At 45.0% G+C, this 121,896-nt stretch overlaps 6 protein-coding genes across 15 annotated transcripts; 5 read left to right on the forward strand and 1 right to left on the reverse strand.

Annotated features, from left to right (window-relative positions):
* Positions 1-786: 786 nt before the first annotated feature.
* MTHFD1 (methylenetetrahydrofolate dehydrogenase, cyclohydrolase and formyltetrahydrofolate synthetase 1) lies at positions 787-34,034 on the forward strand. Its single transcript, XM_075614881.1, has 28 exons — positions 787-946; positions 5,072-5,156; positions 7,978-8,037; positions 8,298-8,351; positions 8,568-8,704; positions 10,078-10,178; positions 10,745-10,881; positions 11,017-11,128; positions 12,108-12,235; positions 12,330-12,427; positions 13,173-13,346; positions 13,930-14,066; positions 15,169-15,215; positions 17,123-17,230; positions 17,712-17,786; positions 20,544-20,646; positions 21,452-21,528; positions 23,228-23,368; positions 24,072-24,140; positions 24,657-24,768; positions 24,864-25,003; positions 26,371-26,412; positions 28,112-28,212; positions 28,650-28,827; positions 29,000-29,107; positions 30,637-30,789; positions 31,408-31,511; positions 33,838-34,034. The coding sequence occupies exons 1-27, from the start codon at positions 909-911 to the stop codon at positions 31,495-31,497; spliced, it is 2,805 nt and encodes a 934-aa protein (XP_075470996.1). The 5' UTR covers positions 787-908; the 3' UTR covers positions 31,498-31,511; positions 33,838-34,034.
* A 13,211-nt stretch (positions 34,035-47,245) lies between these two features.
* AKAP5 (A-kinase anchoring protein 5) lies at positions 47,246-58,309 on the forward strand. The gene is made up of 2 exons (XM_075613113.1): positions 47,246-47,335; positions 56,424-58,309. The coding sequence occupies exon 2, from the start codon at positions 56,582-56,584 to the stop codon at positions 58,211-58,213; it is 1,632 nt and encodes a 543-aa protein (XP_075469228.1). The 5' UTR covers positions 47,246-47,335; positions 56,424-56,581; the 3' UTR covers positions 58,214-58,309.
* A 9,420-nt stretch (positions 58,310-67,729) lies between these two features.
* On the reverse strand, positions 67,730-84,328 carry ZBTB25 (zinc finger and BTB domain containing 25). 7 transcript variants are annotated; one of them, XM_075614892.1, is made up of 3 exons: positions 84,306-84,328; positions 71,112-71,289; positions 67,730-70,375 (listed from the first exon to the last, which is right to left on the reverse strand). In XM_075614892.1, the coding sequence occupies exons 2-3, from the start codon at positions 71,282-71,284 to the stop codon at positions 69,241-69,243; spliced, it is 1,308 nt and encodes a 435-aa protein (XP_075471007.1). In that variant the 5' UTR covers positions 71,285-71,289; positions 84,306-84,328; the 3' UTR covers positions 67,730-69,240. The 7 variants fall into 7 exon arrangements, with proteins under 7 accessions (XP_075471007.1, XP_075471001.1, XP_075471002.1 ...); XM_075614886.1 differs by lacking the exon at positions 84,306-84,328 and adding an exon at positions 77,304-77,349; XM_075614887.1 differs by lacking the exon at positions 84,306-84,328 and adding an exon at positions 73,659-73,801.
* On the forward strand, positions 76,186-87,854 carry ZBTB1 (zinc finger and BTB domain containing 1). The gene is made up of 2 exons (XM_075614884.1): positions 76,186-76,504; positions 80,548-87,854. The coding sequence occupies exon 2, from the start codon at positions 80,571-80,573 to the stop codon at positions 84,477-84,479; it is 3,909 nt and encodes a 1,302-aa protein (XP_075470999.1). The 5' UTR covers positions 76,186-76,504; positions 80,548-80,570; the 3' UTR covers positions 84,480-87,854.
* Positions 87,855-91,715: 3,861 nt separating this feature from the next.
* On the forward strand, positions 91,716-94,943 carry HSPA2 (heat shock protein family A (Hsp70) member 2). The gene has a single exon (XM_075614885.1). It carries the CDS (start codon positions 92,039-92,041, stop codon positions 93,944-93,946), a length of 1,908 nt encoding a protein of 635 aa, XP_075471000.1. The 5' UTR covers positions 91,716-92,038; the 3' UTR covers positions 93,947-94,943.
* A 7,925-nt stretch (positions 94,944-102,868) lies between these two features.
* PPP1R36 (protein phosphatase 1 regulatory subunit 36) lies at positions 102,869-121,691 on the forward strand. 4 transcript variants are annotated; one of them, XM_075614894.1, is made up of 11 exons: positions 102,872-103,189; positions 103,662-103,804; positions 104,361-104,425; positions 106,680-106,813; positions 108,158-108,224; positions 108,515-108,613; positions 110,175-110,321; positions 115,718-115,760; positions 119,207-119,412; positions 120,304-120,498; positions 121,093-121,691. In XM_075614894.1, exons 2-11 carry the CDS (start codon positions 103,796-103,798, stop codon positions 121,316-121,318), a joined length of 1,191 nt encoding a protein of 396 aa, XP_075471009.1. In that variant the 5' UTR covers positions 102,872-103,189; positions 103,662-103,795; the 3' UTR covers positions 121,319-121,691. The 4 variants fall into 4 exon arrangements, with proteins under 4 accessions (XP_075471011.1, XP_075471009.1, XP_075471010.1 ...); XM_075614895.1 differs by having other exon boundaries at positions 102,872-103,028; XM_075614896.1 differs by having other exon boundaries at positions 102,869-103,804; positions 106,680-106,771.
* Positions 121,692-121,896: the final 205 nt, after the last annotated feature.

Below are 121,896 nucleotides of genomic sequence, written 5' to 3' on the forward strand. Positions count from 1 at the left end.
TGAGTGTGAGGAGGGGGTGATTGAGTGAGGGGGAGGTGGGAATGAGTGTGAGGAGGGGGTGATTGAGTGAGGGGGGAGGTGGGAATGAGTGTGAGGAGGGGGTGATTGAGTGAGGGGGGGAGGTGGGAATGAGTGTGAGGAGGGGGTGATTGAGTGAGGGGGGGAGGTGGGAATGAGTGTGAGGAGGGGGTGATTGAGTGAGGGGGGGAGGTGGGAATGAGTGTGAGGAGGGGGTGATTGAGTGAGGGGGGAGGTGGAATGAGTGTGAGGAGGGGGTGATTGAGTGAGGGGGGGAGGTGGGAATGAGTGTGAGGAGGGGGTGATTGAGTGAGGGGGGGAGGTGGGAATGAGTGTGAGGAGGGGGTGATTGAGTGAGGGGGGGAGGTGGGAATGAGTGTGAGGAGGGGGTGATTGAGTGAGGGGGGGAGGTGGAATGAGTGTGAAGAGGGGGTGATTGAGTCAGGGGGGGAGGTGGGAATGAGTGTGAGGAGGGGGTGATTGAGTGAGGGGGGAGGTGGAATGAGTGTGAAGAGGGGGTGATTGAGTCAGGGGGGGAGGTGGGAATGAGTGTGAGGAGGGGGTGATTGAGTGAGGGGGGGAGGTGGGAATGAGTGTGAGGAGGGGGTGATTGAGTGAGGGGGGAGGGACTTGATGAACTGGCCGGGACGGAGAAAAGGGGGGGGCAGACGGACCCGTTATATCAGCCCATCTGAAATAATTGCCGATAACGAAGGGGTTAACCCACCTAGCTCCGCCCACACGTCTGTAGGACACGCCCCCTCCCCGCTGCGCCTGCGCGGTGCAATTTGCGTGAAACTTTGCACCACGAGGGGTCAGAGAGAGGCGGCAGCATCGGAGGGTCTTGGATCTCACCTGTCCGGGTCCGGAAGAGCCTGACAGCAGCCAGCATGCCCGCGGAAATCCTCAGCGGCAAAGTGGTCTCCGGGTGAGGGATTCCCCAGGGACAAGGGTAGCCCCTTATCCCCCAACCCCCCTCCACCCACTCTCCCCAGATGCGAGGGGAGCCCCTGCAACCTCTTATCCCCCCACCCATCCTCCCCGGGTGCGAGGGGAGCCCCTGCAACCTCTTATCCCCCCCACCCATCCTCCCCGGGTGCGAGGGGAGCCCCTGCAACCTCTTATTCCCCCACCCATCCTCCCCGGGTGCGAGGGGAACCTCTGCAACCTCTTATCCCCCCCACCCATCCTCCCCGGGTGCGAGGGGAGCCCCTGCAACCTCTTATCCCCCCCACCCATCCTCCCCGGGTGCGAGGGGAGCGCCTGCAACCTCCTCTCCTGCGCTCCCCCCTTCCCCCCAATGGGTTGGGGTAACATGCACCATGGGGTAGTGAGGCTGTTACCAGGAGCAGGAGGGTGTCCTGAGAGCAAGAAGGGTTAATAACACGCATGGTTCGTGTAATACTGTGCTGTATGGGCAGTGTGGAGCGTTATATGGAGGTGTCATGATTTAGCTCTCGCCCATGTGAGGTGCATTAATGCCACCGTTATGGAAGGGGTTAACCGCCTCCCACTCGTGGAATAGGGTAACAATGTTGCAAATAGGACTGATACACCGGCCGTTAGAGTATTATAAGGGCCAGAGATGCCATACAGTATATGCATTGTTCTGCTTGTGCTTCCAGCATCCATGGGGTTAATGGATCTCTCTGCACGTGGGGGAGATCAGTGGTATAAGGGGAGACTGAATCCAGGTGTGGATTGCCAATGTCACTTGTCACTATCTTTTTGTTTTTTTCCTGCCGCAGTACAAGGTTCTAGAAGTAGCAGCTTTGGAGCAAAAAGTTTGAAGTCGGTGTCAGTACAGGAGGGGTTAAATGTCCCATTATTGCAGTGGGATTATTTATATGCGGTGCTGACCCCTGCAGTTTGAGATGGGATCTGATGCATTTACTTGGCCCAGTTTTTCCCCAGGCCAGATATGCAGATTACTCTGACACAGGATCTGCAGTTTGAATAGTCGTATGATCAGTGATGAAGTATAAGATGCATAGTGAGGGGTGTGTAGCATAACCGTATCGGATTATGTAAGAACACGATGTGATGCTGTTTCACTTAAAAGTAAAATACTTTATCGTGTTGTTGTTTTTATTTTGAAAGCGACAACATATTCCTTAGCACGGTACAATGAGGGTACGGAGATTTGATGATTATATAAACGGTTGCATGCAAATAAGCGCAAACAGATACATGTAATGAGGGCCCTGCTGGTGAGAGTTTACAATCCAAGAGCATGCGCCCCCCTTCTCCCCCCCCCCCCCAAACAGGTGAAGTTTTAACTATATTTTAGCTTCAGCACAGGTGGCTCGATCAGCCACTGATTTGAGCCACCTGTGTTGAAGCTGGGATATAAACACATAAGGAGACAGAGTCCTCCTGAAAGATCCTCATTAACTGCACAACAAAGCTAGGAATATTTAGCAGGGTTTAAATACACACTGTATGAGTAATTTAATTAGCTGTGAGGTACAGGTAAGCAATCGCTCCCAGCACTGTGGGAGGGCAATTGCCACTAAAAGCCAGATGGCAAAAATAATAAATATTTTATTAATCAACCAAAGTGACGCATAATATATAACACATTCTCTAAACTATCATAAAAACAATTAAAACATATATGTAACGGGTGACAACCAGTCCAGGGATAACCATGGATAAATCCAAATTATTCTCAAAATAGATCCCTGAAACAGGTGAGTGGATCGTAGTGAGTGAGACAAAATCAGTGAGTTGATGTCAGAATGCAAATATCTATCACGTCTCTTTAACGCAGGGTGGAGTGTAATGCAGTGTAAGCAGTACTATGCCGTTAGGCAAACCATCAGGTCAAAATACTCAACGGTATGCTCAGAGGTAGGTAGCAGGGCAGATACAAACAGCATATAGTAAGCTGCGCCCCATATAGCTAATACAATAAGCAACCAGTGACTACCACCGCGTTCAGAACGATCTCACCCGTTACTTCCTCCTCCACGACGTCAACGCGATGACGTCATGCCGACGTACGTTTCGCGCAAAGGGGGCTGGCGCTTTCTCAAGGTGGGAGCTTACACTGCATTACACTCCACCCTGAGTTAAAGAGACGTGATAGATATTTGCATTCTGACATCAACTCACTGATTTCGTCTCGCTCACTACGATCCACGATAATTTGGATTTATCCATGGTTATCCCTGGACTGGTTGTCACCCGTTACTTATATGTTTTAATTGTTTTTATGATAGTTTAGAGTATGTGTTATATATTATGTGTCACTTTGGTTGATTAATAAAATATTTATTGTTTTTGCCATCTGGCTTTTAGTGGCAATTGCCCTCCCACAGTGCTGGGAGCGATTGCTTACCTGTACCTCACAGCTAATTAAATTACTCATACAGTGGGTATTTAAACCCTGCTAAATATTCCTAGCTTTGTTGTGCAGTTAATGAGGATCTTTCAGGAGGACTCTTTGTCTCCTTATGTGTTTGTCTGTCAGGGTTATCCTCTTTGCACCAGCAGGAACTATTTTATGCTTTATGATTACATTTATATTGTGGTGAGCGGTATCTCACAAGTTATGTATACATTGAAGCTGGGATATCCTTAACCTGACCTGTTGGGGGTCTTGAGGACTGGAGTTTAGCAGCCCTGGTCTAGAGGGCAGATTAAAGCGATGTTCGATCTGTTTCTGCTGTCAACTTTAGCCCCTCTGGTCCTAGGTAAGGCTATGGCCTCAGTATTTACTGCTGCACGCGCATCTGGCGGCGTGTGCACAGATAAAAGCCGCGATAAGCGGTCTGTAGAGGCGCAGGGGGGGGGGGGGGGGGCGCTCGCGGCAATGACTGGGCATATCTGCTTTGCTATTGGCTGACCATGTGGTCGCGGCACGGGAAGACACAATTCTAGTCTTCCCTACCAGCGTACACGTCGTCGCACTTTGCGCGCTCACACACACACGGCCACTTGGGCACGCCCCATAGAGGGCTGTGGTGTGTGGCGCACACGCCGCAGCGGCTACTGGAGACCGGACCTAAGGGGAACTGTCCAGAGTTCTATTTCAGCCACTGTTTACTGTTTCATGCAAATACTGTATGTTGCGTAGTTTGCGTAGCAGCATCTCTACTGTATCAAAGTCTGCTGCTTGTAAACTATTAACAGAGAAATCAGAGATCAACATCACTGCAGCTCGGCCTTGAGACGTTTGACCTGGGAGGTGAATGCTTAAATTTTCCACCAAAAGCCCATGAAAGTGGTGGTGGGATTCGGGGTTTTTTGTGGAATCCCTTCTGTTAGTGTGGGGTTTGTGAAATGTAAACCAAAGTGATTTGAAACAGCGCTAAACACCAATGATAGTGATACGAGTGAGTAAATAGTATAAACGATGTGTATATAGTGAGTTGTAAGGCGAACCCAAAAAATATTCTCATCCTTCCAGGGAATATGTACGGATTCCCTTCAAGAGTATATCGATCCAAGGTGGGAAGGGAGCTATGGTCTCAGGAACACCCCAGGAAATGTTACATATAAGCGGGTTATGGTTGCAGCAGTTCATATGCCTAACAGCAGGTTCTGTTCACTCGGCTATTATTCTTTGTGGGCGACTGAGCAGACCTCCATTGCAAAACGAGGGCAGGGGAGTAAAAACTGTAACATGTTTGAGACCGACTGTAATCCACAAATGGACATTTTTAAGGCATTCTGGATTCAGAGAGAGGGGGGGAAAAAACAATGTTTCAAAAAAACATTTTGGAAGCTCTAACAATTTTCCCAATAAAACAGGGTGCTAAATCAGGGTGAAGGCGTGATCTTGTTCATATCTACAGGGCCTGAATTCCTGGGAAGGTCACATTACCCCGCACATTTCCTTGAGCTATTTGATAGGAAATAGATTACCTTTACAAGCAGGCAAAAAACAAATTTCTTGCAGTATATACTCCAAGGTAACATAGCAAGTGCATTTATTGCTATAAAGATAACTTGAAAGGTACTCTTATAAAGTCTGTTTATTTTTTCAACGCTTTCAATCTTGTGCCGGTTAAACTTGCCTAACCCCGTACTCTCTCCTCTGTTGCAGACTAGTGCGAGACCGACTAAAACGTGAAGTTGCTGTAATAAAGGAGAAATGTCCGGGATTCAGCCCCGGGCTCGCCATTGTGCAGGTTACACATTCTATTTTATTGACAAAACCTCTAGCTCAGGGGTCTGCATCCTCTCAAGGAAGAAAAGCCATTCTATAAAAAAAAGTCTGTCTCCAAAATATTCCGAGACACACACGCACACACACTGTATAAGCATTAATATATGACACAACATGTGGGGGGTTAAAATGCATCTCTCAATAAGTCCCTTTATTTATTTGTTCTTTGTTTTTCTGTGCAAAATAGAATACACATACAACCCCCCCAGGCCCCATACACTCTATCCCCTACCCCCCAAATATACACATATTAGTCAGGCAAGCAGCTGGGGAGACGTCGGCCGGCCAGATATCTATCCTATCTATCTCTTATTCTATGTGTAAGCAGAAAATAATGTGAATTGCATACTGGTCTCACGAGCATCTGGGCTGTAAATGCACAGAACTATCAGCATGTGCTTAACCTCGTTTCAGTGCAAAGTGACTTTAAAAGGCCCGTTCTATATACAGTATGTTTTGAAACGGCCGGTGGGGCCTATTTTGGCTGACCTTTCCCATTCGCTTCAAGTTGGGATTACGGCCGCTTGGCCTGATGGAGTAAGCCCCGAAATATTTCTAAACACTGTTTCAATTTTGGAGACCAGGAAGCAAAATCATGACGATCTATCTCACCTTAATTAACCAACAGAGGAGCTACTTCTGTGAGGAAAACCTCTCATTAAGTTAGTTTTAAAGGGCCCCTGATGGCATCCAATGGTTTGTATCTCATGATAAAAGTAGGTGGATCTGTACTGCTAATATCTGTACACAGTATCAATTTCATTTTCAAATGAAAACATTATGCTATAAAGCTTAAATATCTGCTTTTACGCCCGTAAACGCTGAACAGAGTGCCACAAAGTGTCTGTGTAATGGACATATTTGATGATTTTTATACATTTTCCTTGTGTATCCTTGAAGTTTCTTTTCTTTAGTTCCATGTGTTCTAACGCTCTACCCTGTATCCATGTGTTCTAACGCTCTGCCCTGTATCCCTGTGTTCTAACGCTCTGCCCTGTATCCATGTGTTCTAACGCTCTGCCCTGTATCCCTGGGTTCTAACGCTCTGCCCTGTATCCATGTGTTCTAACGCTCTGCCCTGTATCCATGTGTTCTAACGCTCTGCCCTGTATCCGTGTGTTCTAACGCTCTGCCCTGTATCCATGTGTTCTAACGCTCTGCCCTGTATCCCTGGGTTCTAACGCTCTGCCCTGTATCCCTGGGTTCTAACGCTCTGCCCTGTATCCATGTGTTCTAACGCTCTACCCTGTATCCATGTGTTCTAACGCTCTACCCTGTATCCATGTGTTCTAACGCTCTGCCCTGTATCCATGTGTTCTAACGCTCTGCCCTGTATCCGTGTGTTCTAACGCTCTGCCCTGTATCCATGTGTTCTAACGCTCTACCCTGTATCCATGTGTTCTAACGCTCTACCCTGTATCCATGTGTTCTAACGCTCTACCCTGTATCCATGTGTTCTAACGCTCTACCCTGTATCCATGTGTTCTAACGCTCTACCCTGTATCCATGTGTTCTAACGCTCTACCCTGTATCCATGTGTTCTAACGCTCTACCCTGTATCCATGTGTTCTAACGCTCTACCCTGTATCCATGTGTTCTAACGCTCTACCCTGTATCCATGTGTTCTAACGCTCTGCCCTGTATCCATGTGTTCTAACGCTCTACCCTGTATCCATGTGTTCTAACGCTCTGCCCTGTATCCATGTGTTCTAACGCTCTGCCCTGTATCCATGTGTTCTAACGCTCTGCCCTGTATCCCTGTGTTCTAACGCTCTGCCCTGTATCCCTGTGTTCTAACGCTCTGCCCTGTATCCCTGTGTTCTAACGCTCTGCCCTGTATCCCTGTGTTCTAACGCTCTGCCCTGTATCCCTGTGTTCTAACGCTCTGCCCTGTATCCGTGGGTTCTAACGCTCTGCCCTGTATCCGTGGGTTCTAACGCTCTGCCCTGTATCCCTGTGTTCTAACGCTCTACCCTGTATCCATGTGTTCTAACGCTCTACCCTGTATCCATGTGTTCTAACGCTCTACCCTGTATCCATGTGTTCTAACGCTCTACCCTGTATCCATGTGTTCTAACGCTCTACCCTGTATCCATGTGTTCTAACGCTCTACCCTGTATCCATGTGTTCTAACGCTCTACCCTGTATCCATGTGTTCTAACGCTCTACCCTGTATCCCTGTGTTCTAACGCTCTACCCTGTATCCATGTGTTCCAACGCTCTACCCTGTATCCATGTGTTCTAACGCTCTGCCCTGTATCCCTGTGTTCTAACGCTCTGCCCTGTATCTCTGTGTTCTAACGCTCTGCCCTGTATCCCTGTGTTCTAACGCTCTGCCCTGTATCCATGTGTTCTAACGCTCTGCCCTGTATCCCTGTGTTCTAACGCTCTGCCCTGTATCCCTGTGTTCTAACGCTCTACCCTGTATCCCTGGGTTCTAACGCTCTACCCTGTATCCCTGGGTTCTAACGCTCTGCCCTGTATCCATGTGTTCTAACGCTCTGCCCTGTATCCATGTGTTCTAACGCTCTGCCCTGTATCCCTGGGTTCTAACGCTCTGCCCTGTATCCCTGTGTTCTAACGCTCTACCCTGTATCCCTGTGTTCTAACGCTCTACCCTGTATCCCTGTGTTCTAACGCTCTACCCTGTATCCCTGTGTTCTAACGCTCTGCCCTGTATCCATGGGTTCTAACGCTCTGCCCTGTATCCGTGGGTTCTAACGCTCTACCCTGTATCCATGTGTTCTAACGCTCTGCCCTGTATCCATGTGTTCGCCTCATAGGTTGGGAATAGAGATGATTCAAATCTGTACATTAGCATGAAGTTAAAGGCTGCTGCAGAGGTAAGTTTCTGGATCGCACCTCCCAGGTGAGATGCAATATAGCCATCTCTACCCTGCATAGATTTGGTGTACTCCTTTTTATTTTCCATAACTTGTCTTGCAATATAGATAGTAGATGATCCAATTGTCCGTATGGGGTTTTGGAGGACGGAAGATCTGCTTTTAGTTATCCTAGTCTATCGCTATAGAATGTAACCCTTTTTATTTTGCAAGATGTTAATGTTGCTCTATTAGTGACGCACAAATCATACTGTTTTTAGATTGGGATCAATGCCAGTCACATCAAACTGCCAACGACTGCTACAGAAACAGAGGTAAGCTGATCCGCAGGTATCTGTATCCTTCGGTGGTAGAGGAAACCGATCACACACTGCACTTGGTGAATTCTAGTTATTTAGAAGGGTCTCTTTCTATTTTGAATAAGCAGTTTGTTAATTAAATCAGCGTCACGGGAAGAAAAAAAATCAGTACATGGTAATAGAGATTTTCAGATTGCAAAATGATGTCCGTTTGATTTTCTTCTGCACCAGGTACTGAGCAGGATAACATCTTTAAATCAGGACCCTGCCATTCACGGGATGATAGTCCAGCTGCCTCTGGATTCTGATCACACCATCAACACAGAAAAAGTCACCAATGCCGTGTCGCCTACCAAAGACGTGGATGGGTGAGTGTTCGTGCGTTAGGCCTGGTCCCCGCTGGCTATTGCAGCACCCGCTGTGGCGGACGCTGCAGGGACGAGAGCCCTCCCCTCAATGGCGCCGGGCCCGCTGCGAGGCGGGGGCCGCAGCGCTGAGGCGAGAGTTGCTCCTGCTCTCAATAGAATTGAGAGCAGGACTCGCGACGGAGCGCTAAGCCACGCCCCCCCGGCGGTTCAGCCAATGGGGGCGAACCTGCAGGGTGACGTCATGGCTGCTCCCCCGCCATGCCCCCCCGGTCTCTCTTCCTCCAGCTCACTGCAGACCGGGGAATCGGCTGCACGCGCCGCCAGTCTCGCGGGCGCGCGTGCAGCGGAGGTACTGGGGCCTCAGCCTTTAGGTTTTCGTGCTGCGCTTTGTCCTCCAAACAAAACATTGTAAAGCTGCATTCAGTAATGAGAGCTCTGCTAAAATAAATTCTGTTTCAGCACATTTGGTAAACTGTCTGCAATGAAAAGAAATGTGTTTATTATATTTTGTTTTGGCTTTAAAACGTTTAAAATTGCAGCATCGCAGGGAATATTAAACTACGCTAGGGGAGCATGCGGAATGCAATAAATGGGGTAACCTCAAGTGTTTTGGATTTGTTGTATTTTTCATATTTTTATTCTATGGCCTTTAAAGGCGCAGACAATTCCTCCAAAGTGCAGGTCACCTCTTGTCCAGAGACCCGCTGCTGAAGGGTCCACATGGGACCGGAAACGTGGTCTTTCCGCTGTCTTTGCATGTCATATTAAATGGAGATTTGCGCTATGAACGTGTGAGTAGAGCTTTACTATGTATCTCTGTTTGAGAGGAGACCTGCACTTTGGAGGAATTTTTTGTCTATGTTGTGTTGGCTGCAAAAGCAGGATTCTCCTCGCCTGAGGCTGTTCTCTATACACACCACACACACCACACACACCACACAAACACACCACACACACACTTCTTTCCTTCTTTGCATATGATGTTTTTTTAATAGGTGGGAAGCAGGGATTCTCCGGAGTTGAACCGTGTTAATTTCAGCTCCTGGGACTCCCTGCTCCCCAAGATACATACAAGGTCCATAGGTTTAAAGGTCCTGGTCGCGGGCCAATAGGACACTGCAGGGGATGTTGTGGCTTTCTATTTGACGTGGGACAGTTAAAGTGCCATTATATTCTGCACACACAGCCCAGCCGGAGCTGCTACCGTCGCCCCCCCTACCAGAGGTAAGGGTCTCTGGAAACAGGGGATCCTCAGAGCTGAAATTAACACAGTTCAGATCCTTGCGGGTGGTGCCGTATCGACACCATTGCATTTGATTGAATATGGCCCTATATACGGTACGTTCATTATAATTAATTTGTCCTCGTTGCAGACTAACCTGTATAAACGCTGGGAAACTTGCCCGGGGTGACCTCGGTGACTGTTTCATTCCCTGCACACCGAAAGGATGCATGGACCTCATCCGGCAAACAGGTGAAGTGTATTCTGTCATATTCACCCTTTTATTAAGTGAATACAGGAAAGCGCGCTGGAACCTATTCAGAACGCGGAGAAGACGCCTGCCCTACAGCGGGCAGAGCGCTAACCATGGTTATTTTATGTAAATGATATGGCAAGTTGATGCTATTTAGATGTGTATGGGAGTAGCCGGGGTTTAGGGGTCTTTATTATGACTATTTCATATTGCGCTTTCCTCAAAGCGCTTCACAATTGCAGTATACTGCGCGGTGCGCAGCACATAACCATTTTACAGACAGTCCCTGCCCAAATGTACTTACAATTTATGATTATCTCCGTGTGCCTCAGGCACCAAAAAGTGACTTGCCCAAGGTCACAAGGCGCTGACACTGGGAATTAAACCAGGTTCCCCTGCTTCACACTCAGTCACTGTCTTGACTCGCTTCTCCTTGTTTTAGTCCTAAAATTCCATAGAATAACCTGCATAGGAGGAGTATTGTTTGGGTCTTATTAAAAAAAAAAAAAAAATCCCCTTCTCCCCCCACCCCACCCCCCCTGCCATTGTTGATATCTACCTCCAGGGGTGCAGATCCCAGGTAAAAGAGCGGTGGTTATTGGGCGTAGTAAGATTGTGGGTGCTCCCATGCATGACCTGTTGCTGTGGAACCATGCTACCGTTACTACCTGCCACTCCAAGACCGCAGCTCTCAGTGAGGAGGTACGTGCAGAACTCGCCCCTTTTTTATTGTTGGTAAATTACAACTCACATTAAGGTGTCATAATCGCAGGTGAAGGGTTTTGTGAACACCTTCTCCTCGCAGTGATTTATTTTTTCCCCCTATGTCATGTACAGGTGAGCAGAGCTGACATCCTGGTGGTTGGAGCTGGTAAACCTGAAATGGTGAAGGGCGACTGGATAAAGCACGGTGCCATTGTGATAGATTGTGGCATTAATTATGTCCCCGGTAAGCGGCTATTTCTTTCACTTTTAAATATATGAAATGGTTAGATAGAAGTTAAAAGGTATATATCGAGTTAGACAAAAGAACAAGATCACAGTGGGGATGTTACTTACGCGCGCACACTTCCATCCTCTCCTGTTAAACCTAGGCTGTCGCAAGGGTATCCGTTATAAATAAAAAGGGTTACAGACGAAGTGTAGGAAATCTCTGGGTATGCTGCTTGTAAAATCTTGACTTGGGTTAGTGATACTTTTCCTTTCATTTGTGGAGCCAAGCAAAACCTATAAAATTATTTCCCGTGTCCTTCTAAGGCCGCGCTTATAGTCCTGGCTACGACGTCATCCGTCGCCATTGTTGCAGTGTTTTTTTGCCTATAGTGTAGAAGGCGTGGTGTGAGCGGTTCGCCTTCATTGGCTGAACCGCTCACATCACGCGGCTGTCACCGAAAAATCAATTCTCATTGACTTCCAGTGATCGCGACCAAGCAGTCGCTCAGTCACGCCTACTGTAAGTGCACACGATGGATTCAATACACTTGGTTTGACGCGACGTCACGTCGGCGGGACTATAAGCGCGGCCATAGTCTTACATGTCTGATTGCTTAGATGAGGTCCCTGGAAACACCCCCTCACACACAATTCTGTCATAAACCCCAAGTTGAAGACCCCGTGGACCATAGATCCACCTGGCGTCTGACGATTCCTTTTGCAGTTAAAGATCGGAGAGTTTGTTTTTTGTCGGCTTACCCCAAGTTTGCCTTCGCCCACTGAGACAAATCGCAACAGCGAGTGTTCAATGCGCGCTTCCTGTGAGGGGGAACATGGGATTCACAAACCACATGAATGTCCGCAGGGAAACTCGTCGGATAATATCCTCCATAATTACATTTTACACCACCATGTGCGGTCAGGCGGTATTTGACCGTTCATACATAATTCTGTATTTATGATGAGTTACTAAGACTGCAAACCCTCCCTTTCAGATTCTTCTAAACCTTCCGGGAAGCGCGTTGTGGGAGACGTTGCGTATGAGGAAGCAAAGGAGCGGGCCTCCTATATCACCCCAGTCCCTGGAGGGGTTGGCCCAATGACTGTAGCCATGCTGATGGAGGTGGGTTAAACGGCAAGGACCGTAATGTTTGGCATTTCCCCTGCTGAGTTATCCGCTGCAGTCTATAACCATCCCCTGGGTTTCTGTTATTCAGAATACAGTGGAGAGTGCAAAACGCTTCCTTGAGAAATCTCAACCCGGCAAATGGAATATTGAGTACAACAGTCTCCAGCTCCTGACTCCGGTCCCAAGGTATCGCCATACGCCAGCACGTTACAGTGCGCTGCAGGGATTTGGGGAGTCGATTATAAATTAGTAATGTATGCAATTATGCTACCATATCCTGGCTTATTAAATCATCACTGCCATCTTCTTGCCCATTTTTAATAATGGAGTTGGTAAATACAGATGCACTTTTTATCCGGTCAGGGAGAACATAACATTCCCTTGTCTGTGGTGATGTTGCAGCCGCAATGCTTCATTCTCTGCAGCGGGCATCTCTCGTGTGGTAACACGCTGCTGCAGGGAACGTTGCTTGTGTTTCATCTGTAGTATTGCATGTTTATTAATAGCATTACGCAAACAATTATGGATAATTCTAGATAATCGGGCTGAAATGTATGAGTAGCAGTCGGCAGTTGTCCTGTCTCTCATTGGCCAAACTAGTAATGAAAAAGTTTTTGCCGTTTAGTAGTGGGTTCGCATTTTTGAGGTTACTTTAAAGTTCGCAAGTAAATGTCACAGGGGCTTCTAGCATCTAACGCAGGGCAAGGCTGCGGTAATTATTCACCCTCCTTTCAAACTCACATGTTTGGCGCTCAGTGTGCAGAGTATGGTAGGAAAAACGAATGAAATAGTTTTCCATTGCGCCACTTAACCAATGTTTCCCCTCTCGCCTTCACAACCTTAGATGCTGAAATATAATCTAATATCAATTTCTCTCCTATCTTTATCTGGGCTGCGAATGACATGAACCTGTTCTCGTCGCCTCTTTCAGTGACATTGAAATATCTCGTGCTTGTGTACCCAAACCCATCGCAAAGCTGGCTGAAGAAATTGGTTTACTTTCAGAAGAGGTGGAGTTGTATGGTCAGACAAAGGCCAAAGTTCTGCTGTCCACTATTAAAAGGCTCCAGGGGCAGAAAGATGGAAAATATGTTGTCGTAACTGGGTATGAACCCTTGTTTAATCTGCCACTGTGTCTTTTTATTGTAAAAACCTTTTTGCATATGTTGCTGTATTGCAAGGTGATATCGGTTTGTCACACGACAGCATGAATAATGTGCATTTGGTATCAATGATTAACCCCAGCAATTGTAAAAAGAAACAAAACTAAAAGTAAAGTCTGCAAATACAATAGCGAGAAACCATTAAAATCTGAGAGTTTGATGTAGGTATGTTTTATAGATACAGCTGACAATCTTCTCTCAACCATTTACAAGGTCTTTATGGTTCTTATCATGCATCCATCACTCCTCCCTCATATTCATGGTATGGGGAATAGACCTTGTAATATTTGGGGAGTTTGTGTTTGAGGGAGCAGGTTAATTTTCCGTTAGCCTAATGCACCATTTTCCCAGTCTCGGGATGTTGGTCTTATCCGAGTTCCGACTAATAATTTTGGCAGCGACTAGCTGTGTCTGCATCAGTTGTTGACCTCTACATGGCATTCGCTGCACAGCAAAGGGCTTTGGGTTTGATACTTTGGAAACTAGTTGGATTTGCAGTCCGTTCATTTGTTTTTACACTCCCAGAATAACACCAACCCCGCTAGGAGAAGGAAAGAGCACGACCACCATAGGATTGGTGCAGGCTCTGGGAGCGCATCTCAACCTCAACGTCTTTGCGTGTGTTCGACAACCCTCCCAAGGACCCACATTTGGAATAAAAGGCAAGTGAGGTTGTAGGAAGGTTCGGACATGACTATGCCCAGGGCAGCCATGGAAAGGAGACACCGTGAAGGTTATCACTCCTACGTGGACTTGGTGGCCAGTTACATGCTTTTGAAGTGCCTTGTGTTCTAGAACGAGTTTTTGTTCTAGTATTGAAACGGGGTCTCTCGAGCTGCATTAATTTCAGCTCGGGGTGCCCCCCGCCCCCCCTGCTTCCTGGGATATTTACCTCCCATTGGGGGTGTCGGTTCTCCTGCAGGTTTAAATGTCCCAGTCACGCGGGACAATAGCAAGGAATAACGTCACGGCTTCCTATTGGCACGCGGGATATTTAAACCTGCAGAGAGAGAGAGAGAGAGAGGCACCCCGTACTGCGTTAAGTATCTCTGGAAGCAGGGGATCCCCAGCGTTAAAATTTAACACTATTCAGTTACGGGCAACCCCTGCTTCAATCCTATTAATGTCACCATGTCCTGCAACTTTAACTCAACCATTTCTATTCTGGCCCAAGCCCACTGTGGCAAGTGAGTAGTATCGGGTAGCTAAACTCATCTCCTTTTAAATGCACACAGAGTGCTTCTATTTTCTGTAACTTTTATTGGAGGGGGAGTACAGAAGGGATAAAACAAAGTGCAGGCAACATTTTTGGGGAGAAGGTGAAAAGGAATCAAAAAAAAATTCTGGGGGGACAGGGCATGGTGCATCTGCTGATTGTAAAAAGAAGCATGCTTTCCTGTCCAGGCAGGAACAAGCACTGGACTTATACCACTGACAAAGCATAGAAGGGGAGGATGGGCAAACAATCTTACTGGGAAAATAGGGGTGTTGCCAAGGCAACTGGCTGGGAAGCAACATTGTTGCAAACTAGGCTGAGGAGCAATGGCTGCCTCAACAAAGAACAGGTTCCTGGACAATTTCCTTTTTGAGAATTGCTGTACATTTGCCTTTAGATTTGATTTACTGGCCAAACCAGGCATTACAGCTAAGGAGAAAAATGCTGCAGTTCTAATTATTATAAAAAAAATTTTTTAGGAGCTACCGTTCACCGTTCACTTGCAAATGTAATAAAATACTAATTATATTTCCTCTTCGTGTTGTTAGGAGGCGCTGCAGGTGGGGGATATTCTCAGGTCGTCCCAATGGAAGAGGTAAAAAGAGCATTTTCTCTGTAGCCTTTGCAAGGTTCATCTCTCCCGTCGTGTATGGGAACATGAGCAAAACGAATGATTCTCAAACCGATCCAGAACACAAATATATTGTTGGATCTGTTAGGCCGCGTCCATAGTGAAACGCGCTAGCTTGCTCGGGCGTCCCGGCGTTGTGCTTGAAATACAAACTTGTTTGTATTGCGAAGTGCCGCTCTCCCTGTAGCGCTAGAGCGCGCACACTATGCGCATATGCATTGCATCATAGTTTGTTTCGCTCGCTCTGTGTCCTGATCTATGGACGCGGCCTTGCGTAATGCTTAAAAATTCTAGTTTGAACGTTATGTGGCCTGGCACCATATACAGCACAGCTGGGCAACTCCAGTCCTCAAGGGCCACAAACAGGTCGGGTTTTAAGGATATCACTCCCTCAGCACAGCTGGCTCAATTAGTGGCTGTCATTGACTGTGCCACTGATTGAGCCACCTGTGCTAAAGCAGGGATATCCTTTAAAACCTGACCTGTTGGTGGCCCTTGAGGACAGGAGTTGCCCAGCCCTGCTGTACTATATATTGTAAATATCAGTAGAGACTTTATTATCTTTCCTCAAGTAGCATACGATCTCTAATTCCTGGCAACGGAGGCACGGACTTGTCCAAGGCCACATTTGGTCTCTGCGCAAAGTTGGATGTTTGATTCCCGGCTCGTCCGCTTATATCTTGAGCAAAACATTCTATGGTTCTTTGTTCTCAACCCGCTGCCCTTCTGAGTGGATATTTCCAGTCTCATTCACATCCAACCCCTTTAATTGCTACATGACCTCTTCACTGGTGTAACGCTGAAGGGTTTCGGAAGGGAATGTCAGGCGACAATCATTTGGAATTATACGTGAAGATAAAGACCTATCTTGAAGATATGGTGTCACCTTCGTCAATAAGTCCCAAGGATCTAATTCTTTTGTTCCTGTGTGTATTCAGTCAGATATACTGCATCATTCTTTATAGGGTTTACAGTATGGGCATTAGTCGGCAGAAGGGGGAATTAGTCGGCACACGTTCCAAGTAATTCTAAATTCAATACACACAGGACCACACACTTATACCAGATTTCTGGAAATCTGGACATGTCCATTTATGTACTGTTTTTTCATTATTGCAACTCTGATCACAATATGTTAGTTATACTGTGTTTCACTGCTAACACACCTAGTTTGTCCCATTACCTTTCATATTTTATTTATAAAGTGTTACAAGGAAGTAATACATAGAGGTTCCTCTCGTTTTCAAGTATGTCCTGGGCACAAAACTACAACAATACATAGTTACATTTTAATGAACAGAGGTTATACAGCCAATTCAGACATTGCATGGACAGTTGGAAAATTGGGTACAGGGGATAAAAGGGCTGGTGAGTTTCTGATTGAAATAGAACAGCTTTTGCATCAGCAACTGCTCCCCCCCCCCCCCCCCCCCCCCCTTAGCTGCCCTTCGGCTGTCCCCCTTTGGGGTGACGTAGATGTAGGCTGAGGGGTTCAGATTGAATGCAGTTGATGTTCTCCACCACCTTTCTGCCTCAAACATACAAATGACGCGTATCTCATTCTTTCTACTCCCAAAATTCTCACTGTCTCGGTATTTCTCTGCGGTCCCTTTTGTATTCATGACCGTGCTACTTTTTTAGTTAACTAGGACACTGCATTTCTTTGCCTTTTCTATTTAGGTGCTAGCATCTAACTTACTCAGTTAGTGTAAATGCAGACAATATGGCGTCTCTCTTGTTCAGAATTTTTGAAATCTTTCCAATCTTCAATACGCTATGTCGCTATGTTATAAAAACTGCTTCCACAAGAATGATTTGTAACAGTTGGTATCATACTCTTTTATTATTAACCTGAAATGTTGTTTTTCCAGTTTAACCTTCATCTCACCGGGGACATCCACGCCATTACTGCAGCTAACAACCTCGTCGCTGCTGCTATTGATGCCCGTATCTTCCATGAGCTCACCCAGTCTGATAAGGTCAGAAGTGTTTTTTTGGTGTTGAAAGGCTTTGAAACTTGGTTGCAGAGGGCGTGTCGCCTTCTTTTGCCACCCTAATTAAAATGCTGCAACATAAAAGTACACGGAGCAGGTATATAAGCTTATTCTGCTCATGGAATTGAGATCTACCCCAGGAGTAGCCAACTCCAGTCCTGAAGAGCTACCTGCAGGTCAGGTTTTCAGTATATCCCTGCTTCAGCCACCTGTGTTGAAGCAGGGATAGTCTTACAACCTGACCTGTTGGGGGAGGCTTGAGTTGTCCACCCATGATCATCTACACAAATATGTTATTAGTACTTGTTAATCTTTGCTGTCCTGCTAATGGTCTGTGCTGTGCTTGGAGACACCACTAATATTTATCTCGGATCAAGCTACAGGTGTTAATAGATTTTCCCTATGTGCAGGAGCCGGTTCTATCTCGGTTTTATACTGCTAATTGTTTGCGTTCACGTTGCTTCAGGCTCTTTTCAACCGCCTGGTGCCTTCCAGCAACGACGTTCGGAAGTTCTCAGACATTCAAATCCGGAGACTTAAGGTGCGTTCAAAGTGAATGAATGTTTTTTCTATAACCACACCCCCCCCCCCCCACCCTTTTTTTTTTTTTTAATATCTATCTCCCTGGGTAATATATTATTGAATAAGGACAGGTACTGGGTGTGGCATCCTAGTTGGGTAACCAACAAATGGTAGAATGAAGGTATGATACACAATCTGTCCAGGAACCATCGCAACTGAATCGCCCTAAAAAGTACCTATTGTCCATAGTTAAGGAAAACATGTAGCAAGCAATACTCGCTGGTACGCTGCAACGTCCACGTATTCCCAGGCGCTCTTAGTGTGCTTCCGTCATGAGGGTACAGGGATCAGAAACATGGAGAGAATAACACCGCACCACTGAAAGGCATCCAAACCTGAAAAAAAGATTATAAGGAGGAAAATGCGTATTTTACTTATTTCCCTCCCCCCCCCCCCCCAGTTTGGATGCCTTTCAGTGGTGCTCTGTTCTCATGTTTTTGATTCCTATCCCTGCTATAGCACAAGAAGTTCAATCAGTGGCTCAGTATTGGATTAAGCCACCTGTGCTGAAGCAGGGATATCCTGAAAACCTGGCCCGTTTGGTGGCCCTTGAACTGGAGTTTCCCACTTTAGTGTAACTTAATGATACAGGCAGTCCTCGGTTATCCAACGGAATCCGTTCTGGAAGTTGGATAGTGAAACCGTTGTAAAGTGAGTCCCATGTTAATCGGTGGCGGTGAGCGTTGGATAACGCATTCAAGCGTCAAAACGGCCCATAGGGTTGCGTTGGATATGCCATTCTTTGTAAAGTGAAACGTTGGATAACGAGGACTACCTGTACAGTGCATGTTGGTATTCGAACCTGAGGGCCCCTTGAGACTTGGTACATGCAAACAAGACCTAAAGCAAATGTACAGTATAAGGTTTGGGTTCTGAGCTTGCAGGGGGCTGTGTGTGTTCACATGCAAACAGAACCAAGTTTAGGAAAAGTACCGCCCCTGACACTCAAACCCATTCAGATAAACACAGCTGCAAGTCCCAGCTGAGGTACTTGTTAACTTCTTTGCCTGCTGTTCTATTTATTACTGGTGGACAAACTGCACCCTAGCTTCTTGTAATCTATTTTCATTGGGTGTTATTTCAATGTGAAACTGTCTTTTTAAACCCACTGCTTTGGTAAGAGCTCATTTTCCCAGATGCACCATATAGAGACATCGGCACATCCGGTAAATGAATTGCGTTGGTGTTTATATTCTTTGTTTCATGGTCAGGGACTTAAAATAGGTTCTCGTGATCTTGTGAGTGGTGACTAACCACTGAATCATACAGGGAAACCAATAGCTGGCTGTCTTTTATTACGAACATTAAACTGTTCAATAACCTTGCAGTTGATGTGGAAAAAAAAACCAAGATTATTTAATATTTGCTCCGTATTATCGGTTCCATTGAGCATCTTATTTTTATTTATTTTTTTACTTCTCCCTAAAAACCTGTTTTTTTTGGTTTGTTTTTTTTGACAATTCTTGTTTTGCTCAATATAGTCATATTTTTTCATTTTTTTTCTTTTTCCCTCTGGAGTTGGTAATACAATACCTATTGTTTTGAGTAATTATGTTTATATAGTGTCTTTAATTCAGAATTGTTTAACAATTTTCTGTCGGGGCGCACTCGCCAAGTCCCCTCGGGGAAATTCTTGCGGCACATTTCAGTGACTGTTTATCTTGGATGCTTTGGTGTTATCTTGTTTCAGTTCAGGTACTAGACAGACATTATGTGACTGACAAACCTGTTGAAATTAGGTGTGAAAAGGGAAAGGCATTTTTCTCACGGTCTTTGAAACACGCTTAATGACCTGCGAATTCAGTCACATTAGTTAGAGTAATATTAACTATTAACAGATTAAGCAATAAGTAATTTCTCTCTTGGAATAGGATAATCTACCCTCCTTTCCTTTAGTAAGATCTGTATATTGGCATCCAGGTAATCCAAATGCAATGTAAATACAGCTCAACCCCGTTATAACGCGATCCGTTACAACGCGAATCCGCTTATATCGCGATTCAAGCGCGGCTCCCAATTTTCATATTTATGAATACTCTACAACACTATTATTGGTGTCATAAATACTTTACTGCAAAATGCATCAATAAAACATTGGAACAATACAATTGTTCATTATTTCTATATTGTTCTATAGTATTGCAACTATCTGGCACAGAAAAAAAGACATATACGAAGTTTATAGCATGTATTTGTTTATTTATAAAATATTTTACCACGAAGTAATACATTGAGAGTTACCTCTCGTTTTCAAGTATGTCCTGGGCACAGAGTTAAGACAAATAATACATGTTTACAAATAGTTACATAAATGAGCAGGGTATACATTATATACAAGACAATTGCGTGCACAGTATAAGTTACTAGAATGTTCTAACGCGATCCGCTTATAGCGCAATGTGATTCCTTGGACCCCAAGCACAGCGTTGTAACGCGGTTGAGCTATATTCCGCATTGCAATTTATTTCCGTGCCGTTTTAAGCACTAAAGGATTTAGTAATAACTGGAGGCTGTTATCGGTCCTGCAAATAAATGCATTGTTTGCTCCATATATCATAATAAGGCAGAATAGTGGGTATGTTACACGGACGCCACGTCCAGGATATACAGCACATTTTGTGTCCGGAGGGAACCTGCTGTTTTTATTGCCTGGATTGCAAATTGAATCAACGAAATACAATTATTTCAATGTTCTGCTTTAACTTCATTTACACAGAGGCTGGGCATCGAGAAAACAGACCCCGCAGCTCTCACCGAAGAAGAAATAAACGCGTTTGTGAGGCTGGATATCGATCCGGACACCATCACGTGGCAGAGAGGTATTGGGGCAGCTGGGGGGGAGGGGGCGGGTAAGCATTGGTCATCTGTACTGTGGAAATTCTATGTACTCCATCAGTACACCTGCACGTCTAGGGCACGGCAATAACACACAGGGGCATGCGTTTCAGCAGGTACTGGGGTAAGTTCCCTTGTATTAAATGAGTTGCATATATGAATACTGCCAATTAGTGATAATTTTACTATGTAAAATCATTGTTCATTTTACAGGTGGCAGTTTTGGCATCGTCTTACTTTTGTTGTTTTTTTCCAATAGCCGAATTTCTGCAGTTTTTCATTATTTTTAGCAAAAACAGATGTCTGTTAAAGCAGCAGGTCTGTGGAACCGGTTACAGGAATGCATATTTAAAAATAAAAATATCTGATTGTTGGTTCTCTATGGATATCAAATAAAGATTGGGAGTTTTTGGAACTTCTGGTTTCAGATGTCCATGCAGTTTTTAGGGAGTGGATCGGCCCTCTCTTTGTCTCATTTACTTTGAAGTAAATGCATGATGCATCGTTTGTTAAGTTATAGCTGCATGAGTCGGGATTTTTTATTTTGCTGACCCGAACTGCAAATCTCCCACATGAGACATGCATTATCTTGCTAAATTAAAAACGGTGTTAGTGGTACATGTCAGAGGCCTGTCCTGGCAGAACGAAGACCAAAATAAGTCAGTTATAATACCCAAGGACACCTCCTTCCTTTGCTTGTGTTCTCTGCCCAGTGCAGATATTCCTGCAGCAGAATAATATCCCTTATAAAGTATTTAATTAAACCATGAAAACTCTCTCTTCCTTTAGTACTCGATACAAATGATCGCTTCTTAAGAAAAATTACTATTGGCCAGTCCCCGACGGAGAAGGGCTTCAGTCGCACGGTAATTGGCTTCATGGTCTTCCCTTTATTTTATTATGTGATTGAAAACGTGGGGCAAAAGGATAAGGATTTAGCAAGTTTTCAAATGCTTTAGAGTTTCTGTATCCTATGGCGTTGGTACCTACATCAGGAGGTACGGTGTTAATGTTCTTAAAGCGGCAACCCAACTGGCCGGGTTTCTTTTCTCCATTTCTTTTCTTTTATACATTAAATTTAAGCCTTGGGTCTCCGGAGCTGATCCCTGTTAATTTCTGCTCCGGGACCCCATGCTTCTCAAGATACCCCTGTAGGGGATTCCAGCACACTGGCTGGGTTAATGTATTGGCGGGTTGCCAAAAGTTCTGCGCAAGGCCGGCGGTTGCAGGGCCCCCGCGTTCTTCCATACAGCGATGAAGCTGATTGCCGGGAGAGCGCCCGGGGCCTCTGTAACGGTGTCTTACCTTGTCGGGCAGCATTTCCCACTTCAGGGTCCCATTAACATGGCGGTGCGTTGCTAAGACAAGGCACGGCAACGTCATCACGTGTTGAAGGAGATGCCATGCCGGACAAGGTAAGAGGACCCCGCGATAATCCCAGCCAATAGGCAGCTGTGACGTAATCCGGTGAGACTTCCTATTGACCCATGTGACGCGGGGAGCTTTAAACTTTGCCGAGATCCTGGCGCCTCCTTCGGAGCCAAGTATCTCAGGGCGCAGGGGGTCCCCGGAGCTGAAATGAATGGGGTTCAGCTCCGAAGACCCCCTGCTTCAATCCTATGTTAAAAACAACGGGTTCTCCCCCATTGCATGGCAGGGCCGAAGTGTCTGAGTAGCTTTACCTACACTGCAAGGAAACTAGACTGCTGCGCCGGGGTGTACGTTTTGCACACTTAGCCACCTCTCTTCTATAGGCGCCACCTCTCTTCTATAGGCGCCACGCATTTTTTTTTTTTTTTTTAGACAAATGTAAGAAAAATAAAAAATAAACTGCGCAGTGCGTGTTTACATCGGTGAGAACCGAGAAAACTATTCCTATGAACAATATTTGACAATCAAGGATAATGAATAAAAAATCCTCAATTGATGTGCATTTAAAAGTGAAAAAATTCAAATTATAGTACTATTGTGATATCCAAAATTGTGAATAATGATATTATAAAATGTATAACATACAAAAACCTTCAATCGTATAGCTGGGAGCCTGCCGCTTATCACAGGGGATGGCCCAGCGTCATACAGGAAAACATGAAAGAGAAAAACCCGGCGCACGACTCTCGTAGGGTTAATAAGTAGTTATATTGTGATAGAAAAATAGTCCGTTAAACAAGCAGGGCATGTTTGGGGTATATGTTACCACTCGTGGATACAGTTGACTTGCTTCGAAGGGGGCTCCTTGCAAACTGCAGCCTCCTATCCGGATAGACGCGTCTTACAAAAATATGTACGATTGATTTGTGAAAACCGAGGAAGTCTATGCAATGGGGAAAATATTAAGAATGTATTTGGAAAATTCCTGTATGAGATATATTTTATTTATAAAAAAAATAGCTATACTAACCCGGGATGCCTCTGAACTACAACATTCAAGTACCTGGGACTTGTGGTTTCAATGTTTCCGTAAGGACTGATGGGGAAATGACCAGAAAGTGACATTAACATAACCCCTTCTCTGTCAGCCGCTGGTGCGAGCATGTCTTTATTATATATGTGTTGCTCCTTCAGACACAGTTTGACATTGCCGTGGCCAGTGAAATCATGGCTGTTCTGGCGCTCACTGACGGTCTGGAAGACATGAGGAACCGTCTGGGGAAAATGGTGGTAGCTTCCAGCAAGAAAGGAGACCCCATCACTACAGAGGACTTGGTAATAACAAATACACATGGCCGGTGCTGCCCAATCCATTCTTTCACACCAGTTTCTGTTGGGTTTTCTGCGAATACAACCATTGGAAATAACACTCCCAACTATAGAACATTTTATCCGATAACTGCATTTCATGGGTGTACATTTTCAGCCATCGTGCTCGCATCCTCGTCAAATAATCACCCGATCTTAACTTGTAATGTTAGAGCAAGCTCCTGCTTTTAGGGTGTTCATGTTGTATTATCCGGAATACAGCTTTGCACAAAGTGTTACCTTGTTGTGAAACCGACTCTAAAACTGGGGTGGCCAACTCCAGTCCTCCAGGGCCACCAAACAGGCCAGGTTTGGATTTCCCTGCTTCAGCACAGGTGTCGCAGTCAACGTTATGAAGCAGGAATATCCTTAAAACCCGACCTGTTGATGGCGCTTCAACTGGAGGCCAGCCCTGTAATAAAACATGATTGGATCCCACCCTTTATATAGCCTCAGCATGAATGGGGAATACCCTGTGAAGGAGAGACTGTAGTTGATAAATATTGCAGAGGTCATTTGAACATGAGGCAGTGACCTAAGCTCCTTTTTTTTTTTAGGGGTATGGGGAGGGGGGCGGCGAAGATGGGAGGGGGATAGATAATGTTTTGACTCTCCCAACACCAGATTATGCATTCAGTAGGAATTGTAACCGACCCCTCACCCCCCACAGGGAGTGAGCGGTGCATTGACTGTCCTAATGAGGGATGCCGTGAAGCCCAACGTGATGCAGACCTTGGAGGTGAGCCTGCCAGGAATTTGGAAGTCCGTTGTTTTTACCATGTCTAATTCCGCGTCATTTAAAATGACAGGAACTAGAGAAGCATGTGATCCGCGCGGTTATTAAACACAGACTAGGACGGATAACTTCGCGCTCCCTTTTGCTTCAGTATGTTTCTGTAATCGTGCTGTGTTACAGAAACCTAGAGTTTAAATGCTGCACACCATAAATAATATTAAATGATACAATTACCGCTGATCCTGGTCCAGGGAAAACCTGTTTGTAATCCAATGACTAGAAATAAATAAGGGAATCGGGGCACTAAGGATTTCTTATAAACTAGTTTATTGTTCCAAAAGTTGCGACGTTTCGGCCGACGCCACGGCCTTTCCCAGGTGGTAGTGGCATTAACACTTGGGAGACCATTGCATTGTATTACAGAAACCAACATTATTATTCTCAGTTACGTTTGCTCCAGTAAAAGTAATAACACATTTATTTTGTGGGCTCTCAGATGTGTAAATGACTTTTTCGCAGGGAAATCCAGTGTTTGTTCACGCGGGACCTTTTGCTAACATTGCACATGGCAACTCTTCCATCTTGGCGGATAAAATCGCCCTGAAGCTGGTTGGTCCGGAAGGATTTGTTGGTAATTATTTATTTTTTCTGTTCGAAAACGATTGCAATTTGCACGTTGTAACGTTAATCTTGGATCCTTGGCGCCTCTCTCTCTCGTGCCTGCAGTGACTGAAGCCGGATTTGGGGCAGACATTGGAATGGAGAAGTTTTTCAACATCAAGTGTAGATACTCCGGCCTGTGTCCCCATGTGGTGGTGCTGGTCGCCACAGTGAGAGCGCTGAAGATGCATGGGGGAGGTCCAACAGTGAGTGTTCTGTGTGATGTTCGTTTAGCGCACCTCCGCACGAGCGGTCTTATGATCCGTCTACAAAGCTGCAGAACATTTCAATTATTGAGTGGTAAAGAAGCATTAATGTTCCAAAAAGTCATTTAAATAAGAGATCTTCAAATCGCACAGACGCCAGATATTCCGATCTCTTCTAACCGTTCCTAAATTCAAATATAAATTAATTCACAAAGTGTCGTTTCTAAAGGTGAAAACTGAAGCCCTTTTTAGTAAGAGAATGGCTGTAGGCTATATGGAAAGGCTGTTAAGACTAGAAAGCAGTCTCTCTAGGTGAGATGCATGGTTTAATCCCTTTCGGTGGTTTTCCCCTGCAAAAAAATGTATCTGTTTCTAAGGCTAACAGAAGCAAAAGCCCTGATTTTGTGTGTTGCTTATTTAGTCACTGTCTTAATTAGAAAGTCTTTTGACGTTTAAAATATCATATCGACAAATAGTCGTACAGTAAAAAGAAAAGGCTAAACTAGCTACCATATGTTTAAAACCAGAGACAGAACATAAAACACAGACAGAGCTCAGTTTTAGCACATCTAGTGAAACTCATACACAGTACAGTGCCTAAATATATATGTATAAATAACTATTAAGTAAAATGGTCTTTTAGTTTGACATTTTTGGCCAAAATTGTTGTAAGCCCCTGTGCCAACGGCACAGCAGACCACATTTCAGGGGTCCCTAACGCCAGTATGTTCTAGCTACCATAAGCAAGTTGGTGACGCTACTTATATACAAAAAAGTGCACACGCCATAGTATAAAACTATGACAAATTTAATCAAGAACTTAAAAATGCTCGCTCACAAACAGTGAATGCACGTGTAGGTGAGACTCTGTTACCTGTCGGGTGATACAGGGTCGGCGAACGTCCTCTCCTGCTCGTGGTCTTAGCTTGAACTCCACTCGAACACCGCAGGCTCTGTGGATGTTGAAATGTAGCCAGATCAGTGTACCCAGCGGTCGCACACTACTCGTGGCGTGGTGACGTGTATTGATGTCCTACGCATTTTGTCGCTAAATACGTGGTTCATCAGGGGTTATCATGTTGCCTAAACTTGGCGCCTCCAAGCCTCAAATATTACCATGGCTGGCAGTATAAATGGGAGGCGATAGCCAGGTTAAACCAATAGCACACTATATTGCTACTGCATGTTAAAATACATATAATAAATACACTTAAGATGTTATAATAAAATATAGAGCTGAGCTAGCATACACATTAATACGAATATATAAGTTCTGAATTGTTGTATAACCCAGTGGCTGTTAATATTTGTTTTGTTTACACTTTACAGTGTTTGTCTCATTACATTAAAACATGTTCTTCCCCCAGGTCACCGCTGGAGTGCCGCTACCAAAAGCATACACTGAGGAGGTAAGCTACATATTTTCTGTGCTGGAGTTCTTGTACTATAAATACACCAGCCTGGGCTCCAGGGATTGGGCCGTGTTCCACACTGAAAATAAGTGGTATAGCTGTTTTTGTTAGATCGAAAGAATCCCCAGGAAGAGCGCGATTCAAAACGTTTTTCTACATCCATGTGCGGTACTTGCGATTTAGCCTTGGCCTTGGCTTGTATGATGCTAATGTCCAGGGGTGGGATACCCTGGGAATGCATTGCAACATCTTCCTGGCTTGTCAAGCAGCAAAGACGACCAGTTAGAAGTAGGGAGTGGATACAGACGGATTCCAGAGGATTCTCTGGTCCCACTTTCTCACTCTTGTCCTAGAAATTGTGTTGCCTTCATATGGATTAAAGATGCCCCGTAAAGAGGTTTCATGAGGACCAACTCTGCATATGGAGCAGTGGAAGAGTTGCCAACGTAGATATCTATGACAGTGGTATCTGAGATTAAAATCCGCTATGAGCATTGGATTGCTAAACTTCCAATGAGGCAGTTTGGTTCCTAACAAAACATTGTGCTGCTGGGGATAGGCAAGCCCCTGTGAGTATTGATCCGGACAGGTTGGCTTTGTATCTGCAGGTGTTCTTGGTTGTCCTGGTGTCTGTATCCATTGAACCTAGATACCAGTGCCCATGTGATGGACTCTTGGATAAAACAAAAGTTACAAATGTCTCTTTTTTTTAAATTTTATTTTTTCCCTCTCAGTGTACACGGCGCTGTACTTGGGCTTTTGCAAGCACGCAGAGTCCCTATGTTCAATATGTTACAATCCTAATATTGGTGCCTGATGCACCAAAATAAATATAAAGACTTGACCCAAGGTCATAAGGTTAACGCAGGGATTCAGACCGTTCACCTGTTTCAAAGGTTGCCTTCTTACCACTGCTCAATGTTAAGGCGTTGTTCCAAAATATTACCTTCTAATTGCACAATGTTGGGTAGTTTGGCGTTGAAAGGGTTTTTCCTATTTCGGAGCTCCATGAAAAGTATTAAATAGAAAAGGTACATTTTGTCTCGCCTATAAAACGTGGCATTTTTCTTTCACACATGCTGTGACTAAGTGTCAGAATTACATTTTCCGTTGTGCGCACATTTGTTCTGCTGTAAATCAGCACCCCCTGTGTCTTAAAGATGCAATGTTGTTGTAGCAAGAGGCAAAAGACTCACATGTGTGAGAAACGGAATTATTTTTATTTATTTTCCTTCCGCAAGTTTTCTGAAGATCTTTGCTGTTTATCTCCTGGTGTCTTGGGCCTCGTTTTAGTGGCACCCCCCAAAAAAATAGATTTTCAATGAGCACGCACCTAGTACGACAGCGTGCGCGAATAATGCGTGCGATTTTTGAACAGATTTCCCACATTTTTATGCCGCGTCGTGAGCTTTTCAGCCAATGAGGGTGGACCGTTCACGTGACACCACGCCTTCCGATGCCACCCGCCTAGAGTGCAGGTTTCGCGAGTGACGTCACACGCACTGACGCCGGCACTATAAATGAGGCCTTCTCTCGTAAATGAGATCCTGTGTGGCTGGCGTTCAGGTCTCCTGTATTGGTACATTTTTTGTAATGACTTTGTCTGGAGGGTTAATGCTATATAATTTAAATATTACATTCGGGTTCCGATGCCAAACTTGAAACGTGTCCTTGTGCCCACTGGTGTGTTCCACAGAACTTGGAGCTGTTGGAGAAAGGCTGCAGCAACCTCCGCAAGCAAATCCAGAACGCCATTCTATTTGGCGTCCCAGTCGTCGTGGCTATCAATGCTTTCAAGTAAGAAGCGGCTTAATGGAAATGTTTATTGGGTTGGCTGAACGCCTCCTGTGGTCGGTAATTGTAACATATAGCTGGCATTGCAGAATTTCTCTGTGCGTCATCAGAGCAGCATTAAGGCCAAATATTGATCCCTCTCATCTTGAGCATAGTCTTTCTACGTCCGGTAATTAAGTTAGTTGAATATTTACAGACACAAACAGCCCCTGTAAGCTCCGAACACAAACCCACCACATGTATATTTGTGTTAAAAAGGATTACTATTAGGATTGTGACCTCATGTATAGAACAAAAGGCCCCGTGCCTTCATTTGTCATGTTGGACATAGCACTGGTGGAGGGGAGGGGGGGGCGTTGGGAGGGTCTTGAGGACTAAAGATGAGCACCCCTAAGTTATTGGCATTACAGGTTGGTAATAGCTTGTATTCTTGCTTACAGGACAGATACAGAGGCTGAATTGGAACTACTTTGTCGCCTTTCGAAGGAGGCGGGAGCTTTTGACGCCGTGAAATGCAGTCACTGGGCAGAAGGCGGGAAGGGCGCAGTTGCACTGGCTCGGGCTGTACAGAACGCATCCAAGGCACCAAGCGAATTTAAGTTTCTTTACGATGTGCAGGTAATTCCCCAACACGTACTACTTCATGTGATGAATGTGGCCTTTCGTTTGGCTGTAGCATAAGGTGTAACAGGATGGATACATTTGGGTTGCATAGTATAATTCAAAGACACTGCATAACTTGCCTGGGGTGCAACCTGCTTTAGTCGCCATTTTGTTTTTCTTTTCCTAGCTGCCTATTGCAGATAAGATCAGAATTATTGCTCAGAAGATATATGGAGCAGATGACATTGAACTTCTCCCTGAAGCTCAGAAGAAGGTTGAATTATACACTAAACAGGTGAGGTGTTCTCTTTTATTTGTATATATCAGTAACTACTGCTCATGGCTTTTTTTGTACATGACTGAACATACCCAAGAGCATTTTTAGAATGACGTAAGTATGAACACTGGTTAGAGGGTATGTTGGATATGCTAGGTTGAAGCCTACTGGTAACCCTTCCGTTCTTCCATTCAATGTGAAGGTGTTCAGCAAAGAGAAACATGTCGGGGTTGCTCTTTGTTTACTTAAGCACGTGGTCCCCCAGTTCCCGGGACAGACTGTTTTTTTTTACATTTTTATTTTGAAGAAGAAAGAAATACACACATGGCCTCCGGGGATCACCGATAGAAAGCCACGGCGTGATCTCCTGATGACATGGCGGCTTGCTACTGGCTGCGAAAGTGAGCGTTGACTTGTCATAGCCATTTTGTGTCTGGTATTCAGGGATACATATTTTTGTCAGGTGCTTTAAAAAAAATAAGTGCATGCTTTAAGATGCTTGGACACTCAAATACTAGTCTAAGCAGTATGTGCTGCTGCATGTAAAGCACGGGATAGTCATTTTCTTGTACAGTTCATATGAAATATGCTGTTCATTTGCAGTGCTGGAGAAATGTGGATTTTTATAACACATTTTATTTATTCACTCCGAAAATAACACTATCCTTTGCCAGCAGGGGGGTTTTTTTCCCCCCTTAGCGGGAGTCGTTGGAAGCTTTTGAAAAGTGGTTGTTGCACTTGCAGGGAACGTCCTTGGCTTCATATACTAAATCAAGCTGCAGCGTGTTGTAGCTTTCAGAAATAAATAGGATGACTTCACGTGCAGTAAAATGTAAAGACCAAGTGATAGTCATGCTACTCAAGTGTCGATTGCAAAATGAGACCGAAGGCGCTGTTTTATTCAGCTGCCATATGTTTTTTGTTTATTAAACTTCTTTTCGTACCATACTTCCACATTTTACCTTGGATTACATATAGAACACATTGCATTTATTGATATTACGCAACATGACATAAAAGACAATAACATATCGATTAAACACTTTTCGAAATCAAGAACGTTCAGTTATAAGTAAATAGTCCAATGAACCATGTGCAGCTGTACGTGTCACTAATGCCTTTCTAGCCTTCACATTTAGCAGGGATGGGCAACACCAGTCCTCAAGGACACCAACAGGCCAGGTATTGGGGAGTATCCCTGCTTCAGCACAGGTGGTTGTCAAAGATTGAGCCACCTGTGCTGAAGCAGTGATATCCTGAAAACCTGACCTGTTGGTGTCCTTGAGGACTGGAGTTGGTCACCTCTGAAATAGAGGATCTAAATTGGGATATTAATGAATTTATGGGTATCCCGATGCAGCTTACACTATTCCTTAAATTTAACTGTTGGACACAAACGAGATCCATAGGTTCCACACTTCCTGAAATGTATCAACTGCTATTTCTGAGTAATTCAAATATACATCTTTTTTTGCTTGTTCTTGCTTATAAAAAAAGTGATCTATTTTCTCTCCTCTCCCCCCTTCCCCCCCACCCCCATATTTTAGGGTTTTGGAAATCTACCGATCTGCATGGCTAAAACACATCTGTCATTGTCTCATAACCCTGAGCTGAAAGGGGTCCCTACAGGGTTTATCCTGCCCATCCGCGATGTAAGAGCCAGTGTTGGAGCAGGGTTCCTGTATCCACTCGTAGGAACGGTGAGCGTTTAGGGATAATCCAGTATAGCTTATAGTTGTGTCTTTTTTTTGTTTTGTTTTTTTGTTTATCTTCACTACCTGTATTAGATGGAGCTGATCCCTGAGATAACAGAACCATGTGCAATTTGACAGTATTACCTATGGGGTCACTTGTCTGAAGAGCATACAATTGTGGTGGAAAAAGTGCTGCACAACACAGGCACTGAAGGGGCCACAGTCTTGTAGAGTAGGGGTGTTCAACTCAAGGCCCCCCCCCCCCCTCCTTACCCCAACTTGTCGGATATTCAGGATATCCCTGCTTCAGCACAAATGGCTCAGAGGTTGTCAAAGAGCCTGCTTCAACACAGTTGGCCCAGTCAAAGACAGCCACTGCTTGAGCCACCTGTGCTGAAGCAGGGATATCCTGAAGACCTGTTGGGAGGGGGCTTGAGGACTGAAGTTGAGCGCCCCTGTCGTAGTGTTCTCATGAGGCTGTGTGGGGTATGTAAAGATGCTATGAGGCCGTCCTACTATCAGTTTTCCCAACACGAGATTCGTTCTGCTCTGTCCTACTGGTCTGGGGATTTGGCTTACTAAATATTGATGCATGGCCACTCACCCTGAACTTGTTTTCTGTAGATGAGCACAATGCCTGGACTTCCAACCAGGCCTTGCTTCTACGACATTGATTTGGATCCCGTGACAGAGCAAGTGAACGGATTATTCTGAAATCGCGAACAAAGGTAAATAATGCTCTGAAGTAATGAAAATATGAACTCAACCATGCGTTTCACCCAGTATTAAATTGCAACATTTAAAGGCTGCTTTTATTTTTTGGCCATTGTGAAAGCATACATGTAATCTAACCAGATGCACTATGTTTAGGACCAAGATATCAAATTATAGATGTATTGTAGATATACACATCTTTGAAAAAAATGTTTGTTTGTTTTTTAAATAGTTAGTTTGGTATGATCTTGAGGTTGACATCGAGAGCAAAGTCTCCATCTTTGCTGATGATGCTAAATTGTGTAAGGTAATAGAATCAGAGCAGAATGTAACTTCTCTACAAAAGGACTTGGAAAGATTGGAAACATGGGCAGGTAAATGGCAGATGAGTTTTAATACAGATAAATGTAAGGTTATGCATTTAGGATGCAAGAATAAACAGGCGACTTACAAATTAAATGGGGATAAACGGATTATTCTGAAATCGCGAACAAAGGTAAATAATGCTCTGAAGTAATGAAAATATGAACTCAACCATGCGTTTCACCCAGTATTAAATTGCAACATTTAAAGGCTGCTTTTATTTTTTGGCCATTGTGAAAGCATACATGTAATCTAACCAGATGCACTATGTTTAGGACCAAGATATCAAATTATAGATGTATTGTAGATATACACATCTTTGAAAAAAATGTTTGTTTGTTTTTTAAATAGTTAGTTTGGTATGATCTTGAGGTTGACATCGAGAGCAAAGTCTCCATCTTTGCTGATGATGCTAAATTGTGTAAGGTAATAGAATCAGAGCAGAATGTAACTTCTCTACAAAAGGACTTGGAAAGATTGGAAACATGGGCAGGTAAATGGCAGATGAGTTTTAATACAGATAAATGTAAGGTTATGCATTTAGGATGCAAGAATAAACAGGCGACTTACAAATTAAATGGGGATAAATTGGGGGAATCCTTGATGGAGAAGGATTTAGGAGTGCTTGTTGACAGCAGGCTTTGCAATAGTGCCCAAAGTCATGCAGTAGCTGCAAAGGCAAACAAGATCTTATCTTGCATTAAACGGGCGATGGAAGGGAAGTAAACATAACTATGTCCCTTTACAAAGCATTAGTAAGACCACACCTTGAATATGGAGTACAATTTTTGGCACCACTCCTTTAAAGACATTATGGAACTAGAGTGTGCAGAGTAGAGCCACCAAATTAAAAAGGGGATGGACAATCTAACGTATGAGGAGAGGCTAGCTAAATTTAGATGTATTTACATTAGAAAAGAGGCGTCAGAGGGGATATGATAACTATTTACAAATATATTCGGGAACAGTACAAGGAGCTTTCAAAAGAACTATTCATCCCACGGGCAGTACAAAGGACTCGGGGCATCCCTTTAGGTTGGAGGAAAGGAGATTTCCCCAGCAACAAAAGAAAGGGTTCTTTACAGTAAGGGCAGTTACAGTGTGGGATTCATTACCCATGGAGACTCTGATGGCAGATACACTAGATTTGTTCAAAAAAGTTGGACATCTTTTTAGAAAAGAAAGGTATACAGGGATATACCAAATAAGTATACATGGGAAGGATGTTGATCCAGGGATTAATCCGATTGCCAATTCTTGGAGTTGGGATGGAATTTATTTTCCCCCTTATGAGATATCATTGGCTGATATGTCACTGGGGTTTTTTGTTTGCCTTCCTCTGGATCAATAAGTAAGTGTAGATATAAGATAAAATATCTGTTGTCTAAATTTAGCATAGGTTGAGCTTGATGGACGTCTTTTTTTCAACTTCATCTACTATGTAACTATGGAATGAGTTCATGTTGGCGTGGGGTTTTTGTGGATTGCTGTAAATATTAATGTTGCAGCTATGATCATGCCAGTGTTTCTCAAGCCGGGTACCGCGACCTCCAAGGAAACACTGCTGAGCTGGTCCATCCCGCACTGTCGGGAGACTGCACCACGGTTATCAGCCTTTCTCCTCGCTCAGCCTGGCACAGGGGAGAGGGAGGAAAGTGTCTATGAATGCGTCTGTCTCTAGGGGTTTTAATGTGGTGTGTGTGTGTGTGTGTGTGTGTGTGTGTGTGTGTGTGTGTGCGCGTTGAGCAGGGGGTACCCCAAGGTTTCACAAATTGACAAAAGTTGAGAACCACTGCTTTAGAATAATGTCTTCGGCGCTCCAATTTGAAAAGTTTGCATTAATAGCAATATTGCACTGATTTTTATCCTCGCAAATAGTACGTTTAGACTTGGGCAAAAAAAACTGTACTGTCATTGCTTTTCAATAATAGATTGAGTCATTAACCTTATACTGTGTTTTCTTTATTTTCTCTGCAGCTTTGTGATACTTGGTGGAGAGTGAAAATGGGACATGTCCTACCCAAAGCCTCATGCTAGTTCAAATCGAAATCCTTCTTTAAGATCTTATTACTTGATTATTTGTAGTCTGGAAACACGTTCTGTGAATGTTTTCATTCATGGGCATTTGTCACCTTTCTAATTAAATGAAAAACGAGTTGATTTTGCAAGATAAATATCGGTGTGTTTTTGTTCCTTCAGATGTCTGTTTGTTCGGGGTTTTTTTATTTATTTATTTTTATGTTCAGTGATATTTAAATCAAGAACAATTCAGGGATGTCCTTGACCACTTTTGGTACTGGTGGGTCCCATGATGCTTTGCCCTATCGCCAACACTGAAGTAGTTAATAGTATTGCCCTTACACAATGTGCCTGCTATTTGACCAAATTATTTAATCGGTTCATTATTGTAACTCAATCCCAGGTAGAAGATGATGGGTTTGGAATCTGTAAGCAACTTGCAAGCGCGACGCTGGAAAAAGTTCAATTTTCAGTGAATATGTAACTGCGGGAAGCACAGAACAGTTACAATGTTCACAACTGAACATTGGTTCAGTAGTTCATGTTTACATAATGGAGTAGTGTGGAATTATACCATGGAGGCCAATCCATACATACAATGGTGAGGTTTAGCACCTGAATGTTGAATGCTTTAGTTTCCTTGGTAATGAATGCATTGAGGAGCAGTAACCAGTGGTTCAATGAGCTAATGCACAGCAGATGTATCAAACATGAGTACTAGTGTCTAAATAGATTTTTCTTATTGAAAAGGATTGCGTTTCAGTATCGGAGGCAATATATTCTCTGCAGGAGGTGATCTGTGAGCTGCTCAGCAAAACTACGCCATCCCCAAAGCAACTGCAGATGTCGTAATCACCATAGTGCAGCCTAAATTGTACTGGTGACACTGACTTTTTTTTTAATTATTTTGTTCAATTGGATTAGTAATATTACTGTATACAGCGTGCACATTAGGGTCTTGCTATGTTACTGACAAAGGGAAGGGGTTTAAATCTGTTTTTGATTTATGATTTTAGTTCCAGGTTTTTTGCTGAAGATGACATGTTCTGCTAACAAAGGATTAAGTAATTGCAGTATCAGTATTGTAGCATAGTCCATTCGATTTCACCCAATTTGCTGGCTTGTAGTTTTAAATGTTTTTTTTTTTATTATTTTTTGGTTAACTAGTTAGGGTGGGGTACAAGTTTTAAGAAAAAGAAAAAAAATCTTTCAAAGTACTGCAACTATAGAACATCCAGGAGTGTGTCTGGCCATTTTCCACGTATCCTCAAACCTGCTGCATTCACCATCTTTTCAAATTTCACGGGCAGCCAAGCATTACAGGTAGTGACATGCAACTGAACACCTGATGGGTGTGTCGCTGTCTGCTTCCTGCTCAATGGTTCTCGAACGTCTCCTTTGGGCCCGATGCCAACCCGCCAACATTCTATTTTGCGTGGGAATTCACCTGTGTGTGTGCAAGTGCGTTGGGTGTTCCTAAACCCTGGGGTGGTTGGCTTGTATACTGGTCCTGCAGCACTTCAATAATGTTGAAGGTGGTGGAAGTTTTTTCATGAGCCCAGGAAGAGATTGAACCCCCTCCCCACCAAAAAAAATATTTTTCCTTGTAACAGCCATAACATTAAATCAAAGTTTCCATTGAATGTAATATATTACAAGAAAAACTTGAGTATGGAAGGGGGGGGGGGGGGGCGGGGGGTCTATTGAAGGTTAGAAAGTGCCAGTGATGGAGGTCCTTTTTGTTCATGGAAATCCGCACCTCTGGTAATATTTGAACGGAGAACATGGGTGAGTCTGTTGTCCAAGATATTTTTGGATTTCGCTCTAAATGTTCACCCCCTAGTTGAGACTCCAACTTAAATACGGAAAACAAATGACTTCACAATATTTTCTTGGTAATGCTGGAGATATACATTTAGCTGAACTAAAGTTTTTTTTAAAGATAATTAACACTGAATCCAAATGAAGATAACAGTTCCTGGTAGCAGGCAGTGGAAAAAAACACTTACTCATACATCTTGCCGCCTTCTAATTAATGCACGCAGTTCATTATTGCACCCCAGAGTTCTGCCGAGCATGCGGTGGTGTGATTAATCAGGTGTTGATACAGGAAATGTACTGTCTGCATTTGCCAAAAATGCTGGGGGGGTTTGTCACTAGAGTGTTTGATCTTCTCCAATATAACCAGAAAGACCATGGTTAGTCTTAACGGTCACAGAGATGATGGGGAAAAAACCTAAAAGAAACTAGATCCATACAAAAATATGTATAGTGGGGTAAATGAATGTTTATAATGTAATGTTTTCTGAGATTTACTGATGGGGGGAGATGACATGTTCTCCCCCCAACTTGCTGGGGCCCTTGGGGCCACTCTGTGAATGGTATACAAATAGGTAATAACAGAGGCAGGATACCTGCTCTACCTCCTTAATTAGTGATGTAAAAGTAGGTAGGTGCATTAGGGGAATAAAATGGTATAGCAGGAATGTAGCCCTAGACAAAAACTATCCATTAGTGGAGCGTGATGCCGGGAAGGCACCTGAATTAGGTGCACTCGGTTACCTATGTATGTGTAATCCTCCCTGTCCGGCTCCTAGGGAGATTACATCGGTGTGTTCTGTATGGCTACTCTGCATGGGTTACCTTGACTCGGGCTGGATTCAGGTGGCTGGGCGATGAGGTAGCAAGGTTGTGGAATAATGGGTGCCAGGAACTTTTATCATACAGCAGTCTCTTTATTCAGGTCCCCAACCACCGGAACCGCACACCACACTTTGTATACAATGTTGTAACGGTTATTTTCTTATTGATGCTTTATGTACTGCCATGAATGTCCACTCATACTTTCCTCTGAGTGTTACATTTCTTAGTGTTCTGAGACCTGGGCCCTCATCTTTCTTCGGTTTGAGATACCCTGTATTATCGCAGTAATGCTAGTCTCATTGGGAGTCCAGGCAGGTCCTGTACAAGTGATCCCAATACCTGTTGTTGGTGTGGGAACTGACACGTCCTTGCTGTGCTGACACGTCCTTGCCCCAGGACTATTCATGCAGATCCACGGTTAGAGCCGATCCACTGGCATCCAGGAGTTCTCATTACTGAGGTCCTCTGTGGCAGGCTGTTTGCATACTTCAAAGCTTATAATGGACTCCCTTAATCTTCTGGGATCCTGACTTTAATGGGTCCTGTCCCTATCTACAACATAATAAATAGGGCAGGGCCTGGTGAGAGAGACTACACCTTATTTTACTGCAGTCTCTCACAACACTGACTGCACACAACTGCCCAAACCCTCCCCCCCCCCCCCCCCCAACCCTCTGCAAACCCTGAATAGGCCCTAGCATTACAATGCAGCTAAACATTTTGACAAGGAAAAGGCACACCTCTGCTTTTTAGTCTGTACACACTACTTGACTGACAACAGCTTCATGCAACATTACCTACCTCTGGATAATGAACCTGCTATGTATCTCAACTTTGTTCTTTCTTGTGGCCTCATGGAAATGTTGTTCTCTCTATCCATTACAATCCCCTGTCTCCTGGCCCACACCCAATATCACCATACACCCTAAAGCCTTGCACTATCTAATGAATGTTGGTGGAAGACTGAAAACCAGCATACCAACGACCGCTTACTCTAATGGCAAACATCAAAAATTAACAACTTGCAAACTACTACTCACATTTCCACTCATACTATTACTCTCTTTAGCAGGTGATATTGAACTAAACCCAGGCCCTCCCTTTTCAGCTCTGTCCCATACCCCTGAGAATACCCCTTTCAAATTCCAAAAAGGTCTCTCTGTTGACAATATAAATAGCCGGAGAATGCTGCCCAAACTGGATGAACTAAGGGCATGGTGCCTTATGCATAAGCGCAAAGCCAGCGTTCTCACAGAAACATGGCTAACCCCTAAAACCCTCAATGCAAATATCGCCATTCAGGGATACTCCATTTCTAGGAAAGATAGGTCAAAGAGAGGAGATGGGGTGTTATTTTATATTGCAGACACCTTACAATTTACACTGCTAAATTGCCCCCCAAGCCCACACTCTTGAAATCCTAGTTGGCTAAATCTGCCTCCCCTTTTCTATGCCTATCTTGGTTGCTGGCATCTACTGCCCCCCTAAAGCCCCTCTACAGTCCCTGACTGATATCACCCAGTTTCTTGGCTCCGTTTCCTCTCTGAATGAGAAGAGTGAGCTGCTAGTTCTTGGGGGTTTCAATTCAATTGGCTCGACCCTAAAAATCACAAAATCCAGATACAACTCAAGTCACTTAACCTAACGCAACTCATTTCCTAACCCACATGGACAAACCTGAAATCTCACAACCATTCCTTGCTAGACTGGATTCTCTCTTCAATTCCCAGCAGAATCCAATCCTCTGGCATCCTTCCAGACATTTTCAGTGACCATGCAATAGTGTACGGTGTAAGGACAATTAAACCACCCTAATCAAGCCCTAAAGTTCTCCTCACTAAAACATTTAGAAACTTTAACCCACAACAGTTTCTGGCTGACCTTACCAATTGCCCGTGGTACAGAATCGACTTAATTCCCGACCCTAATTTTCCAATCCGAGTTCCTAAAACTCTGTGATACCCATGCTCCACTACGCAGAATAAAAGTATGGGGGACCCGCCTTCTGTGTGTTACAACTGACCTTATAGCACTCTACCATTTCAGGGATGCCTTGTGGAAAAGCTACAAAGTAACTGGCACTACCAAGGATCTTAATAACTACAGATGACTGTGGAACATGTGCACAAGGCAAACAAGGCACACAAAAGCACAATATTACTCTGACAATCTTCATCAGAATGCATCAAACCCAGCTAACTTCTCGAAGGACATCAACAATATATTCCAGCCTTCTAGCCATCAACAACCAAGTAATATCACTAAGGAGGATATTACTCTGACAAATCCCACTGACATTGCAAATGCATTCAATGATTACTTTGTGGGGTGTGCTACTAACTTGTTAGCGAAACTCAACCCAAACTACAAACATGAACCTCGTTCTGAGAGTCCCCCTATAGTCCCATCCAATCCCAACACTGCTCACAATTTTCAATTTGTCCCAGTAGCCGAAGAGGATATTACACAAGCGCTCCTCAAATTAAAACTAAGCAGCCAATGTTGACCTGATTTACTACAATCCAAGTTCCTAAGACTTGGTGCCCCAGCCATTGCCAAACCTATAGCTTCCATAGTCAACACTATTCTGTCTGCAGGCCATATCCCTAAGACCTGGAAAACTGACTGTTAGAGTTGTCCCAATCTTCAAAAGTGGGGACAAAAACACTGTCTCAAACTACAGGCCAATCTCTCCTCCCAATACTATCCAAAGGCATGGAAAAATGTGTTCACTCCCAATTAAGCGATTACTATACCAAGACTAATTTCCCTAGCCAATTCCAATCTGGCTTTCACCCCAAACACTCCACAGTAACTACTCTCCTAAAAGTTTGCAATGAGATACAATGTGGAATGGAACTGGGACAACTCACTAGTGCAATATTTCTAGATTTTGCAAAGGCTTTTGATACTGTTGATCATGTTATCTTGCTTAACAAACTCCAGAGCTCTGGAATAGGGAAGCATGCTTTAAATTGGTTTAATTCTTACCTATCAGGTACCGTAGATCCCAACATGTGTCTATCTCAGGCTCTAACTCCAATCCCTCGGATATCACCTGTGGTGTCCCGCAATGCTCTGTTCTGGGGCCCCTACTCTTCTCAGTGTTCATCAATGATCTTCCTACAGCTTGTAAGGAAGCCTCAATACACATGTATGCAGGTGACACAATCTTATATGCACACAGCCCTAGCCTCTCTGACCTTGAACACATACTTCAATCTGACTTTTTGAGACTTGAAAATTGGATTTCCCAAAACAAACTGTTTTTAAACACTGACAAGACTGTAACAATTGTATTTGGGAACAAGGCTAAATTTTTAAAGCTTCCAATGACTGAGCTCCAGATCAGAACTAACGCTAACACCACCCTAACGCCTGTTACTAGTTTTCAATACTTGGTCATATGGTTTGACTCCCATTTAACATTTGGGATGCACATTAATACCCTGACATCCAAAACCTATGCCAAACTAGGTGTACTTTACAGGAACAAATCCTCCCTAAGCCTGCTGGTCAGAAAGCGTTTCACATAGCAGATGCTAATGCCAATTATCGACTATAGGGGACATAGTATATGGCTCGGCACCCCAAACCCACCTTAGCAAACTTGATACCCTCTACAATTCAGTATGCCATTTTGTTCTCCAATGCAACTACAACACACACCACTGCGAAATGCTCAAAGAACTAGATTGGTCATCACTTGAGTTTGGGCGCAAAGTTCATCTCTCCTATCTTGCCTTCAAATACTTTCTGGGCAAGCTACCCAGCTACCTGAACAAGCTCCTCACCCCTACCACATGCAGCATTTATCATCTGAAATCTGACTCCAAAAGACTGCTCATGGTCCCAAGGTTCAGCAAAGTATCTGGCCGCTCCTCCTTCTCTAACTGTGCACCCCAAAACTGGAACAATCTACTGGAGACTCTCACAGCCGCCACTTGTCTGTTCTTTCAAAACTAAAGCTGTCTCACATTTTAACCTGGTCTGTAACTGCTACATACGTCTATAATATATATTATCTCTAACTGTGCATGCAATATCTTGTATATAATGTCTACCCTGTTCACTTATGTAACTATGTATTTGTAACCATGTATTATTTGGCATCTTAACTATGCGCAGGACATACTTGAAAACGAGAGGTAACTCTCAATGTATTACTTCCTGGTAACACATTTTATAAATATATATATATATATTTTTGAAGTGAAACTTCCTTAGTGGCACCTCATTCGTGATGGGGCAAAAAAGAATTGTGGAGACAGAAATGAAACGGATGTGACGTCAGTGCTGGCAGTTGAGGCCGGGCTGTGTTCTGGCTCAGCCCGACCCCAACACTGACATCACACCCGCTCCACAAATCAGATGCGGCGGCGGCGGCGATAGCCGCCGGCGCCGCTCCTAATCGCCCCCCCCCCGAGTCCCCCCCCCCACACATCGTGACATATGCGGCGGCAATAGCCGCCGCTCCTAACGGCCGCTGCCATGCCGCGCATGCGCAGTTGTGACGGCGCCACTGATTCCCCGCCCGTTCCCCGCCCATTGATATGCTGCGCATGCCCGGTAGTCATGGCGACGCTCGAGACGCCATGACTCTCCTCACAGGGACACTGAAGCCCACACTGCTCCCCGGGGCTCTATGCAGGCCCTGATCTCCTGCGGCCTCTCCTCCCGGTGCATGCCCCGGCCGAGGCATACAACTGCTCCTGCTCCGGTAACGGGGGGGAGGAGGGGGGTGATGAGTGCGCTGTGTCCCCCACGTCCCCCACAGCACCATCAGAAGCCTCCGAGTCGGCTCCAGCTGACGATGACGCGCTTCTCCCTCTCCCCCCGCCGACACTGCCTCCATCTCCTCTGTGCCGCGATCTGGTAGGAATGGGGGGGGGGGCGGGGGGGCGGACTGCTGAACGGGTCTGGGTGCAGGGAAAGGATAAGGGTGCTGGGGGGAGGACAAGTGTGCTGGGGGGAGGACAAGTGTGCTGGGGAGAGTCAGGAGAGAGGGGGGCAGGACACACACACACACACATACATACACACTGACACATACACACATGCTGACTCACACACACACATACACACTGACTGACACACACACACACTGACACACACCACCACACACTGACTGACCCCACCCACCCCCCCACACACTGACTGACCCACCCACCCCCCCCCACACACACTGACTGACCCACCCACCCCCCCCCCCACACACACTGACTGACCCACCCACCCACCCCCCCCCCCACACACACTGACTGACCCAACCAACACACTGACTCACCCACCCACCCCCCCCACAGACTGACTGAAACACACACTGACCCCCCCCCACACACACTGACTCACCCACCCCCCCCCCCACACACTGACTGACCCCCCCACCCACCCCCCCCACACTGACTGACCCACCCACCCACCCCCCACACACTGACTGACCCACCCACCCCCCCCACACACACACTGACTGACCCCCCCCACACTGACTGACCCACCAACCCCCCCCCACACATTGACTGACCCCCCCCCCCACACACTGACTGACCCACCCCCCCCCACACACTGACTGACCCACCCACCCCCACACACTGACTGACCCACCCCCCCCACACACTAACTGACCCACCCACACCCCCCCCACACACTGACTGACCCACCCACACCCCCCCCACACACACTGACTGACCCACCCACACCCCCCCCACACACTGACTGACCCACCCACACTCCCCCCCCCACACTGACTGACCCACACCCCCCCACTGACTGACTGACCCACCCACACCTCCCCGCACACTGACTGACTGACCCACCCACACCTCCCCGCACACTGACTGACTGACCCACCCACACCTCCCCGCACACTGACTGAATGACCCACCCACACCTCCCCGCATACTGACTGACTGACTGACCCACCCACACCTCCCCGCACACTGTCTGACTGACCCACCCACACCTCCCCGCACACTGACTGACTGACCCACCCACCCACACTTCCCCGCACACTGACTGACCCACCCACACCTCCCCGCACACTGACTGACTGACCCACCCACACCTCCCCGCACACTGACTGACTGACCCACCCACACCTCCCCGCACACTGACTGACTGACCCACCCCTCCCCGCACACTGACTGACTCACCCACACCCCCACGCACACTCTGACCCACACACACTGACTGACACACACACACTGACTTACACATACACACTGACACAAATACACACACACACACACACACTGACTGACACACACTGACTGACACACACTGACTGACTGACTGACTGACTGACTGACTGACTGACTGACTGACATACACACACACACACACTGACTGACTGACTGACTGACATACACACACACTGACACACATACACACAAGGAATTCACACTTAGTGCAAATAGCTAATACATGGGATGTGTGCCGAGCACGCGCATTCTAAGTCAAATTTATTTGCGTTTTGTAACTGAAATTGTATTTTGATTTTTAATTAAAACATCACCAACACAAATACAATTTCTGTGACAAAAGTCAAAGAAGTTTCACTTACTATGCGCGTGCTCAGCACACACAGCTTTTTTTTTTTAAATAACCCACACCTAGTATATTGCTAAGTCTGCAGCTTTAACTTATTGACACACACATCATAAATGGCGCAGGGTGTTGGAAGAGTGGCCTGCAAGTGAATTTGTTGTGATGTATGTATAGGCTACTGTGCCCAGTTTGGTATACAAAGCTGCCACTCTGAAATAACCAAGCTTCTCTACACTCATTTCATTCATCAAAATCTATGAATCTGCCAGACTTTTGGCAGGACAAACCTTTGGCAGCTTTATTTAGCTAGTTCATATGATTAGACCATTGAGCAGATTGCATTTTTAAATAAACTTTGAGATGAATTCAAGCTGAAGGGCAACTTTCAGTTAGTCATTTCCATTACTTTAAATTGTCTAGAGTCACAGCCAAACTCCTCGAGTGATTTATATCCATCATTAGAACGACTTATTCTTGTGCGGATTCTATGTAGCCATTCGCGGAATCATTTAGGAAAGTCCCATTTCGGTAGCTTTTACAAGGCTTTTCTCAGAATTAATATCACAAAGAGACAAGCCTTGTATTTTTCAAATAAGTTGAGTAACAGGATAGGGGCTTATATTTTGGGCTACACAGACATGTTTGTCCCTTAAACTGACGGCTGGTTGAAATATGTCTCTGAGTGGCGATATATTAAAGCACTTCACTGACTGCATCAATGTGGAATTTGGGGGATGCTTTTATGGAGCAATAATAGTAAGTAGATCAGGTGTTCCTTGATACATGAGACAAAATAACTTACGTTGCGTAAAGCAAAAAAGTGACTCGCTGTGAGTGCTCATTTGCATGTCATTACCCAGAATCCCTGGCTGCAGTGGAAGCATTGCGAAGAGATCACGGGGAAAGGCAGGATTGCAGACCTGTCTAAGACATGTGACTGTGCTCACATAGGGTATTTTTTTTATTTGTTGCACATAAAAATAAAAGGTAATACTTTCTGTTCCTCGTGTGTTTTTCCATTTACCCATTGTTCTGATGAACCAAGGCGCGGATTTAATTTTGGTTTTCATTTGATTCACTTCCTCACGTGGGCCTACTGCAGACCTAGCTATAAAACGTCTCTCTTGCCGAAGTAAGATATTAATCTGAGATAATGGGGAGAGGCTTCTAAATTTGCTGCTACGTACAGTTGTTCCGCATTGATTTTTCTCAGCTGCAGCTGCGCGCTTCACATGGTATGTGCTGAACCTTAAAGTCAGAGTCATATCACTTATTTCGGGGGAGCAATTAAGACAGGGGTGCTCAACTCCAGTCCTCAAGACCCCACCACAGGTCAAGTTTTAAGGATATCTGAGCCTCGGCACAGGTGGCTCAATCAGTGGCTCAGTCTGAGACACAGATTGAGCCACGTGTGCTGAAGCTGGGATATCCTTTCAACGTAACATGTTGAGGTGGGGGAGGGGGTGGGGGTATCATGAGAACTAGAGTTGGCCCTCCCTGATTTAAGATGTTGGTAATATTTATTTGATGTACAGCAGTTTAGTTGAAATCAAACCAAATTTATAAATGGAGTTAGATGGGTTTTTTTTAAAAATTATTTGCTATTGTAAAGGTGGTTGAAAGCAAGATCACTGCTGGTCGAATACGTACTCAGGACTTGGCCTGACATCGAGAAACGTCAGTTGATGTCAAGCACAAAAAAATCCATAAATGAAAATGCATTTTTATAATGGATCAATTTATCATAGTCTGTGTAATCTGTGTGTGCTGCGTGACGCGCAGCTGCGGAGGGCTTTAGAATTCAAAGTACTTCTATTTGTAGAACAGTACACAAAGAGAGAATACATGAATTCTGCATGATTATCTGCCACTGACTACATGCTGCAAAAACACAAGTACAAGGACCAGATCTCTTCCACTTTATTACACAGGCTCAACCTAGAAGGCCTGGCAATGGTCTGGAACTATTTCATTTGCCTTGGTGGAGTTGATACCATGTTACCGTGTAGATCATTGTCTATATTGTGTGGTTGTGTTTGATTTGAACATCATTACTGCTCATCTGTTTTACAACACTGAGCAAGCAAAAGAAAATATCACTTGTGAGCACATTCACGCCTCGGACACATCTGCAACCCTGACTTTCACTGTTACCTCTTAGCGTACAATGCTACCACTGCTGCAGGGGATTCTGGGAAATGGAATGCAAATGATTACACAGTGTCACCTTTTGCTTCAAATCCATTTTGACATAGACCCCTATAAGCTATTGGCTGCCCCATTACACAGCTTTTCAGCACAGCCTGGGTTATACACACAGCCTGGATTATACACAAAGACGGAAGAATTGTACTGTATATTGTGTACTACGGGAGGTAACCTAATAATGAAGATATCCCTTGTTAAGGGTCTCAACACCACCAAACACCTCTGCCCTGAAGCCCCTGGGGAAACGGTTTAATATTTTGTGTTGCCTCTCAGCCACAATGCCTGCTGCCCTTTGCTACATATTGTACTAACAGGTGTCAAAGCATCTGCTGTGTATTCTCAAGTATCCGGGATGGGAGGAACAGGGATTACACAAACTCAACATAGCAAACATGCCGGCGCTGTATGGAAATACAGTATCTACTTTCCACAAATGTGTAGGACCTTGGTAAAGCTGAAGATGTAACAGCATTCTCCGGTTTGATATTATACAGCTTCGTGATCCTATTTTCTATGGAGGAGGAATATTCACACCTATTTGCACCAGCCCGTGTTCAGCTGTTACTTGCAACCATTGCGCGTGTGTGTCAATAAAAACCATTGCATGCATGTGTGTGTGGCAATAAAAACCATTGCATGCATGTGTGTGTGGCAATAAAAACCATTGCATGCATGTGTGTGTGGCAATAAAAACCATTGCATGCATGTGTGCGTGGCAATAAAAACCATTGTGTGTGCGTCAATAAAAACCATTGCGTGTGCGTGTATGTGTGTGTCAATAAAAACCATTGCGTGTGTGTGTGGCAATAAAAACCATTGCGTGTGTGTGTGTGTGGCAATAAAAACCATTGCGTGTGTGTGAATAAAAACCATTGCGTGTATGTGTGTGGCAATAAAAACCATTGCGTGTGTGTCAATAAAAACCATTGCGTGTGTGTGTGGCAATAAAAACCATTGCGTGTGTGTGTGGCAATAAAAACCATTGCGTGTGTGTGAATAAAAACCATTGCGTGTGTGTGTGTGGCAATAAAAACCATTGCGTGTGTGTGTGGCAATAAAAACCATTGCGTGTGTGTGTGTGGCAATAAAAACCATTGCGTGTGTGTGTGTGTGGCAATAAAAACCATTGCGTGTGTGTGTGTGGCAATAAAAACCATTGCGTGTGTGTGTGTGGCAATAAAAACCATTGCGTGTGTGTGTGGCAATAAAAACCATTGCGTGTGTGTGTGTGTCAATAAAAACCATTGCGTGTGTGTGGCAATAAAAACCATTGCGTGCGTGTGTGTGTGTGGCAATAAAAACCATTGCGTGCGTATGTGTGTGTGTGGCAATAAAAACCATTGCGTGCGTGCGTGTGTGTGTGGCAATAAAAACCATTGCGTGTGTGTGGCAATAAAAACCATTGCGTGCGTGTGTGTGTGTGTGTGTGTGGCAATAAAAACCATTGCGTGTGTGTGTGTGTGTGGCAATAAAAACCATTGCGTGCGTGTGTGTGTGGCAATAAAAACCATTGCGTGTGTGTGTGTGTGTGTGTGTGTGTGTGTGTGGCAATAAAAACCATTGCGTGCGTGTGTGTGGCAATAAAAACCATTGCGTGTGTGTGTGTGTGTGTGTGGCAATAAAAACAAAATCCCCTCTGATTTACTTGTCAGAGATCATCATTTTCTTTATACACAGTGAGGAATGTTTGTGTTCTACGCAATTTCTTTCATTTGAATACAAGAGCTCACTTTGACTGTTTTATATAGCTGTGCACCCCCAGCAATTTGACACTTTTTTGCTTCCACATTAGCTTCCCACTCTACTTGTGGGGGCTTATTAATCACAAATTTGATTATTTTGTTCCCCATTGTATAATTGAGCTGTCCATCACTCTGTTGCCACGGAGATTACCAATAGCATCTGTGAGAGTGGGAGTTCCCATCTGTCTACAAATGCAGCATGACCTGTGCAAAAAAAAAAAAGCAACCCAGGGTACAGTACAGTAGCTGCAGCACAGATGCTGATGTGGTACAAGGAGGAGAGATGAATTCAGCCTTGCACAGAGAACCAAAGAGATGTAAGTTAGCAGTAACCTGTAACAAGGTATCACCAGCTTTGTATCATCATGGCACCCTGGAGACCTATTGTTTCAGAGATCTAGATTTGAATGAATGTGTTTGTATGGGCAGGAGAGAAGAGAGCGGTGCACTGAACTGAAGCATTGTACAGGATGTAAATGTTGGCATCCAACGTGCATTTATAAATGAGTAGTACTGGGCATTAGAGCAGTAACCTTTTAAATCCTAGGCAGAGGTTTTCAAACAGCATTTGTAAACGCAGTGTGCTATATTTATGCAGTGGGATGAGAAGTCAGATGCCATTTTTAAAAGAAATTGTCATTGTCATTGTTTTTTTATTTTTTAAATGAACAAAGCGCTGGTACTTGTGAGTACCACCTACGCCTGAGAACTATTTATGGAATGGCCTTTTGTACTATTATTTCTTCTCGTTATATTTCTGTGGCATTAAAGAGTCAGACAGGCTGTCTGCTATTTTTGAGCTGAAATGAATCATATAAACTGTGAGCAAAACTAACTGGTCCAAGGCAAGAACAACAAGGGACATTTTTTTTTATTCAATCGTGGTATAAACATGTGACATTTATAGATTTAATGTGCAGTCAAATTTAGTCGCCATGGCTTTTCAAAACGTTGAAAATATTTATTAAGTAATGATTGCCAAACAGGCTGGGTTTAAAATGTGAGCATATTCAATAATAGGCTTGAATAGTGTCGGTGTTTTCATACTAATTAGTGTATTGTTTTACATGCTCCCAGTAATTATTTCAGTTACACAAAATGATCTGATTTGCAATTATTTTCTTTATTTACATCTGTATAATTTGCTGCTGTGGTGACATCCATGGAGGTATGACATTAATCAACAGTTATCTAAAAGTATTCAAAAGATGCTATGTGTATTTAATTCAATTTATATATTTATAATTTATATATATATAATTAATCAAAAACAAATAGACAATACCGTTCTGTGGCTAACTAAATACTTTTATTTGTGCGAGCTTTCAAGATACACTGATCTCTTCTTCCGGCGGTGTTACAATGGATAAAGCAAGAAAGGTTTTTACTTAAAAACAGTGCATCTTGGAATGTATGTGACTGAAGCCTATCCCTCCCCCCTGTACAGTATGTGATTTAATACTTAAGGTGTTAAATGGTCCCTGAATGTTAGTGATGTAAGATTATGTGTGTAGCTATACATTTATAAAGCGCCCACAGTGTATACAGCGCTTTACAAAAGGTGTGTGTGTGGAGTGGGAGAGTATACCAATGGTGTGGGTAGGTGTAGAAATGTAAGAGGGTGTTGCATTAGTATTAATGTGTGTGGATACTATGTGGTCTCTATTGGTATATAGGGATATAATTACATTGTACATATGTATGTGTAAGAGACAACTGTGTGTGCATTCATATAGCGCAATATGTATAGACATGGCCTTCAGCACTCATGGGAAGAGAGTTCTCTTGTGTCAGGGTAGTGACTCATGAAGCTGCGGTCTCGGTTTAGGCCACCGCTAAGTGTCCCAAACAGTTGCATACATTTGTATTCATGCAACCTTCTCTCTTACGGTGTTATAAAATTACTTTTGAGTATGGCCACCAGATCTTTCATCTGATGGCCAGAGTCAGAGAAATGTTCGCCGACAGGGCTGTCTCTTGTTCCGCGTGTGATCCTATGGCGATGCAGACTAATTCTCTTGTTTAGCCCCTGTCCCGTCTCACCTATGTAGTAGCAGCCCCATGGGCATTTCATGCACATGATGAGGTATACGACATTGCTGGAGGAACAGGTTTAAGTAAAAACTTTTCTTGCTTTAGCCATTAACACCGCCATTAACACCGCCGGAAGAAGAGATCAGTGTATTTCGAAAGCTCGCACAAATAAAAGCATTTTGTTAGCCACAGAATGGTATAGTCTATTCGTTTTTGATTATTAAGCTCGACTAACACATATATACACACACACACACACACACACACACATTTATATATGTGTGTATCCTGCACTAAAAGCAATATTAGTAATTATGAGTGTTTTTCTCTATTTGCATAATGAGCTGAGACAGACTTTTGTCATTATTATGGTATAAACCCCGCCCCTGCATTATTTTGGCAAGGTTAGGCTGCATCCATGCTGCCAAAGACCGCCCGGAGGCGTGCACGCGCGTGATGTCACCCGCGTTGTGGCCAAGGTAGACGCGCTATAGGGGGCGTGTCTATGGGCGTGTCTGCGACATCACGGAGCTGGTTCGCCCTCATTGGGCGAACCGCTCACGTGACCTGCCCGTCGCGCTGAGGAACCAGATTGAACTGATTCCTCGTGCACCACGCACCACCTCCTGCTGTCGCGTGCGTTCTATGGGCGCGATCATTGCCTTAATGCATTGAGATCACGCCGCGCGGTCTTCGGCAGCATGGACGCAGCCTTAGGCCTCGGGCATGGTCAGCACATAGGCGCTGACCCATGCTGAGGCGCGCTTACGCTCGGCAGTGAGCCCCTGCAGCCGCAATGAGAGCGGCTTTAGCAGGGGCTCGCTCACGCTTCCACAAGCGTGCGGAAGCGTGTGTCTTATCAAATTTTTAGTTTGAGCGCTCACGGGAGTGCAGGGCCGGTCACGTGAGCGGTTCGTCCCAATGAGGGCGAACCAGCCCCGTGACGTCACTTGCCCGCCCCCCGACACGCTCCCGGACGGCGCGGGAACTAAGGCCAGGGAAAGCACCCGCTTTCCCTCAGCTTCAGCGCGCCTCCGCACGGCTGCAGTCACCATGGACTCAGCCTTAAAGTGTGACCCTTTAGCACAGCACTTACCCAACCTTTTTTCCCCACAAGAAACACCTACATCCGATATAGGGCTGGAAGCTAAATTATTAGGTGCACTAAAACAATATTTTCTTGTTCTTTATTGGGGTGAGTAGGAGGAATAATGCAAAAAAAAAAAAACACAGTTGGAAATAGTACATTTTATTGCTATACAGAAATGTATGGATATATAATATATATATTTTTTCAGTTTTGCTTTAATTGATAATATAATAATTTCTAGTGGCAAATGGCGCCAAATATTGCCGCACTGTGTTTTTTTTTTTTTTTTTAACCCTTTCTCTGTCCAAAAGGGGCGTAAAAACAAAGCAATTCATTGCAGGCCACTCAAGCAGAGCAGGGATAAAGGATGGAAATGACTTTTTGTTAACAGCTAATTCATATTCCCTTATAAGTAAGTAAGAAAGATGTGTAGGTGTTTTTGCAGCGAATGCTCCTTCATGCAGAGTCGCCGCAGAGTCACCGTGCTGTATGTTTGACATTCCTGCAGCATGCAGAGTCTTTCAGATCATATGCAGGTAATAAATACAAGGAAATTAATTGACAGATTGTGGGGGCTGGAAGCTGTTAGGCCATGGACTGGCAACGCCAGTCCTCAAGGGCCACCAACAGGTAAGGTTTTCAGGATATCCCTGCCTCAGCACAGGTGGCTCAATCAGTAGGGTGACCAGATTTTCAAAATGAAAAACCGGGACACTTAAAAAAATTATTTATAAAACAATGTACATCACGGCACGCCCCCGTTGCCATGACAACGACACACTAACGGAACAGGGGAAAACCCGGGCGCTCCCTCCAAAATGTGTGACCGGGGAAATATAAAAAGATGTTTACAACCGTAAAAACATATACAAGGGTCCCCTCAGTTTCGTCGTCTCGTCCTATGGCTCTGACCCCAATAGGATCTATCCAGGATCCTTGTCTTTGCAGGGATACAGAAAGAAAGGGGGAGCACAGGTTGAGGGATTTTTCTATGGTGTGTGTGACCTCTAATAGATGAAGGTGGGTGTAATAAAAATCTATGAAAAACACTTACACGGCCTTGTGTAAATGCTATCACAGCAAGGTTTCCTTGCAGTTTTCTTTTCTTTATCTCTGCTGGAATGGTGTTTTTCTCCTCCTCAGGTCCGGGTCCTTTTCTGGATTCCCCGGCAGCTTTCAGCTAGGACGTCCCCCTCAGAGCAAACAGATATAAAAGCAAATATTTAAGGGAAAATACATGTGATGTTGATAAATCTCAGACTGTGATAAATAAAAAGCAGCAGAAACTGCAATCTCTCATCATTTATATTTTATATTTCACCCCCACTATTCCTCCATGTCACAAAACATGGAGATCCTATAAGCAAGAAAATATACTTTCCCCCTGGATTGCACTCACACTTGCCCGTGTGAGTGATTGCAGTTTCTGCTGCTTTTTATTTATCACAGTCTGAGATTTATCAACATCACATGTATTTTCCCTTAAATATTTGTTTTTATATCTGTTTGCTCTGAGGGGGACATCCTAGCTGAAAGCTGTCGGGGAATCCAGGAAAGGATCCGGGCCTGAGGAGGAGAAAAAAACCATTCCAGCAGAGATAAAGAAAAGAAAACCACAAGGAAACCTTGCTGTGATAGCATTTACACAAGGCCGTGTAAGTGTTTTTCATAGATTTTTATTACACCCACCTTCATCTATTAGAGGTCACACACACCATAGAAAAATCCCTCAACCTGTGCTCCCCCTTTCTTTCTGTATCCCTGCAACGACACACTAACGTCAGGCGGTGACATGTTGCCATGACAATGTGGCATCACGTGATGCCTCGTCACCATAATGCATCCTGTTGTCATGTCAACTTGGAAGTCGCTGGAAGTCACTTCAATTTGAATTCCAGTGACCACAGCATGACGTCAGCGTCGCCGGCACTATAAGCGCGGCCTTAGGCTGCGCTTATAGTGCCGGCGACGCAACGTCACGGCAAAACAAATGTATTGCCGCCGTCGCGTGCGCTTATAGTAAGCGCGACGGGAGCAACGCTGGCGGCGCAAATTTCTGAAGCCGGTCAAATTTGATTTTTAGAGGTTGTCGCCACGTGACAGCCTCTGAACCAATCAAGGACCTGGTCCACCGCGACGTCGCCGGAAAGCGAATTACAACTTTCGCTAGCGGCGATGGGTGATGTCAACCGTCGCGCGCACTATAAGCGCGGCCTTAGGTTAATTTCACACCTCAGGAGCCCCCTCTTTTTCCCACCCTCTACCCATGAATTTCTCTCTCCCCTCCGTCTCATTCCCTCTCCCCTCCTCCCTCTCTCCCCTGTCTTACTCCCTCTTTCCCTCACTCACTCCCCCTCTCTCCTCTCACTCGCCCCTACCTTCCATCAACTACCCCACTCTGCTCACTCAATCCCCCCACAAAATACATACCAAAAAACCCCACCCTGCAATACATAATAAAAATACCCGCCCGCCAATACAATTAAAAAGACCCCCGCCGCCTCAATACATTTTTAAAAGACCCCCACCCCCCACATATTTTAAAAAATTGGGCCGCTCAGGTAAAAACATCATCATCATCATCATCATCATCCCCATATACCCACCCCCACATCTCCCATCTCTCTCCCCCCCTGCATCTCCCATCTCTCTCTCCCCCCGCATCTCCCATCTCTCTCCCCCCCTCCATCTCCCATCTCTCTCCCCCCCTGCATCTCCCATCTCTCTCCCCCCCCTGCATCTCCCATCTCTCTTCTCCCCCCTGCATCTCCCATCTCTCCCCCCCTGCATCTCCCATATCTCTCCCCTCCCCCCCTGCAGCTCTCATCTCTTCCCCCCACCCCCTGCAGCTCTCATCTCTCCCCCCCTGCAGCTCTCATCTCTTCCCTCCCACCCCCTGCCGCTCTTATCTCTCCCCCCCCTGCAGCTCTCATATCTTCCCCCCACCCCCTGCAGCACTCATCTCTTCCCCCCCTGCAGCTCTCATATCTTCCCCCCCACCCCCTGCAGCTGTCATCTCTTCCCCCCCCCCACCCCCTGCAGCTCTCATCACTTCCCCCCCACCCCCTGCAGCTCTCATCTCTTCCCCCCCCACCCCCTGCAGCTCTCATCTCTTTCCCCCCACCCCCTGCAGCTCCCATCTCTACACACCCCACCCCTGCAGCTCCCATCTCTCCACCCCCCCCCCTGCAGCTCCCATTTCTCCTACCTCAGGCGGCTGCGGGTTCGGCGGAGGTGGCGCTCACTAGCAGCAGGCTCAGGAAGTGCCGTGAGCGGCTGTGAGCGGGCTCTGGGTGGGGGAAAGCGAGCCGGGGTGCTGGGGGGGAGAGTGAGCCGGGGACCGAGTGCCAGAGGGAAGGTGGAGGGAGTGCTGGGGTGCCGGAGGGAGTGCTGGGGTGCCGGAGAGAGGGAGAGCCAGAGTGCTGGGGGGAGGGAGAGCCGGAGACTAGTGCCGGAATGAGGAAGAGCCGGAGACTAGTGCCGGGGGGTGCCGGAGTGACCGGGAGAGGGAGAGCCGGAGACTAGTGCCGGGGTGCCGAGGGAGGGAAAGCCGAGGAGAATCGGAGACTGGTGCCGGAGAGAGGGCCGGAGTGCCGAGGGAGGGAAAGCTCCTACTTTTATCCAATCCCCTGATGGCCAGCATTCTAAAGCCCCGCCCCCGGCATCCTCTACCAATCCCCTGTGGCCCGGCATGTTCAACTAAGAAGCCCAACCCCTTGCATTCGGGCTGCAGCAGCATCCTCTTCACCGCCGCCGCCGACTTGCGCACCGCCGCCCCTGCTGACTCGCGCACCGCCGCCCCCGCCGACTCGCGCACCGCCGCAGACACAAATAAAAAATGGGGCCAGGGAGAAAATCCGGGACATTTCCGGGACGGACAGGCAACCGGGACAGGAACGAAAAAAACGGGACTGTCCCGGCAAAACCGGGACGACTGTTCACCCTATCAATCAGTCCCAGCTTCAGCACAGGTGGCTCCAGATTGGGCCACCTGTGCTGAAGCAGGGATATCCTGAAAACCTGTTAGTGGCCCTTGAGGACTGGAGTTGCCCCACCTCTGTGTTAGACGCTTAAAGTAACGCAGGAAGCAGTTAGATTGCAAGTCTGTTTAACTGGAATGATAAATGCAGGTGGTTCGGTCCTTTTAATGATATGGTTTAATGTTCTGTGAAAAACTGCAGTTCTCTTTTTCCCTGCAAAAGGCGGTTTCACATTAATAGAGGGATGGGCTTTGTTTTTGTCTGCGCAGGGAAATGAGAAAGGAGGTTTTAGCCTCATTTCAAAAACAAAATGTGTAATACACATTGTCATAGCCTAAAATAAAATAAATTGCATGCAGGACATTCAACAATATAGGGGGGTGGGGGCTGAAATCGAACGCCTCTTTTTAATAACATACACAGATTCCCAACAAGCTCTGAAAAACCCTAACCATTACCACATAATATATACAGTATATGCATATAAGCAGTGTTCGACAAATCCATTAAAATACAGGCCCGTGGCGACTGGATTTGACCCCGTGGCGACCTCCTCATGGCCGACACCAAGCAGGACGGGATTGGGGGCGGGTCTAGGTGGCGAGTAGATTTTTTGGTTCGGCGAGTAGATTTTTGGGTGATTTGTCAACCACTGCATATAAGTGTCAAAAGGAGTGCTAGTGGGCGTGGCTAAATGTATACAACAAAAAACAAAAATGCCCAAAGCTACTTCCAATGTGGCAAAAATACACAGTGCAATACCTATATATTCTCTTGTAAAAAGGATAATTTAGTTTAACCCTTTGGCCAAAGCGTCTTAAGCCTGCTGCCACTTACAAGGCATGACCGTAGCAGGTCCTAACACTCACCTGGGTTAAAATTCTTATTTACCTTTTTAATAACAGCATGATATTGACACACCTGCTGCAGATTATCTGGAGATATATAGCAGGCATACAGTACCTAAACCTACACCAAGGGTTCACCTTATCCTCTCCTCAGGTGCAGGTAAATGGTGATAACATGTGTGGGGGGGGTTCATGAAGCCCTGAGAATGGGAGCTTGATTAGCATTAACTGCCACTCACGTTCATGGCATTTAACATCGATCGGTGTGATACGACCTTCCTTGAAACCCCCCTGTCCTCGGTGACCTTGACAATAACGGCTGTGCTTGGCCATTACCAAAGCATATTCCTTCCTCTGCTTTTACTTGCATTGAAGTCACTTTGCATAGTATAATGGTGCTGTGCATGCAGCAGTTTCACTGTAAGTCTCAGTCACAGAACAGCGTGACTCCTGCATCTTCCAATGTAAAGATTACATGTACCCATGTACCGTAGCAATGCATAATGAAATAGCAGTGAAATCCTCAGCCTCTTAACACCTCTGCAACTTTTAACGCCTATTCCATTATTTAGGATACATGTAACAGCTGTGCAGATGTAGGCCTGAAAGCTGCTCTCTTAGTAGCAGGACAAGCTGAACATGCTGTATACTCAAAATGACTGAGCTGAAGCAGGGATATCCTTAACCTGACCGGTTGGGGGTCTTGAGGACTGAAGTTGGGAACAACTGATCTAAACGAGTGTAGTCTGCAACCAGCTTCACAATGCAGAATAAGTGACTGAGGGCCTTTATTCTATAACGTGTCATAGCACTAAACTGGTGCTACCCTACAGAAACCCCCATGTAAATAAATGGGGCTCTCCGTGTGGCAGCGCTGAATCAGCGCTGTTATACTTTATAAAATAAGGCCCATAGTGCAAACTGATGAGTTGTAGAGAGCAAAAGATCTACCTTCGAGTGAGTTCTCTGTTGGACTACTTGCTTGTTCTGGGCTGAGCTGTGTAATGCAGAATGTAAAAGCTCTAGATAGTTCATGTACAAATGGATGGGAAGCTAAATGGGATATTTCACGTCATTGACCAAAATTCTTGTCTGCAGTTGAACCGCTGTGTGAGCTGACAATGGAGTAAATGAAGGAGGTTTGTGAGACCTAAATAACTTAATAATATCAGAGGAAGGATCAAGAGATTTCACCTGCTGACATCATAATCTGTTTACAAAATAGGAAAGACTGGGCAATGTATATTATATATAGTACAATGTATAGTGTATAGTATATATAGTATTATAAATATAAAGTACAGTTGAGACATTTTTTACTGAAATTAGTTTTAAGCCCGATAAAACATTAGTCCTGTCTATTTTATAGTAGTTAATAAAATACAAATTTTTCTTTTCCAAAACAAACATGTAATCATTTCTACATGTGTTCTTATGTTATGTTCTTTTGCAGGTACGGTTTCATTTATTTGTTACTATCATCAGATCTGGACTTGAAAAGACGCCAAATGAAATAAGAACGCACCCAGCCTCCAATCACCTCATTACTTCTGCCGTTATACTGATCGATTGGACGCGGTCTATGTTGGTATTGTCATAATTCTATTTAAAATGTCAGAATGTAAAGCCGTTTCCTCTGATACATATCAAGATGTAACGAAGCTACATCAGGCTCAAGCAGTGAGCGAAAAGGGACAAAAAGATGATGCTGGAAAACCCTCCAAAGGCTATTCAGCCTTGGTGTTCCTCAGAGAAGGAAAAGGTAAAAGGAAGCAAAACAGAAACCATCCAGATAACCTATCCAAAGAGTTTAAAGAGAATGAAAACAAGCCCCCTCTGGATTTCGCCACGGTTGCCAAGAAGTGCGAAGTTGTATGTTTTGAAGAGGTTTCCAATGAGTTTACTTGTAGCACATCCATCACCGAGTCCTACCAACTCAATACTAACAAAGAAGCCAAGTACTGCTTCAGAAAACTGGATGATGGGACTTTTGCTATAGAGAAGAAAGACTCAAATGTGCTTCATCCAGGAACAAGCGAGCCGGGAACCAAGAAGAGAACCACAAAGATGGGCCACCAGAAAGAGCGTTATACACACAAGCCATTGAAAATCTGTTTCAAAAAAAGAAGCAAAGCACTTAGGAAGCCTTCAGATTCAAATGATGATGATGATAAGCTAAACAATAAAATTTGTGCAACGAAATGTGATGCCAACACTCCTACTCAAGCTGACTCTTCACAACATGGTCAGTCCACAGGAAAAACTTGGGCAACGTTTAAAAGGCTGGTTACCCGTAGAAACAAATTGCAGTATTCGTTAAAAAGACAATCCCACCTGAATGGCCGACACCTTGAAACAAACCCGGGCAGCACTTGCATTCAACGTGTTTCTAAGAAGAAGGCGTTCTCCAGCCTTGGGATCTCGTGCATGAATTTCTCCAGGGGAAAGAGGTCTGGACAGATCAACATACCTATGGAAGAAACACACTGCTCAGTAAAATCAAATGAAACTTCGGAAGCACAGCCTGGGCCTGACAGTGAAAAGAGTGACGAAGCTTTGGCAATTAAATATAAGCTGCAAAGATCCATAGATGCTGAGCTGGAAAATGGGAACATTGGTAAAGGTGTTGATCAGGGCATATTGAACAATACCGAGGAATTCCTGTCTTTAACAAAACCCAAGAGCAGCATTGATCAGCTGACACAAAACACAGATATCAAGTCAGAGCCTGAAGCAATCAAAGAGCAAGTGGTGGAAGAAGGTGGCACAATCTCTGTTTGCTTAGAAGAAACCCAAGGTGACCATCTATCTGATGATTTCAGGGAAGATTGCAAATCAAAAAGTCATTGTATGTGTTTATTTCCATCCCCAATTCAGGAACAAGTGCTACGTTGTTGTACAATAAAAAGTTTAGACGATAAAAAAAATACCCAGCAAACAGGCAAACATGAACTGAACGAAGAATCCTGTAATGATGGTGACATTGGGCAAACGATCGAAGCCCATAAAAGAAACAAGACAAGTGAAAGTTATCTCGCTGAGCTCATTGACTGTGCAGGTGGCTTGAATAATGTCTATTTGGTCAATGATGTCACAAACCCGGGTCTTCAACTGTCAGATGAATATGAAATGCTTTTAATGACAACTGCTGCTTCACTTGTGAAGACGGTTATTCAGTCATCCATACAACAGCTGGTTGATGAAAGGTCATTAGGGAGCGACATTCCGGGCAAAGAATCATAGAAAAACTTGGCTGTCTCAACTCTCATCATTGGGAAAAAAACTTTTGTACCGTCATTTTTAATAAGATTGTTGGCTGTGAAGATGTTATGTACAGTCATATGGGGGGGGGGGGGAGGCAGGGTTACTAGTGGTTGGCCCAAATTACTTGTAATACTGGCCTTTCTCTCAGTTTCCACCAGGGATGTACAGCATTCATCCATGTATGTTCTATAAGGGACTGAGGTTGTCCATATGGATTTCTGGGAACCAGTTGTTTTCTATGACCTCAAAAGCGAGGCGTCTTTTCTTTTAAAGGTTGATAATACATTATCCTTTCTAAATAGACCAAGTACATGAATTAAGGCTGTGAACGCCTTCAAAGCAAATGTGGGATTAGAAGTGTGTGAGCGTCTCCAGGTGTGCTTCATGAGACTTTTTGCAAATTTCCCTTACGTTGTGAAATTTTAACTGATTTTTTTTCAGCAAAGTTTACAAAAATGAAAAAAACACACCAGATCGCTGCAATACACAGTATCACCAAGTGTCACAATGTTGCTGCTTTTTGCCACAATGTTGGGGAAAGGGCTGAATATAAATGACCATGTGACCTTGCCTATTGACCTTTAATGCTTGGTGAACTTTGCAGTTTTTTTTGCGAAAATGTAGCAAAAAAAAATTCTGTGAACCATGGGTTTGCCAAGTTCAAAGAAAATGTTGCACATCTCTATTTATGGTTATTGAGCAGAGGAGGTTTAGATTGTATTCATCTAAATTGCAAGCCAAGCAAACATCTCTGCAATTAACAACCATCCACCCATGAATAAAGCGTATTCACCAATCACTTACCTAGAATTAAGTATGTTGCAGCAGCAGTCTTACCTAGCACTGTATATGGAAATGTCATTTAGGTAGGTGTTTGTCCACTTAAAATCTCAAAATATGAATATATATTTGGGACACTTAGCGGTGGCCTAAACCGAGACCGCAGCTTCATGAGTCACTACCCTGACACAAAAGAACTCTCTTCTCATAAGTGCTAAAGGCCATGTCTATACATACTGCGCTATATGAATGCACACACAGTTGTCTCTTACACATACATATGTACAATGTAATTCTATCCCTATATACCAATAGGGACCACATAGTATCTACACACATTAATAGTAATGCAACACCCTCTTACATTTGTATTGTATTGTATGTCTTTATTTATATAGCGCCATTAATGTACATAGCGCTTCACAGCAGTACACCTACCCACACCATTGGTATACACTCCACACACACACCTTTTGTAAAGCGCTGTATACACTGTGGGTACTTTATAAATTTATATTTACACACACATACTCTTAGATCACTAATATTCAGGGACCATTTAACACCTTAAGTCATAAATCGCATACTGCACAGGGGGAGGGATAGGCTTCAGTCAGATACATTCCAGGATGCACTGTTTTTAAGTAAAAACCTTTCTTGCTTTATCCATTGTAACACCGCCAGAAGAAGAGATCAGTGTAAGACCGCCGGGAGAAGAGATCAGTGTATCTCGAAAGCTCGCGCAAATAAAAGCATTTTGTTAGCTACAGAATGGTATTGTCTATTCCTTTTTGAATATATATATATTTTATAAACGTTTGCATACAATTTAATGTTATCTGCAGTGAGCTTCTGTTTTCTCCATAAACATTGCATCTACTTGAAGAATCGTGCAACAGTATACAGTAAATGCTAGAGGGAGTTAAGCAGCAATAATCAAATGTACAGTGGGAACAGCAGTATACTTTACATCAGTTTTACAACATATATTATAAAAATAAAAGCTGAAAAATAAATGTGTAAATAAGATACGTATGTATATATTGATGTACTGAATAAGGGTATGAATGCTTTAAGATGATTATATTATTCATATAAAAATGCTATAGTCTAATATGAATATGATACACACTTATATTGCAGTTGTGTTTTCATTGTGTGTTACCTTTCATCTGATTCTGTCAATACTTTCTGCTGTACAAATTTACAATGCACAAATCTGGCTTGTGTGCAATTTGAATTTGAGTATCATGAACATTCCGAATGACTTTGTAAAGAATACAGATTGCTTACCATGTCATGTACTGATCATCGAAACAATGGTTTGAAAGAATACTGAAGTTCAGAAGATGAATAGGACAAGTGACAAATGTGACATTGTCCGGTAAATGAATGCAGAGAAACCCTTGTGCTATCACCATGTTCTGCTTTATTGACAGCAAGTGACAAAAAATTGATGTGAATTTTGGAAATGTGTTTTAGTGTAAAATAAAGATGGACAGCATTTTATTTCCTGTTTAAAGGATCCTCACTTTATTTACAGTGATTTCCTCAAAGTGTTACCATGTGGGCACCAGCAGCCTTCAATCCTGCTCAGGGAAATAAGATGCAGCAATCTAGTTAGGGACCACTGATTCTTCTTCTAGACCGGGGGTGGGGAACACCAGTTCTCAAGGGCCACCAACAGGTCAAGTTTTCAGGATACCCCTGCTTCAGGACAGGTAGCACAATTAGGGACTCAGTCTTCGACTGTGCTGAATCAGGGATATCCTGAAAACCTGACCTACGGGTGGCCCTTGAGGGAAAGCATTTCCCACCCCTCTTCTAGACTCACTAGCTGATATGGATATGCTGACTGTATTGGAAAAGGAGAAATTTGCACATAACCAACTGAAAGGTTATGGTGGGTAAAGTGTTTTTTTTTTTTTTTTTAATCATTTATACACTCTCAGAAGAATCAAGTTTGAACTACTTGTAATCACTAGTCACTGTTAACCTATGAAAAAGTAACAGACATTTTATTGAACGTGACTTACTAGTAGATATTCACAGGATGGACTTTTTTTTAGCTTTGCTTATTTGATGCACTACTTTGCATTATAATGCTGTGTTGTCTGTGAAGCTTTACCTGTGTTTCTGTCTCTGATTATAAATATAGATACATAAACGTATCAGTTCACGCTGCTAAATTGATATTCGCTAAGATCATTGAAAAACCTGCAAATGTTTATACATTATACAAATATATTAAAATATATGTAAAATTGCTTACACTGCGTAATTTCTCATTGAAAATATATGGTTTGCATCTTGGACATGAAGCAAAAGGTGACACTGTGCTAATTTGCATGTCATTTCCCAGAATCCCTGGCTGCAGTGGAAACGTTGTATGCTAAGCGTTCACAGTGAAAAGCAGCGTTGCAGACCTGTCTGAGACGTGAAGGTGCTCACAAGTGATATTTTTATTTGCTTTACATCTTAGGTCCTGCAATTCAAAAATCAACATGCTACACAAGGAAAACAAAGTATACTTTCTTAGAATTTGAATAGCTTTTAGTTCTACAAGAAAATAATAGAAGTGAAATATCTCACTTTTGAACGTCATTAATATGAATCTGTGAGAAACCCATTGTGCTCCCTTTCTGATGTTTACACTGTGAGAAATGTAGATTTAATTAAGTATTGTATGTCTTTATTTATTTAGCGCCAAAAGTGTACTCAGCTCTTCACAAAGAATGCACAGGTAATTATAATAATACAATAAGTGCCGCAAAATCAGACAATAGGAAAGGAAATCCCTGCCCCATAGAGCTTACAATCTAAGAGGTTTGATGGTGAATTTACAGAGACAGCAGGTGAGGGAATAAGTGCTGTAGGTGGCAGTGCTTGGTCACAATGGGTGGTAGGAGTTACTGAGTGTGGGACAGTAACCATGAGTGCAGGATATTGGGATGCTTGATTTGTGGGGAAAGTTGTAAGGTTAGTCAGTATTAAAATGAGAGGGTTAACACAATTTACAGGGGAAGAGATGGCAGGGAGGCGTGGGTGAAATCAGGTGTGTATGTCTGGCTTCAGGCTGAGGGGAGATTGCCAGCAGCAGGAAGGAGTAGATAGAGGGAGTGTATAGAGGATTTGTGTGGGTATTTTTTATTGAGGGGTAAAGAAGTTGTTGGGAGAGAGGTGTATAAATAATGGTGCAGTGGGGGGTGGGGAAGTTGGAGAGAACAGAGACGTCACAAAGGATTGAGGAAACAGTAAACAGAAAAAGCAATAGGGAGGGCATAGTGAGATGCAGGAGGAGAGACTGCCCAGGTACTGGAGGATAGAAAGAGCACAAAGAATCACAGCTTTTGGAATTTTAATTTCACACAGTTGCAAAGTTGTTGTGCAGAGTCCAGATCTTCCTCACATCTTCACCTCCAATTTCAACTCCAAAATTAACTCTGCCATATACTTTAAATGTGACACTTAAGATGGGACTCACAGTCAAAAAGTAATTGTAACGTACAGTAAGGTTGAGAGGCTTAACATAAAAGGCTTGCAGTTAAAAAATAAAAAAACAATGCAGCATTTAGAAAGCATGCTTCCGGAAAGTCATCTAATGCGCACAAAAAAACGTATGTGGAAAACTGAGGACGTTTTGTACATAAATTGAACATTGACCTGCAGCCTCTTCCTTTACCGCTAATGGCACTACACCACCAATCAATGATGACTATGTCCAAAATACTTCTCTCATTTTATTCTAAGTGAATTTTACGTGACTAGGAATTGCCTTACAATTTCTTAGAAGTACAAATAAAAGCAAAGTATTATTAAAAAGACTCACCACGTTTTTGTGTGTTAAACATCCTTAGAACTCAAAGTATCTTCGGCAAATCACATGGTGGGATGAAACTCATGACTGCGTAGTAAATTTAGAGGGTTGCTCCCTTTTTCGGAGGGATTGAGCAAATAGAAGAGGAGGTGGAGTATGTTTATGTGTTAAACTGGATTTAAAACCTATTATAAGGGAATATGTTTAGGAAGGGATTGATGAAAATTTAGAGACTTTGAGGATAGAAATTAGCAGGGAAGGTAAAAGTACAAAGAAAATCACATATAGATTCCGTGCTCTACTCAAAAGTTACTGGTAAAAAAAAGTTCATACTGTATATAAAGAGGGTATTTCTGCTTTATGCTCCAAGAACAGGTTCCTCGGCTCTTCAGGGTCCTACCAGGGGACCCACAAATATATATTAGAAGAGGACATGCACAACCTTCTTAGTAAAAATTGAAAATGTATTGTATGAGTCACAACAGCCCCCAATTTTCACTTACATCTAAGGTACTTGAAATGTATGTCGGAAAGAGACAGGTGAGTAGTCCACACTATATAGTCACCGCTTTCCAGGTTAGGTGTAGAATGGGTAATCTTGAAGACTGATGACTTGTTGAAGTCTTGCCTAAGCCGGCATACATCAGGGGCTCCACATGTATCGCTCCGCCGGCTTACGGGTTCACTCCATATGTCTATCGTCACATCTCCTCTAACTCAACACAGTGCCACCAAGCAACCCTACACGTTTCGCTGTATTCAGCTTCGTCAGGGGATGATGGCTATGAGAATCTAGTCCCCGTATATATCTCCTGGCAGCACTTTGTGCTTGTCCTCTTCTTGTCTTGGTAGAACACAGAAAATGTTTGTAGGAATATGCTATAAAATGAGGGTGCGCAAACTGGGGGGGTGCAAGATTTTCTAGGGGGTGTGTGGCGGGTTACAGAGGCCCCGCGCCCTTCCCCAAGGCATTTAAATGAAATGCCGGAAGCGGCGTGTGGCCTCCACAACATCTACCTGCTGTCAGCCAGCTCTTCGGTGACGCGACGCCATGGCAACGCACGTCAAATGACGCTGTGGGGTCACATGACCCACTGTGTCATTTGATGCTGGGTCATAGCAGAGTGGGGGCGCGAACGCTGGGGTTGCCAGGCAGGGGAGCGCAGCTCAGAAATTTTGCACACCCAGGCTATTAACCACCAAATATCTGTGAGATTGAGGAAGCAAATGGAGAAGGCAGCAAAACTAGGTCAAGTTTGCATAATGGTTGATTTTAATTATCCATACAAGACTGAGGCAATGAGATTCTCATTACAACTAAAGGAAACAGGTTTTTGTGGGTGCTAAAAGACAATTATATGACCCGAATTATTGAGGAACCAACCAGGAGAGGGGCAATACTGAATTTGGTAATATCAAACAATTTAGAAGTAATAAAAAATATTAAAATCCAGGAACATTTGGGAAAGTGATTATAACATGGTCTCATTTGAAATAAAGGATCCCAAAACCAGATTATACGGGTTCAACAAAGATTTGACATTTTAGAAAGGCAGATTTTTAATAAACTGAGGAATAATCTACAAGGAATAAATTGGGGTTACGTTAGCAGGGAAAATGTGCAAGATAAATGGGCAGTCTTTAAAACATTGTTAGATAAGTACACTTATCAGGGTATACCTTTGGATAATAAATATAAAAGAAACAATTCTGAACAAATGTGGTTAAATACACAGGTAGGGGAGGAAATGGAAAGGAAGAGGCAGGCGTTTAGATTCTTGGGGGTTTGTAGTAATAGCTCCGAAGTCGTCATTGCTAAACTGGACGGTATGGAATGTTCAGAAATCGCAAAATGAAGTGTGTGACAAAACCATATACTCTACCGCAAATTGCGTCTTAAAAAAATGCCAAACCCCTGTCATTTATTGGTTTGCTTTTGAAGCCGAATCAACATAATCTTGCGAGACAACGCAGCATACAAATTAAGCAGCTATTTTGGACAGCGTGTCAGTGCTGGGTGTTTGGACATATTTGGGAGTTGTGTTCATTTGAAGCGATTTCTGGGTTCCTTTAAAATGTTGTCTTTGTCAGTATGAAAGTTTTAATTGTAAGGAATCGGGGAGCGCGTCCCCCGCGGTGCACTCCCTCCTTACCTGATGTCTCGCGCAACCAAGCTGTCCCTACAGTGCGTCTGCGCTCCCTCAGCTTTTCTGACGTCGCAGTCTGGCTCCGTCCCCCACTTGTACCGCGCACACTTGACTCGTGTGCACCGCTCCCAAGCTGCGTGTGAACTCTCGTTATTATGCCTACCTGTCTCCTGTGTCTTTCCTCCTATCAGTGCCTCCGCGGAGGCTGCGCCTCCTCTCAGCACCCCTCTCTCATTGGTCATGATCTCTCATATATGCTCAGCTGTGCCACTTGCACTTTGGCTGAGCATAGTTCCAGTTAGCGCTGTTCTCCCACTTCCTGGTTCCTTGTCATGTCTTGCCTTGTTTCAGATTCATCTCCTGTGTACCGTACCGGCTTTACTTTGGACTCCGCACTTCTGGCTTACCGACCCGGCTTACCGCTGACCTTCCGCATCTCTCCAATCCTGACCACGGCTTACGGACCTCTACACTCCTACTGGCTCCAACCCCTGACCACGGCTAAACGGACACTGACCATTCTACCGGCTCCTACCTCAGCAAGTACCTGACCCATCTACTCTCTCCAATCCTGACCCCGCTGCCTGACCATCCGCACACCAGACGCGCCTCCGTGGCTGTGGGTGGCGTTATACCCATTCCCACCTCAATGCCGGGGTCCTGCCTTGTTTGTGATGAGCACGGCGTTACAGTAGTGTCATTTGTTTTTATTTTCAATCTGTTTTTTTTTTGTTTGAAGGGGTTGGGGAAGTAAGTTACATGGAGGTGTGAGGAGCGGAGCTGTTGAGATCAGGAGGTGTAGAGGGAACCATGCATGGGTAGAGGTGGGAGGCTCCCGGGATCAGGGGCAGCAAGAGAACTCTGGGAGTAGCGCCAAGGAAGAGAGGGAAAGACAACACACCTCCTGAAGCCTCAGAAGCGGAGACTACCTGATGCGCCTCCTCCAGCACGCAGGCGGCAACTGGAAGGCATGTGTAAAGTCCGCTTTTCTGTGTAGGAAAATGAAGTCCCAGTGGAGCAGATAGTGAGTCGTTGTGACCGGCTGTTTGGTCACTTAGCAGGTAAGAACACCAATAACAGAAGTAATGTATCTGTATTCCCCAGTATTTTACATATTGTTTATTTATATTGTACAGCATTGTATATGAAAAGCACTGAATAAAACATTAGGTCCATGTGCACTATTATATGTCAATGTTTGCCCGTGGCCATCCAGGTATAGAAATACCAGTGTTACATGGCAGGATTTACATACCCATGTTAGCACGACTGGTCTGTGAACAAGTGTGTGTTGAACTCTCCCTGTGTCCTACAATACGCAAATTTAAATTAAAACAAAACACACTCTCTATTAATACAGTAGGAGTATCAATGTTTACTGCAGGGTTCTCAAACTCAGTCCTCAAATGCCAACCGGCCAGGTTTTATGGATATCCCTGCTTCAGCACAGGTGGCTCAGACTGAGCCACTGATTGAGCCACCTGTGCTGAAGTAGGGATATCCATAAAACCAGGCCTGCTGGTGGCCCCTGAGGACTGAGTTTGAGACCCCTGGTTTACTGCATCAGGGTTAGAATTAATTCTAAATTCAGGGATTGCTCCGGTGCTAGTCAGGAAGCTGAGCGAATCCAGGAAAATCCCCAGCAAATATCCAGAGTTATAAACAAAAATCTCATTGCACGCAGGAACAAGAAAAAAAAAAGAAGACGTGCACCAGACAAAGTGAAATGTTCCCCTGGAAGGTTCTGCTTTTTCTGCAAGTAAATGCATACTTTTTAAATGTATTTTATTCCTTCGTGTAGGGGCATTTTTTGTTTATACCTTTGATTAGAATTAAAACAAAAACAGATGAGGAGATGAAGTACCGATATTTCATTTTATGCCAAATATTGAGTCCATGGTCTATGGAGTTTGTTATTTGGTGTATGAGACGTAGGTTATCAAACAAGTACTGTATTTACCCAACATAATATCTCACAATATACTTTAGTACACCTTTTTAGAATAAGCCTAAGATTACATAAAATCAATATTCTACCAGTGTGTGTGTTTAAGATGTTGAGCACAGTTTTGATCTGAGTAAGGCCTCGCCCCCAGGGATTGTGACCGGACACAACGGAGTGAACAAAGAGACGGCCCTCTATGTGGCCGGCCACAGTCCGCGTGCATACTCAAAGCGCGATGGCGCGACCATATTTTCAAAAGACAAGAAAGTTGTCTATTGGTGCGGCGGCCAAGCGCTGGCTACGTCACGGCGGCGGTTTGGTCAATGCGGGCGAACCAGCCAAGTGATGTCATGGCCGTACGGCCGTGACCCCACCACGACTCCCTGTCACGAGCAATAAGAAGTCCACTGATCGCTGCAGAAATGGGTGCTCGTGCCACCAGGCGCTCCACCGCACGCACACTGACTGGGGCCGTAGCCTAAAGCCGGGCTTATAGTCCCGGCAACGGCGAAGCTGACGTCACGCTGCGGTCGCTGACAAAATCTAATTGAATTGACTTCCAGCGATCACAACCAAGCCGTCACGTCACTCCTACTATAAGCGCACGCGACGGCTTCAATGCATTTGTTTTGACGCGACGTCACATCGCCGAGACTATAAGCGCGGCCTTAGAAACAATGTAGTACCAAAATTTAAAGGAAACCACGGCAAATTCGTAAAACCAAGTGTTACTTTTCTTGAATGAACGCACCGCTTTAGTTTTTAATAACATTGTAGTGGACATGTAAAGCCTCTGATCACAGATATATAAAACAAATCAAAATACATGGGTTTATTCTATAGAAATACTACAGTGGGGTTTTCTGTGCAATAGCATGTTGTAGAATAAGGGCTAACTGAGCATCAATTAGTGACCAACAAAATGGCAGCTAAAACCATATTTATTTTATACACACAAGGCCTCAAAAACCTACCACATCAACCCCCCATTATTACAGATCTTACAGTGATTAAGCTGCAGACAAGAATTCTGGGTTGTAACATGGAATCACCTAGTTGTCATCTCACTTTTAAGTTGGGATTTAGCAAGTTGCAGTGGTGGGTTTCACATTGACTTGAAGGCAGTTAGCGGCGGATCGGGATACGATACACTGCATCGCCCCTTCGTGAATCTGCCCCCGTCCTTTCCTGTCATTTTAATACATGGATTCCCTAGAGCTTTTGCGTGCTACGAAACACAGCCTGCATTGCTAAGCCTGGGACAAGCAAGTATGGAGTGCGTGAAGCCACACCAAAACAGCAATCTTATTCTATTGGACATATCAGTTTGGGTTTAAATCTTTGACTGTGTTGTGTTGAGAGTGGTTGCAAGTAATACAAAAAGATGAACATAGAATAAAGTGGTTTTCAACACATGGCCAGTAAGCTTGTCTCACCAGATTGTGGTAGTCACCATGGAATTAAACATGAGGAAACCCTCAGGCTTACATGCAGCCTATTACTTGTCTATCCCCAAAACATGAACAGACTGGGGTTTCCTGAGAAGATTATAAAACATAATGAGGACATGTAACTTGCTTAATCATTAAATGATTATTGGAAAACAATTACTCATCATGCCCAGTCCTGCATGGGATCGAGGGTATGTTACGAAAATTGAGCCCAGACTGAGTTCACAGTATATAACTTACTTTGATAAACATTGTTGGCATATATATATATTTTTATTTAGTAACTACTCTGTAATACTTCAGGAGAAATTACCTGGTTTCAGGTTATATATTTTGTACTTGTACTGATTTCAAGAATTCTAAATATAAAAATAAGAATACTTCCAACAAAAGTACAGCTCAAAATATCAAATACAATACTCAAAATAAAACATATACATTTACTAAACATAATCAAGACAGTGATTACAAGTAGTACACACATGGATCTCTGTGTTCATGTACACTGTGTCATACAGGCGTTCATTTACCAATATTATGGGCCATGCAGATGAAAAGCTACAAAATGAATACCTTCTGCGCAAAGACACTATATATATCCCATATATAGCTTGTGTGAACAGTCTACATTTCATTAGTGGTAACAGTTTACAGTAAATGTATATAAACTACAATACCGGCAATATATATAACTTTTAGAAGGTAAAATATGATACTTATTTTGAGTTAAAACACAGAAGGAAATATCTACGCACTTCAGTGTTCAATAGTCCTACAATGGGTCATCCTATGCCTCCATTACCGGGGTGAAGAAAGAGGGATTACCAGTAAAACGCATACACATTTACAAAAGCCCAACTAAACATTTATTCTCCTGTAACACTTTCTACATTTTCTTGTGGGACACTGGTATCCACTTCCCCAGGGGATTCCATGTGGTCTGGTGATGCATCCGAACTTTTTTGGGTGCCGTCAGTCAAATTGTTGCAGTAGGTCTGTAATGTCTGGTCCACCTGATTACCAAACCTTTGGTACCTGCCAGGTTTGTGTGGTTTACTTTTGTGTGTATATAGGTGTTCCAGCAGCTGGCTCCTTCGAAGAAACTTGTGCCCACACAGCGTGCAGCTGAGCTTTCTTTTTTTTAGAAATGAAAAGTTGCAGTTCACCTCTACTCCTGGATCTGCATCTTTTGACAGGAACGATATTTGATTGAGCAGCAGCTGGGCTTGGTGACTGTGGCTTGTATGTTGTGCTGGCTCTTCATTCTTGTTTAGGAGATAGTTATCAAGCTGCAGGCTTTCCATGTTCTCTATGTTTTCAAGGATGGGGCGGATTTCTCCCAGGTCATCACTCTCTAGAATGGACGCAGGTACTCCGAAGGGAAGTGACTGAGATGCATGAATGTGCAGGTGATCTCTTAAATTGACGCGGGATTCCAAACGTGCACCGCAATAATGGCACGAATACATCTTGTTACCAACCTTGAGGAAGGTAGATTCTGAATCTTCTAGAGGTGGTAATGGATGTGGCGATTCGTGGTCACACGTTTCTTGCTTTATAGACATTGCCATCTGCTGAATCTCTTCTATGGACTGCCCAGCTGCTCCTACTTGGGCAGGAAAATGTGAAATTTGCTGATCTTGGCCTCCACCTTCTAGTCCGATGGCAAGAGATAACTGCAACTGAGGGTGCTCTCCCTGTGTGACTGATCTCGTTGCAGTTGAAGGATTGTCTCTCAGTTTCATGGTTTTCTTGTGTGTTTTTTGGGCTGTTGAGATTTGAATGCCATATAAATTAGAGGCTTTTGTAGGCTCTGGTAATAACACTTGGGATGTCTCATTGGCAGAATGTGAAAGGAGGTTTGCATGGAGAAAATGTATTCCTTCCTCCAATCGTATAAGATCAACAGCTTGCTTTGGGCTTTTTCCAGTGTACATGACATGCAAAATATAGCTGAATATATCAGGCTGAATATCTGCTGGCTGGATCTTTATACAGTCACTGCAAAAACAAACACATTTTACCTTAATAAAATATCCCGGCTATCAGTGCAAATATTATAGTTATTCCTGAATAGCACTTAACATTTAGTTAAAGTGCAGTTCATGTGTTTTCAAATGAATATGACGTAAGTAAAGCTATGCACATGAAAAAAGTTAGGTTGCGTAAATATGTAAGTTCCCGCGCCGGCACACACGCTGACCCGCACTCACCAAAACAAAAAAAATCTGACTTCCCCGCGCGCTCAGCTGGCCCACAATGCCACCCCCCCGCGCGCGCTTGCGTAAATCGGAGGACACTCGGCGCTCATGCTTGGAGCGCTCTCCAAGCATGAGCGCGCTCAGCGCCAGCGGGGACTCAGCCTTAGATTTCAGAATGATAGTGGACATGTATAGAGATTCTCAATGTTATTACAGTGAGAGATCATAAACCTTTTCACCTTAAACATGGAATTAACGCTTTAAAAGGTGCAAACCCAAGAAAGAACACATAAATCGGATGCCAGTGATATGTTTTTTAACAAATACTCCAAGCTGGAGTACATTTTAATTCATTTGGAATGTTTTCCTAGCAATGTTTGTAAACATTGTAAGTTTAGGGTGCACTTGTACTGCCCTAAAATTCAAGTTCCTGTCCGCCTTCCCTGGCAACTACAGAATGGGTTAAAGCCAGCTAATGAGAAAAGTATTAACGCATTATAAAAAAAGTTACAATTAGTGTGATCATAAAGTTATACCTGGATTGGTGGATGAAGATCATCCGGAAGTAGTTTGAAAAGGCTGCAAGTACTGATCGGTGCGCTTTAAAATACACATCCCCAATAGCAACTGTGCAGTCGCAAAGGAAACCAAACTCCCGCTGCATATTCAGCTGCTGAAGCAGCACTAGACTGTGGCTAGATGGGTCCATGGTTTCTGAAAAGAAAGCAAATGCAGTATATATTTTAACCCTGTCAGTCCGATTACAGAGCAATGTTGCAGGGTACTCAGGTAGTAAAGAGGTTATATTATATCCAAATGGGGAAGGGGGTGGGGAGAGGCTAATATGCATAGTAATTATACAATTCCTGTGGTGCAGAACAATCAGCAAGGAACTAAACGTCCTCCAAAAGCAGATTCAAAATGTGTATTTAATATATATCTTAATTCACTCATTTAATCTAATAATGCAAATCAGGAGAAGTACTTAGAAGCGACGGCTTGGTCGCGATCGCTGAAGTCAAGTCAATTTGATTTTTCCAGCGACCGAAGCGTGACGTCACCGTTGCTGGCACTATAAGCGCAGCCTTAAACTTACACTACTCATGGGCTAGCTTAGTGGCGGTTCCATCGGTGCCCCTGCACCAAACCGCGAGCTTACAGAGGCCATGTGCTGTTCCCCACAATTAAACTGATTGCCGGGGCCGCATCATCTCCTCTTACAGGGTACCGTCATCATGAAGCCACGACATCAAATCGCGTTGCCAGGACAAAAACATTGACACCGCATGGCGCCAGAGCTGATGCCTCGTTGGACCAGGTAAGAGGCCCGCAAAAGCCCCTGCACCAAACCCTGCAAAACTAGAAACCGACCCTGCACCACTCCGGTGAATATTTTTGGGCCATCAAAAGGATGCACAAATGCGGAATGTAATACATTTCAATGTTCACCACGTGAGCTCCTCCCAATTCACCATCAAGATACTCCCCAAAGCACAAACTGAGACAGATGGGGCAATTCCACTTACGTGCACATTGATGTCTCACACAGGTACACAAACCCCCCCACCCCATTATCTCTTAGCATACAATGCTTCCTCTGCAGCCACGGTTTCTGGGTAACGACATGCAAATAAGCACTCACAGTTGTGTGTGTGTGTGATACATATATATTTTTAATTGATTATAGTGACACACCACTAACAATGGTGTCCTGCCTGTATGCCTGAGTTGCAACATTTGAGGTATAATAGAAAGTAATAGACACGCGAGGACTCATGCCTAGGCCATAGTACAGCGACCGAGCGCATGAAGTCACGCACGCCTGTACTTGCCGAGATCAGTGTCCTGCAGGGTTGAGCGATAGGGGGCGTGGCAACGACGTCACGTGAGCGGTTCGTCCTCGTTAGCTGAACTGTGCATGTGACCCTTCCGTCGCACAGCAAAGACAAACAAGCTTGTATTGCCAAGCATCTGTTTATTACTGAGGTCAATGTTTCATCTCTCCAGGGCGCGGGGAGGATATAGCAAATGGAAATATTACTGTGTGCTCATTTGCATGTCTAAGGCCTCGTCCAGGGTGGCGCTGAGCGGGTGGGCTCTCGCTCGCCACGATGAGGCACATCGGGACAATGTGTGTGGCCAGCATGTGTGTGGCTTAGCTGCTTGCCGAGCAAGCAAATTTGATGCTCGCAAGCGCGTCACGTGAGCGGTTCACCAGCTCTGACGTCGTGGCCACGCCCCCCGACACGCGCACCTAGCCAGCCACGAATCGCCCAGTCAAGCAGGGCGCAGCGCACGAGCGCCAGTTCCCTATCTGGTCGAGGCCTTAGGCTGGGGCCATGATACAGCAGACCGTGCAGACGCTGTGCAAACAGACTGCTCCATGCGGGCGCAATTATGAGGGCGAACCAGCTCCGTGACGTCACTGGCACGCCCACAGACGGCGCACGTACCATGGCCAAAAACTGCACCCGCTTGAAGTGGGTGATGTCACAGCCGCGCACGCCTCCGCACGGGCAAAGGCACTATGGACCTGGCCTTAAGACAGGTCTGCAACCCTGCCTTTCACCATTATCGGCCAGCATACAGTGCTTCCACTGCAGCAAGGGATTCTGGGAAATGACACACACACACTTTCCACCACAATTGCCTTGATGCATAGACCCTTTGGTATTTATTAAAACCCAAAAATGACTTTAGTGTTACTTTTAAGTAAAACAATTCACGTAAATCTCAGTTACGTTGCAGTTTCCCGGACACGGGGAGTAGCTGCAGTCAGCATGTCACAGCAGGAAGCATTGAAGTTCCTGCATTGCTGCCATGGCCTCCCACTCCTCGCGGGCTTCTCTGGCACTAAAGGGAGCTGACGTGACCGGGTATTTTATTATCTCGGCCGCTTCCCTACAGCACAGCGCACTCGGCGCCACTTCTTGTGTTGTAGCCATTTTGCGCGCGCCCCCCCCTCTCTCTCTTCGACAAACAGCGGCCGCGCGAGGCAGATGCCCGCCAGCGGCCGCGCGCGCACGCGCGCTTGCCACATTCAAATGAACCGAGGCGGCCCAACGTCTTTCCCAGCTCCTTACCCACAATGCCTCTCGCGCGCCGCCCGCTCACCGTGCACAGCAAATAAAAAAATAAAAAAATGCGCAGCCCGCCCCACAGCTGCTTTTCCACCGGTCTCGCGCAGTCTCGCGAGGAGGGGGAGGAGGGGGAGGAGGAGGGCAGCGTCACGTGACCCAAGCCAGACCAAGCCGGTTTTTTTGTTTGTTAGCAGCCTGTGTGCTGATTGGGGAAGTGGCTTGTTGCTGCCCTCAAGTGTCTTGTTCGTTTACTTGTTGTAAGTAAATGACAGTGGCCTGAGTGGGAGTAGGGGGCTGGCCTTTGACGCAGTTAAATACTTGCTCCTATTTTAACGGCAGCTCAGGTGCCCTGGCATGCTGAAATCACAGCTGCCTTGAATTGCAAACAAACACAGGAGTTCATAGTTGTATTCTAAATGTCCGGCCTGGTCCAGGAGTTTAACCATACCTGAATAAATAAAGGAGTTGGGGGATGAAGCGGAAATATTACGTCAAATGTACCACACACAAAATAAATACACATTTTATTTCGTGGCACCAACAAAAACGTAATCTCAGAATCAGAGCGGCACTCGCCCATCCTGTACCCCTATCCTGGAAAGAAGCTTAAGGCCGTGCGCTTATAGTAAGCGCGACGGCGACAATGCGACGGAGCGACGTCGCGTCGCAAACTTTGGATGCTGAAATATTACATTTTTCAAGGGCTGTCGCCTCGTGACAGCCCCTGAACAAATCAAATACCGGTACGCCCGCGCCGCCGCAAAGCGAGATATAACTTTTGCTAGCGGTGACGTCACCCGTCCCCGGTCGCGGGCACTACATGTGCGGCCTAAGGCTGAGTTCGGGGTGGATAATACGGCCGCGAGCGTCCGTGTGCGCCTCTGCCGCGCGCTCCTGCACCCCAGCGATCTATGCCTTAGCTGCAGGAGTTTGGTCGTGGCGTTTGCGGGTGTGGCGGGGGGCGTGGTGAATGTGTCACGGAGCTGGTTCGCTGAACCAGCTCACGTGACGCGACTGCAGCCCAAAAAATCAATTTCGCTTGTGTGGCAAAATGTAGCAGCGTCAACGCTACTCTTTGCCGCCAAGGGTCGTTTCTACCCTGAAAACAGATATTCTCTTTCACAACTTCGTCCCGAACGTGCGCGCGCGCGCACGTCACGTAGTAACCACCCTGAACCAAGCCTTAGAAAGCTGCTGGTGTGGAACGATGTCTCTGCCAACCCGGACATCAAAACACGTATTTATAAACATTAGACAGCAGCAGGCACTGAAAACGCTGGGCAAAAGTACTCCAATAAAAAGTTTTTTCCCCCCAAAAACATATCATCTCTGTTTATAAGTTCTCTGAGAAAATACACGCATCAGTTTACATCGAACATTGTAACATACCGCAACGGAGCATGACGAAAGGGCCAGGATGACACTGAAACGTGTGTTAAAGTGTTCTATGTAAACTGATGTGTAATTTGCATGTTATTTCCCAGAATCCCTTGCTACAGTGGAAGCATTGTATGGGTGAAAGCACGGTCGCTCATGCTCGAACACCGTGATGTCACGCGCTGAAGAAGCTGGGGCGATTCCTGGCCTGCAGGGTTACGCAATGGGGTGTTGGGCGAAGGTGTGCCAGCGGGTGTGCCTGTGACATCACATGAGTGGTTCGCCTTCATTGGCTGAACCACGCACGTGACCACGATATCATGCGACAAAGACAATTTTTTTTGTCTCTGCACTTATTGCGCCTACCCACGCTCATGTGCACGCACGCAATATGGACATTACAATTCAGGTACATTGTTTTGATCACGCAGCTCGCGAGCGCGCAATCACCCTGGACGCAGCCTAAGGCCTCGCTCAGACAGGGTGCGTTGAGATGTGTGCGCGCACGTCCGTCGCAAATTTGGGTTGTTCGGTGGGAGTTTTCAAACTGAAAACTCCACCGGCGGCAAAGTGCAGCGTTGTCTCTGCGACATTTTACCATTACAACCCAAATTGAAATTTTGGCCTACAGTCAGTCGCGTGACGCGAGCTGGTTCAGCAAATCAAGGCGAACCAGCTCCGTGACGTGTATGTTACGGCCCCCGCCACGCCCCCAAACGCCGCGACCCAACTCCTGCAGTTTGATCAGAAATCGCTGGGCTGCAGGCGTGCGCGGCGAAGGCACGAACGCAAGTACGCGGGCGTAGCGCCCTGTCTGAGCGCAGCCTAAGAGATAATGGCAAGAGAAGCAGGGTTGCAGACCTGTCTTAGACGTGAATGTACTCACAAGTGATAGTTTTATTTGCTGTGCTCTAAGAATAAGTTATGTTTTTTGATGAAAAGCAATGGGAGATACGATTTATATTTGTAACATTACACTGAATCAGTGTATATTTAGGATTGGACGACAGATACAAAATCTAGTTTTTTTCCCTAAACGTGAATCTATTTATAATAGTTAGAATATGATGTAAAACAATTGAAGAGAACACAAATGATATGTTTACAGAACCTATGTAAGATTATTGAAATGTAATTTAATCAGTGCAGTTACACAAACGTCCAACAGATGGCGTACACAGTAACTGGAAAGAACGCTACTACAACGGAAGAAGACCGGTGCCGCAGCCGCCGCCGCCTGCCCTTCCCCGAGCTCCCGGGGTGGAAGAGAGAGGCGCAGTCTGACTCATACATCCGGCCAGTGTCCGGCTGGGCGCAGGGATAGCGCTTGTGCGTCAGTGGCGCCGCGTGGCTGCTCCTGCACTGCTGCGGAAGTCCTTTGTTGCAGCCTTAGTGACCTAACAGCAACCGCAGCCCATGCAAACCAGCCCCAGCACAGCCATCTTTACATGCATCCTGATTGCAGCGGCAGGGTAAGTATATATATATATATGTATATATCTATCATTGTGCAATGGGTTTGCAACCTTTTCTTTGCTCCTCTATTATTGTGTCCCAAATCGTGGCCTTGTTTTGCATAGTGGGGACGTGGAACCTAGCTGCACATTGCATGCCCTAAACCTGCCTTTGGCAACTTTAATGCCAATGTACGCTGGCACACAAGGGGTTACCAAGGTTTGCACATGCAATATAGAGTGTGAGTTCCTGGGACAAGGATTTGATAGGCAGGAGGACCCTGCAAGTTGCAGCTGTGGTATTGGCTGCCTGTGTAGGATGTGACTTCATCATAGGATCAGGCTGGGGGGGGGGGGGGGGGAGAAGAATCCCCCAACCCTTCTCTCTATCTACCTCCTGTCATGTAAATATGTGATACAGGAAATGCAATGACTAATCTGAAGGGCAAACATGATTGTTGCTGCAGTGACACTAAGGCCTCGTCCAGGGTGGTGCTGAGCGGGCGCGCGCTCCGCTGGACACATTGCGACAATGCATGTGGCCTGCGTGAGCGGGCGGGCGCTCGGCCGCTTGCCGAGCAAGCAAAATTGATGTTGCTACTCGCAAGCGTGTCACGTGAGCGGTTCGCCCAATGAGGGCAAACCAGCTCGGTGACGTCATGGCCGCACCCTCCAGACGCGTGCGCACCTAGCCGGCCAGGAATCGCCCGGTTGAGCAGGGAGCAGCGCTGGAGCGCCAGTTTCTGCCCTGGACGAGGCCTAGGGCCTGGGTCCCGCTGCATCTGGCGGCGCGCTCGGCCGCGTGCGCGTCACTTACCAGACCGGAGTTCCTTCCGAGCTGGCCCCATTCCCTCCTTGCTGCAAGGCCCGCTGCGCACTGACGCGTCAGCCAGCAGGGGATACACGAGGATCGTGATCCCAAGCGGCGACGCGTCACGTGGTGCTTCAGGGAGCCTATGAGGAGGAGGGGAGGAGTCTAGCTATGGGAGGGAGGGCTGATGTGTATATGTTTGTAGCATACTGAATAGGAGCCGGTAGAAAAGTAGGTGAAGGCAGAAGACGATTTACGGGCAGCTGGTGACTTGTGAAACAGCAGCTTTAAAAAGGATCAATCCAAGCAGCCAGTTTCTTCTGCACCCACGCCTGCGATTCAAAATCTGCACGCCCCCCCACCCCCCTGTGCGTGCAGGCTGTGCATGCAGGGGAGGTTGCGGCCAGCTCTGGCTGTGTGTGTATATGTTGGGTTGGGGGGGGGGGAGAGGGCATGTGTGCACCCTCTTGCAGCCTGAAAGACCCCCGCTGCAGCCCTCCGCTCAAACCACGCCCTCCGGCTCCTGCTCCCTACAGACCGCAGGTAGCGGTCAATTGCCTGTCAGCACGCTGCCTGCATGCAGTGCGGGCGCGCTGACTGAGGGAGCGGGGCCTTAGCCTAAGGCCTCGCTCAGACAGGCTGCTACACGGACGTGCGTCCGCGAGCCCCTGTCTGCTGGGCGATGTGTGAACATCCCCAGCAGACAGAATGACGCGACTGAGGGCGTAACTTAAGGGGTGGGAAAAAGTGCGTGTTTCTGATTGGCTGGAGAAGTGCACGTGACGCAGCTGTTGCTTGAAATTTCAACTTCAGTTGAAAAGCTTGAGCTACAGCCGCGACAACGCAGCACGTCTCTGCCTGGGGTCTTTTTCTGTTTGAAAACTCCCACAGAACACTGCGAATGAGTGACGAATGTGCACGCACACGTAAGCGAACGTCGCATCGCGTTCTGTCTGAGCTCAGCCTTACTAACATGATTGCTGCTGCACTGACACTAAGGCGGCGGTCCCAGTCATAACTGACGCGCGCCTGGCAGGGGGGGCGGCGCGTGCACAGCGCTAACCGCGATCTGCGGTCTGACAGGGAGAGAGGGAGCTTGCGACGGGAAGGGGCGTGCTCGGGGATTTGCGGGGGCGTGGCCATCACGTCACGCGTCAGGTTCGCCCTCATTGGATGAACCGCCGGTGGGGGCGTGGCCACGCCTCCGTCGCAAGTTTTAAACTCAATTTCATTGAGTTTAAAAAATCTTGCACGGCGCGGCTGCACCTTCAGCGTGAAGGTGCGTACTTTGAGGGGCGGTGCTTACACGCACAGCGCACGCCGAGCCGTGCGCTGTGGCAGTGACTGGGACCGCAGCCCTAGGCTGAGTTCGGACAGGCTGCGATGTGACCTGCGTGCGCACGTTCGCCACTCTTTCGCTTTGGTGTGTGTGAGTTTTCAAACTGAAAATCACACCCGGCGGCGGCGAAGTACAGCGTTGTCGCCGCTGCATTTGAAGGCTGAGCTCAGACCGGCTGCAACGCTACCGTGCGTCCGCGCCTATCTGCTGGGCGATATGTACTCATCCCCAGCAGACAGAATAACGCGATTGGAGGCAGGACTTTGAAAAAAAAAAAAAAAACCCGTGTGTGTCTTGTGATTGGCTGGCAAAGTACACGTGACGCGGCTGCCGAAATCACAACTTCAATTGTCTTTTTCAAGTACAGCGGCGACAACGCTGTACTTCGTTGCTGGGGGTCATTTTCAGTTTGAAAACTTCCACCCGCCAAAGCGAAACGTCGCATCGCAGCCTGTCTGAACTCAGCCGAAGATAACTGACATTGTGATTTCAAGCGGCAGCTGCGTCACGTGTACTTCGCCAGCCAATCACAGCCCCCCAGTTTTGTTGTTTTTGTTTTTTTACAGTCCCGCCTTCCATCGCGTAATTCTGTCTGCTGGTGATGTGCATACATCGCCCAGCAGAGAGGCGCGGTAGCGTAGCAGCCTGTCTGAGCTCAGCCTAAAGTTTGCACGGGGGCTGCATTGTAATGTAAACTGTTCAAGAGTAAATGTCTCGGATATATAGAGTATTTTTCACTTGTATGTCATAGTGATATTATTCAGCACTTTTTCTATTTTGGAGAAATATTCATGCAAAACATTTGGCTGCTATTGTAGTGTTGTAAATGCTGTTTTTCAATTGAGACTTAACCACCTAAAAGCTTAAAGTATCTGCTTTATCGTTGCGTAGGGGTGACCTTCTAACAAAACTACTAAGTATTATGTATTCCTATTTTGTTTAGCAATTTCCGAACCTAAATTTAATTGAACCATTGTGTACAGTAACAAAAACACATGTTATTCAGCTGTTTTAAATTAAAAAAAATCTGCAAAAGTAAAAAAAATACTTTTTAATACTTTCCCGGTATTATCTGTTGGGCGCTTATATTCTAAAGCAGGGAGCTCCAAACTACAGCCTAGGGGCCACATCAGGCACATCACAAGATTTTATCTGGCCCGCAGCAACTTGAAATATATATATTTTTGCTCATTATATATCATTTCCCAGTGTAAGCACGGCATCCTTTCTTTGTAATTGCCACATTTCTCTTTTGTTCTGAATCGTATCATGCTGATTACCCCCAAAAGATCCAAATAAAACGTATTCATTAATTGATAAAATATATAAAAATGATTAAAAAAAAAAAAAGATTATTTTTCTTTGGCCCGCGAAAATGTGTAGAATATACGATGTTACCCTCGTACTGAAAAGTTTGGAGACCGTTGTTCTAAAGCATTGGGTCCATGGTTTCGTGCTTGACACAAATAAAATATTTATCCCCTCTGATGTACTGATATTACTTAGGCCGTGCGTACAGTGACGGCGATGTCGCCCAAAAACAAATACATTGCTGCCACGTGCGCGTTACTATAAGTAAGCGCGACGGCGACAAATTTGGGAGCTGGCAATATTTAATTTTTCAAGGGCTGTCGCCTCATGTGACAGCCCCTGAACCAATCAAATGCCAGAAAGCCCGCGTCGCCCGTCGCGGGCACTATATGCGCGGCCTTAGGCGTTGCCAAATACTCTTTTTTATTGCCTGCGACTGGGATACTCATTTTGAAAAGAAATGGTTACAATAAATATATTTTTAGAAAGATATTTTCATTGTTAGTGTTGCCTTTCTTGCATAATGCTCAAACTCCAGTTAAATTATTATTATTATTTTTTTGTAACTTAACCTTTTTTTCTTTTTCTTTCCTACATAAGGTTATTGTGAGAAAAACAAGAGGATGGAAAGATCAAGCCATTGCAGTTATGTCCTCCAGCAACTGTACAATCAGAGAGAATGGGGTTTTCTTTGTGACTGTTGCATTGCTATTGATGACGTCTACTTTCCAGCGCACAAGGCGGTCCTAGCAGCCTGCAGCTCTTATTTTAAAATGATCTTTATAAATGACCAGCACCTGGTGGCCCAGCTAAATCTTAGCAACACGAAGATCAGCGCAGACTGTTTTGACCTCATTTTACAATTTATGTACTTGGGGAAAATGTTGGCGGCCCCCACAGATTTTGAGCAACTGAAAATTGCAATGAGCTACCTGCAACTGTATATTATCCCAGACAGTTTGGAAGATATACGGGATATTGATTCATTTAGTTTGAAGTGCTCCTCGTCTGCATCTAGCAGTAAAATGATATTTGGTGTGCGTATGTATGATGATTCTGTGGACAAGAGTGGAGAGGGTCCAAGCAGTTGGACATCAGAGCCAGCCTTATCAATTAATGCATTGCAAGAAAAAAAGCCAGAAGATAGTTTACAGATCAAGTTCGATGAGGAGATGCTTGATGTATGTCAGAAAAACACTCCTTCAAAGGTTTCCAACAGAAGGCTGTATGTGCCCGGGCGTTTTGGAAGAAGCTATACATGTGACAACTGTGGGTTTGTGTTCAGTTGTGAGAAGCTTCTGGATGAGCATGTACAGACTTGTACCAACCGACACACTTATCAAGGCAAAAAATCGCATATTGGTGACCAGAATGACAGAGAGTCCCCAAACCCATCTAAATTGTCTCCTTCCCAAGACAATGGATGTAAAGCAGATTCAAGTCAATCCACTGATGATTCTTCATCTTCTGGAAGTAGTAAAAACTCGGTGGTTACGTTGGACCAAATAAAAAACACAATCCTTGAGACTACTGATGATAAAAACCCAGTGATCATTAAAATTGAGCCTGATGAAAATTCCCTTGTTGAAATGGATGATATTAACATTGTTAAAATCTCAGACAAAGATTACTTTGAATCATCTGCTATTGAAGATGTGAAAGATGAAGCTGATGAAACCCTTAGTAGTAGTTACTATGTCGAGGAACAGTTTAACAAAAGTAATGTTGATATGAAATGTCTAAGAAGCCAATTATCTATAAATCCACACCTACATGGCCGGAAAAATACTAGATATTTACATAGAAAGGGAAATTCAGCAGTAGCAGATACGACTGATACTGCATGTGAACTGTGTGGCTTGACCATTACAGAAGATGACCTCTCACCTAGTTTGAAGTGCTCCTCATCTGCATCTAGCAGCCATCATGGTAAAATGATATTTGGTGTGCGTATGTATGATGATTCTGTGGCCAAGAGTGGAGAGGCTCCATGCAGTTGGACATCAGAGCCAGCCTTCTCAATTAATACATTGCAAGAAAGAAAGCCAGAAGATAGTTTAAAGGTCAAGTTCCATGAGGAGATGCTTGATGTATGTAAGAAAAACACTCCAAAGGTTTCCAACAGAAGGGCTCATGTGCACAGGCGTTTTGGAAGAAGCTATACATGTGACAGCTGCGGGTTTGTGTTCAGTTGTGAGAAGCTTCTGGATGAGCATGTACAGACTTGTACCAACCGACACAGTTATCAAGGCAAAAAGTCGCATATTAGTGACCAGAATGACAGAGCGTCCCCAAACCCTTCTAAACTGTCTCCTTCCCAAGACAATAGATGTAAAGCAGATTCAAGTCAATCTACTGATGATTCTTCATCTTCTGGAAGTAGTAAAAACTCGGTGGTTACGTTGGACCAAATAAAAAACACAATCCTTGAGACTACTGATGATAAAAACCCAGTGATCATTAAAATTGAGCCTGATGAAAATTCCCTTGTTGAAATGGATGATATTAACATTGTTAAAATCTCAGACAAAGATTACTTTGAATCATCTGCTATTGAAGATTTGAAAGAGGAACCTGATGAAACCCTTATTAGTAGTTACTATGTCGAGGAACAGTTTAACAAAAGTAATGTTGATATGAAATGTCTAAGAAGCCAATTATCTATAAATCCACACCTACATGGACGGAAAAATACTAGATATTTAAATAGAAAGGGAAATTCAGCAGCAGCAGCAGATACGACTGATACTGCATGTGAACTGTGTGGCTTGACCATTACAGAGGATGACCTCTCACCTAGTTTGAAGTGCTCCTCGTCTGCATCTAGCAGCCATCATGGTAAAATGATATTTGGTGTGCGTATGTCTGATGATTCTGTGGCCAAGAGTGGAGAGGGTCCAAGCAGTTGGACATCAGAGCCAGCCTTCTCAATTAATACATTGCAAGAAAAAAAGCCAGAAGATAGTTTACAGATCAAGTTCCATGAGGAGATGCTTGATGTATGTAAGAAAAATGCTTTTTCAAGGGTTTCCAACAGGAGGGCGGATGTGCCCGGGCGTTTTGGAAGAAGCTATACATGTGACAGCTGCGGGTTTGTGTTCAGTTGTGAGAAGTTTCTGGATGAGCATGTACAGACTTGTACCAACCGACACACTTATCAAGGCAAAAAGTCGCATATTAGTGACCAGAATGACAGAGCATCCCCAAACCCTTCTAAACTGTCTCCTTCCCAAGACAATGGATTTAAAGCAGATTCAAGTCAATCCACTGATGATTCTTCATCTTCTGGAAGTAGTAAAAACTCGGTGGTTACGTTGGACCAAATAAAAAACACAATCCTTGAGACTACTGATGATAAAAACCCAGTGATCATTAAAATTGAGCCTGATGAAAATTCCCTTGTTGAAATGGATGATATTAACATTGTTAAAATCTCAGACAAAGATTACTTTGAATCATCTGCTATTGAAGATTTGAAAGAGGAACCTGATGAAACCCTTAGTAGTAGTTACTATGTCGAGGAACAGTTTAACAAAAGTAATGTTGATATGAAATGTCTAAGAAGCCAATTATCTATAAATCCACACCGAAATGGCCGGAAAAATACTAGATATTTAAATAGAAAGGGAAATTCAGCAATAGCAGATACGACTGATACTGCATGTGAACTGTGTGGCTTGACCATTACAGAGGATGACCTCTCATCGCATTACTTATCCAAGCACATAGAAAATATATGTGCTTGTGGCAAATGTGGCCAAATATTGGTGAAAGGTAGGCAGTTGCAGGAACATGCCCAAAGATGTGGGGAACCCCAAGAGCAAACGGAGAACGATAAAATAGATGAGGAAAATCATTTTGGCGATACCATGGTGGAGTCTTCTACAGTAGAAGATGTGGTTGTGAATACGTGGGATGATTTAAACGAAAGTGGCATTCAGAGAAATGACAGTGCGAAGAAGCAAATCTATAAGCATTCAGCCAGCCCTTTTCGCTGCCCCAATTGTGGGCAACGATTTGAGTCTGAGAACCTGGTGGTCGAGCACATGTCCCAGTGTTTGGATCATGAGGTTTTCAGGAACTCTGTTTTATATGAGAATGACCGGGATCACAGGAGAAAACATTTCTGCAACCTTTGCGGGAAAGGTTTTTACCAACGCTGCCACTTACGGGAACATTACACGGTCCACACGAAGGAAAAACAGTTTGCGTGTCAAACTTGCGGAAAGCAGTTTTTGCGAGAACGCCAGCTTCGATTACATAATGACATGCACACGGGCATGGCAAGGTATGTGTGCTCCTTATGTAATCAAGGCAATTTCAGGAAACATGATCACTTACGACATATGATCTCTCACCTGGCAGCGGGGGAAACGATATGTCAGGTCTGTTTTCAGACTTTCCCAAGCAAGGACCTTCTAGAACAGCATATGGATGTCCATCTGTACACGTGTGGAGCTTGTGGTGCAAAGTTTAACCTGAGGAAAGACATGAGGTCCCATTATAATTCTAAGCATTTAAAGAAAGCATAGCTATAATCTAAATAATTGCATATGATAGAACACCAAAGCGTTCATTATTAAGGTAGTACTTATATTAAGTAGATAGCTGGGGTAATAAATACAATGTTCTCTGATGTAAGATAACCGGAAACTTGCTACAGCTCAACCCCGTTATAACGCTGTGCTTGGGGTCCAAAGAATCACATTGCGTTATAAGCGGATCACGTTAGAAATAATGTACAATTGTGTGCATTGTACAATAAAGTATTTAAGACACCAATAATCGTGTCGTAAAGTATTCATAAATCCGAAAATTGGGAGCCGCGCTTGCATCGCGCTATAAGCGGATTCGCGTTGTAACGGATTGCGTTATAACGGGGTTGAGCGTTATAACTTTTTGGGTTCTTTGAATACTTAACAAAAATGCATAAAATTTAGTTCCGATAATTCAATAGAGCTTCAGTATGTTACCAATTTGATATGTTCTCCATTATTTTTGTTTCACTTCTGTGATTGTATGAAGAAAACTGTATGTAAAGGTCCTGCTTTGGTCTGCTAGTGGTAGACAAGGACATCTTTCCATGAAAATGTCACAGGATGTCGCACAAAATAACAGTGAAATCTATCCAAGCAAAAAGAATATTAATCATTAATTTTGAATCGAAGTTGACAGTCACAATGTGGATGGCACTTGACAACATGTTTTATATGTGGTCAAACTAGTATAACGTTCTTACTAATGATGTGTTCTTCTTAAAACAAGGCTAAACGGTAGAGAGATTTGCGCGTGTCTGAAGTTAAGTACCAAATAGATTAGTATAAGTATCGCTCTTATTATGAACTTTATCTGCAAGGAAACGTAGCAGCGATTGAGAAGGATGACACTGATTTGTGCTACGTTGGTTAGCAGTAGTTAATGATACGAGTAGATTAAAGACTTCGGACAATGATGCTGCAGCTAAACCCTGCACTTGTAAGGCTACGCTTATAGTGCCGGCGACAGTGACGTCGGGCTGTGGTCGCTGGAAACATCAAATTGAGATGACGCTCCCTCCCCCCCGCCCAAAAAAAAAAATCTTGGTGCCCCTGCTGTAAGTAATGATTAACTCTTAATTTGCAGACTATGTAGGTAGGACTGCTTGATCGGATTCGGATTTCCCAAACTGAAAACTCGTTGGCTTTATAGAAATCGGTCCCTAAAGTTTCAGGATATAATCAACAATAAAGTGATTATAATAAAGAGCGGTAAAATATAAAGTTCAGTACAGGCACTGGACACTTTTTATGCCACTGAAAGCTCCTAAACTTCTGCAGTAACAACTTGTTTAGTAATAGGCCTTTTCACAAAAAATACTAATTGTTATTGCTAAATAACATTTATAGGTAATCCCATCATTCAAGCAAAGTCTACTGAAACAGCCCGGTGCCTTACTTTTTCCCATTTTTTGTATGTTATTTGGAAAAAAATAATAATGTTATGTTGATTTTTGTACATACTGTACATTGTCAGAATGTATACCCATTCATGCACATTGATTCTTATCATTGTATAATTAAAAGCACATATACCATGCTGGAAATTAAAGTGATGCAAGATCCAGTGACACCGAGTACCTGTACACTTGCAACCGTCCCAATGCCACTTTTAAATAAATGACACAGCCTTCTATTTTGTAAGTGATGCTATTCCATAAGAATTCCTACCCACTAAAGTGAAGTGGCTGTAAGGTGTGTTTCAGCGACAAAAATGTGTTTTAAGACATCGCACCGCCACCTGTGCTGAAGCAGGGATATACTGAAAACCTGGCCTGTTGGTAGCCCTTGAAGGCTGTTGTTGGCCAACCCTGGTTTAGGCTATAAGGAAGTAAGAGGAAGGTCTAAAAAAAAAAATAGATTTTTTTTTTTTTAAATGAAAGGAGAACAGATTTATATTTTCTGATTAGATGGAGTATCACTGTACACTGCAGTGTGTTTATTTCCAGAGAGGCATGGAGATATTTTGATCTTTCCTGAACACATAAGCCTAGATTCACTTGGCACCAGGACACAATGTAACGATAACAAAACCATTTAAATCATTTTAAATGTGCGATTTTCCCAGGTCCCTCTGGTGTGTTCATGGGTATCTCACCACGTGGAGTATAGGTTAATCCAGGGGTGCCCAACTCCAGTCATCAAGCCCTCCCCCCCAACAGGTCAGGTTTTCAGGATCTCCCTGCTTCAGCACAGGTGGCTCAATCAGGCTTAGTCTCTGACTGAGCCTTTGATTGAGCCACCTGTGTTGAAGCTGGGATATCCTGAAAACCTGACCTGTTGGGGGATCTTAAGGACTGGAGTTGAGCACCCCTGGGTTAATCTATTAGGTATATATGTCAATGGGCCCTCTTCTAAATTGGTCTGTTCCCCTTATCTCCCCCAGCAAAGCCTTATTTCAGGGTCTGGATGGGAATAGCACGAGCGTTGGGTATGACTTAAAGTATTGCTATTTATTTCCCATTATTAATTTTACCAGAACTTGGTGAAAATGATTCAGGCTAATTTTGTATATCCTTCAGAACAACGACTAAATATAACACCATGCTTTTTACGCGACTAAAACCTGGTTAACAGCAGAATATTCTCTTGCGTTGCAAGTAACAGACATTAACTTAAGTTACCGTCACATTTATTAGACTAACAGAGCTTGGTGAATTCGGATGGAAAAGTATGACCACAGTTACAAAAGTGGCTACATCTTTGGAAGACCATCCAAACTACGTCATTGCAAGCTCTGCTAAGAATGTATTTTGCTTATGCAAACAGTGCTCTATTTATCTATCTTCTGGCTGCAAAACTTTGAATAATAAACACTTGGGGGGGGGGGGGGGGGGTCGTTTTTGCCATGATTTTGATTCAAAACTCCCAGAGTATTTGCATTTCATCCAACCACAACTTGGTTCCCAAATACAATTTGGTTGTGTTAAGAGGGAAAGGTGTGTGTGTGTTGTAAACCCTTGTGATTGAGTTTACAATGCCAAGTGATTGTTTTGTATGCCTTCAATACAGTTAAAAACGTGGGCACTTTTTTCTAAAAGTGACCAAGCAAATGGATCTGCCACTCTAGCTCTTTCACTGCTGGAATGGAAAGCACCACATTCCTATGTGTTGCATTGTCCCCCCTTGCCATACTGTTGGGGAACAAATATACCAAATGAGTCTAATAACAAGATTTTGGCTGCAGTCCTGATTCTTATTTCTACATTATAAATGTCCGAAAATGTTTTACAATGTATTTTACTGTGACTTTTGTTATTATGGATCATGTGCTAAATGAACACATTACTGTCATTAGTAGCCATTTTATGATATCTGTAGATGATATGTATATATGTTCATCCATAACCAATAAATATTTAGAAAAATCTATATTTCTCTACTGTGTTATCAAAGCAAACATGTTTTTGAACAATAATTCATACTCCTGCCCTGAAGTGGTTCAATATCTGCAAACTACCTGACTGTAATAATAACCCTTTCTATAAAATTGTACTGTTATTTTTATTTTTATTCCAAAGTTGCTAATAGACCAGAAACTGGAACGCCAAATGAGAACTAGAAGTTGAAGCCAGATGAACCTGCAAAGGCATCGATACACACAGTATAAACAGAGGCACACTAATATCTACACTATTCAGAAAACAAACGGCACCCCTTTTATTTTTCGGCATATCTTGCATAAAAAGCACAACATTTTCATCAAAAATGTGAGCAATTATAGGTCTGTCAGAATTATTTGATAATCCAATTAATATTCTTTGACATTGGTGACATGCGATGACCTCATCAAGCGCATAGTTTCAAAATGGTGTTTAGCGAAGAAGATAAGCATGTTATAAAGTGCTTGAGACGGAGCAAGAATTATGGTTCAAAATGCTTACATCAAATATTTCCTAATAAAGGACGGTCGCTAGGACAGAAAAAACTGATTCGTAAAACAATGTATCGTTCAGGAGTGGGAAAAGCTGGATCAACGCATAAGGCTTCGGACATGGTGCAGGGAGCGGCGCTGATCTGTGCTGAGGCGCACGCATGCTTACCAGTGAGCCCCTGCAGCCGCAATGAGAGCGGCTTTAGCAGGGGCTCGCGCACGCTTGAGGAAGCGTGTGTCTTACCAAATGTTTCGTTTCGGTGCTCACGGGAGCGCAGGGCCGGTCGCGTGAGCGGTTCGCCCAATGAGGGTGAACCAGCTCCGTGACGTCACTGGCCCGCCCCCCAGAGACGCCCACGGATGGCACACGCTCACCGTTTTGCCTCAGCGCGCCTCCGCACGGCTTCAGTGTCTATGGACAGCCTTATTCATTATCAATCAGACAGTGGCCTTCTCGTCTCCGTGCTTTTCAGAAACATTTTGAACACACACTTTGAACCATACTTTGAAATCAAACTTTATAGTGTTTCAGATTAGATTACAGGAGATTTACAAATGCGATTTCGCACTTGCACAAAAATACACAGACCCACACGTTTATACAGTACTGAAATTATAAGCCTGTGTGTTCTGTTATATGGTTGCTATGCCTTGGTCTATGAGGAATTCCTGAGCTAGTACATGGTGTGGAAGCGGCATAATTTTTCCATCTATAGTGTAAAAAACAAAACACAAAAGTGTCCTCAGCACTCAAAACGAAGAAACTCTCACAGGGGTACCTATATACTCCCAAAAATAGGACACCAAAAATGGTAATGAACAAGAAAAATATTTAATTAACGTATAATATAAAATCATAGTAGTGGAAAGTACAACACATCCAGCAAAATGTAGTCAATACAAAACACTTCATGGTATAGGACAACCCAGCTGTAAATGAGGGGGGGGGGGGAACACCTAGGGTACTTGGAACAGGGAGGGAGAAGACAAACTAAAAGAGGGGCAAGAACAATGACAGGGCTGACAGACCCCCCCCCCCCCCTTCAAGGCCCGTTCCCATGTGACACACCACCCCTCCCCCCTAATTTAGTGGGTTCCCTTATAATCCCTACAAATAGGGTTTTGCATAGTAAAGGTCCTGTTGTCTCCCTCGGTCAGTCTTGGCCTTCTAAAGTCGCGCAACTTTAGAAGGTCAAGACTGACCGAGGGAAACACAACAGGGCTGTTAGGGTCACGTGGGAATGGGTTCTAGCATTTAGCCCCTATTTTTTGCGTTTTTTTTTCTGTTCCAGTTTTTGGATACTAATACTAAATCTCTTCTGCGTATCCGTGTGTCTCATCTGGCTACCTGTTCCATTCCAGGGGTGGATAAGTACCCTACTTTTTTTTATTTTGATAATTTACAGCTTGGTTGGCTTAAGTGCTTTGTTTTAACTACATTTTGCTGGGTGCGTTGTACTTTCCACTGCAGGTGTTCCTCGGTATCCGACTGTCTGCTTTCCGTCGAATGCCTTATCCAACGCCGCATAATGAAGTCCGCTGAACGCATTATCTGACGTCGGAACTGCTTATCCGACACTCAACGCTGTGGATTAACAAGGACCCACGATCCGACAGTTTGTTATCCGATGGCGGTTTGCGGGACGCAATACGTCGGATAAACGAGGACCGGCTGTACCATGCTTTTTTTATGCGTTGGTTAAGTTTTTTTCTTGTTCATTACCATATTTTGTGTTTTCTTTTTGGGAGTATATTGTGCCCCTGTGAGAGTTTATTCTTGCTTTGAGTGCTGAGGACACTTTTGTGTTTTTGTTTACCATTTAGGTATTAGGGATTCCTTATGTCCTCGTGCACCTATTGCATCAGTGATTTATTAATTTGTGTAGTATATGGGTAGTGCTGTTTGATTTTTAATATATGACATCTATAGCAGGGGTGCTCAACTCCATACTCAAGCCCACCACAACAAGTCAGGTTTTCAGGATATCCCTGCTTCAGCACAGATCGCTCGATCGGTCTCTGCTGCAGCACAGGTGGATCAATCAAAGGCTCAGTCTTCAATTGAGCCCCTGATTGAGCCACCTGTGCTGAAGCTGGGATATCCTGAAAACCTGACCTGTTTTGGGGGGGGGGGGGGAAGGAGGAGGAGCGTGAGGACTGGAGTTGAGCACCCCTGGTCTATAGTGTGAACATTAATAAGAAATATTTCAAAACTTGATTGTGGTGCAATTTAGGCACCAAAAAAACTTTTGACAACTTCTGAAGATTTTAAAGTGCAAACTTTAAAAATAAATTATTTACTGACTGATGCTACTGTATATCTAAATATGGTAAATAAAGGAATGATTTCTGCTAATACGTCCTTATTTTACATTTTCTACTGTGCTTCCAGCAACGTTTTGTGGGCAGTTACAGGAATTTGCAGGCGTGGCTGCATGTATTACTAGAAGCAACTGGAAGAGATTCAAGTTTGAGTTCTGACTATTTTTTTTTTTTTTTTGCATCCAAACCAGTTCTCAGCAGCGCAACACTAAATTAACCCATTTGTACCCAGAGGTGCCAGCAACAAACAGCTTTGCGGTCCCCTCTGGCAGCAATTCGGTTCATAGGTATTTTCTAACTAGAAAAGATATTTAAAGTGCGTTAATTTAACCAGACTGAAATAAACGGAGTTCTCGTATGTATGTCTTTATTTATATAGCGCCATTAATGTACATGGCGCTTCACCGCAGTAATACACGTGACTATCATATAAATAACAAATAATACATAATGGGAAGAAGCGCTTCAGACATAACAGTAACATTTAGAAAAATGAGTCCCTGTCCCGAAGAGCTTACAATCACATACATTAAAATAGTAATTTCCATTCCAGGCAGCAACAGCAGCACGCGTTGGAATATTGCTGCTAAATGTAGGTGAGTGGGTAAGAGGTCCAACAGACTTAAAGAAATTATCCCTTTAACAGTTAAAGACTGGGGGGGGGAGTCACACCAATACACCCACATAAGGACATGTTCCCCAGGAGCTGTTGCTTCCACAGCGGAATCTAACATCTGACCGGGAACTCAGGGAATCAAGAGCACCATGGAGATAGGGCCACGCCCCTTATCAAACATCCACGTGGGACACCTTCTGACACTTGGGTTGCCTCCATTTGATTGGCTCACCTTCCAACCCCGCTGAGCACGGTGATGTCGCGTCAGAGACACGCTCCTCCTCTTTTGGCACGCGCTGGGCGTCGTGGACAGTCATTGGATGAGAGCCGCTGTTCTCCGAGTTCCCGCCCCCTCCAAAGCCCCCACCCCCCCTTTCACATTTCTGCCAGCGCTGAAAGGCTTATCAGTGAAGCCCAGGCGTGCGAATCACTTTCCGCGGCCCGAGAAATGGAGAGGTCCGAACGTTGGCAGGCGCGAGACCAGCAAAAAAAAAAACAACAACAAATAAATTAAAGATCGTGATTGGCTGGCGGGCGCGTGGGAAAAAGTTCTGGCACGTTGCAGCGAAGAGGATGGGAGGCTATATAAGGGAGCGGGGCGCAGGCGAAGCACCACAGTGTGTGCACGCGTCACACAGTTTACATAACGTCTGGGTATCCATTCAGCGTGAGAAGGGTGTGTGCGCGCTCCACTACAGAGGGAAACTGACAGGCGCGAAATAAAGTTTAGAGAGAGAGAGTACAATGTCAGGCGTGGCTGTCGGGATCGACTTAGGCACCACCTATTCCTGCGTGGGGGTCTTCCAACATGGCAAGGTGGAGGTCATCGCCAACGACCAAGGGAACCGCACGACCCCCAGCTACGTGGCTTTCACGGACACCGAGAGGTTGATAGGGGACGCTGCCAAAAACCAAGTGGCCATGAACCCCACCAACACCGTCTTCGATGCCAAGAGGCTGATTGGGCGGAGGTTCGACGACCCGACGGTGCAGAACGACATGAAGCACTGGCCCTTCACCGTGGTGAGCGAGGGCGGCAAACCCAAGCTGAAGGTGGAGTACAAGGGCGAGGAGAAGACCTTTTTCCCCGAGGAGATCTCCTCCATGGTGCTGACCAAGATGAAGGAGATCGCCGAGGCTTACCTGGGCAAGAAGGTACCCAACGCTGTGGTCACTGTGCCGGCCTACTTCAACGACTCCCAACGCCAGGCCACCAAGGATGCCGGGGCCATCGCCGGCCTTAATGTCCTGAGGATCATCAACGAACCCACCGCCGCCGCCATCGCCTACGGCCTGGACAAGAAGGGCACGGGAGGGGGCGAGAAAAACGTCCTCATCTTCGACCTGGGCGGGGGCACCTTCGATGTCTCCATCTTGACCATCGACGACGGCATCTTTGAGGTCAAGTCCACGGCCGGCGACACTCACCTGGGCGGCGAGGACTTCGACAACCGCATGGTCACCCACTTCGTGGACGAGTTCAAGCGCAAGCACAAGAAGGACATCGGGCCCAACAAGCGGGCGGTCAGGCGGCTGCGGACGGCCTGCGAGAGGGCCAAGAGAACCCTGTCCTCCAGCACCCAGGCCAGCATCGAGATAGACTCGCTCTTCGAAGGGATCGACTTTTACACGTCGATGACCCGGGCCAGGTTCGAGGAACTCAACGCCGACCTGTTCCGGGGGACCCTGGAGCCGGTGGAGAAAGCCCTGCGGGACGCCAAGCTGGACAAAGGTCAGATCCAGGAGCTGGTGCTGGTCGGTGGATCCACCCGCATCCCCAAGATCCAGAAGCTGCTGCAGGATTTCTTCAACGGCAAGGAGCTCAACAAGAGCATCAACCCGGACGAGGCGGTGGCCTACGGGGCGGCGGTGCAGGCGGCCATCCTCACCGGCGACAAGTCGGAGAACGTGCAGGACCTTCTTCTACTGGACGTGGCCCCGCTATCGCTGGGCATCGAGACGGCCGGCGGGGTGATGACCGTGCTCATCAAGCGCAACACCACCATCCCGACCAAGCAGACCCAGGTCTTCACCACCTACTCGGACAACCAGGGCAGCGTGCTGGTGCAGGTGTACGAGGGCGAGAGGTCCATGACCCGGGACAACAACATCTTGGGCAAGTTCGACCTGACCGGCATCCCGCCAGCCCCCCGCGGGGTGCCGCAGATCGATGTCACCTTTGACATCGACGCCAACGGCATCCTGAACGTGACGGCGGTGGACAAGAGCACCGGCAAGGAGAACAAGATCACCATCACCAACGACAAGGGCCGTCTGAGCAAGGAGGACATCGACCGGATGGTGAACGACGCCGAGAAGTACAAGTCGGAGGACGAGTCCAACCGGGAGCGGGTGGCGGCCAAGAACTCATTGGAGTCGTACACGTACCAGATGAAGCAGACGGCGGAGGACGAGAAGCTGAAGGGGAAGCTCGGGGACCAGGATAAGGCGCAGATCCTGGCCAAGTGTCAGGAGGTGGTCACCTGGCTGGACCAGAACCAGACGGCGGAGAAGGAAGAGTTCGAGCACAGGCAGAAGGAGCTGGAGAAGGTGTGCAACCCGATCATCAGCAAGCTGTACCGGGGGGGCGCCCCCCAACCCGGCTCCGGCGGAGAAGCGGGACCCGGACCGACCATCGAAGAAGTCGATTAGACATCTACCTTTTAACACACGTGGTGGCGAAGGGGTTAACCACAGCGGGTTTTTGCATTATTCCCCTGCCCCGTGTTTGATGCCTGGACTCTAGTGCTGCGAATTGCTGCTTTTGCAGCGTAAAGTGTTTAGTTAGTTAAAAAAAAGTTCACATCCCTATTACTTTTTGTTACTGGTAACCCCCTCACTGCTGCAGGGTGGCAATCTGGCAGCGAAGGGGTTACAGCTGGCAGAGTTTACGTAGCAGCTTCAATGTTATGCACTTGGGGGGGGGGGGGGGGGTTGTTTGTGGTGCTGTCCCAGTCAGGATCAGATCGAACTAATGGCACAAACAGGTATCTAACATTAAAAGAAGTATTACAATGTATATTCAGTGGGATGGGGGTGGCCCCCCTAATGATAACATAGTCACATTTTCTGGGTACCCACATCTATAAGGAAACATGACACTAACCCAGAGGTTCCCAGCCTTCTTTTGGTTAATGAACCCTAAGTGAAATTCTGGGGAACCCCCAACCCTCTCTAATAGCAACTCTGACAGATGCAGTGTAATTTCTTCTGTAATTTATACCATTTTCAATTGATCAGAAAATTGCAGGGAACACTTTAGGGATGCCTTGGGAACCCAAGGCTTCATAGGAACTCTGGTTGAAAAACACTACTAACCCATAAACTCCAGCTTACAATATTTGGAAACATTTCTAGGTTAAACTTCAAGAAATTACTTAAAAATAGCGTAATTTGTCATATTGTCTTAGGAAAGTTTTTATTAAACATTACCATTAGTTAAATGTAACCCTTTCAAAAAATGAAACCAGACCATATTTGATATTTTCTAAATGCGTTTCCTTGTATCTTACATTATTAAGCATTATAAGGTGTGTGCCATCGAGATATAAAGGTCAAAAAAAACATTTTCATATGTTAACATTTTTCCAGCTTTCCATTTAATAAAATGTTTGCTTGCGTTGGTTCGTGGCATTGCATTATTATGAAATCTGTTACTTTTTTTAGCCTGTGTTTCTTTATGTTATATTTTACCTCAGATAGTAAATATTTGCAGCGTTCCTGATGTTTGCCTGTTGTCTTTGGAAGTTCTGTATATGCTTCATTGAACGTTTTGAACGTTAACAGGAGAAGATGTATGCAATACAAAAAGAAAGCCAAAAACTGGGTATCACCCGTGACACTATTTAAACACCATAAATTAATAATAAGACATCACTTCTCCATCAGTGAAATTGCCATATTTATGTTGGGTATTGTGTTGCACACATTTTTGTCTCCTGACAATTTACACTAATTGTGTTTATAACTAGACTAGGAAATCATTTCTTTGTTACATGGGCTATTTGCATAAGGAAAGGACAAATGTGTAACCCAAGGGAACAATATTTATCAGAGTCTTAACGGCTGCAAAACTGGGATGAAAACCAAGGCATATAAACCTCCCCAGATTTCTTAAAGAAAAAAAGTCCTTTTATTTTTAGTGGTTTTCATTTTAATTGATACATTTGGGGCACCTGTAGTTTTGCTGCTGGCGACTTTGATAAATAGACAGTGTATTTTAAAAGCCTCTCATATGCAAAACTGGGGCAATAAAAGTAGTCTAAAAATAGAATTAGATTAAACAAAGAAAAAGGTGCAATTGAAAGCAATGTCTTTATTGTTTGTTTGCAAATCTGGTTCCAGCTTTGTCGTCTGGAGAATGTGATCATAACCCTTTGCCCTCTATAATTAAAGCCTCAATTAATTGTATTGATGGTATTGGTAATCCACCCATCGAATACCCAAATCTATGAAATGCAAACATAATTAAAACACATCCAGCAATGCAATCCCAGTGCCTAAATCTATTGTTTCCCCAAAGCCTCTGTACTTTGTTGTTTATACTTGCTAATTTTCCTGCGTTCACTACCAGTAATCATCTGCATGTTATTGCATTATTTCACTTTCTTACAATTTCCTTTAATACTTTTATATTTTCTTTTTTTTTTTATAAAGTCCCCAAATATCGTCACCACTTCTCGCAGGGAACAATGTAGATTTGAATGAATGCCCAGAATCTGCTGATTGTGTTTGGGTACACGGAAGAGACTACACATTAATTTCTGACCTATAATCATACTTCTCTTTACACAATTATTTGGAAATTGTTGCACAATAGGTACCTTAAAATACACTTAAGGAAGGGTGTGGGGTTATGTATTTTCTTGGATACATTTAAGGGAAACCATTCAAACAGCAATACCCATTTATGAAAGTTTGTTTTTCAGAATCTGAACGTGGGGGAGTATTGAGATCAGCTGTATTAAAGAGACAATCCAAGCTGTTATATTTTTGTTATACAGGATTGAAGCAGAGGGTGTCTGGGGACCCCCCTGCTTCCAGAGATACCTACGTAGTGGGTGCTGGTAACCACTCCAGGGTTCACATCATGGCTGCTTTTCAAAGCTCCCGGGCTCTACAGGCCAATAGCAAGCTGTGATGTCACCCAGTGTGGCTGCCTTTTGGCCCATGTGACCGGGGGCTTTAAACTGCAGATAGATATCGGCACCCCCTTCGGAGGTAAGTACCTCGAAGCAGGAGGTATCCTGCTTCAATCCTATATTAAGAAGAACCCCCCCAGCTTGGATTTCTCTTTTAATTACACTTGGCTCCAGGGACCACGCAAGTGCCAGAGATATATGAATTTTTATGTGCCGGGAAAATCAAACATGCCGGGTTTTCCAATAGGAACCTGAAATGACAGTCAGTATGAATAAAATGTAATTAACATCTGCAGACAGGAACTTTTACTGTCATAACTGACGAGTAATAATTTTTGGGACATTGAAGTTACAGTTCTCTTAAGACTTTCTACGTTAAGACTACTAGGGGTGCTAGGAAGGAATGGGACTATATACTTGTTCCTTTTTATCGCTGGAATATTAGGGTTAAGGGTTACGGTTAGGATTTCTTCAAGGAAGGAATTTATACAGGTAATGTTAGGGGTTAGAATTAAGGAATTTATACAGGTAATGTTTAGGGTTAGGATTTCTTCAAGGTCTCCCTTGCATACTCTCGATTCCCACTACCATATGGGTGCCTTCATCCAGCGAGGAATGTGCAGATACGCCTGGACTCCCTGATCGTCAGCGGGGGTGCAAAATGTTCAGGTGGCCAACTGTCCAGTGTTGAAATGATGGCAGCAAACTCCTAGGCAGGCCTGCACAACATATAAAGTGAAAAAGGCCGAACTGCTAAAAGGAAAACGGATTCGGGCTGCATATCTCCCCCAGCATTCCTCAACATCCTCGTATATCTCCCCCAGCACCCCTCATCATCATATCTCCCCTGCAGATATCAGATGACGCGGGGTGGTGGGGGACATATGAGGACGGTCATACCAGACAGGTAGACTGCTTTCCTGCCCCCCTCCCCCCCCAGTGTCGGCAGGTTTTGCGAGACCCCCTCTATTTCACACCTCCATCACTCACACACAATACTCCCCTTCCACATAACACAATACCCCCCTGCACACCACACATATCCCACCCCCCTGCACCTCACATCACTCTCCCCCCTGCATCTCACATCATTCTCCCCCCCCCCCTCCTGCATCTCACATCACCCTCCCCCTGCATCTCACATCACCCACCCCCTGCATCTCACATTACCCACCCCCCCTGCATCTCATATCGGTTGAGGCAGCGGGCAGCAGATTGAGCAGAGCAGGCAGACTGTACACGAGGGAAGAACCTCGCGTGTGCGCTCTAGCAGCAGACGCCTACCCTGCCGTCCTTCTTTGAAACTCGTGAGAGCAGGCTGCGGGGCAGAGCGGGCTCGGGGGGTGGGCGGGAGGAAGAGAGGGAAAGCGGGCAAACCGTCGCAGGCCGCGCAGTGTGGGCGAGCCCCATGCGGCACGCGGGCCGTGTGTTGTGCAGGCCTGTCCTAGGCAGTCCTTGGCGTCTGAAAACATCTTATTTTAGAAGCCAATCTTTTGGCATTACACCTCAATGTTTGATTATGAAATGAACAGGCCTGGAAGGAATCTCGTGACCTAATCTTTTTAGCAAAATAATTGCCTTTAATATAAAAAAATTAATATTACTATAAAACGCGTATTCATGACCGAGAAGGAGATTAACAGACAAAAGATTGGAAATGCAAAGTTATATTTTTTTCTTCCTATAACCACATCCTTATTTGTTTATATAAAACCAAATCATTACAAACTGATCATATTGGATGAAGATCCATGTTTTTTCCCTTTGTGTAGCCTTATTAACTTGCCTTTTTAAGCCCTGGCCATGCTCACTTCCCTTAGCAGCTCACAAGTGCATATTTCCGAGTTTTTTCGCCCTCTTCATGTCGGAGAGGCTTGTGACGTCGCTTCTCCCTTTATTCCCATTGATACAACATTAGTGAAATGGTACATCGTGCACGGGTGAAACAAAGACATTGTGGGTTTTATCTATGGAACTCTAATTATAACCCATACATTGTTACATCATTGTGAGGGCAGTAATAGACATTCATAGTACACTTTATTACTTTGATAATAAAAAAGGATTCGAAAACTTGCAGGCAACAAAGCAGCTATGTTCCCCTAATGGGGACATGTCACCTAAGGGTGGATCAAATTAATGTGAAGCGTTCTGATGGGAAAGCAAATTATGGGTTAGTGTGTTGTTCATCACATTACTTTAAAATATTAGAAAAATAGGAATTTACAATTCTTTTCATACTTGGAGTATGTTAACATGTCAACTGAATGCAATTGGAAATGTACAATTTAATAGCAATTTAATTTCAACTTAGTTTTATAAGAACCTTTAATACGCTTCATGTGGGATAAACTGATGGGGACCCTTAGCAAAAGGATCATACACAAACACACACACACACACTATATTTCAGAATGTTTGTGTCTCTTGTTTGTCTGTTTGTCTGTGTGTCTCATTATGCACGCCCAAACTATAAGACCTAAAACAACCAAACTTGGAAGGATTACTTTATCAAAATAAGGCAATGGTTTGGATCCTCTAGAACAGGGGTGTGTGCGCAAACAGGTGGGGCGGGAAATTTGTCTGGGGGGCGCGGGCGGTTGCATAGGCCTACGCTCTTCCCCAAGACATTTAAATTAAATGCCCGGGGCCCCTGCAACACTCCACTTACCTTGCTTCAGCCGGCTGTGTGACGCGTCGCCATGGCAACGCGGCGTCAAATGATGCCACGGCCATGTGACGTGACGCGCATCAAATAACGCCGAGGGTGATGTGATGTCACATGACCCCGCAGCGTCATTTGTCGTGAATGCAAGGTAGGGGGTACAGGACGCGAGAACCGGGGCAAGTGAGATAGGGGGCGCAGCAGCAAAAGTTTGCTCTCTCCTGCTCTAGAACACTCCAAAGGCAGTGCTGCTATGAATGTTAGACCGAGTCCATAGAAGGACAGGCCGTGCTGAGGCGTGCAGACGCTCCGCGCTGAGCCCCTGCATCCTCAATGAGGATGCCTTGAGAGGGGGCTCACGCGAGCGTCCGCAGGCGTGCTGACGAGATGGAGGTTTCAGCCGAGCGCCAAGCTGTTTTTCAGCGCGCTGTCGGCTGAAAACCTCCAATCCCAGCACAGCAGTGTCGACGTCACGGCGCCGTGACGTCGACGTCAGTGCGTCGCGGGCGATTGGCCCAGCGACGTCACTGCCCCGCCTCCAACCACCTCCCCCCGGCTCTGATCGCGCCGCTGGCTCGCCTGTATGGGCATGAAATCGCCCAGATTTCAGCAGGCGAGCCTCAGCGTCAGCGCGGTTCGAATCGCCTCACCCCTCTATGGCCCGGGCCTAAGGCTAAGGCCCCGCTCCCAGAGTCAGCGCACCTGCGCTGCTGACAGGCGGTGCGCTGAGATACACAGACCGCGATCTGCGGTCTGTAGGGAGCGGGAGCCGGAGCTGGAGGTGGGCGGGAGGTGGGAGGTTTGATCGGGAGGTGGGCGGGAGGTGGGAGGGAGGTGGGAGGTTTGATCGGGAGGTGGGAGGTTTGACAGGGAGGGGGGGCGTGGCTTGAGCGGAGGGACCCGCTACTCTCCCCCCCCCCTCCCTCCACGGACTCGGGCTGGAGCTGGAAGGTAAGTTTAAACACACACACGCAGGCACTCATTCATACACGCGCACACGCACACACGCGCACACACACACACAGGCAGGCACTCACGCACTCATACACACACACACGCGCGCACACACAGGCAGGCACTCACGCACTCATACACACACACACACACAGACAGAGGCAGGCACTCGGGCACACACACACACAGACAGGCACTCACGCACTCAGACACATACACACACAGACAGGCACGCACGCACTCAGACACACACACAGAGAAAGGCACTCACCTGCTTTCACTCCACACTCCTCCCCGCTCCCCGAAGCCTCTCCTCCTCCCGCAGCCTCCCCTCCCCATTGGCTCACAGCCACACACGTCACGCGTCAAAGCTAGAAAACACCATTCTCTGGTGTCTCCAGCGGCTGACGCGCTACAGCGTGTAGTGCTCTGTGCAGCCAGTGGGGACCGGGACCGGCTCGCGAGGATTCCCCTGCTGGTGGGGAACTCGCGACCCGCCGCCCGCGCCAACGAGCGCAGCGGGACCGAGGCCTAAGAGTTGTTACAATTTCTCAAGCAAGTCAGAGACTGGGTGTTGTACCAGGTAGGCTATCTGGAACATGACATCTTACTGATGTCATCTTAATACACATAGCCTGGTGGAAGATAAGTAGAGTCAGATAGCTATTTATTTATAAAAATGTTTTACCAGGAAGTAATACATTGAGAGTTACCTCTCGGTTTCAAGTATGTCCTGGGCACAGAGTTATAACAATACATGGTTACATTAAAAGAACAGAGGTTATACAGTAAATATACACAGATATTTCATGGACAGATAGAGTTGGAAAAATATTGGGTACAAGGGATAAAAGGTTTGTGAGTTTCAGATTGAAATAGAGAAGCTTTAACATCAATAACATCAGCAAACGGCTCACACCCTTTAGCTGCGCCAAAGGCTGTCCGCATTTGGGGCAATGCTGATGTACACCGATGCGATTCATATTGAATGCAGCTGCAAATTTAAAGTTCTTTGTCCTCTAGGCACATTAATATTCCAGTGGGCGGGGTTGACATTCCACATAGTACAAGCGAATGTTAACCCTTAGCACCCTGGTCCTGTGCAGAGGGGAGCAAGTTTACACAGAAAGCAGACAAAGAAAGAGGCCAGTTGATACGTGAGGAGAAAGTAAGACTGCTGGAGAAGGAGAGGCGGAAAGAATTGGGGACATCGTAATGTACTAAAGGAAAGTGATGGGAGGGAGAGGAGTGGGACAGGGAGGGGAGAGAGCGAAAGGGACACATGCAAAGCTAGGCTCTATTACTCCAGAGTGCTGAAACCCGTCGGAAGCCGGGCACTTTAGGACACTGTAAATTACTTACAGGGTCTATAGGCAAGATAACGTCCAGTGTTTGTCAGCCATATTTTATGAGGATATATATATCATAAAACATGGCAGAAAAACACTGGACGTTATCTTGCCTATAGACCCTGCAAGCCATTTCATACATGTTTATTTCCAATTAAAATTTTATTCATTTCACTAAGCTGTTAGTTAAAATAATAGAGTACTGATTAATTAGAACCATAACTACATGTTAAAAAAGCTCAGACCATAACCATTTACCAGAGTACCATTTATTCCAAAGTGTTTTTTTTTCTAAAGCTAAAATCTGTACTTAAAAAAAAAAAAGCAATATTTGATTAATTTAAAGAGAGAGGTTTTTTTTGGAGGCTATTAAAATACAACAAATACAAAATATTGAATGTAATCAATGCTGAACAGACTGTTTTAAAGATATTGCAGCTTGCTGAATGTGGCACTGCTCCCCTGGGTCCCCGGCTGAGATGTGCAAAGGTTACGCTTGCGTTTGCAGGCCCTGCAAAATGAGCCTTTTTGTACTTGAGATCCCTCAAAGCCAAGGAGCAGTTTTGAACACAGTTCACCAAGCATTTCAATGTTCTTTAATTGATGACAAATCCCATCAAGACCCTGAAATAGGGCTTAGCGGAGATGTGTGTATGTATGTCTATGCCATTAATGTAGATAGCGCTTCACAGCCGTAATACACGTGACAATCATATAAATAACAAATAATACACATAACACATAATGGGAAGAAGTGCTTAAGACATAAAAGTAACTTTTCCTACAGAGACAGTAGGAGGGTTTTCTGGTAAGTGCGTCTGCAGGGGGTCGAGGTTTATGTGTGAGGTGTATAGTATCAGCCACGGAGATACTCATATGCTTCGTTAAGCAGGTGTGTTTTAAGGTGGGTCTTAAAGGTGGATAGAGAGGGTGCTAGTCGGGTATTGAGGGGAAGGGCATTCCAGAGGTGTGGGGCAGTCAGTGAGAAAGGTTTAAGGCGAGAGAGAGTTTTAGATACAAAGGGGGTAGAGAGAAGACATCCTTGAGCAGAACGCAAGAGTCGGGATGGTGCATAGCGAGAAATTAGGGCTGAGATCCAACGATACCTGTGATTCGTTGATGAAACGACACATTTATGGTGGGAATTTTAGCCCGTAAAAGTTCTGGGAAAGGGCTTGCCAGGAATCCAGGATACATTTTGAAAAGTTTTGCACATCTTTAGTTCTGACAGGACATGCCCAGCATCCCCAGCAGCTTGTCTCCGCTGGCTCCTCCTTACATCTTGTTGCTTTTGATTCCAACATGTATAGAATTCTCTGCGGTGCCAAAAAAATATATTTGTGCTCAGAGCCGATCACCAAAAAAAAAAATCTATGCATATTATATCTTAAATGTGGCCACACTTCTTTTATGTTTCACATCCTTTGTAAAAGCTACAAACGCTAACGTCCCAAGGCATGGAGGAGAGAACACTGAATATCTTGGGTTCTCCATAGATGGTTCCATTGCTACTTACAAACCCCTGATGAAGAGCGGAACTGTGTGAAACGCGTAGCGGTTACAGCACAGCTGATCCTGCCCAGTGCCTGACGTAGTTCCTTGAGATCTGCCCTCTTCACATCGAGGTACTGTAATGCAAATGCAACTAGGAAGTGTCGGATCAACTAAAAACCAACCACAAAAAACCTGTCCCAGCGGTACATATGGTTACACAGTGCCGAACTTTCCTAGCGTCTTAATTGGCTTGATAAACCGTGAATCTTGATCTACCGACAATATCTTAATTGTAAGTCTTCACTTACTTTTTAACATCTGTTTATTACACATTTATACCTACCTCTGGTGCTCTCTGTATTTTCTTTCTCATTATAAGACCCGCATAGGTGTTTCCCTATTATTTATCTGTTTCCTGCCTTTATTATAGTGGGTACCTATTTATTTTACTATGCTTCAAAGACTGAGCCACTGATTGAGCCACCTGTGCTGAAGCAGGGATATCATTAAAACCTGACCTGCAGGACTTGAGTTGCCCACCCCTCATGTAGCTGGTAATAAATGTAGAAGGGTCAACAGAATATTTCCCATTTAAAGGGAATTGGTTAAGCAAGGCCATGAATTAGAATATGATTTGAACTTGGTTTGAAATGGTAACTTGGTTGGAAAAAAAGGGGAAGGGTTAATTCAATTCCCTTCACACTTCCTTGTTATCATCCCATCCCACCGCATGTTCCAGCTGTCACTCATCCTCTGTGTAACAGGGCATTTGTCCTAGCGTCCGTGGGCTGGGTCACAATGGAATGGTTACCTGGGCAACAAGTACGTCACAATCAACAATGCTAGAGAACTGAGTACTGGTCATCAGCCCTGCTCAGCTACGTCTGAAAATCCACGTATGGATCCAGTGAGTATCATAAACCAGCACCCTTTGTACCCCTTACCAGTGAGACAAACTGGAACATCACTATTTATTATTTTAGATCAGGGGTCTCAAACTCAGTCCTCAAAGGGCCACCAACAGGCCAGGTTTTATGGATATCCCTGCTTCAGCGCAGGTGGCTCATTCGACTGAGCCACTGATTGAGCCACCTGTGCTGAAGCAGGGATATCCATAAAACCTGGCCTGTTGGTGGCTTTTGAGGACTGAGTTTGAGACCCCTGCTTTAGGTACTGTAACAATGTGTCTTTTATATACAACCTCTGTTGTATTGTAGAACTGCCCAGACACTGCATTCAATAAGGCTATCAGAAATGGGGTAACCCTAGGATAATACCTCCTTCATACAGAGCTTTGCGTCCGGACCCCTCTAGGAGCAAGGCAGTTAAGTCCATATAATATCCCCGGTCCTTAATGGGAACAAGGAAGTGCGGTGTAAAGTGCATACTTTATTACTCTTCTTGAATATTAATATTTATTGTGTTTAATAGTTCATTAAAAGTAGACGTTATATTTCTTGCAGATTACAAAGCCCACTCCTGGTCTCTGGTACTGGAAAGAAGACACGAAAACATTAGAATTTGCCAGGTAAAATAGACTTATCTTCTCCAATGGTAGTTTTATTCAGAGTGCTAATGCTTTCCATGTTGTATCTCTGTCATTTTTCCATCAGAGAGGCATTTTAGTTGTTGCTAAGATATATTTTATCTATGGTAAACATTTTAAGACTAGAGAAAGTGTCTGGAGCAGGGGTGGCCAACTCCAGTCCTCAAGAGCTACCAACAGGTCAGGTTTTCAGGATATCCCTGCTTCAGCACAGGTGGTGCAGTCAAAGACTGATTGAGCCACCTGTGCTGAAGCAGGGACTGATTGAGACACCTGTGCTGAAGCAGAGATATCCTGAAAACTTGACTGGTCCAGGGGTCTTGAGGACTGGAGTTGAGGACCCCTGTTCTAATTGATGTTGCTGCTTTAAATAAAAACCTGCAACTTTTAAGCAAAACCACTTTCAGGCTTCCTTGGGTTTCGACTCGTAGAAGTTTCTTTAGCAATGGCCGGGTGACAGAATATTGTTTGCAAACAACAACATTGTCCTTTTTTTTATCATCTCTCATGTTAAAGTCCCATCGTTTATTTGCATCAACCTTTGAAGGTGAAATATTCCAGAGTTAATGCAAATCAGCTTTCAAAGACCCAACTGTGCGAATTTGCAGGTTCTGGGTGAAGAAAAAGAACATATTCCCAGCAAAGATATGTTAATAGCCAACACGAGAGTTATTCAAATATTAAATTATAGTTAACAAAGTTTCTTAAATATAATTTCTACAACAAAAGACAGGGGTGCCCAATGCTACATCAAATTGACAAAACACCTCTCCAGGAGGTTGTCTTTTGTTGTATACATTTGCCATGCCCAGTAGCACTCTTTTTTGACATAAATATACATTCATGATGTGGTGTGTGTAGGAGTTTGAGCTAGCTGGGAATGTGTGTTAAATATAATTTCTTCTTGGGTACAAAAGAAAGTGTTTTTTAAAATACACAATGATCTCTCTTGCTGATTTCTTAAAATGGATCTCATTACGTCTTACTTCCCCAGAATCGGTCTGGTTTGCAGAACTTTGCACTTCAATTTGTAACAGCAATTATCTGATGCTCGCGTTTCCATGCGTAGAAACTATGCTTGAAATAACATGCAACACTGTTTTGAAATGATTTATGTCTCTTAAAGATGCAAGCCGTTTTTTTCCCTTCATTTTTTAGTACAGGATTGAAGGGGGTCTCCAGAAGCTGAATCCCATTAATTTCAGCTCCGGGGACCCCCTGCTTTCCGGGATACTTAACTCCGGTTGGGGTGCCGGGATCTCTGTGGTTTTCAGCTTCCTCGTCACATGGGCCAATAGGAAGCCGCACCGGGTGACATCACGGCGTCCTATTGGTCTGCAGAGCCCGGGAGCTTTGAAATGCACACGTATAGTGAACCCTGCAGGGGCTACAGGCACCCACTACGGAGCGAAGTATCACCGGAAGCAGGGGGTCCCTGGAGCTGAAATGAATGGGGTTCAGCTACAGTTACATAGTTACATAAATAGTCACATAGTTATATAGTTACATACATAGTTACATAGTTACATAGTTACATAGTTACATAGTAGATGAGGTTGAAAAAAGACATGCGTCCATCAAGTTCAACCTATGCTAAATGTAGACCAGGGGGGCGCAAACTTTTTTCCCTGCGCCCCCCTGCCGGCTGTCCCCTCACTCCCGCGCCCACCCCCCCAACCCCAACTTACCCGCGCTCCGGCGTAATGCCGTCACGTTGCCATAGCAACGGGACGTCACATGACCTCGCAGCGTCATTTTGACGCCGCGTTGCCATGGCGACGCAGGGAGGAAGCCGCCGGAGCCACGGTAAGTTAGGTTTACAGAGGCCCTGCAGCTCCCCCGGCACTTAATTTAAGTGCCTTCGGGAAGCGCGCGGGGCCTCTGTAAACCCCGCGCCCCCCGTCGGCAGTCCCGCGCCCCCCCCTGGGGGTCGCGCCCCCCAGTTTGCGCACCGCTGGTATAGACGACAGATGCTTTATCCTATATCCGTACTTACAGTATATTGATCCAGAGGAAGGCAAACAAAAAACCCCAGTGGTACATCATCTAATGATATCTCATACGGGGAAAATAAATTCCTTCCTGACTCCAAGAATTGGCAATCAGATTACTCCCTGGATCAACATCCTTCACATGTATACTTATTATTTGGTATTTCCCTGTATACCTGTCCTTGGTAAAAAAGATGTCCAACCTTTTTTTGAAAGAAATGGCAAATGATTGCTTACGATTTTAGGATCGGTCCCAGTCATTTCCGCACTGTGACCGCCGCGAAATCCCCGGAGAGAGGTTTCAGCGGCAAACTCCTCAAATCTCCTCGGCAAGCAAGTAAGCGAGACCACGAACATGTCACATTAGAGGATGTTAAATGTGAGTACCAGTTACGCGCGTAGAATTTTACATGTATGTCACGCTGCTTTGTAGGCGTGTAAGGGTTAAAACTGGAGAATGCAAACGCAAAAGAACAGATAAGACTTCCAAAATAAAAGCACATTAATTGCAGAAGCCAACAACAGGTAATTGATATAAAATACAGGCAAACGGAGATATTGGGAGTGATGTATTACGGAAAAATTGGAGCATCATTTCATTTTATTATAGCAGGAGTGCCCAACTCTGGTCCTCAACGGCCACCAGCAGGTCAGGTTTTAAAGATATCCCTGCTTCAGCATAGTTGGCTCAATCAGTGTCTCAGTCAATGACTGATTGAGCGACTTGTGCTGAAGCAGGGATATCCTGAAAACCTGACCTGTTGTCAGCCCTTGAGGACTGGAGTTGGCCACCTCTGCATTAAAGGGTGTCACTTATCACAGGCTAGTGGTTTACAAAACGTGGGCAGTGCTGATGCAAAATAAACACATATCAAATTTCTGTAACATCTGTACACGAGATCCGTCTCTGTTAGCCTGCGCATTCTGTAACATCTGTACACGGGATCCGTCTCTGTTAGCCTGCGCATTCTGTAACATCTGTACACGGGATCCGTCTCTGTTAGCCTGCGCATTCTGTAACATCTGTACACGAGATCCGTCTCTGTTAGCCTGCGCATTCTGTAACATCTGTACATGGGATCCGTCTCTGTTAGCCTGCGCATTCTGTAACATCTGTACACGGGATCCGTCTCTGTTAGCCTGCGCATTCTGTAACATCTGTACACGAGATCCGTCTCTGTTAGCCTGCGCATTCTGTAACATCTGTACATGGGATCCGTCTCTGTTAACCTGCGCATTCTGTAACATCTGTACACGAGATCCGTCTCTGTTAGCCTGCGCATTCTGTAACATCTGTACACAGGATCCGTCTCTGTTAGCCCGCGCATTCTGTAACATCTGTACACGAGATCCGTCTCTGTTAGCCTGCGCATTCTGTAACATCTGTACATGGGATCCGTCTCTGTTAACCTGCGCATTCTGTAACATCTGTACACGAGATCCGTCTCTGTTAGCCTGCGCATTCTGTAACATCTGTACATCTCTATTAGCCTCGTTCCCCCATGTAAAAAAAAACGGGGGGGGGGGGGGAGTTAGGGATGGAGGACTGCTGCTTAAATTAGAATTCCACATTTCAAAACGGGAACAAAATGTCGTGAAATGTAACACCGGTAATTAATTTGAGTTTTCTACCAGAATGAGTTATAAATAATCTTAGCAAAGTCCTGAAACGTCTTTATCTTCCTGCGTCACTGCGTCCCTACCTCACGTCTTTCTATTCCAGATGCTGCTCTAAATCTCTTACAAGACCACGAACGACTTTATATAACCTCATTTCTAAGAGCTGTCAGGTACGACCATTTCTCAATGTAATAATGTTGTAATAAAAGACTGGAATGTCCCACACATGGTTTAGCGTTTCTTTTTTCATGGCCCAAAAATGCAATGCACCTCCTCTGAGAGTAAGATGCGGCATATAATCTCTGGGCTCTCATTGAGCGATTTCAATCTCATTTTGCCGTTGAAAGCTACTTAACACTTTCATTACCCAGTGATCTGCAAACAAACCAAAAGGGATATTCTTTTGGAAACGGTTAATGAAACAATTGGACTGATTGCGAATGATCTTTTTCTTTCTTAGAAGTCCGCGTCTTGATGAGTTTCTCATGGCTTTGCTTTATTATCTGTCTTCCTATTTGGAGAAAAACACCCTGGAAAAAAAGCCCATGTGCCTGATGTCGTGAGTAAACCGTGTTACACTATCTTATATATTCTGTATAGTATGGGAATTATGTTGACTCTCTGCAATATAACTAATTCGCTGAAAGTATACAGGCGTTACGCGGGGATTCTAAAAAACAATAAATACTGGAGATTTATAAATGGATAATTATTTTTTTTTGGTTTCTTAATGCAAAATCCCTCTGCTAAAACAACAACAATTCCACCCGTAATTGTTTAATTGCCTTTGAGGTCCTGGAGTGTTCTCTAAGGTCGCGCTTATACCCAAAGCGGCCTGGCGCACTACGCTGTGCGACGCCAAAACAAATACATGCTTTGCGCCGAGCACTCACTAAGTGCGACCGAGGCGGTAAGCGCGCAAATTTACAGCCGATCTGGGAAATTGATTTCCCGCGTCACGTGAGGCAATGAGGGCGAACCGCTCACGTGACGTCATGGACACGCCTCCCTGTCGCCTCTCGATGCCTCCAGCCTGCAGTTCACGTTTCGGGCAGCGCATCGCCGTGAGGCAGCGCGCACGCCCGTCCGCCGCCGGTATAATCGAGGCCTAATGCGTGCGAGTGGGACATTGCACCCCGTCTCTCGTCCCAAACACTGATCTCACACTCTGAAGAACTTTGGCTGCTCCGATATTAATGCTGATGTTGCAAATTGGATTTTCAGAGTGACCAAGATTAAGAGGTAGCTTGAGGGTCGTGTTATGTCATATGTGATGTCATATTTGATGTCATACGGTATGTGATGTTGTTTGTGAATTGTATCCAAACACAGACAAAAAAAACCTGCTCCTTGATTTCAGGAACCATCATAAGAGGTTAAAATGAGGCCCATTGGCGTCTAAAGGTTACCATGGTAACCTCAGAGAAAAAGAGAATCGTGTTTTTAACGGACAAGATACTATCACGTGACAAACTCGTACAGGCTTCATAGGGGAGAGGGGGGGGGGATTGCTGCTTTAAAAGATTTAACAGCAGATATTACCATCTAAAGTGAATGGAACAGGGGCAAGGGGGCTCTAGTAACCTTGGCTAAATGACTCAATCCTGCTGGGCCCCAGCCACCAAATTAGATTGTAAGCTCTGCGGGGGAATGGACTTACTGTGCCTACAAAGTTCTCTATACAGTACTGTGTACACTGTCAGTGCTACCTAAGAAAATTAATGAAATATTATTATTTTATTATTATTAACAGGAATTGAAATGCTGCGTTACTCCGGCAAATAAGCACCACAGGAGAGACAGATAATGTTTCCAGAGGGTGGAAGATTTTCCCTGTGACTATGTCATCAGATCAGGGGTGGGCATCTCCAATTCTTAAGAGCCATCATCAGGCCAGGTTTTCAGGATATCCCTGCTTCAGCACAGGTGGCTCAATCAGTGGTTCAGTCTCTGACTGAGCCACTGATTGAGCCACCTGTGCTGAAGCAGGGATAGAGTGAAAACTTGACCTGTTGGTGGCCCTTGAGGACTGGAGTTGCCCACCCCTGCATTAGATGGTGCAACATCACAACGAAAACCAGTTCCCGTCTGTGCTGAAGACGTTTGATTTCTTGTTCTAGGACGCCTGGGGTCCTAGAGCAAAAGGAGATGGCGGACGTTTCGACAAGAACGGAAGTGGCCCTGAAGCACTTTGCCCACACGTACTGTACCCTTGTCCTTGGGGAAGGAATGATCGACCAGCATCACATGGCCTGCGGAACTGCAAAGTAAATCTAAGTTTCAGCGGTTCTCTTCGCACACGGCAGATTGTATCATATAAGTACACTTAGGTATCAGGGCTTTGTGATTTAATTAAAATTTTATTAAATAAAAATATCACGTTGTGAGCACATGCACACATCTCATACAGGTCTGCAATCCTGCCCGTCCCCATTATCGCTTAGCAAACAGTGCTTTCACTGCAGCAAGGGATTCTGGGTAATGACATGCAAACCAGCACACAAACAGGAAACAGAAAAGCCTATAAGAAATACAGATGTAATAAGGGCTATTGCTCGCGCTGGCACGGTATGCTGGGATATTCTGCGTATTAGTAGTCAAAATAAAGCATGCTACATCTGTAGTATATAAAGGAGAGGAAGGGCCCTTTCAAAACTAGCACTCTTTGAATAAATGGGATATGAAACCAATATAAAACATAACCTTTACTCAAATGTACTAATAAAATAATATCCTAGCATAGGTTTGAAAGGTTGGATCTATCGGATACAATAAACGGTCAGGCACAGTTGTGTTCCATTGATCCAACCATTCAAACCTATGCTAGGATTTTATTTTATTAGTACATTTGAGTAAAGGTTAAGTTTTATATTGGTTTCATATCCCATTTATTTAAAGAGTGCTAGTTACGAAAGGGCCATTCCTCTCCTTTATATACTCCTAGCATATTCCTTTTTTGCACCTTTATTCACTCCTTACAGGATGTTGCAAGAGCACTAATCCCTTCCCTGTTCCCTTCTCGATTGCTACTGTACATCTGTATTAAGTTACATACATATATATATATATAATCCATAGAAGCAGACAGCATTCCACTTGCAAGTAGAAAAAATTGGGTGCTTGTCCCATAAAGCAATAATAAAACATACGATACCGTTTGAAGCACGAGATCAGGAGACAGCACTCTGGTAAGTTTGATCACAAGTTTTAGTATTGAAAAAGATACATAAACCGACGTTTCGGTCCCCCAGTGGGACCTTTCTCAACCAACTTGTGATCAAACTTAACAGAGTGCTGTCTCCTGATCTCGTGCTTCAAACGGTATCGTATGGTTTATATATATATATCCCCGACTGAAGCTATACACAAATCTTAAAGTAGCAAAAATGGCAAAAGCGGCAAAAGCTTCTTAAAATACTCGACATCCATTGCATGTTCAAGTATTGTGTTAGTAAATGGTGTTTCAACTGTGCAGCGATTGTGTAGCATGTCATTTTCAATGTGCAGCTATAAATATATTAGGAGTGGACTCACTGAAGTGCCACAGCCACAAATGGTCACTGCGATCATTCACTGTAACGGCGGTTCCAGATTATGAATGATTAGCGCCGCTTTGTAAGTTACCTATTTGTGATGAATAAACCTATTGTAGCAGCTTAGTGGGACAGCGGCTTTAAAATGCCTCCTGTACACGGACAGTTAGAAAAAAGGGGAAAAAAGCATAATAAAAGTGCTTTTAGCTGTAAGACTAAGCTAATTGTTTTTATTACTTATATCTATGAACAGTGTTTTTCAACAGGGGTTCCTCGGGCATCCCTAAAGGGTTGGGGTTCCTTACAATGCATGTGATCTCAGACGCGCTGTTAGAGAGGGTTGGGGTTCCTTACAATGCGTCTGATCTCAGACGCGCTGTTAGAGAGGGTTGGGGTTCCTTACAATGCGTCTGATCTCAGACGCGCTATTAGAGAGGGTTGGGGTTCCTTACAATGCGTCTGATCTCAGACGCGCTATTAGAGAGGGTTGGGGTTCCTTACAATGCGTCTGATCTCAGACGCGCTATTAGAGAGGGTTGGGGTTCCTTACAATGCATCTGATCTCAGACACACTATTAGAGAGGGTTGGGGTTCCTTACAATGCATCTGATCTCAGACGCGCTATTAGAGAGGGTTGGGGTTCCTTACAATGCATCTGATCTCAGACGCGCTATTAGAGAGGGTTGGGGTTCCTTACAATACATCTGATCTCAGACGCGCTATTAGAGAGGGTTGGGGTTCCTTACAATGCATCTGATCTCAGACGCGCTATTAGAGAGGGTTGGGGTTCCTTACAATACATCTGATCTCAGACGCGCTATTAGAGAGGGTTGGGGTTCCTTACAATGCATCTGATCTCAGACGCGCTATTAGAGAGCGAAAGCAGGGGAACCGCGCTCGTGCTGTCGAACGTTGTTAAATGAAGTAAGCCCCTGGCTGCTGGATGGGTGGAGGTACTCCCAATCGCTCCTATGTAAGAACGCCCTGAGGCGTTCTCAACATGTAACGAGACAAACAGCGATGCACACAGCGCACCGGGGGTTAATAAAGAAATACGCAGCACCATGCATGTTCAGAGATATAATGTACAAATATAAAATATATTGCCAATTGGTGAATACTAGAAATCACCAATATACCTCCGTCACATACAGCGAGCCCACTGATTATCAGGTTTTACCGTTTTTGAAAACAACCATAAATTCATTATTTTTTTTAAGCGCAAATGACATTTTCAGCTAATTTTCAGTTATTAACACTTCCTGAAACATGCGTTGCAGATATTACTGCGTACACTACAAGGTAATCTTGTACAAGCTTGTCCAACCTAAACGTGTTTTTTTTTTTAAAGACAAACCCTGATGTTCGTACATGTAAAAGCAAACGTAATATTGTAATGAACAAAGCGCTTAGTCTCAAATGATCTTTGTCCTCGCTGTTAGACAACTATGTAAATAGTCAATAAATGTTGCCAAGCATAGTGCCAGCTTCTAACCCAGCGATTCCCAACCTTTTGTGTTTGGAGGAACCCTTGAAGTATTTAGAAAAATCTCGGGGAGCCCCTATCTGGTGGATACATATTAGGTTCGACAGGGGTAAATCACAAAATGTCACACCTCAGGAGCCCCCTCTATTTCTCATCCTCTACCCATGTATTTCTCTCCCCTGCGTCTCACTCTAACTCCCTCTTTTCCTCACTCACTCCCTCCCCCTCTCTCCTCTCACTCGCCCCTACCTTCCGTCAATTACCCCACTCAATCCCCCCCACAAAATACATACCAAAAAAACCCTAAATACAAATAACCCCACCCCGCAATACATAATAAAAATACCCTGCCCCCGCTAATACATATTAAAAAGACCCCCGCCACCCCAATACATTTTAAAAAGACTCCCGCCGCCCCAATACATTTTAAAAAGACCTGGCTGCCCCAATACATATTTCCCCCAGCATCCCTCATCATCATCATCCTCATATATCCACCCCCCTGCGTCTCACATCAGCCCCCCTCCCCCCGCTGAATCTCACATCACCCGCCCCCCTGTATCTCAAATCACTCTCCACCACCCTGGATCTCACATCTCCCTCTCCCCCCCATATGCCTACCTCAGGCGGGAGGAGAGGCTGGTTACCTGTGGTTGCCAGTGGAGGAGGCGGCAGCGGGCAGGAGGCGGCAGGGGCGAGGTGTGAGTGAGGAGAAGAGGGGTGAGTTAGGAGAGGGTGAGATGCCCCTCGGACACTCAGTGTGATCACAGCCGCACATCTCCTCTCCCAGGGTGCACAGGGACTGACACTGGCGTACGGCAGGCGCAGGGGGGTGGGGATTACAGCTCCCGGTCCTCCCTCCCCGCCTGAGAGCGGTTGAGGGGAGAGAGAGCCAGGAAAGCCATCGCAGGACGCACAGTGAGTGTGGGCTGCACACGGTCCAGGTGGAACCCCTGGGACTGCTCAAGGGATCCCCAGGGTTCCGCGGAATCCTGATTGAGAATCACTGTTCTAAGCAGTGAATCTTAAAATGGGTAATACCAGCAGAGGGGATCAGCTTTTTAGGGTTGGGGGAAGGGGGAAGCAAAATGAAATTATATTGGAGAGGTACACAGACAAAAATTTTTATGCCTTTTACTCATGCATAAGAAACCTAACAAAAGACATGGGGTAACAACAAAAATAATCCAAGCAACTGGGCAGTGGTTTCCAAACTTTTTTGGTTAAGGAAACCTATAATTATATTGTGAAATTCTGCGGAACCCCAACCCTCTCTAATAGCGCGTCTGATATCAGATGCATTGTAAGGAACCCCAACCCTCTCTAATAGCGCGTCTGAGATCAGATGCATTGTATGGAACCCCAACCCTCTCTAATAGCGCGTCCGATATCAGATGCATTGTAAGGAACCCCAACCCTCTCTAATAGCGCGTCTGAGATCAGATGCATTGTAAGGAACCCCGACCCTCTCTAATAGCGCGTCCGATATCAGATGCATTGTAAGGAACCCCAACCCTCTCTAATAACGTGCCTGAGATCAGATGCATTGTAAGGAACCCCAACCCTCTCTAATAGCGCGTCTGATATCAGATGCATTGTGATCATTTTGCTTCCCCCTTCCCCCAACCCTAAAAAGCTGATCCCCTCTTCTGGCATTACCCATTTTAAGATTAACTGCAGATGCTGGCACTATGCTTGGCAACATTTATTGACTATTTACATAGTTGTCTAACAGCCAGAACAAAGATCATTTGAGGATAAGCGCTTTGTTCATTACAATATTACGTTTGCTTTTGCATGTACGAACATCAGGGTTTGTCTTTAAAAAAAAAAAAAAAACACGTTGGACATACTTATACAAGATTACCTTATTGTGTACTCAGTAATATCTGCAACGCATGTTTCAGGAAGTGTTAATTAGCTGAAAAATGTAATTTGTGCTTAAAAAAATGATGATTTTATGGTTGCTTTCAAAAACTTTAAAACCTGATAAATTATGGGCTCGTTGTATTTGACTGAGGCATATACATTATTATTACTTATAACAAATGAAAAACTTTTTTTTACAATAAAAACCCCTTTACTGTAAATAAAATTAAAAAAAGACAGTGAAACTGTAGATTTCCAAATAACAAACGCAGTGATACCCTGGGATTAAAAATATAAAGTAATGCTACTCCTTCCAGCCTAACACCAACACACTTCAACCACTAACACTCATACATACACTCACTCACTCTCACACACTCAGGCTGCGTCCCTGCTAGCGCTGAGCGGGCGGCGGTTACTTACATATATAGATATATGTAAATTCATGCTCACGCTGTGCACACACGCTTGTGCGCGGGCACACACGCTCGGCGCTTATGTAAACAAAAAAATGATACTTTCCAGCGCGTTCAACTACCCTCAAAGCCCCCCCCCCCCGCGCGCAAATGCAGGACACCCGGCGCTCATGCTTTGAGCGCTCTCCAAGCATGAGCATGCTCAGTGCCAGCGGGGACTCAGCCTCACTCTCTCACACTCGCTCTCACTCTCTCACACTCGCGCTCCCGCTCTCACGCTCTCTCACCCATTTCTATATGAAAATTATATTCCCCAAAGTATCCAAAAACTGATCTTTTTCTGACCCTTGTTTTTGCAGAAGCAAAGGATCAGCAACGAAAAAGGACCGCAGATTCTATGAGGTAGTTAGAAAAATATGACGAGTTCTATCAATTGAACAAAATTACAGCAATTGTAAGTATAAAACAGTGTACACTAAACCAGGGGGGCTCAACTCCAGTCCTCAAGCCCCCCAACAGGCCAAGTTTTCAGGATATCCCAGATTCAGCACAGGAGCCACCTGTGCTGAAGCTGGGACTGATTGAGCCACCTGTGCTGAAGCTGGGACTGATTGACCCCTTGTGCTGAAGCTGGCACTGATTGAGCCACCTGTGCTGAAGCTGGGAGATCCTGAAAACCTGACCTGTTGGGGGAGCTTGAGCAGCCCTGCACTAGACTGTCACCCTTTCTTGGAAATGTCACCAGAGGGTCGTCTATAACAGGGGGGTGCACTATTTTCCCTGCGCCCCCCTGCCGGCGGTCACCTCACCCCCGCGGCCTCCCTCCCCCCCACTTACCTCAGCTCCGGCGTCATGACATCACATTTCCATAGCAACGTGACGTCACATGACCTCGCGTTGCCATGGCACACATGTGGAGCCAAGGTAAGTAAAGGTTTACAGAGGCCCTGTAGCTCCCCCGGCACTAAATTTAAGTGCCTTCGGGAAGCGCGCGGGGCCTCTGTAAACCGCGCGCTCCCTCCCCGCAGGCAGTATCGCGCCCCTCCTGGTGGTCGCGCCCCCCAGTTTGCGCACCGCTGGTCTATAACATTTGGTAACTGGAAATATTTCACTTTCGATCTCGCCATAATAAAAAAAATTAAAATGTAAACTTAAGATTCAATAAGACGGTCTCGTAAAAGTTAAAAATAATGTAATTAATGTTACAGATATTGTATATGGAAATATGAAGCTATAGCACTTTTACATGACATCGGTTTGCAGGGGTTTCACATGAACACTTTTGCTGTCAGAGGGGCCTGCAGTGGACCCTTTGGCAGCAAAGACTGTAAAGCCCAGATCCCCAAAAGGGTGCTAAGCGTTAGCACCCCGTTACTATCATTCCTGTGAATGGAAGGTGAGCCGTGCTAATGCTTAGCACCTTTTGACGATCCGGGCCTAAGTGGTTTTAAAAGCAAGCCGGCAGGATCCTATGAAAGTCCTCTGCGGGCCACACTCGGGGGATACTGATTGCAAACATTCCAACCAGATTCACCTGTGGGAAATCCCATTAAAAGCTCAGGGATGTTTTCATTTAACCTGCTTCAGTTCTGTTTCAGAATCTCCTCCCGGCTGCCGCTGGGAGACTCTGATAAAGAGACCTCCTTGTGTTTTCCTTCTTGAGCTGGTGATCACTAAGAGAAATGTTGATACCATGTAATGGTACATTTATACACAGTGGCGAATTTCCCATTAGGCCCGGCCCTAGAGGGGCAAAATTTGGGGGGCGTCATACAGGGACCCCACTCTCTTCCCTACCGATTGCCGGAGGAGAGCGTGGGGCCTTTGTAAAGGTCTCTTACCTTCTCGCCGCCCTCCTCCTCCTTCAGCGTCGCGGTGTCAAATGATGCCGCTACGTCACCTGACGATGCGCTGCCATGACAACGTGACATCACAAGGCGTCGCGTTGTCACGGAAGCGCGTCATCAAGTGACGTTGCGGAAGGAGGAGGATAAGTGCTTATCAGTGGCAACATTTGAAATCCGCCACTGTTTGTACACCAATATATAGCTAAGCGGAGGTAACTATTCCTGTTACACTGTTTCCGTTTGTGTTACGCCCCCCCCCCCCGTATTCACGGTCTCATAATGAAGTATTTTCCCGTGACTTGGCACATCACTGCCACAAAACCCTTTGTTTGATATTTTCCCTGCAAAGGAACACAGGTACCGTTCCCCTTTTATCTGATTTCTATTCAAAATGATCACAGATTAAGTTTATTTGCTTATATCCTTTAAAGGAACAGGGAGAGTTTGTTCATTGTGTTGACATGTTTTCTGTATATGTTTTATACCCGTTGAAAGGAGCTTAATACAATAAAAGAAACAAAAAGAATTAATTCATTATGGCGTTCCCTGTATGTCTCTTAAAATAAGACTCATGTTGGACATGTTGGCTCTTCGACTGAGCCACTGATCGACCCACCTGTGCTGAAGCAGGGATATCCTTAATACCTGGCTTGTTGGTGGCCCTTGAGGACTGGAGTTGGCCGCCCCTGGTCTGGTGGTTATTTCTTGCACTGTGCAGCAACCAAAACTAGACTCCATTGCCCACAGCAAAAGTTTCTCTCTGCTCAATAAGGTGAAAGGTGGGTTAAAGCAGTAGTCCTCCCTACTCGTTCCGCTCCACTCATCGCCACCCCCTTTTATTTATACATAGGTGAAAGGCAGGGGGTTTCTGTTAATTTCTGCAAAGGGGACCCCCAGGTTCCTGAAGGTACATACCTGTAAGCGTAGCCCTGGCACGGTCCCCTCCAGGGGAAAGAAAAAGTCAGTTTAACGCTTTTTGGGATATTTAAACAACCAAGATGTACCGGTGATATTGGTCCTGGTATGTATCTCGGGAACCAGGGTGTTGTCCCCAAAAGTGACCCCCTGCTTCCCAACGATGTGAAAACGAGGGCGCTTGGGAGGTGGGAGAACTCCTTCTTTGATGAGATGGTTACAATAGATTCATGTCAAAGGAATGGATGCATTGTTTTGCTACCTCACTTTTCATTCTATTGAATAGGGGGAGTTGGTGCTTTGAGATTGTTGGGGCATTAACAAAGAAACATAAACATACAAATAATTTGGAGGCTGAAAAGAACCACTGGGCTCACCTAGCTTGAGTACTCATTATCTATAGCAGGGGTGCGCAACTTTTTCTCCCTGCGCCCCCCTGTCTGCTCTCCTCCCCTGCTTGAGCCCCCCCTGCTCGGCTCTGGTGTCAAATAACACTGTAGGGCCATGTGACGTCACGTGACCCTGCAGCGTCATTTGATGCCGGGTTACCATGGCGTCGCATCACCGAAGACAAGGTAGGAAAAAGTTACAGAGGCCTCGCGCGGTCCACCGGCATTTAATTTAAATGCCTTGGGGGAGAGTGCGGGACCTCTGTAACCGCCGCCTCCCCCAGAAAATCCCGCGCCCCCCAGTTTGCGCACCCCTGATCTATAGAACAAAGGATGATGGAACGTTTCACTGTAGATCTCTTTGTAATACATTGATTAAACCCCTTCATTGGCAGAGGAGATCAACAACTCATTGGTAATTAAGGGGTTATGAGATGCTTCATCACAGGGTTTGTCATGTTCTATTGATATATTGGCCCATATTTACTAAGTGATGTTATTCCATAAGACGTCTTCTGGCGCTGGACGTCACTTTAATTCAGGAGATTGGCCTATAGTGTCTTCGGGCGCCAGACTGTTACCTTTTGCAGAGTACCGCTAAGTACATATGCTTCTGTATCCCCTGCCATGTATCCTGTAAAAGATAAAGGAACTTGTGCTAGATGTCCCATTGTCCCCTGTGCTTGTGCCCACACAGAGTCTTTACAGCTTCTCTATATACATCGCGTGGGTGGTATTCAGACGCAAAGAGCTGAGTCTGATTCAGGAGGAAGTTGGCAGGCTTTTGCGTTCCAACACGTTTAATCCGGCCCTAAGGTTGCAAGGTGCCCCAGGGGAACCAGGCAGAGAACTGTCCGTCGGAAAGAAGAAATCAAAGAAGACCACGACCTATGCAGAGAACAGGTACAATACATGGATTCATTCTGTATGTTATTAAAGTTCTCTTTGTACATACTTGATGAGTAACCCCTTCAGCTGGAGGACCCTGCCGTGTCAGATTACGCCTGCGCTACAATGTCTGAAGGCGCAGTTCCTCTTTGTGCCACTAGTTCCCCGTGGTCCTAACAGTTTTAATGATGGCGGCGGCTGTTTAACATGAAGTTAAAACAACAGGTGGGTAGAGGAACGAAATGATTATACACCTTCCCAGCAACTTCAAAAGAGGATTTGTAAACACACCAGACACTAAAATGTAATCCATTAAACATATCGCTGTCATTAGTTTACTTTGGTCCCATGGGCGACACCTTTAATGAGATGCTTAGTAAAGCCACGTTTAAGCAGCACTGCGGTGTCCAGCACTGACTAATAATATTAACTTTATATAGCGCTTTTCTCCCAATGGGAGTCAAACCGCTTCATAATTACAGTGTAATGCACGTTACGCAGCACATAGAATTGTTCCAGACACAAGAGCTAACAATCTATTTTTGGTGCCTGAGGCACAGGGAGATAAAGTGACTTGCCCAAGGTCACAAGCAGCCGACACCGGGAATTGAACCAGGCGCCCCTGCTTCCGTGTCATTGTTTACAGTCAGTGTGGTTACTCACTGAGCCGCTCCTTCACACAGTGCTGTGGCTTATGCAGCTGTGTACATAGAATTGCACTGTCTTGAATAAGTTATTCTAATTTTGATATCCCGGAAACAGGCAAATAATGTGACTTGACTCTTCCTAACATATTCTTGAGATGCAAAGTCCAGATACAGGTGTTATATCTTGAAAAACGCTGCATTGAGACGGCGAAACTCTCTCTCTAAAGTTAGTAATTTTCTCTTGTTTATTGTGCAACAGAAGAGAGAATTCAAAACGGCCGGCGATAAAGAGCATTATCACCCAGCGTTCCCCAGCACTCGTCTCACTGATGCCGTCACCCAAGGAGAGAGCCCAGTATCTCTTCCACCAACATGCGCTTCATCCCAGCAACAGCTCGGAGCTCCTAGTCCCCCAAAACTGGCTGGAAATGTCACCTCTTCTGTTTACATACAGGTGAGGAGCACTCCCTTCTGCATTAAACCGTAATACTATTACGTACTTTTTTTTGTGTGCCATGTTTTGTCACACACCAGGTGACCCTCCAAAACATAAGATTGCAATCTATTAAATGTGCTTTTATGTATTTCCCGGTGTTGAGCTCATTAATACTCTGGAACCCAGAAGCACACTGTGTGATCCATATTTTAGGCATTCTCTGAATATTGAAATCCACGTTGCCATGTTTTACCCATTATACTCTCTTTGCTTGTGTTTCTGCAATTTGCTATCGGCTTCACAATGATGCAAAGCTAAGGACCTGATCAGTCAGGTGACTCCAGATAGGTTACAAAGCTGTCTCTGGATGGGTCACTTGTTTTGGCACTTCGTGTTATGGTGAGCGGGACAAAGAATGTACAGCAGCCTAGGGTTACTCTTAAGGGAAGAAGAAGATACTGTGGTGGTTGTAACAAGTTGAAGAATGTAGCATTAGCCATGTCAGCAAACTGCAAAGTAGGTTGTACCTGCGCCAGACATGCTAAAACATGATGTAACACGACACATGCACATGGGCCGATGTTTCAGTAATCGCGCTTTCTTTCCACACAGGGTTGGAATATTAGGAGAACCCCTCAAATGGTTCCACACGTTCAACCTTATCCCTATAGGAGGAGAAGATGACGAGGCGCCTGGAGTTAGAGACAAGAAAAGCACGGCTTCTTTCTATTCCCATGGACATTCTCCCCATCACTCCCAGCCACTCCCGGGGACAGGGCGCCAGAGCGCTGTTATTTCGAGAGCCACCACAGAGGCGTCGTATTCTGACATAGAATAAGGGCCACCTGGGGCATAGCAGGGACACTGTAAAATAAACCCGACGCATTCCACGTGCTTCGAACAATCTGTATATCGAAGTGAGAATATGTATTTTGCACGAGACATTGCACCTGATATGTCACGGAAGGATTGTCCATCTTTTTGTCATTCTAGGTAGCGATAGGAGTTTAATAAAACTTCATATCCTTTTTCCCTGTTAATTCAATGTCCTGATTTTTAAGTAACTACTCGTTTACATGTTTCATTATTTCATGTTTTGCATCGTTAATTTAGATTCTCTCCTGCTGATGTCCCCCCCCCCCCCCACGTTTAGTAGCGCTGTATTTTATCTGTGCATGGATCCCAATGAAACCAAATACCTTTTTTCTCTATAGTCTGTTACACGTCTTTTATTGGCTTCTACCGGTTTGCCGGAAGCTGCAATATTGCTTTCATGAAACAAAATACCAAACACGTCTGTTTTCATTCTTACTAATTAAATAGGATTTCTTATTGTAACGAGCTTATTTGCAGCAACCTGAAAGGTTTTTTTTTGATGCTTGACAATATTATTTTACAAACAGCTTCTATTCACAG

This window comes from Ascaphus truei, chromosome 9 (genome assembly GCF_040206685.1).
Source record: "Ascaphus truei isolate aAscTru1 chromosome 9, aAscTru1.hap1, whole genome shotgun sequence".
In the NCBI taxonomy this organism is placed as follows: Eukaryota; Metazoa; Chordata; class Amphibia; order Anura; family Ascaphidae; genus Ascaphus; species Ascaphus truei.

Excerpts from the sequence above, each read along its gene's own strand:
- MTHFD1 (XM_075614881.1), top strand. The coding sequence starts at position 909 with ATGCCCGCGGAAATCCTCAGCGGCAAAGTGGTCTCCGG. Across the intron at positions 11,129-12,107 it reads TGGCATTAATTATGTCCCCG|ATTCTTCTAAACCTTCCGGG; the intron begins GTAAGCGGCTAT and ends CCTCCCTTTCAG. Across the intron at positions 30,790-31,407 it reads TGTATCCACTCGTAGGAACG|ATGAGCACAATGCCTGGACT; the intron begins GTGAGCGTTTAG and ends TGTTTTCTGTAG.
- AKAP5 (XM_075613113.1), top strand. The coding sequence starts at position 56,582 with ATGTCAGAATGTAAAGCCGTTTCCTCTGATACATATCAAGATGTAACG.
- ZBTB25 (XM_075614886.1), bottom strand. The coding sequence starts at position 77,334 with ATGGGGCCAGCTCGGAAGGAACTCCGGTCTG. Across the intron at positions 71,290-77,303 it reads TCGGAAGGAACTCCGGTCTG|AAACCATGGACCCATCTAGC; the intron begins GTAAGTGACGCG and ends CTTTCTTTTCAG. Across the intron at positions 70,376-71,111 it reads ATCTTCATCCACCAATCCAG|TGACTGTATAAAGATCCAGC; the intron begins GTATAACTTTAT and ends TTGTTTTTGCAG.
- ZBTB1 (XM_075614884.1), top strand. The coding sequence starts at position 80,571 with ATGGAAAGATCAAGCCATTGCAGTTATGTCCTCCAGCAACTGTACAAT.
- HSPA2 (XM_075614885.1), top strand. The coding sequence starts at position 92,039 with ATGTCAGGCGTGGCTGTCGGGATCGACTTAGGCACCACCTATTCCTGC.
- PPP1R36 (XM_075614893.1), top strand. Across the intron at positions 108,225-108,514 it reads TCATTTCTAAGAGCTGTCAG|AAGTCCGCGTCTTGATGAGT; the intron begins GTACGACCATTT and ends TTTCTTTCTTAG. Across the intron at positions 115,761-119,206 it reads AGGACCGCAGATTCTATGAG|AGTCTTTACAGCTTCTCTAT; the intron begins GTAGTTAGAAAA and ends GTGCCCACACAG.